Source organism: Vanellus vanellus (genome assembly GCF_965231255.1).
Source record: "Vanellus vanellus genome assembly, chromosome: 4".
Taxonomy (NCBI): Eukaryota; Metazoa; Chordata; class Aves; order Charadriiformes; family Charadriidae; genus Vanellus; species Vanellus vanellus.
Window position 1 is genome coordinate 74,057,195 of NC_138909.1, and position 129,758 is coordinate 74,186,952.

General features: G+C 45.4%; 3 protein-coding genes and 2 long non-coding RNA genes across 5 annotated transcripts; 4 read left to right on the plus strand and 1 right to left on the minus strand.

Moving 5' to 3' along the window:
- Positions 1–8,527: 8,527 nt before the first annotated feature.
- Positions 8,528–40,805, minus strand: KDR (kinase insert domain receptor; the record flags this gene model as incomplete). Its single annotated transcript, XM_082482279.1, has 30 exons — positions 8,528–10,100; positions 10,987–11,075; positions 11,184–11,280; positions 14,575–14,726; positions 16,611–16,716; positions 16,833–16,932; positions 17,330–17,441; positions 17,577–17,699; positions 19,040–19,140; positions 20,601–20,757; positions 22,469–22,557; positions 23,804–23,917; positions 25,146–25,250; positions 25,535–25,670; positions 26,090–26,196; positions 27,848–27,979; positions 28,134–28,280; positions 29,205–29,549; positions 30,311–30,419; positions 31,015–31,135; positions 32,246–32,402; positions 33,237–33,400; positions 33,494–33,605; positions 34,988–35,156; positions 35,352–35,491; positions 36,735–36,903; positions 37,231–37,355; positions 38,552–38,748; positions 39,243–39,333; positions 40,754–40,805. 30 exons carry the CDS (start codon positions 40,803–40,805, stop codon positions 9,881–9,883), a joined length of 4,038 nt encoding a protein of 1,345 aa, XP_082338405.1. The 3' UTR covers positions 8,528–9,880.
- On the plus strand, positions 40,252–45,469 carry LOC309671107. The gene is made up of 3 exons (XR_014269107.1): positions 40,252–40,374; positions 42,028–42,065; positions 45,438–45,469. It is a non-coding gene; the product is annotated as an uncharacterized lncRNA (long non-coding RNA).
- Positions 45,470–48,596: 3,127 nt separating this feature from the next.
- On the plus strand, positions 48,597–50,975 carry LOC309671716. Its single transcript, XR_014269176.1, has 3 exons — positions 48,597–48,665; positions 50,265–50,318; positions 50,898–50,975. It is a non-coding gene; the product is annotated as an uncharacterized lncRNA (long non-coding RNA).
- A 51,319-nt stretch (positions 50,976–102,294) lies between these two features.
- On the plus strand, positions 102,295–110,264 carry SRD5A3 (steroid 5 alpha-reductase 3; the record flags this gene model as incomplete). Its single annotated transcript, XM_082482546.1, has 5 exons — positions 102,295–102,500; positions 105,715–105,866; positions 106,292–106,486; positions 107,822–107,944; positions 108,473–110,264. 5 exons carry the CDS (start codon positions 102,295–102,297, stop codon positions 108,730–108,732), a joined length of 936 nt encoding a protein of 311 aa, XP_082338672.1. The 3' UTR covers positions 108,733–110,264.
- Positions 110,265–110,570: 306 nt separating this feature from the next.
- On the plus strand, positions 110,571–121,581 carry TMEM165 (transmembrane protein 165; the record flags this gene model as incomplete). The annotated part of the gene is made up of 6 exons (XM_082482724.1): positions 110,571–110,747; positions 112,168–112,393; positions 114,967–115,142; positions 115,964–116,146; positions 119,064–119,169; positions 120,659–121,581. The coding sequence occupies 6 exons, from the start codon at positions 110,571–110,573 to the stop codon at positions 120,733–120,735; spliced, it is 945 nt and encodes a 314-aa protein (XP_082338850.1). The 3' UTR covers positions 120,736–121,581.
- Positions 121,582–129,758: the final 8,177 nt, after the last annotated feature.

Here is a 129,758-nt window from a genome sequence, read left to right on the forward strand (position 1 = left end):
GAAGCAGTCAGGCAGGTTAACTGCTGTGTTATAGTCCCGTGAAGGTCTCCTACCCATGCGCATCGCATGTGGCTGAGTATCTCTTAAAGGTCAGGCAAGGCAACAGGCAAAGGCACCAAAGTAAACCACGTTTACGTCTCACAGGCTTTCAGCAGTTGTTTAGCGCTTCCACGCTTTAGCCTCCAGGAAATTTTTCCTTATGAAATTACCAACTGTACATGCTTCCGAATGATGTCAATGAAGTTTTCCCTCTCTGTGCACTGCTGAGCACGGTCTGATTTAGTGTTCGGTGAACTTTGAGCTAGAAGCATGGAGTGGTAAGAAAAATGTGATTTAGTTTTTCCTTTATTAATTACCCCTTTACATTTACCTTCTGTTTTTCTCTGTCTTAAAAAAAGAGTAAACAGGTTGACATCTTTGCCAAGATTGTGTGGAAATGCAGGATATATATATTTAGCACTAGTCAATCTGTTGAGAATGAGTAGGAAACCCATCAGTTCCTGAGGCTGTAATAGATTTCCTCCGCACAACTTGTCAGCGGCCTGCCGGAGCTGAGGATATTCTGAGTGTGTACTCGAAATGTCAGGAATGCATTGTTTATTTGCAGCCAAAAGGCTGAAAATCAGGGCCTAAAGTCTCTCACCCGGAGGTTGCACCGCTCTTCGGCAAGCTGCTGACATGCGGCATGAGCCGTGCAGCTGGTACCCGGCGGGGCTGAAGCATCGTTGCAACCAGGCCGCGGGCCGCAGTCGCTCGCATGAGCTACGGTGTCGCATCCACCGGCCCTTCCTTCTCTCTTTGGAGCCACACTCATTTGCCAAGGGCTCGGGACAGCTTAGAGCAATTTTAGCAGAATTCCCTTTATAAACCTACACGGTGCCCAGGGCAGAGCAGTTTAAGCATGGCTTGAAAAACACACGCTGACAGTCTTTTACGTGCAGCCTGAAAACCGCAGCTCTTGCAGAGAATTACTGTGTCGGGCCAGTGTTTTAGTTAAGTGTAAAAGCTTCCAAGTTAACTTATAAAAACTTCAGGGCAGGGTCATACCACAGTATACCAGATCACCCTTCCAGGCGTTTAGCAGTCGAGAGTGGAAGCCTAAGGAAGAGTAAAAGAGCAGGGTAAGAACATAGAAAACTTCTCCCGAATATCCTATCTCGCTTTCCCACAATTTGCTGCTCAGAGATTTCTTGAGCTTGTGATAGCATCTTTGTATTTAGGACCTCGGAATGCTTTCTTCTTCCAGTAATTTGCTCCACGGTTTTCTGAACTGGTGTAAATATTAGCAACCTGTGGAAAAGAGTTTCACATGAGCACAGATGAAAACTATATTCTTGCGTTTGTTTCGAACCCGTCCCCTGTTACTCTCAGCTGATGCTCATTAGTTCTTGTGCTGGAAGAGACGGAAAACAGCTTTTCCCTACAACTCTTCCCCTTCTGTGCGATACATACAATTCGTGTAAGGAGCTAGCGAAGCATTACCATTCTTCTCTGCAACACAAATAAAAGAAATGCAGAGAACTGTTTTCCCGAGGACTGCAGGAATATCTCCAAGTTGACCCGAAATCCTTTCAGCTAGTGAAGAAGCTAAACCAGTATATAGTGGACAGGGAAAGATGCCTTTCTTGCCATTTCGAAAAACACTCCAGATGGAGGAGTGGGTCGCTCTCCCCCTTTGATGCTGTGCTGATACCTTCTTAGAGCCGCACAGACGCACCGTGGTGCTGCTGGAAAAGGCCATAACGGCTTTAGTTTCCCAGGCGGTGTTAGCCGGAGGAAGGAACGAAGCTGTCCCTCTCTACTGCTGCCAGCACCCACCGCTTTCCCTCCCGCGGCTGCCACGTCCCTTTGTAGCTGTGGGGCTTGGCGAACTGTGTCCTGGCACTTATTTGAGTTCAAAGTAACTTGAGAAAATCAACAAACCAACCAACCAAAGAAAAAAAAACCAAAACCCACCCCAATTTGTTTTCAGTCAGCTCTGTCCTTTGACTGGATTCACTCTGGTCAGGCAGCTGCTTTGCCAGCACAAAAAGAAACAGGCGGCATGGGATAAGGGTTAAGCCTGGGGGAAGGTAGGGTAGTTTCTTCTGGTGATTTTGCCACCTTATGTCAGAGTGAGTGTCAGAGAAACGCTGGGATGAGCTATACGGAAAGTATAGACACTACAAGTATAGCTCAAGTATAGCTCCTGAAACGAAACCTGCCTGAGATGCACCTTGGGGTTTTTACACAAAAGAAAGTCATGATATTTAAGCTCTGATCAACTGTCATATGCCCAGACCTAAGGAAATGCTCTTAAAAAAAGAAAAAAACCAACACCATACAATGAAAAATAAAAAGCACTTCATCGATTCAGAGAAATCCGTCACAGACACTTCCGTGGCAGACAGTTCTCCCCCTTAGATCACCTTAGATCAGTGAATTTTTGCAATGGGTGACAGATAGGTTTGTGGCATGGTGATTTGAATAAACATATTTATATGAATATAGCAATTTGCTTGAAAGCTACATAGTGGTCAGAAATTTTAATTAAGTTTAGGAGTCAGAATGGAAGGAAGAGGTTTAAACATACAGCAATGATTTCTTGTAGTCTACTTGTAAAACTGTCGCTTGCGTGCAAAGATTCAAGACTGAGGACAGATTTTGCAGTCCTCTCGTCAGTGTCTAAGGCATCTATCTCATCACGCAAAGCCCGATTCCAGCAGAATTATAAAGATTCCTCCTTAAATTGACTTCAAAGCCGGTCCCATAACAGATTCAACAAACTGTATAGCCATTAAGGGACTCTACATTATACAATATTGATTTCTCTAATATCCATATAATTATACTGAGATGCAAATTGCTAATAAAACTTAATAATCCTCCTGAAAAATTAGCGACATTAGCCTGAAAGCAGGCTCAAAATGCCTAAAGCCATTGTTTTGATAGCATTACCAAGCCGTACGTTAATAATTGTATCGCTTTAGCTGCGTGCTCCCTGCTGTTTTAGTACTTAACTAAACTGTAATGTTAAATAGTTGTTGCCAGTTTAAGAAGTTTATCAGACAATATAAAGATGTCTTTGCGATTGTAATTTAAAACTACACGTAAGTGCACCCAAAAAAGTTCCACTTGTGAAGTTATCTCCTCAGGGCTCCGTTTATGAGTATTACCCAGAGTTTAAAGAGAGATCTTATACCCCCGAGTCTTAACTCGGTAAGTAACTGATAAGATAGGCCCCGCTTTCACTCTGTTCTGCTGGTTTGGGGTGGCAAATGTCCTCTCCGTGCCGTGTTTGAGCCGTACAGCCTCTGCTTTCTACATCTTATCCCCCCCTCCCCCCGCCGCCTTTCCCGCAGCCAGCCAGGAGCCAGCCCAAACAGCCTGGGAACGGGGCGACACGGCGCACGCGGGGAGACAAGTCCAGCCCAACCCTTGGAAACATCTCACCGGCCAAAAATAGCAACTCTGAGAAGATGCCAGCGAAGTCGGGTCTTGACACGGACCGATGTTTGCCGATGCTGCGGTACATCCGTCACGCGAAGGGGTTGACACAGCGCCGTCCTCCGCCGGCTGTCCCACACCCTCCTTCCTCCCGACGGAAGCCGGGTATCTTGCGGAGACCTGCTCGGGAACGACGCCAGGCAGAGGTCACCTTCTCACCAAGGGGCCCTGTTTACAGCTTTGGGGTGATGCACATGGATTTTGCTATGGGCTAGGGAATGAGTGAGGGGATAGCTGTCCATAAAATCCTAAAGGACACAGAGAAAATGAGTAGGGAATACTTGGTCAGGGTACTGGAAAACAGCCGGGGCCATCAAGTGAAAGCCTGCGTGCAGAAGTCCTTGCTGCAGGATGTCGCAGATGCTCAGGGTTTTACAGGGGTTCTAAAGCAAGTGCAAAGCCCATCAAAGGATATTAAACATAAGGGCCCACTGCTGGTTCAAACTCATTGCCCGCCTGATCAGCTCTTAAAACCTGGCCCGAATATGGTGAACAGAGTAATAACCAGTGCACCCTGCAAGTGAAGCCCTAGAAAATATTCGGGATAAAGGGCCCTTGTTCCCGCAAGGACTATGCACTGCAAAGCAACCTCCCAATTACCAGCAGCAAGCGACGCTGCTCTTCCAGCCCTACGGAGCAACCTGATGGTCTCTAACAAGCAAAACCCCTTTGCTCTTCCTGGGTTCCTGGTGCTAAAGTCCATCTCTCCGGTATAAGCACCTATGCGTATGTGAAAAGGACATACACAAATATTAAAAGTTTCGTTCAGCCTTTCGCTCCTCTCCCCGGCTCCGTGGCAGCGCAGCACTGCCGGGTCCAGGCAGAGGGTCGGTCCCAAACCCAAGGCCGCAGCTGCCCGTAGGTGCCCATCGGCTGTGGGGTTAAACAACGTCCATAGAGCCGGGGTCTGGTACACCGGGAACGAGCGGTGGAAAACAAACTGCGATCATCTCCAGCCTCAACCGGGTCTGGGAAGAGATTGTGGGAATGACATTCTGAAACCAAAGACATGAAACATCACAGGTGACGCCTGTGGCAATCATGGGTTAGTGCAGTCCACCAAGAAGCAGAAGAAAGTCCAGCAGCCAAACAGGACTTGCATCCCTGTGGTTATTCCCAGACGGGGACGCCCTGCAGTTGGAGGTGCGACTGCGGCACGTGCAGGGGTGTACCCTGTGGCCGGCGTTCTGCTGGTGAGCTTGGTGCCAGCAGCACAGGCTTTGCTGTGTGCCCCACCATCGATGGGTGACGCTGTGCCAGGCAGAAGCCCAGGCTGCTGAACCCTCGCTGGTACTGCTGCTTAGCCCGGCAGGACGAGAACTACCTCGTGTCTATCATCTGCAACGTGACGCAATCATGCTTGTGGCTGTGGCGTGAAAACAGAGCGAGAGAAATAAAAGTACAAGTAGCTACGTTTCCACTCGCTTTTGTGAAACCGTTGCTAACCGTGCCACTTAGCGTGACTACCCTGAAAGAGAGAGCAACATGGAGTCCAGGGAAACAGCTCTGTGAGATGCTGAACAGCTTCAGCTCCCCCTGGAAAACAGAATTAAACCTTAGTTCGTATATTCCACCTTTTAAGAAAGCCCTTTTTGACCAAGACTCAGGAAACCACAGTGCTCTGCCATTTTTCCTGGCACCGGAGATTGTGTCTGGTGCTAGAGCAGGACCTGGAAATTGAATTCATTCATTCTGCCCCCAAACTTACAGAGCAGCCATCGTTCATCATCACATGTCATCCTAACAAGCTGCAAGGCATGAGATACTTCACATTTGGACCAACTGGTGGCGGTCGGTGAATAACATCTAGGTAACCAGAACACCCTTCATCATGAACCTGATACGTTTAACAGCTAATTAAATCTGTGTAGGGATTAGGCTTTACATCGTATAGTTTTATGGCAACAAACCCTAAGCTTCCTAAGATTACATTGACCGGCTCCTTATCTCTGATGCCGAGATGTTTATCAGCACCATATGGTACGAGCTCCTGCTCTGTTTCCCAATGACCTTCTGGGGCTTAATCAGCCCGAATGTCAGGGGTTGAGGAGCTGAGGACATATATTATGACACAGAATGCAACACTCAGCCAGGCAAAATGACAATCCAGGGCTGAAGTCCAAAGAAAAGGGCTTTGTTGGTTAACTTCTGTCCCTAATAAATTTGTCAATTAGGAAGAACAAACGTTAACTTTGTTTTCCTTGCCCTTGCTGTTGCTTTGTGAGGTCCCATACTGCGAGGTAACACAGGGTGTGTACTCAAGTATCAGCAATGAGGGGAAACCTCAGATGATTCATGGTTTGGGAATGTTTCACATAAAAATAGCAAATTCCAGCTTTATATCTGGAGGCTATCCGTGCTACCCCAACTACATTTTCCAGCCTTAGAACCATCAGAAAGAGATGCAATTAGCAGGAAATTTTTGTCCCCAGTTTCAACAGCTCTGGGATGGTAGTCTTTTTTTAGTCACGTGCTGCTTTTACAATTAACAAGCACTCCGTCCCAAAAGTCCCCAGGCACGGCGCTTGGGGACGAGCCCATCAGAAGACGACATGGAGGATCATCATAACGCTCTTCATGCTTGTGTGAAAAGCAGTTGCTTGTGAGTGGAGATGCGTTAATAAGAAAAGTTTAGGGGAGGACTGGATTTGCCAAGACATTTCCATGCAAAGAATGAGATGAATTTTACAGTACCTTTTGCGGGGAGAAGGACCTAGCTACCGTGCTTGAATGCCTCTGCATTCTTCAGATGGGCTGTGTTTACACTGATAACAGCAAACATGAGCCATCGTCAGGCCCCAAAACTGCCTGTTTCAGGCATGGCTCTGCTGGATTCCCCACATCCAAACCCACCAGCAATTACAGTTCCTTCTGGCGGTTCTTCTGAACAAGAGGAGTCAACCCCATCACCGTTCCTCCCCACTCTTACCCAGCTGCTCACCGTGATATGCCTGGATCCCTAATCTCACGAGTGTCCCCTCTGTTTGCAGCTCACTGGGCTCAAATCCAGGCTGGAATCTCCCATGCATTTCAGGGATAAGGATGCTGATCCAAATGCTGCCGCTTTGCTGCATGGCTGCAGAATGGAGATAAAGCCAGGACTGGTTTGCGAGGCATTTGCAAATCTGTGCGCTATACGTCTGTTGTTTCACTGAAAAGATCCTTTTTGGAATTTAAAACGGCTCCCAAGACAGATGTGGCCTGCCTGGGGTATAGCTGGACGTGCTGGATTCAGAATACAACAAGAAGTCCAGGTGTTTTAAAGGATGTAACGGCCATGGTCTAAGAAAAGAATTGGGTTACTGGATGCCAAATATATGAACACATTTATAGAAACATTGCTTGCTCCTGAAACTCAATATATGTATTTTTTTTTTTTTTTAAAAAGAAGCTTATTTCCTTTCCTAAAGCAGGTGTGTACTAGTTCCCACATTTTCCATGCATCTTTAAAATTATTTGTACCCACAAGAGAGTTTCATTAGCTGACAAGGATTATAAATGAGAACCCATTAGCTGAAATGGCTATATTGCAATTTCATCAGTCTGCAGTGGACGGCTGGTTTAGAGGTACTACAAGCACACAGGAAGGCATCTGCCTACGTGTATGTGGCACACATTGCGCGTTACAGCAAGCTGGAGAGAAAACAAAACTGCAAAATTTAGATGTCTAAATTGAATATCCCAAACCTTGGGGAGGTCCAGATCTAGGGCAGATGGACATCAATGACAGGTCTCCATCCCCACCTCTGTGCCAAGACTCTCCAACATGTGGCTCAGCGGGGTACCCATAACGATTCTGCCGGTGTCAGTATTTCATGTCCATTGTGTAATAATAATACATAGGAAAACACTTTCATTAAAGATATTGAAGAATATTGGGGAGAGGGGACATTAAAGAATGTGGCATTGCCTGTTGAGCATACTCTACTGGCTCGACTCTTGCCTGGGAAGCAAGATAAGTGTCAAATATATACATGAAAATACAAGTCCATCCTGGAGACCCTTACAGCAGATTTAGGAAGCCTCTCCCTTATTTTTCTGCCTGACCTCCCAGCTCCTGCTTTCCTGGCTGTAAAATGCTTTTGATTCAGGGAGAGGAACGGAGAAACATTTGAAGCTTGACATCCCACAGCCTTGCAGCTGGGGCATGCCCACAGTCTGTAGGAGGTATTAGTCCCACATTCAGCCTGAGACGAGTTTAGCAGTGAGATCTCCCACTTTCTAGGCAAGTGCTCTCATTATCCAGTAGCCTACACAGGTCTCATTTCAAACTGTAATAAAGAGAAGTTGAAATAAAGCCTGTAGTTTGTGGTTTAACTTCCCTTGCGCTTCTTTTAGCATCAGCTGTTCTGATTCGTTGAGTCCTGATAGCCCAGCGGCGGTCAGCCTTGCACCGAGAGCAAAGGCATACGCAGTGCAGAAGAGAAAGTCAAAAAGTGGACAACAGAGTGAAAAGGTGGGAGCTTTAAGTACAGATTTAAAATAAAGGAAGACTCTGTTACACAAGAGCAGGAACAGCATTTCAGCTATCCGAAGTGAGACTGAAGAAACACGAGTGGGAAAAGATGAACAAAGCTTTAAGAGAAACTGCTACTCCCCCAGCAAAAGCCGCAATACAATTCGATCAACCGTTCCCTAACTGGACATAATAAACTCTTTCAGAGCAGATTCAGTCTGTACACGCAGTCTATTCCTCTGGCCATTCCTCTAAAGGCACTTACCGCCAACTGATAAAAATCACTGCGGTTTCTTTACTATAGGTACTCACAGAAATGCTCACAGACCCATACAATGGTATAAATAACTAGATTCATTAATTGGCACTTGAAATAAGCAGAACTTGATAAACTTCCCTGTCAATAGACAGGACATAGGAACATCCATGCAAGAAAAGCAAACAGATCTAGTCATAGCCCCCACCTCTAAATTTCCAGTAAATTCAATATTACTTCACTTCAATAAAGTGAAAAGATTTAGCTAATAAAAATTTTGTGAACCTCGTAATGCTACAGAACCCTGATACAAAATGTGAACAGTACAATATCCATTATATAATATATATATTTATATTTTAATATATTACATTTATTTCTACATAAAGAGGCTATAAATACTGTATATGCCTTATATTTGTGGTTCCCAGCATTTGACATTATAGTAAGTACAAACAAACAAACAAAAAACCATTATAAAAATACAAAAAAGGACTCAGTAGAAATAGCTTTACATTTCAAAATCTTGTAGCCTGCATTGTGTCTACCAATAGAGCTCTGGGACTACAAGAGCACAGGTAAGAAGTTGTCCAACAATTAGTCACAATCTCGCCACTCGGAGAAGAGCAGAGCTGCCATGAAACCAGTCACGGATTCCCAAGACTACAGAAACCACGATCCCCGCCGGTGCAAAGACTCGGGGGTTGCGAAGTGAAGGAGTCAGACCTACATCTGAGGGAGGGAGGGGGGATGAGATGAGAAGGTAGGGTGCCCTTAGCACACCCCATCGGGACCACGGGGCTCCCTACAGTCCTAAGGTAGATTACATTGCCCTTTCTACCTGCTGTAGAGGCTGTCCCAGTGGGGATTCAAAGCTGTGACGGGATTTCTGCAGCCGTTTCAGGCTAGCCAAGAAGCAGGTAGGTGCCTGGCACCAACCATGGGTGCCAGGGAGGACGGGGAGCAGAGCCACCCTGAGGCCAACCCCGGAGGGGATGCACGTCCCCGGCACCCACGTCCCATCACTCGGCTCAGTGCTCTGCCTCCTCCCTTCTAACCCACCTCACTGAGCAGGTCTCCCAGGGAAACGGAGCCCAGGAGCTCTGGTACAGCAACTTTTTCTTTTCCTCCACCGAGGACAGAGACCATCGCCCCCACCTATATTTAGCCCAACCTATGTTTAGTCTCAGGCGGTCGGTGAGTGCCACAGCCTTGAGCTGGAGGTTCCTTTTTTTGTTTGTGGAGGTGCAAGCGAGGGATAACTCTGAGAAACAAGAAGCCAGTGCCGTGCTGTTTCCTTCCTGGAGTCCAGCCGCAAGGGGAAAAACAAAACCAAAAAAAAACCTCCAACCAACGAGCAGGGCTGTGCCGTGATTTCGTACAACTAGGAACAGTTAAGTTGAACGCTGCATCGGGCAGACGCTCGGCGTGTCACCGAGGTCCCAAAGGCCACCACGCTGCCTCTGCCATCAGGTTGGCACAGCACCCACCAGCGCCTCTCGAGGAAAGCAGCCCGGCACGGTGCAGTTTTGCTGCCAGGTGCTTCCGCATCCTCTTCAGAGAAAAACAAACGTCTTGTCTTAGTCTCACGGACGTGGTCTTTCTATGCATCAAACCCCAATACCACCAGCCCGGGCAAAGAAGGCACATCCCGAGGGGGACCCGGAGCCGCCGGTTTCTCCCTAGAGCGGCGGGGAGGCGAGCGGCGCGGCGCTGTCGTAGGCGAGCGGGTGAGCACGGCAGAGCTGGGGCGAAGCCTCCCGGGCGCACAAGAGTTCAGTCTCCTCGCTGGAGTAGATGGTGGTGTCCATGTCGTCCGAGTGGTACCCGGACTGGTACCCGCTCGTCTGGTTGGAGGTTTCGGACATGACGGACTCGTTACTCTTGCTGGGCACCAGCGTGCTGCGGGAAACAAGCAGAAAGGGGACTGAGCAAGCTGTGGGGACCGTCTTCTGGAGGGCAGGTGGGCGATTCCTGCTGGCAGCTGCTTTCCATCGCAGCAGCAACCCAAGGGAAATGCTGCATTTAGCGAAACTGGCTTCAAGCTTTTTCAAACTTGCATTTGATTATAAGGAGAGAGACCTTTTTATACACCCTAACTTCACTAACGCATGAAAAAGCTATTTAATTTTATGACGACACAAGGAGTTAGATTGCGACCGCAGGTGAAATGGAGAAAAAACTTTGAGACGCTTCACACATTTCGGCCGTGGCGCAATCGTAACCGCAGTATACCTTTGTTTGTACTGAAGCTGTCCTGGAAAAAAAAAATAATTCCTGAGAAGCTTTAAGAAAGCAAACGTGAGGTTTCAGGTCCATGAACGCCACTGTGCTTCCTGTGAACCGCACAATGAAACCCCTCTACAATGCTCTGAAAATACACCCAGGTACATCCTGAAAACTCAGGAGTCAACTTTAGAAAAAAAGAAAGAAAAAGAAAAAGGAAAAAAAAAAAAAAAAAGAAAGAGCTCTTTGTCATCGCAGATTGGCCTTCACAAATACGCTCAATTGTGTGCACCGGCTCAGTTCCTTCAAGAGGTGGTCGATGCTTTTGCAGCTGCGAAATACGAGTTCCTCGGCCGATGCTTCCAACAGCTGCACTACCTCTCCTCTCCTGGTACCAAATGCAGATGACCGGGCATACAGCGCACAATTTTCATTTGCGTTTTTAAAAATACAGTAAAAAAAAAAATATTTTGTCTTCTAAAAAATTTTACAAACCCATCAGTCTTCTGACACACTGCAAGCAAAAGGTCATATTCAATCCTATGTGCAGCCTGAGCCTTACCTAAAGGGTATTTTCACTTGTTTATCGGTCTCTTCCAATGTCTTCAGCTCTTCAGAGGCAAGAACCATCCCACTATCTGTCTGATTTTCCTGCAAAGGTGTTTGAAAAGCATTAAATGGAAAGGGATTTTTAAAAAAAAAAAATGAAAAAAAGTCATCAACAGAAGGAGAAGACATACAAACAACAGACAAACTCACCTCCTGAACAACTTTTACAGTGGTTACCAATGGGACATCTTCAAATGTTTTCACGCTCACGGGGCGGCTTTTTCTTTTGCTACCTTGTCGGTACTGACTGAAAAGAAAACAAAACAAAAAAAGTTTTGCGTCCACTACCCACAACTTGGCTGCAAACAGCACAATGATATCAGAATCCTTTTATCTCCCTACAGAGAAGTTAATCCTTTTGTCAAAACATATTATGCAAACCTCAAAACATCCATTTATTGAAAAGGATGAACCGCCCGCAAAGTGGCATGTTTCTGACCTTCTGCTCCCGACAACCTTGATCTCTGAGCAAATTCTAAGAAACGGCTTTGAGAAAACAGCTCCTTTCCGCAGTTATACTGGAGGGCTTCGCTTCCTACAAGCTTTGCTTAGAAGTATAATAAACAGAGGAGCCTGGAGCACAGACGTGTGTCTCTTCCTTTGGACCGCACTTCTGAGACCCCTGGCTGGACAGAGGACAACAACAGCAGACTCAGCAGACTGCCGCCCTCAGACCGTGGGGGGATCGGGACAGGGAGTGCTACGTCTCTCTGGAAGGCTCTTCTCCAAAAGAAGCCCTCTGGGCAGGATGACATCCATAAAAAACACCGGACGAAAAAAAAACATAAAATTGACTTTCACGGAGGTACTAATCCAGCAAACAAAACAGCTACCCGCAGCTTTCTGTCTAAGTGCATATGCAGTAAAATGGATGTTGTCCCAGTTAAACAGGAAAAATTTATGTTCCCAACAGCTAATGAAGAAAAAGCCACGGAGTTAGAAGAGAAGCCTGCATCCACCTGAAGCACAGAGCGAGAGGCTATTAAGAGCATCATTCATCCCATTTCCCCGCTTTGAGTCTAGCTATGCTGAGCCCTGCCTGTCTCCAACAGACTTCTATTTAAACTGGGGGGGGGGATTTTACACGTTCCCTGTGTAGGCTGCTCAGGTGTTCGATCACACTTTAGAATGTTTTTCCAACATTAAACCCAAGTATTTGCTGCAAATGAAATTTGTCCTATTGCTGGGACGCAGAATAATTAACTAATACCCTCTTTTGAGCAACTTTTCATATACTGAAAACCGTTACTCTGTTCGCTCTCCATTTTCTCCTCCTAGACTTAACAAAACCAGTTCTTTCAAGATCTCTGCACTGACTATGTCTTCTGTTTCTGTTATTCTCCAACAGTATCTAATCTACTTCCCACCCAACCCTGCCAGGACCAAAAGCATCTAATGGACAGTCCAGCCCGCTTACCCTCTTGGACTATCTGACCTCGAATGATAAGAAGTTCATTTCAAAACTTTCCTTCTTAGTCTGAAAGCTCCCTGTGTGCTTACATTTAATTGTCCACATAGGCACAGAGCTGCATAGCCAGGACTACAGTTACCAGGGTGGTGAGGACCAGGAATCCCAGCCTCATCAGCTGAACAACCTCCCAGGTACGGCAGTCCTGCTTGTGCTCGGCCCAGAGAAGAGTCAGCCTATGTTTTCCACCTGGGCTACAATGAATGAGATCCTCCTGGTTAAGCCAAGCTACTGTGCGAGCAGGACCAGAAATAGGTTGCAGGCAGAGAGGCCACACGTGGAGTCTGACTCCTGCCCGGTGGCACTGAGGGCTCAGCTGCAGTACTGGCAGTATTTCCGGGCACGTGTTTGCATTTTGTAATAGATTGTCCCGTTAAAAAAAAAAAGGGCCAAAAAAATGCCCCACATAAAATCAAAGTCCATCTCCCCTGCTAGCCGCCAGACCAAATATTCTCCCTAAAAATGAAACTTAGATTGGTTTGACTTGTTTTGTTCTTGACGAGTCCGTTGCTGGCCATTTGCAGTTACTCCACCTTCCTGTAGGCATTTACAATTATTTATCTGATCGTTTATTCTGGGATCATTCCTAAGATTCAAGTTAATCTGACTGCAGGGTTACTCCTTGTCTGTTCTTTCTAAAAACAGCCATTATCTTTACACTTCCTTAAATCTTCTTTACCTCACCTGACTGTTCTTAATGACAATCTTTCAAGGTTCAGAAATTGCATGTCTATTTCCTAAGCCAAATACGGCAGACGTTAGGGGGTCCTGCTGTTTTTAATTTACCTCAGCAACCTAAATATTCTTTAATATTCTCTGTGTTTTCCCTGTGCTTGATTTTCCTCTTCCAGCTTTGATTTAGAGATTGTATTTACCAGCCTCTCCTCATAGTTAGTACTTTTGTGAAGGTTGAAAAAGACATCACTGAAGAGATCAATCTTTTCCATTTACGTGTATAGCAAGATTCATGCCTACAAAATCATTTTCAGCTACCAGAACAGAAAAATAAAGCCCCTAAGCATGTCTTAAGCTCCCCACTTTGCCTCTCCTAGCATGGTTTCACAAATGCTTTCACAACCCTCTCACACTGTAAGACGACAGAAAAGAGGTTCAAAGTCTCTTTAAAAGGTTGATGGAGTGACTTTAATTCTGTTCATAACAGGAAGTGGGGACTGGGAAAAGCCGTATAGGAAGTATTAGAAGTGGAAAATAGGTGTGATGTTTCCAGTGTTAAATTATGCTTTTGTGTCTTTTAAATATTTGTATTTTGGACTGACCGACTACTAAAACATGGGGTTGAGAGTTCAGCTCTAAGACCACAAGTTCAGCTGAAGTGTGAAATGCACCGCGCCTACGGTGGGCAGACGTGGCGCTGAGGGACTGCACCGCGCCTACGGTGGGCAGACGTGGCGCTGAGGGACACGGTTTAGGGGTGGTGTTGGCGGTGTCAGGTTGATGGTTGGACTAGATGAACTTAAAGGTCCCTTCTGACCTAGACAATTCTATGACTCTATGATTCTATAGAATAGAATCTATAGACTACACCTAGTCTTTCCCAGGAGCACATAAAAATGTCATCCTGCAGTAGCTAAAAGCCTTGGGAACTTTGTCTTTGGTGGATAATACGAGCGGTGAGGAGGAGGGATCCCCTTTGTGGAAACCACGTGAAACCTGCCAGCATTATTAATGATAGATCTATTGCCATTAATCTCTTAGGGAGCTGCAATACAAGAGTATGAACACAACTGAATTGGATCGGTGAAACTTTGTATATGTTCTGGTTCTTAAAAACCAAATAAAAAATACTCCTGCAGGTTTGGGTTTTTTTGGAATGAGAATACCAAGTCTTGAAAGGGTAGCAAAAAAAAAAAAAACAACCAAAAAAACCACTAGCATTTAGGGAGGTAAGAAACGAGTTTTTGCCTACAAAACCACTATAGATTCTTTCTTATCCCTATGGAGGAGGTTAAATATGGACCAGGCAGCTGAAGTCTCTTCCTTTCATTTTCCCTGCCCCCAGCATGAACAAAACCTGCCCAGAGGCCCCAGTAGGATGTCCACCATATAAAATACCTAATTCCTGCTGTGTTGTCATAATGGAATTTAGGATCACAGACTTCCTCTTCCTCCTTACAGGAAGCAGGTGAAGTTGGGAGAGAGAGACCCGAATCCTCTTCCATATTCAGCGATACTGACAAAGGAAGGACAACGTAGTCTTTACCATCCTGTGGAATGCAGTGAAAAAATACAAAAATTAAATAGGCTACAGAGATACACAGACATAAACAGCCATACACACATACGTGGAGAACGCATCAGCCCAACAGTGCTGTCTTGGTTGTTTCATTAAACTATGAACATTACACCACTTTTGCAGGACCAGCTATGTTAAAAGAAGGAAACTTAATAAGAACCACTTCCAAGTAGCTTTAGATAAAAAATTGAAATTTTTATATGACATACTGTAACATAATGTATAAGCCGAACTCTTTATTGATGTCTTTGAAATAAAAAATGTAGTTTTTAGCAATGCTTGAATCCCAATGACACAAAGAACATGAACCTGAGCAAAAACATAACTTTAAACTGAAATTGAGACTGAATTAAACTACAGCATATTAATCAGAAAGACTAAATTAAGTATAAGAAGTAAATGAAAAAAGAATGAGATGGAGATAGCAAAAAAGAAAATTTTCTATCAATACTTTGGCATCTAATTTGATGTGAATAACAAGGATACAATTTTTAAAAATTTCTTCTACTTGTTTACATTTCTGCTCTAAAGTATAAAGAGAAACATGGATTATGCATCCTTCAGTACTGCATACCTCTTTATAGTCCCATAAGAAATCCTTTAGTGGATCTTTTCTCTAATTTTTTTTTTGCATCTATCCCTTTTGGATTACAATATGACACATGCATAATTAGCTATTAGTTATCACACAGTAAATCATGTCTCTCTTTTATAGTCACGGTACACTACAGTTCATGACAAGAGGGTCTAAGTCATCAGCAATCCAACCATATTAGGTTAAGGGGAAATATACACGAAGTGTGTTCTGAACATACAAGGAAACCCTTTTTCACTGTGAGGGTGAACGAGCACTTGCACAAGTTGCCCAGAGAGGCTGTGGAGTCTCCATCCTTGGAGATATTCAAAAGCTGTCTGGACATGGTCCTGGGCAACTGGCTCTAGGTGGCCCCGCTTGAGCAGTGGGGTTGGACCAGATGACCTCCAGAGGTCCCTTCCAACCTCAGCCAGTCTGTGATTCTCTGATACGTAAGACTTGAGCTGCTCTGTAGCAAAGTAAAACAATTCTATCCTTTCTGAGTTTTGGTATGCACAGAAGACACGATAGTTTGGAAGGGCAGGTAATTCCCATCATTACCAATAGGTCAGAATGGGAGAACTCATCTAATAGGAGAGCACGTGGCCAAACCCGGCCTCCTTCATCTAAGTGCTCACATCTACTGCCCTGGCCTTGTCCACTTCCGCAGCACATGACGAGGGAGCCACAAGACGGAGAACCTGGGAGGGAGGCCCATGCACCCCACCTGGACGCAGTGGGCTCTCTTACCGCAACAGCTGCACACAGGACCAGTCTTAATACACTCATCTGCACGGAGCTGCTGACAGGCAGCAAAATGCCCCTCTATTCCTTTTCCAGAAGAGTCATTAAAAGCATTGCAGCCCGCATCCTCACATATGCGAAGATATCCATCTTTGGCACAGTAAGTTCAACAGGAGCTACCTGCCGAAACGCCTCTGCAGCATGCAGAGAAACCCTCAGCAGAGCTGGGAACTGAGCCTGTGCCCACAGCTCCCCAGCAAGCCAGCTAAGTAACGACAGCGGTGGTGTCACGGGAAGCCCTTGCCGGCAGGGCAAGGTGGCTTTTGGTTACCACAACAGACCTCTGTGATCTTTCCCACCCACAAATCATTCTTCTCGGCAAGTTGCCCCGACTGCCGGTCAGTAAGGGAGCGGTGGAAGAAGCCCAGGCTCCCTGATGGCTCCAGACAGTACCCGACTATGGGGTTTTGTGGTGGCTGGCAGGATGGGAAGGGTTCAGCTGGTGGTTTTAGCAACCAGAGAATACGTTTCACGTACCTGACGGACGTTGGCTTGCAGTAAATTCCCCAGGTGCTCCACCAGCTCTGAAAAAGTCGGTCTCTGCTTAGGATCTCCGTGCCAGCAATCCAGCATCGTCTGGTACCTACAAGGACAAAGCCCGTTAAAATGTCAGCAGAAAGAAAAGAGCACCTATTGGTTGCTCCAACACCCGCTATTATTGCGGGGTAAATGTGGGCAACCGGAAGAAGAGTTTCTCACACTTCTGGTGTTGTATAGTCCGGTGCTCTCATTCTCGTTCCTTCTTTCAGTCTTCTGCAAAATTCCTCATCAATTTTCACTCCAGGGTACGGCGATGCGCCTAAAATGAGAGCAACGGTAATTTTAATGCATTAGACTCTTAAATTTTGCAATTAATTTTCAAACAAGTAATGCGCTATGGCCTGAGCTAATAAGGTAATTCGGTATATTTGGATGTGCAAACAATTTATATTTATGATGGAAACAGCAACCGATTGAGTAAATGAGGCACATCATCACAAACTGAAATTGTATGAAGAAGCATTTCAAGTCCATGTTCCTACATTTGCATTTTTAAGGAAATTTGAGTATTCTATTTTGATGGAGAAAATAAACAGGAAATTTTCAAGAAGTCAAAAAAAAAAAATGCTAAAGAGGACCCAAGAACACTTTGACTGTTTTCTTCAGACTCTGTTGTTTAAAATTTACGATGGCTCAGCAAAATTAAAGTGACTCACCTAATGAAAATATTTCCCATAGCAGAACTCCAAAGGACCATACATCACTCTGAATGGTATATACTCTATCAAAAATGGTTTCTGGTGCCATCCATTTTAAGGGTAGTCTGGCCTGAAAGCATTTCCGCAAACAAAAAGGTATCACAGTTTAGCAAAACACTGACTTTCTACAAAGCCATTTAAGGTGAAAAAAAAAGAGTCCTGACTTCATATTAATTCTCTCTCAAATAGAGAATCTAAAACTTACATCTCCTTTCCTGACATAATCTGGGTCTTTGTAGATGTCTCGAGCCAAGCCAAAATCACAGATTTTCACCACGTTATTGTCTGACAAGAGGATATTACGAGCAGCCAGGTCCCTGTGGATGCACTGCAAAGAGAAGTAAACAACTTCGTACGCTGCCTGTCGTCACAGCTCCGTCCACGGGGCTGATCTCTTTCACATATGTGCTCTCCTACCCTCAAAGGCCAGATAATTCTTAAAACCTTTTAAGAAAAAGAAACCTCGGCATCAACAGTTACCGATTTTAAGTGCTTTTTTGATGGTCACAACTGATTTGGCTCAGGGAGACTTGTGTTCCCAAGTCCAAACATACATCTGTTTATCCACTACGCAGAGAGGGCCTTTGAAGCTAGCTAATTAATTATCCTAAGAAGCTGACACAAAACAGGTTCAGATCTGATTACCTTTAGATTTACTTAGGTTCACTCAAATCTGTGTACTCCACTCTCTCTCTGAAAAACACACCACCCTAAACCGCCGATTTGATTCCAACACAAACTACTCCTGACTACAGAGAGAAAAGTCCATGTCTTTACCTATGCGGAACAACAGCTTAGCCAACAACCCAAAGACTTCAAAACTCAAGCCTCAATAGCTTGAAGTAAAAAAGCCAGGCTCTGAAAGAGGCTGCAGATTTGCTTTGAGTATGGACTAGAACTGCAGATCCCGGAAAGACATATTTTTACATATACACAGCAACCAGGATGTATGAAATGTAGACAAATGTATATTTTTAGAAAAGACTCCGAAGCCTGCTCTTGAACACCCAGCCTGCACTCTGAAGCAGTGTTGTATTCCCCGTTTCTATTTCCTTTTCCCATTTCAAAGTACTTTTTGTTTCTATACAACTGCAGGCAATTCCTCGCTCTTGCCGGAATTTACGTCCTTTGAAACACGTACTATACATATTTAGGATCAAACCACAGAAAAGCACTTCTAGAAGGCCAAAATTCAGGTGAGGTGCTACTGACTGCCAGGGTGTCTTTGGTACAAGACTCGCCAAGGAGTGACCCATGAAGTTTCATAGGTGAGCATCGTCTCTCCCCATGCTGCCCTTCCAACCCCACTGCACAAGTCACAGGCAACCTCCTCAGAGCAAACTCCCTTACTCTAGTTTAGCTCCAGTTACCAGGGATTTGCCCCTAATTCCTTCAATCGTCCTCCTAAGTCAGCTCCCCTCCGCCAACGACTTAATCATTCTTCTATGAATCGGTGACCCCTAAACCTTATACAGATCACTGACATTTGTGTCAATAAAAGCATGGGCTGTTTCACTCTGTTGTATTAATGATGTCTTAAGGCAAAACCAAAATGTTGCGGATGACTGCTAGTCCAAAGATGAACACGCTGTTTCCTTCTATAGACCTACAGCACCATTTCCTACAGTCAAATAAATAACATGCCACTCTTCCTGAGAAGTTCCTTACTTTGCGTGAAGCCAAGAACTCCATTCCCCTCGCCACCTGGAAGCTGTAACAGATGAGGTCCTCCATGGTCAAAGGGTTCTTGCAAAGGTCTTCAGGACCAGCTGCAAAGAATCAGACGACAGTCAAACACGCCCTTTGTCACTGATTTCACCCATAACTGCTTCTTAGGTAAAAGTCCATCTTAACCTTATGCCACATTGAACTGGAAGAGCAAACCAAGCCCTTTTTTGGCTGTATAATTATCACTAACAAACCAGTTTACACCAAACCAATCGCATGTAAAATAAACTTGGATATGATGGGTGATACCCCAGGCCTCCTTGCTTATTTCCAGAGTTCCCACCAGTGGAAAGATTTGCAAAACAATCCCGACAGAAAAACAACCAAAATTCAGTTCACAAGTTCCTAGGACAGGAAAGGCTTGCTGTGGTTTCAGCAGATGAATTTGGAAACCAGTGAGAGGGAGGCCCTGCCTAGTCCTTACAGAAGAAGAATATGCCATGGGGAGAAAGACTTGAATTTGGCAAAGCGCCCTGCTAATTTAGGGTAGAAGAAGCCTAACCTCATCCTCTAGTGATCTGGACAAATAATGTACTCAAGTATCCAACAAAGATACCTAGGCATTTAGTTCCTGCTGAAATAAACAACTCAATGACTTCGCTCAGCTCTCGATTTTAAGAAGAAATCCACCAAGAATTACAGCACTGGTGGCTAAACCCCTCATCTCAAGGGCTGCTTTTGGCCTACATTCTTCTTACAACGCTCCAGCTCAGAGGGTCAGTGGTTACACCAGAGAGCTGAAAAGGACCACAATGGTGTGGAAATGCATAAAGTGCATGTCTGACTGTACCTATTAGGATCACGCTGAAACTGCAAGATGATCCTCCCTGTTAACGTACTGATGTTTGGTTTTGCATTAAACATTTTTTAGTAGAAGCCGAGGTACAGGCAGCTGAGCTACGGCCTGCCCCCCGACCGGTCTGATGCCACCGGTCCTGAAATTGGCGGTCTCTGAAACACGTGGGCAGCACTGAGCACTTTGCTGTCTCTGCCAAAGGAGAACATGGCAAACGCATCAGTGAAATGCAGAGGGAATGTACATCCAGGGAAGGCTTTGAATGAGGGGGTAATTCAGGTTTCCTGTTCCCGACAGACCACCTGCGCAGAGGGAAGGCAAATCAACCTCTCCGCTAATAAGCGGTGAAGCAGAGGGCATTTCACGATATTTAACTTCTGGGTAAGCATTGAGGAAATTCAGTTAGCGTCTTGGCCTTCGGAGTTTGTGCTCTGCGATTTTCCCTGAAGACACTGGGACGTTAAATAAATGGATCTGCAAAAGGCAGAGTACTAAAAACACACCCTTTGCAGACAGCACATTACCTGGGATTGGGCTGGGGGGTTTGGGGTGCTGAACTAGATAATCCACAGCTCGGGAACTTTGGTCATCCAGGAAATACCCTGCACTCAGCTTTGAGGGAGCTTTGGAAATCACATGGTCCCCAATGTCCCTCGTCAGCCCTCATCAATGACAGCCGTTCCAACAGCAGAAGACATATCCTACCGTCCTCCTCTTCCACGTCACTCAGGGACCGCTCCTCCACAAAGCCAGAGCTTGCTGAGCTCTGACTGCTTGTGATGCTGTCCAACCGACGCTTCAGGTCCGTGGAGACATCACCGACATAGTTCTCCTTCCCCTGCCGAAACCTGGCACTTTTGGTCTAGAAATGTGAGGGGACAGTGGGAGAAATCAGAAGCAGAAAGCGCGCCAGAAGCTTCCTCAGGGAAGGCAATGATGTTCCCCACGGTGTGTGCCACGGGCACCGTGGAAGGCAGGGAAGGCAGCCCAGGGTGGGCATGACCAGCCAGTCTGCTCCAAGCCAGCTCCGGTTGGGGCACCAGGCTGGCATGGTGACAGCACTGGCAAACCCCAACCCATGGCCTTGCGAGCTCACCAGCTCGAGCATCCTCTGCCACTCCACATCATGGCTTTAGCCTGCTCCCGTGTCCTCCCAGCCATCCCCCAGCAACACCTCCTCATGTGGGGGAAAAAATGCACACTGAGGAGATGGCCTTCTCAGCCCCCTGGTGCCCACCACTTGTGAAGCTGCCGAACCCCCTCTCAAACACTCGAGCCTCTTCGTACCACTATGGCTTTACTTCCCACTGCCACAAAGGCCCTTCTGCTAAACCTCTACCTTGGCCAAAACTCTGGCAGCCCTCAAAATTTGATTTATTTCCCTCCTCCCCTAAGCCAATGAATGCCTCTAGGGAGGATGCCAGCCCCACAGGCTTCCTCCACCACGTTTCCATTTTCTCCTGCTTCAGTTTGGTGACTTTTCTCCCCTGGCAGGGCTGTTTTTTTCCGTTGCCGATTCCCATCCCCACCGGTTGTGTAAGCAAGGGTCAGCACCCTCGTGAAACCCTGCCTCCTCCTTCAAGGCCTCTCAGATATTTGTTTATCCTTTTTACCTCACAAGAGGATGCAGCGAGTTGCCTTTGCCAACATAAAATAGTAAACAATGACTCCAAGGATAAAGAAAAATAACCCCCTGGAGACCCGACGAGCAGTTTGAAGAAGCTGTGATCTAAACACGGCAGCTGCAGGAAGACTCAGGTCCACCAGCGTGGCAGAGGGCAGCCCAGGGGCCTCCTTCTTGGCCACAGGTGATAAAGGGTGGAGTCCCGAGCGTGATGCTCGGCGCTGGGTACATGCAGCCGTGCAATCTGACCCTCCGAGGGGCCGGACCCTCCCAACCCCCTCCAGAAATCAGACCCCCTCTCAGAGGTGTCCAGAAAGGAATTTGAAAAGGCCAGCCACCATCCTCCCCCTCCTTTCAACCCGGGGTGCAGAGAGGGGGTGCCATGATGAAGCTCCCCTTTGCAAAGGACTCAGAAGGTGAAAAGCTGAACGTAAACTCATAAGATACATCAATTATTCAAAATGATTAACAGCAAAAAAAAAAAAAAAATGCATAGCCTGGTTCTGCAATGAGCCAAAAGGAGAGCAGAAAGGATAATCAGGTGATGGAAGATACCTACAGATATCTGATGGATACATACACTAAGCAGGGAGTGCAGTTATTTAAGGTGGTCTTGGAGCTTAACTAAGAAAGGAAAAAATTCAGGCTGATAATCAGAAAAAACTTCCTGACAGATACGGCCAAGTGTAGAACAATCTGCCAAGGGAAATAGTGGAAGCCCAATTCCTTTGCACATTTTAAGCTAACAATAACAAAACAGCTACATCGCAGGGGCCAGGGGAAAGACTAGATGACCTCTTATGTCCCTGCCATCTCTCATTCCCATGAGAAGTACGAGATATTCAGCATCCCCAAGGACTGCCACTTTGGTCCGCACTAGAAACAGAAACATCGTGTGTGGAAAAACCCCACCAAATCAACCGTTATACTGCTAACCTTGACTCCTTACCTTGTACGGGACAAATTCACTCCTCTTGCTCCGTAGGTAAGCTGAGAGATTTCCAAACTTGCAGTATTCCACGATCACCATGAGTGGGCCTGTACAACACGTAAAGCAAGTCCTTAGAAAGGCCATTTATCTCCCACCTTATCTCACAGCATAATTTGTGGCTAGAAATGCGTACATTTCAAAAAGCATTCTACTATACAGAAGTTTTTAAAAATAGCAGTAATAATAAAAAAAGAGAACACACTAACCAAAGCAGGGAAGTTATTCCTTTTCTGCTGTATAAGGAAGGAAAAGAAAGCACATACACTTTTGAAAATCACAGGCCTAATTTCATGTGTGAACATGTATAGCGGTGTGCTTATACTTAAAGTGCCAATAACTGCCTATGCTAATTGACATTGTAAGGATGCGACATACATATCTGAATGAACTTCAGTGCAATTAACCACTCATCTGCAATAAAGTACGCACATGATTATCCATGCTTTTTTCTGCAGGCAGTTTAAGTCCTAAAAACTTAAAACAGGAATCCTGCTTTCAGACATAGATGCCTTAATGTACCGTCCAAATGTGGTACTTCACGCTCAAATGGCTTCATATAGGCATATGCTACAATGATAAATTTCCATTCTAGGTTCCAGATACTGGCCATCTCTATTTTATTATGGAATAAACAAGAAAAGAAATATTTATGGATTATGTTTCCCTCAACTACTGCACTTCTGTCATGGAACTTTACAAATTAAATTCTGATCCCACAGTAAGCCAACAAGTCCGCTTCCCTGAAAAATTATTACTGAGTTACTTTACACTGAATTTCTTCCAAATTAGCGTACAGTGCTGGATTTGTTAAACAAAACATCTGTCCCTGATTATAAAGTAAAATAGGTTCATCCACCCAGAGCTGGACTCCAAATTGCAATCTCCCCTCCTACACACCCACAGAGGCACCCGCAGCCCATCCAAAGCGGGGGAGGGAAGCCACAACTTGCAGTTCACTGTAGCCGGTGACAAGAATAAGACCAACTTCTTAAATGTGGTACCGGACTCAGACCAAAAGTCTCTTACACGTGGGGTGTCCACTAGAAAAGTGGATCTGAGGTACAGAAAAGCAAAGTGACAGAACAACTAAGGGATGGAGCTGGATGGAGAACTCAGGGCTTCTGAGCCCTTATTCCACCTCTGGACCTGCTCATTCTTATCAGAATTTATTTTTTTTTTAAAAGAAGACTATGTTTTCCAACACTTAATTTTGAAACTCAATTTTCTATGCAGCAGAAATAGCAGAAATAGGGTTTTCGTTAGCACTTTCCCACCCACTGAGAAGTTACTCACCTCCCGGCTTTGTGCAGGCTCCGAGTAAATTGACAACGTTGAGATGATGGCCAATATGAATGAGGATCTTCAGCTCTGACATAAGAGCTCTGTGCTCACTATGGGTTGCACCCTCTGCAGAGGTAAAACAACACAGATCAGGGTCGTCGCAGACAGAAAGGTTTTCCCCTCCTTTCTGTTTTCTTCTGTTATTTTTCCAGCCCATCTAGTGAGAAGTCTTGTTGGCTGGTAGCCTGGGACAGCTATGCTGCAGGATACTGGTGAAAGCTACGCACATGCATAATGGGTTGGTTTTGCGCTGCTCTTAAACATTTTCCAAGGTTTGCCAAGGGCAGTATGTCAGAACAGGGATACAAACAATCCAGATTAGCAAACATCTTTTTTCCTACAGACCTTTTGAGTAGTTTTTTACTCTGCCGTTTGACCCTCCCAGCCAAGAAGAGTTAGAAACATCGTCCCATAGCCATTGCTGGGGTCCAAGCTAAGGGTCCAATGGGTCCACGGACTGGTGGAGATAGGGCCAGGGCCAAACATGCCTGACCCTGCAGCCTCCCCAGAAGCCTGGAGATGTGCCTGGTGTCCTCATCCCACAGGGACAGAAGGGGAAGAGGAAAGAGCTGAAGCAGTGGGGAGGAGGAAGGCAGCTCTCTGTAGGCTGCCGGAGCATTCGGAAGCTGGAGGGACAAGGCTTTTCCATTTTTATTGTCATCACTGCACGCTCATCCCATTGCAACGAGTCTGCAACGTGTCTTGCCTGCGCTTGCCTCTGCTCCCACTGGACTGCCAGAGACCCCCCGGCTTTCCCACCCTTCCTCCAGTACAGCACAGGGTGGGATACAGCCCCCGGCTGCTGGTAGCCCCATTTTGCTGCCCCAGCCCCATCCTTTTGAGGAACAACGTGTCTGGGAACCGCAGCTTCCAACTTTTCTGCGGCGAATGCGAGGCACTATAATACAATTCAAAGTGAGGAGAAAGCTGCTCAAAACTACGACTCACTTTGGAGCGTGCCTAAGCCATTGTCCGAGACTTGCAGAAAGCTCCCTACCGGGCTGCAGAAGGCAAAACCGGACATGTGTAAATTGCTCGCGGGAGCACGTTTATACTCCGAACCTGAGTAGATCCATAAAGCAATGGCTGAGAAACCACAGCCACATCGCTCCAGTTATCGATGAGGGAAAGGCATGCACTTTCCCTGATCATTGCTTCATGACACCAACTGTTAAGCTAAGCTTGTACACACCACTGGTACAAACATTTTGATTTTTTTCTATCTACTGGTTACAGTATTGGCAATTATCCCTCTATTGTGTAGTCAAGGTGAAGTTTTTGTCATCGTTTTTACCTTTAAGCATTTTGACTGCCACTGTTTTGCAGGTAGCAGTTTTGTCAATCCCAAACGCGTCTGCTTCTATGACCTGGCCAAAAGCTCCACGCCCAAGAGGTTTACCTGAAAGTGAGAAGATGAACATACTCCGATTTATTTGCCTGGCACAGTGGGCAAAAGATGCAGAATAAACAGCAACTCTAAACAGAGTATATGTATCAGAAATTAACAGAGGGCTGATAACGGGGAGAGGATGCATTATATCCTACGGGACCACCGAGCCCAGCCAGGGGTTCCTGCATCAGGGCAGCCCCCATTGCAAGCCAGGACCTGAACCCCCCTCCCCCCCGCCCCCAGCACAGGGCTGGCTGTGGTCCCCCGAAATGGCTGGTGCGATGAAGACACACCTAGCTTTAGCCGGTCTCTGGGAAACTCCCACTTGCTGGCATCATACGGGAGCCGTTCGCAGTGCTCATCTATAGGGACTTCATCAGGATCCATGATGATTGACAAGTAGCCAGTCTTCATGTCCCCTCCGTTGGCCTGGAAAATGGCATTAGTTGCAGTTGCACAGATTTTTTTTTCGCTGGCGATGTGCAGGCAAAGTGCCATTTTCTCACTTTGCAGTGTTTCACTAGTTCCCAGAAATGCCAGGCTCCCATTTCCCTACACCATGTCATCATGAGTGTGGTCATCGTTAATTACTTGCACTTTTTTTTTGTTTGTTTGTTAATAAACAAAACCAGCCGAAACATTTTTTTCTCTTGCAAGAGCCTGTTCAATTAAAAACAAATTTCTGTGCCCCCGGTTCCAGTCAAGAATGTTACAGCATGGAGAGAAAAAATGTGTCTGTTGATTTAAGAACAATGGAAAGAAACAACACAAAGGGCCTCAAGTCAGCTCTCATTTGTCATGCAAGACCAGTGCTGATTGATAGGACAGTACGAGAATTTTTTCATTACCCGCTTAACGGTCCGGAGGATGATTACAAGAAGCAACCAGAAGAACATGGCAATCACTGCAGTGCCAACGAGGATAATGAGCTCCAGATTTGTTTTCTCTTCAGCGCCTGGGAAGAAATAAATGAATATCTGAGCGATAGCTGGAAGCGCATTGGTTTTGTTCATTCATTAAAGTAGAGAATGGAGGTCCTTGTTCTGAAGGTTCGTTTTAAAAGTGCAACATGGAGCAAAGAAACGAAAGCAAAACAAAATAACAAGCTTGGGGGTTTATGTTGGAATATTACGCTTAGTTTTGTGCTGGTTTACACACCACCCAATTTCTTACCATCAGCTTTGTTCCAAGGGCATTATCTGGACCTTTGGAAAACAATAAAAGTAAAATCTCACATTTTAAAAAGAAATAACTGTTTTGGAATACTCAAAATGAATGACTGTTTCTCCAGAAACTGAAAAAAAACCCCCATCAAATAGTAAACAAAGAGCTGAGAGAACAATCTCTCTCTTGTCTCTTTACACGCTTCATCTGGGGCATGAAAAAATGTGGTTCTACAACAACACATGAAAACATGGACTTATTTACAACATCCCTTTTCCAGTAAAATAGTCTCCAGCAGATACCATTTGAACATCTATTAACGCGCAAGAGTAGCTCTCTTTTCCAGCTCCCGTTCACCACCATCGTGCTCCTGTATTTCCCCCCTGCACCATACAGGTTTTCCTACACAGCAGCAGACTCCATTGCATGACCCCAATGAGCTACACTATAGATATTTTTTGGAGTGAAACAGTATGTCCTACGCAGATTTCCAACTTTTACAGACGTGCCCCAGCCGTATTGACCACATCAGCTGAAATCCACATTGATGTCAGCTGTAGATAATTTCCACCCCACGTAAACATATTGTCCAACATCCTATAAGAATAACAGGATACTGCTTTAATTACCTTAATGGAACAGATCGGACAATCACCCTGACTTATAAGACAGAGGTTTGTGAAGGATTCAGTGACTAAATTTTGCAAATGCACTAAAATCAAGGGCAAGGAGCATTTAGTTTCTGCAATGAGGCTTCTCATTGCAGCTCTTGGTGGCAAGTCCAGCATGGTTCCAGCTACTCGGACTGCAAACTAACCTCTTGTTGGGATTTATTGTTTATCATTGCGAATTGCATTTCGGTGTGCCACGACAGGACTGGAACACGTGAGAGGTGGGGCTCACAAACGCTACTTTCAGAGCTCGGTGGACCGAGGCTGGAGTCCCCTAACCCAAACCAACCACCTGTTCCTATGACCGAACTGGGATGGCAATCACAACAGACCGCACAAAGTCCTCACTCAGTTGTTCCTAGGTGTTGTGACAGCAATTACGCAGCTTAAAAAGTTACAGTGGTTACAAAACATAGTATGACAATTACATTACGACAGAGATGCCCCAGGATATCTGCAGGTTTAGGTCGGCTCTGTTGCATAGGTCTGCACGTAATATAGACTGGCAGAGTTTTCTTTGCCACCGTAAGTAAGATAGATTCAGCTTTTGTTGAAAAGCACTAAAAAAGATTGTGTAGAAGAAAGCGTCAACCTCAACAGCTGGCATGACGATGGCTATGACAGCACCCAACTTAAGCTTGATAGGAACGGTCAGGACTTTTCACAAATCTCACAGTGTATTTTCAGATCTCCGATCAGGATAGCCAGTAGATTTTCCTTTTCGTGATTATAAAGGTTTCATGCACAATCAGGAAAGAAGCTAACACTAACCTTCCACTGAAAAAAAAGCCACTGCTTGTCTGCATCCGAGGACGTTGCAGGCAAGGCAGGTGTATAGCCCTCCATCTTCTTTCCTCACACGACGTATGGTTAGTGTTTTGTTTCCATCTTTCAAAACAATACCTGGAAAAAAATCATGATTCTTAGTTCTGTTATTTTTATGCCCCTTTGTGTTAAAAATTCATGATGAGACTCGTCATGGTGAAAATCAGCAGTAAGTCCCATGAAAGAAAGCCCTTAAGTGATAGAAAATTCCTAGCGAAGGAGCAGTCCTCACCTGAATCTTCAACAAGGGTTTCGTTGTTTTTGAACCACATGATGTTTGGAGGAGGAATGCCATTCGCTGTGCACGACACTTCTATGGTTTCACCGATGTTTGTTGTTTGATTTTCCAGATTTCCTACCAGCGTGGGTGCCATGGGCTCTGTTGGTTTGAAAATACGGCAAAATTACTGATCATTAGAGAAAACATCCATTTTTGCAGTGATAGCACTTGATGACACTCTACACGCTTGGCCCAGTAACAGTCTCAAATCCTTTTATAACACCAACAGCCACAGCGTTCATGTTAAGATCATAGTTAAACTTCCACATGACATGAAAAAAGGAAAACAGACAAGAAAATTTTAACAGTATCGATGTAACCTGCTTTAGATGGTTTAATTTGTAACTGCTCAGGCTGCTGAGGGAAGAGGGAATAGGTGAGAAATTGCTTCCCTCACATTTCTATTTCCAGGGTCATTTTGAGAAGCCCGATACCGCTGCTCCATCAATCGTCCATTCAGGACAGCCCATGAACACGCGTAGGAATTTTTCTGAATCCGCCTAACCAGCCCAGACACACCGAGGTCCCAAAGCAAACTCACCCCTATTCGTGTGAAAAGCTGATTATCAGCTTGCATTGCCTGCGCCTGAATACCACCATCACTTCAGGACGGTTTTAAGTTAGAGACTCTACTTCAACCTCAAGAGTCAGTGCGCAAAGCAGTAGCATTCACGCTGGGAATACACACATGCATATACAGCTAGAGGGGAAAACGGGTTTTGAAAAGTAAAATTGAGAAGTTATTGAGTGCCATTTTTTGTGCACAAGCCAAACTCATCTCCTTGCACAGCATAGTGGGTCGGTCGCTCAGCCTTTCCTCACTGGTACTGATGAAACACCAAGTCCCTGCTGCCCGGACAAGCCCCAGACTCGCGTGTTACAACAAGTGGTCTAAATCTGTTTAACAAACTGAGCGCACCATTAAGCCAACACATACAAAACCTGAAGATACCAAACCCTGACACTACCGCAGTTATTTTCACAGGCGACCACCCATGTTGGTTCACAGTGAGAGACCCGTACCTTGGACGGTAAGGTGCTTCACCAGGCAGTGCTGTGTTTTAGCCTTCTTGTCCTGAGCAATGCAAACATAGTCTCCTCCATCCTGGAGGGAGATGTTACGGAGGATGAGCTCCAAGGTGACGTTTTCACCGTTGGTATTCGAAACCGTTGCATTCAGCTTCTGGAGAGCATTAAGGTTCTTGCAAACGGGCATGGGCAGCCCTCCAAAGGGAGCCTGCGAAGCGTGAGCGCTGAGTTTGTACCACGATAGCTTCTCGAAGGTGAATTTGTCTGCCGTGCACTGCAAGGACATGTTATCCTTCTCCGTGAGTTGATTTCGAGGCTGGAGATTAATTTCAAGACCTCCTACAAGTTAAAAAAAATGAAAGAAGTTCCTATTAGGTTGCACATTTTGTTGCCAACACTAACTTGAAAGAGCCTTTTTACAAATATAGCCTTATCCTGATCTTAGCCAGCCGTAAATAAGGAAACAAAATATTAAAAAAAAAAAAATCAATCAATCAATCAATCAATCATCTAAAGAGTACAACCTCATTAAAAGCAATACATTTGAAATGGATCAAAGGACAGAATGTGCAATGAATACAGCTCCTCTTCCTGTAGAAACTTACAGCAACCTAAGATGATTCTTAGCACTATCTCATAGTTCATTTTTAGATTTGGATTAAAATGATATTTCAGCATGTGAATATGGGGACCGACTTTCAAGAAGACAGCAGCTCTTTGCCGCTGGTTTGGAAAATGCTAGTCTTAGCTTTCACAGTGCAGCTTTACGCATTTTGTGACACTACCATCATTTCTCTGTAGCTCTTTTAAGTGACTGCAGAAGCCCAACAGCAGTCACCCTCGGCACAACAGTGCCCATTTTGCATCATTTGCGCGGGACTGCCGCTCCACGGACGCCAGCCGAACCAATCGCTTGGCTGAAGTTAAGGGCTGACTCTAAAGGCTGCATTAGGAAAACCTTAGGGAAACCGCAATTCCTAAAGAATGAAAGGATTTTATAAAGGACGGGAATCAGACAACACCGTTGAAGCACCTATCGTTAGCAAAACAGACAAAATAACATTAATTTAACACGGCTGTCCTCAGCAGGGTATACTTACTGGTCACATGAAAGGAGATAACCCTCTCACTTGACCCAGCTCTGTTCGTAGCCATACATCTATATAAAGCAGATACATTCGCTGCTTGAATCACCAGCGTGCTCACGGTCTACAAAAGAACAATCAAACAACTTCATTCATACCCCATCAGTGCTGAAGTACATCCGTGAGCCCGACCACCCCAACAGCTCTGCAGGTATCCACACAACCCAAAATCCCTCCAAAGCGCCAATCCATGGCACGGCAGGAGCACGGTCCCTTCCTGATATTTACATTTTTGTCCTTAAGTGTGTAACAAGCAGGCAAAAGAAAACAAGAAAAAGCAGCCTGCCGGCAGGCAGGCTTTGGTACGTGTGTTAATAAATGCTGCACCCACAACTCCTTCTGCTCTTCAGCTTCTCCCTATTGCAAGTTAATTGGCAACATTAACTCAACTAACTTCAGACCGCTAAAAGGTAAGCACTGAAATCTAAGTTAGTTATGTTCATCAATAGAGACTCACTTCGGGTCAGTATCTAAAGGACTTGAAAACGTGTACCTCTGCCTATTGGCTTCAGTAGGAGCTTGCACGACCAGCCGAGAGTAGATGCCCAAGTTTAACAATAGGTGAAAAGAGTCTCATCTCTAACGATCTATTTCCAGATATGTGGACTGCTAAACAGGGCTAAATCATCCCCAGGCAACAGAAAAGAAAATCTGCTCACCTTTGTTTTCCCAGCAATAGTAACGACTCGGTGCTTAATCTCAACCTGATTCCCACCCTTTCTCTCTGAGATCACTTTCCATTTTCTGCACGCATACGGATTGGCTCCTGAGCGGACTTTCCTGAGATAGAAGTAAAGACATACGCATTAGACAAGACAAATATTTGTCCTTTGAGAGAGTGGGTTTGTGTTCTCTTTATAATATGCAGACATTTATCTATGAATCAGACGCATCACTGGCCGCAGCCTGCATCTGGGACCAAAGAGTATGTTTCTGGAAATACTTCTATTAAATTGCACCCTATACCCTTCTGAGACCTTTGTGCTCTGTAAAATAAGGAACCCCCAAGCCTAAAGGTGAATTTCCTAATTAATATGCCTGTGTCAGCTCAATCAGGATGCTTGGAGGGAAGCAGCTATTCTGGGAACAAACCTCCATTCATAAATGGATGATTCAAGTTAATTTAGTTCAAAGGAAGACAGAGAGACATAGAAATCACTGAACTCCCTACAAGAATTTCTTGAGGACAGTAGCCATTGTGTAGGAAGCAACCAGGCACCAAAGGAAGAAACTAGTGGAAATCATTTTAAAAACAACAACAGGAAAGAAGAATGCTTTTTTTTTTTTTTCCCTGGCTTTTTTTTTCTTTTAAAAGGAAATCTGGGCTTATGGCAGGCCCAGATAAGGGAAGCTGCGTGAATCTCAGTCAGGCACTCTCTCTATCATTCCCCAACATCAATCAGTGCACTTCCTCCCAGATACACTTTCACACAGATAAAGAGCACTGTCACATTCAGCACTTGAGCGTAAGGGAAAAAAAAAAAAAACAACCAAAAAAATCCACCACAAGGGTCTGTAATTAGCATAAACAGCAAATTTCCTCTGTTTGGGGATGGAGTTTTGGGCCTGCAGCCCACGGGGAGATCTGAGGGGAGGGCACGCAGATGGTTGCACCTGAAACTCCGCACAAGCCAAGACGCCCTTCAAGAAAGCGTGATGGCAACACGCAGGCGCTGCTGGCTCCTCGCTGCGGGTAGCCCTGGCCTCTGCCGACAACGATGACCTGCCTGCAACAATCTGCCTATTAAGTACAACGATCTTTTCTTCATTGGCCGTTGGGTTCGCCCTCGCTAATGAGCCTGGACAAGGGATGCACCCAGAAGAACCCCAACCCAAATGTCCCTCAAGTGCTACGTAAGGCGCAGAAGATGGCAAGGGCTGAGCACTCACTGGGGGCTGAAAGTGCACTCCTCCTCCAGCTGCCAGTGCCAGAGGATGGTGGCGGGCGGCGGGATGGCGTAGATGGTGCAGGTGAGCGCCTGCGTCGAGCCGTACTTGTAGGAGTCAACGGGGGCCAGCAGCGCGTTCTCGCCGATCTGGGGGGGGACTGGAGGAGAGAGCAGCAGGTTACACCTCCCACTAAGGGCTCCCCAACGGCACATGTCAGACCCAGACTGATTCCCGCCATGCCCCACCTCCATGCGCAACGCAGCGTTATCTCCAAGGTCGTGTTGGGAAGAGGTGAAGCTGCCCAACACCTTGAGGATCAGGGCAACGCAAGATGCAATGTTTAGGACCTCCTGTGAAATCTCCCTTCGTTACCTCCGGGTTTAAAAAGCGGCCCCTGGACTCCCATCCCCGTGCCCAACCATTACATGCGTATTATTGCCCAGCCCTGATCCCAGTGCGTGTAGCCTCGCTGCCCTTCCCAAGACCTGCTGTCTTCAAAGCACGGGGGCTAGGCTGTTTCCTGGTGAACAGAGAGGAGGAGGAAGAGGAGGAGGAGGAGGAGGAGGGTTGCGGAGGGCAGGGCAGAAGAGGAGGGACAGCCTGCCTGGGGCAGGAAGGATGGGCGAGGTGGGACAGGGCCAGGATGGAGCAGGGTGGGTGGGGGAGGACTCCGGCAGCGTGGCCAGCAAGGAGGGCAGGAAGAGAACAGGATGCAGAGGCAAAGAAATAATATACAGAAAACAAAAACCAAAAAAACAACCCCCACACAAAGTATCATCACAACACCACCAGGAGCCTGCAGCCGCCCAAGCGGCACGTCCTGGAGCCAGGAGAGAAGGGCCACCTCTGCCCTCCCTGGGCTGAGGTTCAAGTGCTCTCCTCCCAGTCACCGCCTCCAGTCTCCACAGCTCCGGGATGAATTTAATCGTAAGAACGGTAATACACGACACCCACACGTGAAAGGAGGGTACCCCTTTGGGACGCCACTTACCATTCACAAGCAGGGTAAATGTATGTCTCTTCTGCATCTTGTTGGTAGGGTTTGTAAGGACAACAGTGTAATTCCCAGCGTCCTTTTCAGTTGCGTCAGTGATCACTAATGTATAGCCAAGTTTAACTGTATGATTTGCATTGAGGGCTTTTCCATTTTTATACCTGAAGAAAATACAGAGCGCTTTGAATACTTTAGAGATTTACCTTGACTAAGAATAGCTCAGTTTTTCAAACAGGTTGTGTCCCAATTCTTACCATTTTGCCTCTGGTGGAGGATATCCTTTAAACTTGACGGGAATTTTGACTGTATCACCTAGCCTTGTCTCGACCACACTCTCCATTCTCTCCAGGTGAATAAAAGGACTTTCTGCAAAAAAAATTAAATTAAATTGTCTTTCCACGTGGACAAAAGCATAAGCGGTCTCCGTTTCGGGTAGCACTTAACAGCAGATGACGAACAGAGGACAGTGACAGGATGCCGCTGGTAAAGCACAGTTGGCTCCAAGCTGGCCTCTGGAGAGAGCTGGTGGGCTCCGGACCCACCATGAAAACCCAGTCCTTTCCCTCACACAGAGGAGAGGACCAGTTCCCCCAGAGGAGAGCTTTGGAAAGCAGAGACAAGACTCAGCTCTCAGGATGGTGTGCCAACTGCCAGCCCCATATATGTATATAAATAAATACACATCATAAAACTGTCTTGATCTACTCATTCCAGGAAGTAACAGTATTTAATACAATGCGATAAAGTTAAGATACTTTCAGCCTCTTCTCAAGTACGCATTTGAACTGTTGCAGTCACAGAATACTTTTTATAAATTATAAACTTGCATTCAGACTAAGAGAGCCACTAGCCTTTTGGCTAAGATTTAGGATGGTGTGGACTTAATATCTGGTACACTCACTATAGCACATGATCTGGTTTTGGCTCCTGAAGAGAAACAGAAAGAACTCAGGAGAAAATTGATTCTATCTTAAATCACTGTGCCACGTAGTAAGTTTGAATGTTAAAAAAAAAAGAAAAAAAGAAAGGGAACCATTAATATTCTGGCCCCTGAACATTCTGACCTCAGGAAAACTAGTCTCCTTGAAAATATAAACCTTTTTGTCTGACTCAGTGATTAAAAATCATTCCATTCTCATGCTGGCAATCTTTTTCTAGAAGTAAGCTAGCGGAGTTGTTGGGGCTGTGCCCAAGAGGGGCTTGAGAAAAGGCTGTAGGATGTGGCCTCCTACTTATCTATGCACTTAGCCAAAGTTGTTTCCTTTGCATCATTTCCGTACGACCAAAACTCCATTTGATTCATCTATTCATAATGTAAAAGTTGAAAGTTTTATTTTCCTAGCTTCATTCACGCCCAGCCAGACCCTCGTCCCGCAGAGCCACCAGAATCTAGCCTAAGTTCACATGGAGTGAGAACAGGCAACCCTTATACAAAGTCATTTACACAAATTCAGCTTTACAGGACTTCAGGGAGATCAACACCGAAGAGGACCAGAGGTTTACCTCAGCTTATTTTACTCCCCGTTTTCCTATTCTACAGCTTTCAGTAACATCCAGCATCCTTTAAAATCTTATCATTAGCTAAGCTTGTGGTATACAAATAATCCCATAGTCGGTGCAAGAGGAATACTGTAGCTGCAGTTCGGTTCATTTCTGTCATTTGACTCGTCACCGAGATGCCTTCTGCATCCCAGCAATCGATCCCAAATCTAAAGCAACCAACAAAACCGAAGTGGAAGATGCCATACCATGGATAATGAAGTAACTGCTGTTTTTCATGTTCATACGACCACTGGATGCTGCGCAGGTATAGCGACCTTTGTCGCTTAAAGACACACTGTCAATGGTAAGAGTGCTTACAAACTTCTTTACTTCTCCTGCAGTGGTTTTTAAATCCCTGATGGTGGCACGTTTTTCCTGTAATAGATAAAAGACAGAGGGGTTGGGGAATTTTATTGTTATTCCTCTTGTCGCCCTTCGCACACTTGTATACACTTGTCATTTCTTTGTCTATTATCATCTGCTTTGCCAATATTATAAAGGGGGGTGTGAAATTATACCTAAATCAAATTTCATTGTGATGTTGGCACCTTTAAGTTATTACGGAATTACCTTGATGGAAGGGTAGTCCCATTTAAAATCAATTCCTACATTCAGCTCCGTCCTTACAGTGCAATTGAGAACAAGTTTTTCTCCCACTGCCAGCTCTACTTGATAGTGCGGGTTCATCGTCAGGTCATAAATGCGGTATCCTAGAGGAAGAAAAAGGCACACACGAAACGTGGGGGTAAGAAGAGGTCTCGTTACAGCACTCAGCACCAAATTTCCCAGGCGAATTCCCCGAAACTCCCACCGAGGCCCCTCCATGCTGCAAGCACAGCATGATGATGGGCGCACAAAAGGAGCCTGGAGAGAAGGGATACGCCTGCCCTGAGCATCTCCCAGCCGAGAGCCGCGTCAGACACGGCGCAGCACCGTGTACGCACTTGATCGGAGCCCCCCCAGCGGTGGGAGCAGGCTGGAGACAGCGACCCACACAGTTCCTCTGCCTGACACACCTTCTTCTCACCCTTTCAGGCGAGACCTGAAACTAAAGGAGATGCATCCCCTTCCCCAGCAGTAAGCGGGAACTTTATTAAGAATAACGGTCTGGCATTGGCAAAATTATCCAAAGTTTGCTTTGTGCAATAAAATATTTTAAAGTATTCCAAACCAGAATATTCTGAAGGCAGAAATTCTGCAGAAATTCTGAATTTGCTCCAAACCAGAGTGAGGACGCGTGAATTTGGTGGAGAAGCGAGAGGCTGCTGCGCAGAGGAAAGGCTGGAGGGCTGCTACGCCTTCCTGCCCAGCACGGCGAGACCACCTTGGTGCCATCCGGCCATTTGAAGTGGTCACTGCGACCTCAGCCAAAAGAGAAATAGCTGCACTTTCAGCTCAGGCTTAAGCCTCCGCAGTTTCCTCACGTTATTTCGGGGTTTTGACGAACAACTGACAAAACAGAGCAGGAGAGCACAAACCCCTGTGAGAGTCAGGACACAGGTCTGAAGGAGACGAGACAACCTCGCTCCTAGTGCGACCTTCAGACGCCCCATTCCCTTGGTACCCCCCCAGAGCAACTCCTTCCCGTCTGCTGGTGACGGATGCCTGCCTCTACTTCCCTTCAGCTACGACGCGGATCCTGGATAAGTGAATCAAGTACAGAATAGAGTGATTTTAGGAAAAAGGCTTGCATTGTTAGGGAAAAAAAAAAAAAAAAAAATCCCTGGCATCTATGTAAAACACTAAAAATAGAAGCACTTATCCCAATGATCAACCCGAAAGAACACAATACATTGCATTTAAAAGCGAAGTAATGTATATCACAACATCCATTTTGCATTAGCTGCACTGTCAGTATTGAATAACCTAGAGTCCAACCAAATGTAATTGGTTCAGTATGTCATAGCGAGCAAAATAACATCGGCTATAGAGAAAACAAAACCTTTGGCTTACCTACAACTGCGACTATGTATATCACAGACTGGTAGCTTTCATCATCTATTTTAGCTTCACAGAAGACCATGCCCGCGTAGTTGATTAAATGACTGGGTATAGTGAAGCCTTTTTTATTATTCCACGAAATTGATTTACCGTCAGGAACAAATATCTTTTCTGGATATTTCTGTTTGAAATATTGATAAAAACACACAGTCAGACTTCAAAAATCAAACCACCCTGAATTTTCAAGTCCAACATTTTCCATAACCGCGGGGGCCCCCGTTTTGACATCCCAGCTCAGGCAATCTCCCTTTCACGGGCAATCACTCCACGCTTTGAGAGCGCAGGATCACGGACCAGTACAGTTACAGCACTCACCTTGCAATCACAGGCTGTAAATTTCCCAAGGATGGAAAGGAATGTTTAAGAAATGTATTTATGCTTCGAGCAATGTATTTATGTCACCGTGATATCGACTAACTATTAAAATAATAACAGGCTTTTTCCTTACCGCGTGTAGAGATACATTGAGATTTGATACGGTTCCAAGGCACGGCACTACCACAGTTTTATTCTTAGTGATGTATACAATGCCAAGCTGATCGCTAACTGAAGTCACAAATGGCGATCTGTAATCTAGAAGAACATTCAGTTGGTAAATGGATCTTATTTGTCGCGTGATTATGGAAAAAAACTTCAAATTTTGTTCTTTCCCTGTCTTTCTTCTGAAATCAGTTTTATTCTTTTCTGTGCGGTAAAACACTTAAACGATGACGCTAAATAGAGGGTACGCATTTTGACAGACACACCCATCCCCCCCCCCCCCCCCCCTCAGCTTTACAGTATCGTTATTCTCAAAAAACAGCTATCAGCAGCAGTGCGCCCTTTGGAGAACAGCTTCCTTGCCACTGCAGTCTTTGTGCCGACAAAAATCCGATTTACCCTAGTGTGACTTTCCTTGCGTAAGTATTACAGGAAATATCAGTTAAAAGTAGTGACACGCCACATTGGCTCCCCCAATGGCAGCATCCTTTCCAAAGTCAGGCACACACACACACAAAAAATAATAAAAGAGAGTTCATGATCTTACAAAACAAGGTCGGCCATGTACCTAATAACATCTCATTTTTCAAAATGGTAACTATAAGTTAATAAAAAGGAAACAGGGCACGTAAGAAAATGAGTATGAAGCCATCAGTGCAAAAAGGCAGATGCCCCAATGAATGCGCTTACTTAAGCTGAGCGTATAACTGGGGGCTTTGCGGCGTCTGCGACACTCAGCTGAGCTGCCACCAACACAACTGACAGCCCGAGTCTGAAAACTTTGCTCTTACAGCCTCAATAGATTTTACCACAACAGTCAGCAAACAAATGGAAGTTTACGGTTTGGTTTTTTTTTTTTTTTTTTAGAATGGTATCAGATGGTACAAATTGTAAAAGGGATCGGATATGTTGCTTTTAATAAATACCCAATCTCTGTAATCCTCCCTCGTATGAAACTCCTGCTGAGGTCAGTAAAATCTCTGCATTCATGAGGACAGGCTCAGAGCGCAGCAGAGACAGGTGTGCTAATTCTGGGTGGAGAAGAGTAGTAGACCAAATACTGCATAGGGCAGGTCAGTTCAAAATTACAGGTACAAAGGCTTTCCTATTGATGGCAACTAACACTGGCATGTAATTCTTCAACGTGAAAACAAGAAAAATAAGTTTCATGGGAGCAAAAATTCTAGGACTGATAAATTTTAATGTCAAAACCGTTTTGAGATACTTGATATCCCGTTTTTCTCTTGAGGCTAAGGGAAGAGCCACCTAAGAGGTGCGTAAGCACTTACCTTGGACATAGACATAGATGGTTGTAGCTGCCTGGTTGTCCCTGTAAAGGCACCTGTAGTCCCCTGTGTCATTGCCGATGACTTTGAGGAGAGTAAGCGTCTTGCAGTAGGGGCCATCGCTGCAGTCTGTCACGGAGATACGCTTCTCAGCACTGCTCTGGTTGCTTGGCCAGGACCACTCCAGGGGTCTCTGACCGCTGGGAAAGCAAACAGTAGAGGAGCGTGAGCATGTGATGAGTGCCAGTACTCATGCCAAGGCGGCGAACCCCAGCCCCGCTAGTCCCTACGGCTATGGAGAGGAACGGCCTTCATCCCGTCACATCGAGCCACGTAGGGTAAATTCACGTAAATCAACCTCACCCGTAAGGAAGCTACTCGAGATTCACGTTCTGCTGAACCTAAGTGACACAGAACATCAAGAGCGTGGTTCCCCAGCAGGCTCCAGGAGGACTCGGATGACCCTTCCCGCCCCCCCCCCCCGGCCGCTCTGCGCTCCCCAGCCCTCCCTTGCTACAACCCTCTAACGTCATTTCTAAAGTCTGTCTAGAAAAAGCAAGGTGGGGGGGCACAAAGGGAGTGGGGAGAGACAGGAGCGATGACGGGAGAGAGACAGAATCACCCGCGATTCTGTAAAAAAACTCACTACAGAAATTACCCCCATCAAAATCACATCGGACAGATTTGCCCTTACCTGCAAGTAATATTTAGAGTGTCATTTGCAGTTATTGTGAGGACATCTTTTTGGATGCTAAGGGTTGGCTGATCCAGAGAAATAAATAAGCCTGCGAAAACATGTAAAAAACCCCTCAAACCAATGCAATAAACAAAGCAAACGCTACTCCATCAGAAAAGTATTATACATGGGAATATGCAGCACGTTTTAAGCAGACACTTTCACATCACCTACTTAGGAGTGAAGGGCAAATAATGACTTTTCACACATCCCAGAAAGTTCAAAAACTCTGTCATAACAGGAAGCAAAGGCAGATGGTCAGGAGCTAGCTGCAGAGCACTACAATTCAGGCAGCCAGGGTGGAGTTCCTGTTTTCTTGCGTTGCCAACTTCAAGGTCTAACAAGAGGATGTGGGACATTGAAACGGAGTGAACCTTCATCTGATGATCTCACTCCCTGGGGAAAGGGATTACCAACTTTTCTTATAATAAAATGCATATGCTGATGTTCTTTGAGACCGACGATCAACGAATTATGTAAAGAAACTATTTTATAGCTTGTCATAGATTTGAGATCCCATGAATTTATTTTACCCCACGATTTTCTAAAGTTATCTCTTTCTTCCTAAACAGTTGGGCAAAAATCTATTACTACCAGACCTTATTCGTGCAAGGGCTTGCATGGCACCCACCCTGAGCCACCCGCGCTCGCAAGGGCCGCGATCTGGGTGCCAGCAATCACTTGGAGTCGCTATCCCAGCTTGCACACTGTTTGCAAGTACCACAGGGAGAGATTTTCGGTCTGCCCTGGCTGCTCCCATCACCATCAGGAATCCCACATCACCGGGGCAAGCCAGCAGCCGCGACCGGGACAGCTCGGCCAGCTACGATGGGCAACAAGAAAGCGCAGCCAGGCCGGGACCTTCCCTATTTCCCTAGTATTTCCCCATGCTTTAATCACTGGCATCCCCAGCAGGTTCTTCGCTGATGACGGGTTTCCCGCATTTGGCTCCAGGGACATTTTGCTCTCGGAAATGATGGCTGATGCTGGAGCCAAGCAAGCAGGACACTACGCCGTGGCAGGCAGCCCTCTCTGATGGGCCAGCACCGTCCAGCCAGGCAGGAGAAAGGACAGCAAGAGGATGGAAGAGGTGAGGAGAGGGTGGGAGAGGAGAGGAGAGGGTGGGAGAGGATGGGAGAGGAGAGGAGAGGAGAGGAGAGGAGAGGAGAGGAGAGGAGAGGAGAGGAGAGGAGAGGAGAGGAGAGGAGAGGAGAGGAGAGGAGAGGAGAGGAGAGGAGAGGAGAGGAGAGGAGAGGAGAGGAGAGGAGAGGGACTCGGAAGCATCCCGCCCCGGGGCTCGCACTGTCTCACCAGCCCCGACAGCCCCAAGGCAAACCCGCACCCGCGCCGTTCCCGGTACCCACTCATCCCCTCGACCCCTCTCCTCGGGGGCCCGTGAGGTTGCCGGACCCCGGCGGCTCCCCAACGGGCCGGACCCGGGACTCCCGGAGGGCTCCCGGAGAACTTACCGGGAGCCAGGCACAGCAGGACCGCCAGCAGCCGCGCCGCACCGAGCTCCATCCCGCGGCCGCCGGGCGCTGCGGGGCGCGAAGTGAACCCTGTGCCCGACGGCGCCGTCGGGACGGCGGCCGAGCCGAGCCGAGCCGAGCCGAACCGAACCGAGCCGAGCCGAGCCGAGCCGAGCCGAGCCGAGCCGAGCCGAGCCGAGCCGAGCCGCCCCGAGCCGCGTCGCACGGCGGGGATGCGGGACCCCGGCGAGCAGCACCGCCCCTCTTGTCCCCGGGGGCGGGGCTTGCGGTCTCGTCCCCGCCCATCCCCGCTGAGGCCACGCCCACCCCGCCGAGGCCACGCCCCAGCCCGCGGCGGAGCCCTGCGGGGGTGCTGCGGTTTGGAGGGATTCCCCGGGGTTCTGCTCCCTGGTACCCTAATGTGCCTTTTAATGACAATTAGTAACCAGGGACTGTTGAAAGAGAAGTTCGTGAGGGTGTCATTTGGGAAAAATAAACATATGGCTATTAATGCTCTGTCCACACGTGTGACCATAAAGCCCCCGGGGGAAATAAATAGGTCTGCGCAGATAGAGACATCGATAAATAGGTAGATAAACAGGTAAATAGAAACACACAGCTATGCACATAACTATGCATACGTATACCTAAACGTACTTCTACATGCTACGTTTTCCTCTTGCCCTGCAAACCTGCATGTGAGCTTATCCACAAACGACTAACGTTAATGAAGCAGTGATTTTATTTTGCACGCTATGCAATTCCAGCTGTTTTACTGTACTGGGGGATGAGTGTAATTTCCTTTGAAATCACACCCTTGTTGCTCACAGAAAGATACAGGGAGTGGGAGAAGCTGAATTTCTGTACTGATTTTTCCCAGAGATCCAATAAAATCCGTGAAAAGTCAAAGAAGGCTCATGTGGTTCAAGAGGCAGCAAGTTGGCACCGTGCAAATAAAATGTGTTGTTGCTACTCTTATGAGCTCTTAAACCAGAAAATTGGTAGCCCTCATCAATATCCCCACCTCCATCATACTGTGGGTCAGGGCATTGGTATTTCTAAGTGGTTTTGGGAACTCTGGCAGTGATTACTAAACAACTGACCCTTGCTGAGACTAGGCTGCTCATAGGGTTTATGTGGCAGTGACAAACACCTAGTGAGAACCAAGGGTACCTACTGCTAAAGAGCCAGTTTTGATAACTTTATAGGGCGTGATGCTGGTTTTGTTGGGTTTGACTACAAAGTGAAAAATTTTGATCTGTTTGCCTCCACAGCTGTTCAGCTTGTCAACAAAGCAAATGAAATTATAAGGGTAAGTTGAAAAATATTCACTTGACATTATTACAGGGTCCATGGAACACGGTAAAATCACTGGTAGCTCACTTTAGTGCTTTCTGCATTCCTACATGAAGTTCCAAAAATGCAATCTGTAGAAAATATGCCACTATATTGATTTTAACAAGTGACTTCTCTGAAATTTAGCCAGATGATGTGCAGCTAGAGCTTACTGCGATACCACTTAGGCTCTGCTTTCACGCACAGTCATTGCTATTAACTGAGCGGTTTGGAGGGCGGTGGTTGGTTTCGTAGTTGAAAATTATTTTGGTGCCTGAGCTTTATGGGAACAAACACCCGCTGTTTGCCTGAAGCATATCTAAGCAAAGATAGGTGAATGCTAGCCCTCCCCAAGCCCTTTGGCATTTGCCGTGTCCCCTGCCTCCTTCTCCCCTGCAGTGTCCCAAGGAAGGGAAGGGAAGGAAAGGAGGGGGGCTGACCCCTCGGACACACAAACCTCCTGGCTGGTCTGTGCACACACTGAACTGAGCAGCCTTCAGGAAGGACTTTGCACGTTGTGAATGTTGGGCATCTGCAGGGAAGCGCATGTTTCAAACGCACAAAGTGTTTTTATCTCCCTGAGTGATCCCATTGAGATCTCGGTTTCATACTGTGCTTCCTAAATGGGACACGGTCCTTCAGTCCTTTGCCCGGCTGTCAGTATAATCTTGTTAACTAGAATAATGCTGCAGGAACTGCTGCTTCACTGTATGAATTGCCATCCCTATAGCACCAGGGACATTTGTGATACCGATGAGCAAACTAGAAGATAACTTCTTTACACTCCAGATACCTGAAGCATTTAAGCAGAAGAATAACTTTACTCTGGAGGGTCATTCTAGAGACGCAAGGCTTTTCATGTGAATCAAATTACTTACCTCCGTGGAGTTTGTGGGGCTAATCCTCTAGTAAGATGAAGTAAAAACTACAGCCAAGAATCACTGGAAATGGTGGGTGTCTAGGGAAAGAGCTAGAAAAGCTGTGAGGTGACTACTGACACAGTATCGCATGTGCTTTGCTACACTGATTTTCTATTTTGAGCTTTGATGGGGCTTTCTCAAGTGGGTTGTCCCTGGAAGATGCCATGGGGAACCTCTGAGAGAAGAATCGACCTGAGCACATAAGAAAGACAGTCACCTAAAGTTCAAGTGACAGATTCATCTAATTACATTGCTGCCATGATAGCTGTGGGACAACGGATGTCTGGTTACAAAACCGAAATCCTAGTGATTCAAGTGATGGCAGCTTTCTTATCCAGCCTTTTAGGCTATAACCGCCTTTGTGTCATCTTTCAGACTTGTGGAGTACCTGGCACAGCCCAGCTTGCACCATGGGCTATCAGTGCTGAACCATGGCGAGCTAGTGAGAGAAGCCAAATATATTCACGATATTGAGTGAGTAGAAGGTGGGATTTCCTCCCAGCTCAGAGACAGTTTCAATCTAGGAAACTTCCCAGGATCCTGAAAATAACATGAAAGGTCTTCTAAGGCTATCCCACGCTCCGCACGGCACCCTCACTTGCTTTAAATAACAGGCAAGCCCATCAAGACATTTCAAATCTGGCTCAGTTCAGAAAAGTCTGCCCTTGCCTTGTCTAGACAATACCAGTAAAGAAATGGGGCACTGGAAGGAGCTCCATGAATGTTCAGCCCTCCTGCTATACTGAGCAGACCCCAGCCCAGTGTGGGACCGGACCTGGAGATTTGCAGGAGAGCTGGGAGCCGACGGATGGGCTGCGATCAGACCATGTCCATCACTCCGTGTTTCATCAGATCAATTCTCTGCTTGCACAGCATCTCCCAGAGCCCCTGGGAGAGCAGCTCCTATCCCGAAATCAGTGTGTTTCCAGCCCCTGGGGTTATTTTCCTCCTTCCCTGTGGCCTCTTTCTGCCATAGCCCTTGTGCCGGGGATACTCTGTGGCCATGGAGGGTCCCTGGGACTGTTCTGCGGGAGGGGATGGGGCACGAAGTCTCGCCTTGGCCAAACAGGGCTAACAAGCTTTTGTTTATGCATCTGCTCCTCTGGTCGCCAAAAGCTCATTAAAAGCAGGACACAAAGAAGCAGCAGAGGAAGCGGACAACCCCCCCCCCACCACCACCTCCTCCCCGACTTGTCACGACTCCCCTGGCCTCGCTGCCTCCCTCAGTGCCTCCGCTAGCCTTTTTTTTGTTTGTTTGTTTGTTTCTCTTAATTATTCAAATAACAACCTGGGGGGAGATAAGGGCTGGCACTAAGAACACCGGTCACGTGCTGCCTTGTTCATGTAGATCAGTAAGTTTGCAAGTGGTCAACATCCCCTGCAGAACACATCTGGGATGCAGCAGCCAGCGGCCGAACCGGCTAGCGGTCACCCCTGCGTGCCACATCTGGGGCTGCACGCGCCTCAGCAGCTAATGCACGGGTGGAAGACACCTTCAGCTCTGTCTACATTGCAGATTGCACCATCGCAACAACCCTTGCGGCCAGGCACTATGGCTTTACTGTGGCTTTCATTAGTCATGCTTCACTTGTCCGCTGATTAACATTGCTGAGGCAGCCCTGGAAGCACGTTCAAGACCCCACTACAAGAAGAAATTGAGAAGACGCCCATTTAATATTGAATGCCATCACTTTTCATGTAAACCATATGCAAAAGCAGAAGTACATTTAGCATGACACACATGTGTAGATCCCAGAAAATGGGTTGGTTTGCAAGTGGCATTGCAAAGGACAAAATCTATCCTTCCAGCTGTGCCAGGTGAGAACGGGCATGGAAGTAGGAAAGAAAAAGCATAAACCCACTCATTTGCAGACAGAGTTGCCTAAAGGTAGAGATTTGAATGACCCTATTTTCAGAGTATGTCAAAAACGTTGAGACCTTTGCTGGAATCTGCGAACCTGTCACTTGTATTTGGCTATGTCCAGCTATAAACAGGAGGTGCGAGTCCGGCATGTGTGGACATCCCCAAAGAGGCTTTATTCTAACTGGGCTGGATGCTGATGGTAACAAAACTGGAGGAGCAGGTTCGTTACTGTCAAGGCCCTGACTAGTCTAACTTGCCTTGGGTACATCTCCCCACTCCTTGGCACCTAGTTATGGTTGGAGGCACGTGGAATTTTAGGGACACACCTTTGAAAAATGCAATTTCTTTCACTGCTTATTTGCTTACCCCCATCACGTCCTAAAACTCTGTATAACTGCTCACACCAGGACAACGGAGTCCCACACACCCTTCATTCAAGGACCTGTTAATTTTTTTTTTTTTCCCACCAAACCCTTTCTGGGGGCAAAGGGTTTGCGGGGAAGGGAAAAATGCCTTTACTTGTTTATGTGGCTGAAGTCTCTGGAAGTTTCTCTCCCGCTTGCAGCAGGAAGAAGCTCTGAAGCATCCCTTTCTGAGCAGGAAGCAGAGGGTAATTCAGCGTCTGGGCCCCTGGACGTGTGGTCAGTCAGGCTAATGGATGGGCAACTGGTGACAGGGACAAGCTACAGATTCTTACACAGAAGTAAGGGGCATGCAATATTTTTTTTTCTTTTTTTTTTTCCCTCCTGTTTTTCTTGTTTTCTTTTTTTCTCTTTTTTTCTTTTTTTTTTTTCCTTTTTTTTGGGAGGGGGCTCAAAGTTGATAGGTCTGTGAAAAAAGTCTCAAAGCCTAGGTTGACAAAATTGCTGGAGAAAGACAAAATCTTTTTTTTTTTTTTTTCCCCTTTTTTTTCACTGGCTCTGCACCCTCTCACTGCATCCCCTCTCATGAAGAGATTTGCATCTCACAAGAGTACCCTCAGCTCCGTGCTGCAGGAATGGAAGGCAGCGTCCTCAGTCGCTTTGTCCACACGGCTGCGTTTTTATGCCAATTCCCTTAATAGTCACTGGAGGAGAAGGAGAACAAGGGAGTGAGCATCGCACTGTTCACAAAGAGGGTCCTGGAGGAGAGACCTGGACACCGGCCCTCAAGCCTGCAAATGTTGAAGGATTTTGTTCGATGTGGAACGGTGCCATCAAGAAATCTGAAATGCCCATCCGCTGGAGCGTGGTGCCTTCTACTGACCTGAAGCCAGGCCTCCCACAGGTGAATTTGCTTGGGAAACTATCCGCCAAAAATATACGTTACTGGTTTATTGTGAAACAAATAAAAATCATGAACATATCTGACAAGGAGCCAGCCTATCCAATGTATTCTTGCAAAAAGTCATTGCCTTAGGAGTGGAAGCACTGCACCCCAGCTCCCAGGGGGTTTGTACCCCCCATATCTCGTAAGGAACAATCTCCAGCTGAAGGTTTTGGGGTTGTTTGTAGCACCTTTCTGCCGTGGAGGTGCCTCGGTGTCTGTGAAGGATTTTATCAGGTTGCAGCTTTTCAGTGGTGAGAGCTCTAATGAGATGTCTCTCCTCTGTCCTACCACTTTTTTAAATGAAGTATATATGGACTTAATATCTTAGAGATATTTGACCACTTGTCATGTTTGCTTGAAACTGGCAGAAGGGTTAAAAAATTATGAGTCACTAGATAGAAAAAATAAACAGACAGACATAAACAGTGATTAGGTAAGTCCTATTTCCCTAGGAAACCAGCCTAAAATTTACAGGTCCCACCAACTGGAAAAAAACTGCCAGCACTTCATAGGACAGGAGTAGAAGTTGAAAGTGGAGGAAACTCAAAGGAGAACAAAGCATCATTGGAAATTGTGAAAACTCAGCCTACTTGGAAAAGCTGAAAGATTTGAGACTGTTCAATCTAGAAGAAGAGATCAGACAGACGGGTGTGATAACAGCCTTCCAGTGGGGAAAGGCTGGAGGTCCCGGATCAATTATCCTCATAGCCACCAAGGGTAAGAGAGGAAATAATCAGTCTAATTTTCTGGACAGGAGATTTATCTCAGATAATGTGGAACATTTTCTGATTTTCAGGGCAGTTAAGCACTGAATAAGGTTGTCTGGGGAGTCTGGGCCTGGCATCAATTGAGGTGTTTAAGATCGGGTCTGACAGATCTCTGTCAGCGATGAAATTTAGTTCTGGTTTACAATAGAAGTAGGTATTAGATAGTCTTCTCAAGTTTATTTAAGTCCCACATATTCATGATTAATAGGAATACAATTTGTGGCTTCCTGTTCTTTAATAAAACAACCCCAAAATGAAACATTTCTTTATTGGGTCAAGCATAACATCCAGCCCACAACAACATTTCGGTATTTCTTTTCAGCAGGAAAAACCTAGTATGGTCAGTCTGAGCTGATACCTCTTCTACTACTTGCTTTTTAGGAGGTACCTTGGAGTGAGTCTTTTTGTTGTCATGTTTTTGTGTTCAGCAACTAAACTGAAAAAAAAAAAAACCACCAACCTCCAAACCACTATTCACACAGCCCTAGTTCCAGCTAGGAACTCCTGGGAGAGACCTCAAGGCACAAGTTGATGGGGACTGCTGGAATGTGTCAATGGTTGCCAAAGTACAGGAGGGACTGTATAGTGACTGTGTGAAATGATGGCACACGACCTTCCCAAATCAGTGCCAATGGCAGTTTACAGTGCATGTGTCCACAGTGTGTGACCTCCTTTTCAGCTGATGCTTGCCAGTCCATTCAAACAGCATTTGGGGAAATGTCCAAACTGGCTCCTTCCAGGTAATAAGTTTTCTTCACAAATATTTTCGCAGCCAGGAGAACTGGATGGTAACTGAATAGTCTTGTGGGACATCAGGTAGGTTCCCCGCAATGTAGGGACGTAAGATCGTAAGGAACCACAAGACGCAGAAAAGGGCACAGCAAGGGCTTCTGCAGACACAGGAGGGATCTCCATCACTCTACCATTCTTCTAGAGCCTTTTTGGGGTACTAGCACACCTGGCCCTCACAGCCACTCTGAAGAACTATTTTTATCTCAGCAGTGAGGAAGCCTTGTTTAGAGTATGCTACAGTTAAGATTTATTTGCACCCATCTTAAATGTGATTAATCACTTTAAAGTTGTCATACACATGTTGATTTTGAACACCCATATCCCAAAAGCCTTTTGCTTACAAAGTATAGAAGTTCATCACAACCAATTGCCTATTTGCCTGTTAATCTTTCTCCTCATTTTACTTTTATGAGATAGTAGCCATCATTTGTCCCAAGAAAAGAACTGTTCCACTAGTGGCAAGTTCAGCCTCTGTTCAGACTCCCCTTCCAGGATACAAATTAATCCGGTTTGCAAAGAAACAAGGAGAAAGTTTCAGCTTATTTGCTGATCAAATTCCTCTATTTACAGGGGTGCAAATCACCTGGGGAAGCAGATTACCTCAGTTCTCCAACTAGAGTCTTCACCCCAAACCCAGAAATCCTAATGCAAAACTCTGTTTTCTACGTATTTTGCCTTTGTGACCAAGCTGACTGATTGATTAGACTTTTTTTTAACACCTGACTTTTTTCTCACACCTCTCATCCAACCAGAAACATCATAGCATACGTCATGCCTCCTTCTCACTGTTTTCTGCTGTGGCTGTAGCTAAACGGAACCTCTGAACATTCAGTAGCTGATGTGCAGCAGCGTGGCTCCCGGAAGAAGAGCATCAGCAGGGAAGAAAAGGAAGTGACCAGGCACTCAATGAGCTCGTCTCACCAAAGGTTGTCACCAACCACGGGTTAAAAAATACATTCCACTTTGTCTTCTGGAGGGGGACGCCTGAACAAGCCTCGCACAAAATTCATAGAATCATCATTAAGGCCAAAAGGAAATGTTAGGACGTGTAGTCTCTGACCTTTGAAACCCGCAGGCAACACAGGGGGGGCCACTGGGACACCATTTTTCATTATTTAAGTGCAAATGTTTTAAGAGAAGAGGAATATTTACTAGCAGCTTGAGCCCGACGTAAGTTAGAGCCAGACCGTGAGTAGTTTGTGAAGGACTCAGAGCCTGCGTGTTATCCAGGGGGATTTTAGGATCACGTATAAGAGCAACCTTAGCACTGTGCTGAGATTATTCTAAAGAGACAAACAATAACGGTACACTCATAAATATACGGGGGCTATTAGATATACATATACAGGTATGTGTATATATATATATATATACCTGTACTTTGTGGGGGTTAGGACTATTTCTGGAATTCTACTAGTATAGCATTTATTAACTACACAGCAAACATAGCTGGTAAGCATTTTGACATTATTTCGTTTCACTGAATTGCTGACCCAACGCTTGCAAGAAATGCATTACCATTCCCATCTTTTCGGTTGTGGGAGTAAACGAGGTGACCCTCCCCTACAACACTCCCAGCAAGCAATGAGGACACTCCTTTCCTCCTGCCCAGACTCAGGGGGAGCTCGTTAAGGCTAACAAGGCCAAGGAAGCTCTAAGGAAAAGCCCAGAGCCTTGGGAGGGGCTGGAGGGTTTCCTAGAGACCCCTCTTGCAGACGAGGGAGCAGCCTGGGAGGGTGCCCAGCTCTGTTCCTTTCCATCCTTGGGATCACATTTTCCAGGCGAGCCCTGGATACAAAACACCACAGACCAGGAAAGCTGATACACAGGAGGCCGTGCGATGGAGCGCTGCCAGGCTGTCCTCTGGGGGTGTTGCTTTCTCCACAGAGGTTATCCTTCAGTGGTAGTTCCAGCTGAGACTCGTGCCGGGCAATGGAGAAGAGGTGAGACAGGGAATTGTGAGTCCAAGAACTACATGTAGATGCAGAGGGTGCAATCTACGCAGGTGCAAAAGGAGACAGGGGTGCCAAATTTCCAGGCTTAAATTGGTAGAAAGGACTTCCTCCTGAAGTCACAGCTATGGCCACTCAGAAACGAGCGGTGCAAGCAACTGTTTAGGGTGAAAACCTTGTAGGAACCTCAGGGACCTCAGATTATCTAGTTTGGGACTTCTGTCCACAAAATGCCACAGGACAAAGGTCAGCAGGAATTCTCCATAAGCCTGAAATTAGACCCTTTATTGCAGGAAATACTGTGCCAGCACCAAAGCGTTGGCACCACGCGCCTTCTTATTCTTTGACATCTGCTGACTGTCGTGTGCCAAGAAAAAGGTAACTGAGCACTTCAAGGAAGGAAGACATTGAGCTCAGGGTCACTGATACCTGCCAACAAGACTTATTTTAGTTTAGATGACTTGCAAATACAGGAATATTTGTTTTATACAGGGTGAGAATCTAAGCATAGAATTGCCATTTTAAAATTTTTAAAAATCACAATAATCCTTTTTTTTTTTTTTTTTAATCCAGAAAATGTGGCAACTGGAATCAGTGAAGAATGAATCTCTCTTAACATCCACAGATGTATGAACTTTCACTATGTTGAATAATTCTGTCTCCTCATTCTTTTCCCTCTGACTCATCCATAATGCCATTTACTTTATTCACACAGTTTAACCGTGGGTTTGCTACCCTCTTGTCATCATTTCAGTCACTAGATTTTTATTTTTTTTCATATGAACCTGTGAAAATATTTTGATTGAACTGGTGCAAAAATATTTCAGGCAAGCCCAAGGTACGGATGTCAAAATACGCTAGGAGAATAACACACCTACTGATATACGATAACATTATCCAGTTATTAAAGGAAGCGTGTGGGAAAATATAGGTGTATGGTTTCTAGCTAGTAGGGGGAAAAAAATGACAGGTCCCGATTAAAAGCTGTTAAAGGACTTTGCATGCTGCTTCCCTTCCTTAATCCATTTGACCTACTGTGCACGGCCCCAGCCAGCCAGGAGAGCAGAGATAAGTAAGGAGGTTTACCACGCTCGCCTGGTGCAGTCAGCGAAAGTCGCTTTCTGTAGCCTCCAGCCTTCCTCTTGGATACGCGTGTCATCAGGAAAACTGAGTCCGGGCTCACCACTTTCTCTTCCGCCCCTTTAGCTCCACATGTTTCCTGACCCTTGGCTCCTCGGCTGAGAGGGATTGCCACCTGCGCGCCGGCTCTGCTCGCACAACCACATCCTGTACCTTCCCCCTGTCCGGGGTTCGTTATTTTCATCGGCCCATATGATAGCTGTGCGATGGAAAGGTATTTGGGTTGAAACCACCCTTGCGATCGGAAAACAAAGCAATGTTTCCTCTGTGATGTGCTTCTGTCCCCTCCTTTCAAGGGACACACCAGGAAAAAAAAGTCATTTGCACAAAATAAGTCATTTGCACTTTATTCTATATTCCAAAAAACTCATTTTCTTTTCCTGTGGGTTTTTTTTTTTTTCCACTGGTAAATTTTCCAGGATACGCATCTTTCTTATGAGATACTTCTTCTGAGAAAGCAGAAGGGAATACCTGCAGCTGGAGGGGGATCAGGAGCCATCGTCATGGAGGTAGTCTGACAAAGTAATAAACTAGCCTAAAAAGGCAGAGCCAGGAGGAGAAATGTATCTGTCCAAGGAGTAGCACAACACCCTCTGGCTGTACAGTGACTTTGGCAAGCCGTGAGAGCCTAGAACATATTAATGAGGGCTTCACCACAAAATGTTCCTTTATCTAGAAATAGTTAAAAATTGCAACTTCTCCAACCCCATCACCAAGGCACTAGGACTAGAACTGCATCTGTGTCGATGCTGAGAGTATCTTCTGTATACCTGTAGCTACACAGGGACAAGATTACTTTTGTAAATGGAGAACCTGAACTCAGAAGGAATCCAAATTGAGCATCGCGAAAGTTTTCAAATCAAAGATCATTCTGTATCTCTTTTGGGCCAGGTGGGAACGGGGAACTTCTAACCAAACCTCGCTGCTCTGAGAAATCTTGCTGTTCATAGCTGGATCTCTTCCCTAGGCAGGACTAGAAGTGGTCTCATGTGCTGATTTGCTGTCTCTTCCATACCCAGTTCAAACCAGCAAACAGACAAAACAGCTCTTGGTAGAGAATTCCATACTTACTGAGCTTTAGCCTCCTGTCCTAAAGAAATAAACAGTGCCATCACATTGTTTGTCCGTCTGTAGGTCCCACTCTCCTTACAAGGTTTTGAATTCATTGGCCAGTTTTTGTGAAAGTTGAAAGGGGGTTAGAAATAGCACAGATCATTATGTCTGTGGGAACTGGCAGCTAGACGAGAAGAAAGACTCAGTTCACTGTCCCTCGAGGGAACAGGTAATCTCTTTGACAGCAGCCAGATAGCAAAAGGGCATACGCATATCAGCCTGCCGGTCAGCTTGTTCCTAGCTCCAGACTGCCCGCGGCACAGGTACAGCTCCATCCCCATGGGCATGGAGATAGGCGTGGGAGCTGGGGTCACGCTGCAGGGACTGCTGAGAGTCCACGGGAAACTGAGCTCTGCTCGTGCCGCTGCTCAAAACCCCCATGTGTTAATGCGTTACTTTGTTCAGATGTACCGCAGGTGCCAAATGCCAAACTTTCTTGGGTTTATTTATCGCATGTCACCGCCAAATGAAAGGCCAGTGCCTTCCAAAAAGAAACCACGGTGCTTCCAAAGGAGCTAGGCTTCTGTCAGTTGGGTTCTGCTCTCCTTTGCACTGATGCAGACTGGGAAACTCTGCATTGACATCCTTCACTGATTAACGTTAGCATGTCTCAAATGACACTTCAAACTAACTCCCACTGAGAGTGCCAAAAGACACAGAAAAAATCCCCAGCATTTCTGACAGGTTTATTCTGCTGTATAGTCCTTTTGACTTTTTGAAGTAACCCTTAATTTCTCTGAAGTTGATAATGAATTTAGCTCCGCGCGATGAAAGAAGAAATGCCAAGTAATTCTACATCTGGGATATGATCTTCTGGTTGCAGTGTCTAGAGTCCTCACGTGGACACTTCCACCAACAAGTAAACAGAGCTTCACCCTTGAGCTGATATCAGACCTATTTTCTTAACAAACACCGGTCAGTGTTACATGTGAGAAAGGACCCATGCAAAGAAAGACATTGACTTTCATCTATCAAGAAGTGTTTGCACAGCCTGTAGAAATCTGCTGTGTTTATAAAAAGAAGAACCACAACTTAAAAAGTTGAGTTCTCAGGGAAGGAATTCAGCTACAATTGGTTTGAATACATGCTGAGGGTATTTCCACCGGTGGAGTTAATCTAGATTTCTCCAGTATGAACAGGTCAGACTTCATACTTGATGTTTGGCTTTCATCAAGTATCCACCTGAAGTCATTACTTTTATCAATTTAATCCTCTACCGTGAGCGTGGTGGGGCTTTTTATGCAGTAGGAACAGAGAGCTCATTTTCCTCCAAGTGAACATCAACGCCCAGTGACAGGCAGGTGAGTTTCTGATACAGGAAAATCCTTGTCTCAAATTTTGGAGATGATATTTGGGGACAGTCTGAACCTGGAAGAGATTTACTTTGGGAGATGACATGGCACAACAGCAAATTCACACTTTACCCATCCCTCTGAAGGTTTTGTACATTGTCCTCTTCCAGGGGTAGAGGAAACCACCTCTATCTTTAGCTTGGTCACCGTGATCATCTTTAGTGGTAACCCAATGGCACTTTGGAAATGCAGCCTTTAAGCCTCGGAGGAACTGTAAATGGACTGCGGGAGGGAGAGCTTTCATCTCGGTGTCAGACACCAGGAAAGGCTCTGCAAAATGAACTTTTAAAAAGACTGGAAATCTCTGGGTTTGGTGCGTTAACTTTTTGGTAGAAAAATGCTCTAGTTGTGAGAGAGAATGTCACGGTGGGACAATGGCACAGTATTTGAACAGTTAGGTGACCTTCTGAACACGTTAGTGAGAAAAGTATCTCATGAGCTCTCACCTCGTTGATAAAAGTTTTATAGGCACAGAAATTTTTCCATCCATGAAACCCTTCTTGAAATACCATTTGTGAATCAAGAGGTCGTATTCTCTAAATATTTAGGTTTTTCATAGGTTCAGTTAGAGCCTGACAGTCATCATCCAGTGTTAGCAACTACAGTTTTGAGTTACCATTGACCAGAAAGGGCGTAAAACCCAAGCCACCCACTTCTTAGATATGTGAGTTGACTACTGTGTTATGTGTAAAATGGGCTACCATGGGCAGCCTTTCCTAAAATAAAGGCTCTGTAGTCGTGTAATAGCCCGGTGAAGCCAGCATGGGAAGAGAGGTCACCTTGCCTCGTTTCTGAATCGCAGTGGAGGAGAGGGGTACGGAGCTGCTGAAGCCGTCATTGCAGGTCTGCTTTCCAGGTCCAACAGGGACCCCCAAACCCGCTCGGGTGCTAGACTAAGGTGGTTGTTCAGTGGAAGTTCTTTTAAATCTCAGCTTTGGATGGAGAGTCCACGTAAATCCTGCTTGAGGTGGATAAGTCCTTTTTTGTGCTTCTGGTCCTTTGATGCACAAAGGACTTAAAGAGCAGCTGTGTATTTATTTTACAACGCATTCAGCGTGTATACTTTTGAATGATAAGATGGTTTATCTGTAGTTTGCTTAATCTTTTCCTGTCATTCGTGGAGATTAAGCACCATTTTCACTGTAAACATTCCCTCTGCTCCCCTCATGATTCCCTAAGGATACACCAGTTCAGATACTCCTTCAAATAATGTACAGGCAAGGACTAATAAATATTTCACACATAAAAGGGATCTTGTAGCAAAAGGCTCTGATAGCCCCCTTCATTATGGGGGATATTTCCATTTGATTTTTACTTCTTGAATCTTTTCTTAAAACTCAAAGCCGAACATGGATTTCCAGTGAAAGTGGCAAGCGCACCCAGACCTAGATAAAATAAAATGACGGAAAATAAACTGCCAGGAAGCAGAGCCCTTATTTTGTATGCAGATTTCCACCCCTTCCCACCTCCTATAGTGCATTTTAAAGAAGGGGCTGCTCAATATCCCAGCCCAGTGAAGAGTACAATACATTTCTTCGTTATCATCTAAAGCACACTGCGCTTTCAAGACTAAAGATTCAGTAAGGGAAAAGTGAAAACATAATTTATGGTGAAATTTCTGAACTTATCAACTCCGCATAAGAGTAAAGAAAGAAAAATCCAGGAAGACTCATATAGTTTTTCCTTCAGCTGCTTTTTCATTAAGAGTTGCCAGTCTATTGCATTTCTAGTCATCAGAGAGCAATTAATTAGTAAGGCATAATGTAAGTTAAAGCGTTTCAAGGCTCTGAAGTGGAACTAGACTTACAGAAAATATCAGGCTCTTTACAGACAATCCAGCATACTGCACAACTGTACCGGTTACATTTCGTGGACCGGTTACACTCATTTGGGGATCCATTCTTTTTGGTGGTGAAACAAGCTGCAATCTTGCCTTTGATTTCAATGGTTCTGTACATTCCTAATGCTCAGTCTGGGCAGGAATTATGCACAAAGCTTTGGCATTTTTTTCCCACCTTTCGAAGTTATTCCTTCCTTTATTTTGTCTACTGCCCAAGTAACTCACTATCTGAGAAAATAACATTAGAGGAAGCTGTATATGTCTAAACATCTAATTTAACTAATTTATTTCAGTGGCTTTCCTTGGGGGAAGTAAGTCCACAGGTATCCAAAATTTTTTGCTTAGTTTCTTGTTTTAAAAGAAATGTGAACGGTTAAGAAAACAGGAAAATGGTGGGGTTTTTTTGAAAGAAGGTTTTCTTTGAAAGAAGTGGAAAAACTCAAGATTTCTGTCACCCATTTTTCAGAAGCTGCTGCTTTTGCTCTAAGGTGTCTCAGCGTCTCCTGTGACAGCTTTTGAATCCTTGTGGTTTACAATCCAGCAAATTAAAATATCTCAGAATGAGTGCCTGTTTTGTGAAAAGACTCTAAAGTGCAATGGTTCGGTAAGGGCAAGAGCCTTTGGGAAAGGAGAAGACTGAACAGATAGGGACCTGGACACCTAAATCCATCATGTCTCACCAGGTACGTATCCTCTTCTGAGGTCTTTCACAGCATGGACTCAGCCAGAGACCTTCCAGCCATGTGATAATCACAGCCAGATACACACGTCTAGAGGAATATGAAGCATCACTGAACACAGAAGTGGTTTGGGAGTTGCCCCTTCCCCTTTCTTATGTGTTGCTGACACCAGGTTACGCTCATCATTTGCTAACAAAAAATACTCAACAACCAGTCACTGCCAACATGGGCACAAAACCTCTGCATTCTCTCAGAGGTGTGCTGTTGATGCCATGGCTTGGTGCCTCATCTTCCTTGCATGTAATAAGTGCCACTGTGCTCCCTGCTATGGAAAAGGAACTGCAAATGAGTATGAAATTATGCCTTTTGGCAGCTAAAGAGATTTTTGACCACACAGCTGTAGTAGTAGCCAAATCTGCTAGCTGGTCAGCTTTCAAAATCTTGTGCTTGAATCATTCAACATGACATACATGTACTGACATTAATGGAAAAACACTGGTTTAGGACTTGTGTTTTACTAGCAGTATTCATCTGATCTGGACGCAGAAGCTTTCACCTACATTACCCACAAACAGTGACAGGTTCAAGCCCTGATGTAGTTTCACAGCTCGGGGGAGCTGAGACTGCTTCAGAGAAAGATGGTCCCAGCCGCTCCCCCAGCCTCAGCTACACATCCCTTTGGCTTTCTTAGGGCCAGCGTCAGTGCCACAGCTCTTGAGGAAACACAGATCCTTCCCACACTCGACACTGGTATCCCCAGTCCTGGTTTTAGGTCTAATCTGACCACCGCTGGTCCAGCAAGTGGCTCAGACATGGCCTTTGAAAATGCAGCTGAATATTTCACCTGTTCCAGCATGATCCAGGCTGTACTGAAAGGGATGAATCCCTTCCTCCACCCCCAGGCACAAGGTGTCATTGCTTCTCTTTACAGCCATAACCACACGGTTGGAGTGAGTCGGTCCATTGAGCTCATCTGGCAGAAAACAAACCCACTTCCAAGAAACAGTTTCCCATCAGATCAGCTCACTGGACCAACGCAACCTATAATCATGCAATTGCTAGAGGGGAAGAAATGTGTGATAAAAACTGGGAAGCAGAGACCACCCCCTTGCTGGCAGTGAGCAGTTAGGTCGGGTTTGGTAAATCATGTAATTGCGCCGTAACGCTGCAGTCTCAACTGAGTCTACTGGTTCGTGTTCCCTGCAAAGCTTCCTGTTTTCCAAAAAAAACATCTCCAGAACTGGCATCAGCAGCAATGTCACTTGCCTTTGCGGACTGAATCCCATTTCATGATTCCCTCTTTGTACTCTCTGTTCCCTTCCTGAGGGCACAGAGTCTGGAGGAGCGCTCAGCAAACAGCTTTCGCCAACCTTGACATGATACAAGAAGTTTTGCTTTTCTTTCTCCCTTTTGCAAGCTGTCGATCAAAATAAGTTCGTACACCGCTAAAAAGCAAAGTCCTAATCTGATAACATTCCCATTTCAAGAACAAGTCAAGTTTTGGCTGCTTGCAAGCATCTCGTCCCAGTGACCTGGTTCAGAGTGGCGGCAGGCTTTGAAACGAAGAGGAGACCTTTTTGGCAAGCTCTCAGCAAGGTGTGCAGGGCAGGCAAGAGCAGATGGGGAAAGAGACAGCTCTGGGGCTCCCGGCCTGTTTGATGGAAATGAAATAACATCAGCAAATTTGTAAGAGCTGACTGAGACCTTTTTCAAAGAAGCACAACAGCTGCAGGGTTGACTTTGAGGCCGTCATCCTGTGCTGTGCGGTGCACTTTGACCACGCTCGCACAAACACCGTCTTCCGATTACAGCCGGGCTCGGTCCCTTCGCTGGAGAAAATACTGGGTGAAGCGATACACCAGCCCTGCTAAACAGCCAGGCGCTCCGCACATCGCAGTTAGCGTCCAGCAGATCCACAGTAAGAGCCGTAATAATGGGCATGATCATAACAACTAATAAAAGCAGCAGTACTACGGTGCAGGAAGAAGAGGTGGGAGAGGTGATACAATTTAATCGGGTTCATTGAAAAAACTCTGTGTTTTTCAACAAGCAACTTTATTCCCTAAAGAAGGGAAAAGAGTTTGGACATCACCTACAAGAACCGTGCTCTGACCCCATGCAGGTCCAGTTACTAATGGCTTGCTTCAGCTTGCCCTTGCAAGGTCCTGCCCTTGCTACTAACAAAGACGTTTGAGCATGTATGCTCAAGTTTAAGCATATATGTGTCTCCTGTGCCTTCCACGAACGGGAAGAGTTTTTAGGGGCTGAGGCGGACGCTAACACACTCCGTGGGACTGCAGCTGGGACACTTGGCTGCAGCACCTCGTGAGATTGAGCCTGACATGATTAAAAGCTGCGACTCAACATGTTGTCCTCCTAATAGTGTCTTGTTGGACTCACAGAGTTGACATTTGCCTGCGTATCATTTGGTGCAAAAGTGACTTTTGCACGGAGAGCAGGACTATGTCTTAAGGAGTGATTAATTTTGCTGCGTGCTGCAGCTTCCATTACAATGCTTTACTTCAAGCGTTGCTTCTTGCCTCAGGGAATAGTTTCCCACTCTCCAGTTGTTTATAATAATGAAAAGGCTGGTCTTGATTTGGAAAGAGCAATGTGCGCAGATAAGATAAAATTGCCGCTGAGGAACTAAGAGCAGTCCTTTCTTTGCATTAGGGCCCTCTCTGGTATCCAGCCTCTCTCTATCTCACCAGCAAGCAGCGGAGCCCAGCGCCGTGGATGCTGCTCAGCCAGTTTCCCAGACATCAGGAAATGAACGTTTTGACAACTTAGCCAAAATAACAAAATAGCTAAAGTTAACAGGATAGCAGCTGGGAGGACTTAGTTCTCACATGGGGCTTACCCGCAACTGTTGTTGCACGCTGAGGTGGAATGATGGGACCCCGTCATTAATTTTATATGTTTATTAATAGAAATAGCTTTTGCAGAAGGCAATGGGCTGACACCCTTGAAGTTTGAAGTCCAAAGCCCTCTGATTGCTACCAGAGAAAGGACAAGGGCAGCCTTTCTCTATTGCAACACCAGCATTTTCAGTCATCATCCAGGTGACCACATTTGGAAAAGGAAATTTAAGTTTTGCTTCGGGGTTAACATAGTCCTAAGTAGGTTTCTTTCCAAAAGGGGACAAACAGGAAAGGGGTGCCCCTGCTGGGTCGTTCCACCCCACCGCACCAGGCAGGAGCAGGGCAGCCCCTGTTTCCCACCTCCCTGCGGCAGCATGATGAATGACGAGCTCCCAGGGCTGCGGCTCAAAGGAGAGACATCAGGAAAATCTTGCAACCCTGTGAATCATGAACACAAGATAAGAGTGCAAGGCCTTTTCTTGAGGGGTTGGGACAGTTCCTGCACATCAGGACTATCTACACCACCACAGGTTGTCTGGTCTCCCAGACTCAACCAAAATGGGCCAACTTGGTCTCTTGCTACACCAACCATTATAGCAGGACTTGTGGCCATCTGTCCTGCTGGAACAGGAAGCAGATCCATGAATGAACAGCATCACCATGTGTGACCATAATTCCCACAAAGAATGGCTGAATGATGTATCGCTGGAGCAGGGAGTTTTGTCCAGGAGTAGAAAGTTAGATTTCTGGAAATTCGCCCAGGTCTTCAGCCTACAGCTCTGGAATTAGGAGCTGCAGGTGACAGTTAGGGAGGACTCAGCATTTTGGGGCCATGCGATGGACGAAGATGCAAAATGCTCCAGACTACCTCCCGATGAGCAATTCTGTGCGTGCTGCCGTTGGAGAGGGCTTCTAGCTGGACTGCAGAGGCATCCTTATCCCCAGCTTGGTCACACCTAGTCTGGGTATTTCTGTAATGGGCTTCAGAGCACAGTGTGCTCCTATATGGTTTCATAATGTCCATCATCAGATGCCTTCCTGACATAACAAGTTTAGAAAGGGGCAAGTTTTCTCTTATACTGAAGGAAGAGAAATGTTGTGGGAGAAAGCTGGAGCTGGTATAAACTGGTGTAATTTCTTCAGAGTCGCTGACATCATCTCCATTTATACCAACTGATGTGGCCTTTGAGGGATGAGAGAAGGGGTTAGCCAGTGGGCAGCTCAGTTAGAAGAGCTGACGAGTGGAAGGCAGATTACTTAGCTGTTTATGGGATGGACTTTTTTTGTATGAAATTCTCCCAATAATTCTTAAACATTAATGAGAAACATATCATAAGGCAGCAGTGTTGGCAAACATTATCCTTGGCCCTAGCTACGCCATAACGCAAAAAGGAGAAGCAAAGGCTGATGTTTGCAATGTGAAGCAAGTCCCTGGAGAGCTCTGCCATCTATACAGGCTCCTTTCTGCTACTTTTGTAAAGCAAGAAGCATTTCTTCTTGTTCATTGGTATGGCTTGTTCGTTCTAGAGAGTTGCAGAAGCTCTGATTGAGGTTTTGTAAATATTTGACATTTCAAATTGATAACCTTGGCTCTTTGAGTGCCTCAGACGTTAGGATCTTCAGAGTGTCACTGTCCTTAAGACAAACCACAGCCCCCTTCAGAACAGGTTGTTGCTTTGGTAATTTTTTCTACCAACTCCAGAAAAAATAAAGTCATGTTTCATGCTATGAAAAAATAGTTGCTGTGTGGTGTGATCCTGCAACAAGAGAAGAAGAAACTCTAGAAAAGGCTATTACAAGTAGAGGGCTTTTATCACCACGATGTGCCCTTTCCTTTTATTTGGTACAAGAATGAAGTTGTGTCTCAACTGCTCCGCTTGGACACAACCAGGAGGATGCTTGTCTCGTGCTGACTGGGGGTGGAGTTGGGGCACAGTGTTTTAGGAGTGATGGAGAAGGTGAAGGGACCTCAGGAGTCGGGGAGCACAGCCCTTCCAGGGCCACCACGGTTTTGGTGCTGAGCAGAAGAGTGAGGCAGGGGGTGGCCAGGCAAGGGTGAAGGTGCAGGGCAGGGCCAGGGCAGGAGCAGGACTAGTGCTGCAGCATCATTTTCAGGACACAGAAGGGACACACATTTTTTCATGGTCATATAACCCTAAACCAACTTTACTGGTTTTTTTTTCTCTTACACATGCTCAAATTAACTTTGGCTTGACTTCTGGGGAACTAATCTTTTCCTTAAAGTTAGGCACAGGTATAAGTGGTTTTTTGGAGCAGGGACAGTGTGCTAAGCCCCTGGCAGGATCAGCCATACACTACAAAGGAACTGCAGAAAGTAAATACAGATCTTACACACACAAGAATTTCTGCAAGAAACCTGATTCTAGGAGTTGTATTCATCCAGCCAAGAGAGCAGAAATTTCTCGTGCAACCTACAGCAAATCATCTTGAATCTCCAATATTAATTGCAAACTACTTGCAAATGGTCTGCAGCCAAGAGTTATCTGCAGAAATCACTCAGCTAAAAATTTATGACAAATAAATCCATTTACTAGTCATTTCCCTGGGAAATAAGGGGCCAAGTTCAACAAGTCTTTCGAACGAAAACATCTAGCTTTGTTTCTGAGCAAAAACTGCTTGCTGTCATGCTGGGAACGTCAGAGCAGTGCCCAGAGCACACATGCGCGTGTGCCCGCAGGATTGGGCAGAACCAGAAGCATGGGCTGGGCCCAAAGGACATCATCAGAATCTGAAAAAAGATTCAATCATCACTGAAATCACCAGAAACTAAGAAAAGTCATGATGAGAATGTAAGTCTTGGAGGGATGAAATAAACTTGGGTTTTCTTATTTTAACTACCCCATCCTTTGTGACACCAAATGAGTATTTTATTCAGCTGACCTTGACTGAACTAACTGTAGTTATGCTAATTAGGCTCTTACCCTAATGCATATTTTGTTAAAATACTCCCCAGTCAGACATGACCACAGGCTTGCCCAAATTAATCTCCTGTCACTTCTGAAAAACACCACCCGCACCAGAGCCCGGCGGTCCTGCTTTCCTTCTTGCAGTAGCTGGATCCCCGCTGAGCAGCTCCCATGGCCTTGAGACTTGCTTTCCTCAAAAGAGACGGGATGGTGCTGTCTCCATCCCACGGTAACAGCCCATGTCTGCTCCCGCCTGCAGAGAACGGGGCCTTCAAGAGTCGGCGTGGGCCCATTAAGCACTTAGCAAGATGATATTCTCCAGGCGTAGTCCTTGTAATCTTGCATTTGTTTTACTAAGTGAAAGCAACTGATGCTTTCACACTCATGGTGCGGGTCACCTCTGGTAGGGCAACCGGCACTGGGTCCCTGAAGCCTGGGATGAGGGGATGGCTGATGGGATATGAGGAGGTGAACTGATGGGCCAAGGAAGGGTCTGGGTGAACCAGAAAACCGGTGTCTCCAGCAGTCCACAAGACCAGTACAGAAGGCGCCAGTTGTTTTTCCCAACCATAATTTGAAATGCAGCTGTGATACAGCTGCATGAGAGGCTTGGACTGTGCAGGGGTATAATTTATTACCAAATAAACTCGCTGCACTTTACCAGCAGTTACTGTGTCTGGTTTGTCTTGTAGTCACTTTCCCCTTCTTGGAATATGGCAGGAAATTTTAATAAATAGGGTCCAATTTCACCATCTTCCTCAGCAGCCATCCTTAACTTTGGTGCATGCCCACTGGAGGTAGCCTTGCTTACTGTCTGGCTACCGAGTGCCTGTTTAGTCATCACTTTACTGATACTCACAGGAAAGAGCTATTGTTCCTGGGCTTCCTCGTCGATAACAGAAGTTCCTGAATTTCTACTTGTTGTGAATTAAGGAAAACACCTCTGAAGGAAAAGCATTTGGTTCTGATTCTTAACCGTCAATGTTTTCTGACTATAACCCGTAAGGAACTGTTTGATTTTTTAACTCATAGCCTCTGAAGCAGCAAGAGGAATTTAAACGAACCTCTTTGGGCAGGGTTACAGTGTGCCTCAGAAGAAGAAAACGACCAAACGAAAAGCAAAGCAGCACAACCCATGCGACGGCTCGGAGGGCCCTTGGGTTTTGCAAGATGCTCAGCCCCACATCAGTGTGTGGAAGAAGAGAGCAAGGTGCTTCTCAAAGGGTATTTTCAATGTAGCCAACATGTTTGCCACGTTAGTTCACAGGAAAGGGAACATCAGCAAAAATGGATCATTCCAATTGAACAAGATGGTAAGCGCAGTAGTTGCCTGGTTCAACATCACGTGGTGCACAAATCATTCAGTCATTTGCCAATGCCTTCCTGGTACGTTGGTCTGGTTTATAACGCTCATGTTGCTGCACAGCTAGGAAGGGAAAGAGGCTACGTCTTCTGGAAATGAGTTAGGAAGAAGAGAAACAAAGGATAGAGAGAAAGCTGGCAACGCATCACTCTAAAACTCAAAAAAGTCACTAAATTCTATAGGAATCTGAAAAGGCCGGGTAAGATCAAGTGATTTTTAATAAAGCAGAGTCCTTTATGATACTGTATTTCAGTAAGAATTTTTCTGCAGGCTGTTTCCTAAATATACAGTAGCCTTCTTTATCTGGCTGACATTGGAGACATGGAATTTAACTAGTTAAGCACGCTCAGATAACAAGCGTTTTGCATGTAAGTGCTGCTGTCTAATAGACATGCCCTTCGCTGAGATAATGAGTGATTGGGATAAAAGACGGGCATACTGTATCGACTTTGAAGATACAATCTTCATTATAAAATTCTGCAAACTGAAACTAAATTACTCTTCTAATAATTGCACGTCTCCAAGAACATTTCAATAGATAAGTGCGACAGTAACAGCTGAAAGCCGTTCAACTCTTTGGCTGCTAAAAATGGGATCTACGTGACATCTACATAAAATTACAGACTCATATGCATCCATGCCAAGCAAAAAGAGGCAATAACATCGTAAAACATTTTGGCATTGCTTTAGGTATTTTCATTGGTAAAGGTTCGGAGTTCCCAGCAGAAGTGAAGATGTTACTATTGCCCAGGTTCATTATATTGAGGCTTTTAGAGACCCTGGTCGTGTGTTTTCCTGTCAGACAGAGAGACTTGCATCCTTACAGCCCCTGGAACATACCATACCATTTATCTGTAGGTGTGCAATAGCCACTTTTGCCGCCAGCCTGGGCTCCCAAGCATCCGGAAGAGTGGCTGGTTACTGCAAAAATACAGGAAAAGACATATCCCATATGCTTGTCATATGGCGCATGGGATTTGATCAGGCAGTACAGGAAATCCTATGCAACATAGGCAGCCCAGTAAACCCTGGCACTAGCGAAGGGGCCTCGGGAGTGTGTGCGTAGGGAAGGGAACGGCTGAGCCTGGGTTGCCAACCCCTGAGCTCCTCCTTTGGGGTGGCACTGTCCCTGCCTCCTGGGGGTCCAGCCATACCAGTGCCCAAGCATCCTTCTCCCGGAGCCAGCAGCTCGCTCTGCCGCTCTCTCTGACTTGAAAGAGCTGCTTGTATGCTTAAAATTAGCCCTGGAGCTGGGCCAGGCTTCTCAGCACATTATGGGACGGAGCTGATGACAGACGATCTTAACTCTCTCGCTTGTGAGAAGTTTGTACACACGCTCAGCCGAGCTGCAGCACCAAGGTCGTGGCCTCACGTTCTTGCTGAAGGGCCTGTGGCGCTTTTCATGAGCATTAAGATGTCAGGCTCATCACTCAGATCAGATCAGGTGCTGATGCGACTTAAACCCTCCCACCTTGTCCTCCCTGGGTACCTATAAACAGCGGCAGGGAACCACTCCGCCTCCCCCCAGCACCAAGCTTTAAAACAGTTCGGCTTTTAATACCAAAAAAGCAGCCACGTGATTGATATTGCTGCTATTTGAAGTTGCGTGTTCTGCTTTTGTAGCGTATGGAGACAGGTTGGAGAGTACAGCCCAGGCGTTCCCAAAGAGCAAGGTGCTCGCCTGGTGGGACCGTGCCAGCAAGCAAGGGGTTGAACAGGAAAGTTAAACAGGGGTAATATTTCATTGGGCTTGGTTGGCAGATTTTTCTGCTGCTATTAATTTGGGGAGAATAAATTATTAGCAATAGAGGGGAGAGAATTAGGGAGGAGAAAGGAGAGGAGAGGAGAGGAGAGGAGAGGAGAGGAGAGGAGAGGAGAGGAGAGGAGAGGAGAGGAGAGGAGAGGAGAGGAGAGGAGAGGAGAGGAGAGGAGAGGAGAGGAGAGGGAGAGGGAGAGGGAGAGGGAGAGGGAGAGGGAGAGGGAGAGGGAGAGGGAGAGGGAGAGGGAGAGGGAGAGGGAGAGGGAGAGGGAGAGGGAGAGGGAGAGGGAGAGGGAGAGGGAGAGGAGATACACATTCTGGACTTTGCAATAGGAGTGTAAGTCCGTTGTCTCCCACAGTGTTATGCTGTGTCCATAGGGTTCCACTCTGGTCAAGAAAGAAGACCAAAGGAAGGAAGGCAAAATGCTTGGCCCCAACAGGACAGCAGCCTTTTGCCTTGCTGCCCTTTCAGATTCCCTGACGATGCAATGAGGTGCCTCGGCAGAAGAGCTGCACCAGGCAGGCCCCGGCCGCAGCAAAAAATAAGGCTCTCTGAATTAGCAATACGGAGCACGTTTCATTTCCTGGGCATTTTCTTATCTGTATCTTACTCGGGTTTTTGATCTCTGGATGACTGGGTCAGGAAGTGGCCTGAAGACACCCCTTTTGCCTCATGCATGGAAATTTGCTAATTATAGGGCTGCATTGACAGGCTCCCACTCCTGTCATGACACTTGGCATTGTTTATGTCATTTAAACAAGAGAGAAGGAACCCACTTCCCCAAACCAGTGAAATAATGAGGAACAAAATGCACTCTTTTATCTTTTTGTCAAGTGAGGCGAGTCTATTATCTGCCCCAGCCTGGGTCTGGGATCACCGTCTCCCCCAGAGCGGCGTTTTACAGGTTAATTAGTGTATAACTTCCTGCAGTAAACTGCCAGCAGGGACCAGAACACAGGAGGGGAAAGGGAAATTCAGGGACAAGATTTAAGCTCTGGCCTTAGTTTTTATTGCCTGCACTGTACGTCAATACATATTTAACTGATAACCCACGCGTAGTATACGGACACGCACACACAAACGTGCATGCAAATACCAAAGGGCCTACGCAGGCCCCGGGAGTCACTGCTGACTTTGCACACAGGATGACGCTAAATCAGGCGGGACGGAACCAGCTGGCTTTGAAAAATAGCACCCCTGGATTAGGTTGGTCGAAATGCCAGACAAGTTTGTAGGACAGTGCCGGAGCTGTGTAGAGCCATGGGCTTCAGGCTTGAAGAGGCCTAGAGTCAACGCAGCTGGAAAGAGCTTCTGCTGCACTAAAAAACAATTAGCTTTTAACATTTTACATTATTGGAAAGTAATTATGCCACCTTGAATTTGTAAAGGATTTCCTTTAATAATCTTATTGTTATTTGATTAGAAATGCCTGTTAAAAAAACAGCTAACTCTAAAGATACAAACAGATAAATATACTTGTGGCAATAAGAAGAACCAACTGCTCGTTACGTGTGTAATTTGTATGGCAGAACAGTGATATGACAGTAAATTTCTTACACCTCCAAATTGCTAAAGCTCTACGACACATGCTGATGGAGACTTGGTAAGGTAAGACACAGCTTTAATTCCTTTAAAATGAAAGCATTACCTGTGGTTTCAGGTGATAAAAGACATGCCTAGCTGTTGAGTAAGATAATGCCTCTGCATGAATGTCAGGTTGAAGTGGGTGAGGGAGGGCTCAGTAAAGACACGAGGTGCTAGAATTAGAGATTTGGGGGGGTTCTAACCCTGTCACTATAGCCAGATGCATGGCTGCATTGTGTAAAGCAGGACAGAGCTTAAAAGTCATCAGGATCTTTTGGCTTTAACCACTACGAATCTTTGAAAGACTTGAAAACAGTATTCAGTGTCAGAGTACAGACTGTATGGAGTCCGTAAACACTGTAACAGAAGGACTGTCACAATTAAACATGAGTAAGAAAGTGGCACTATTACCTAAAAAAGCTTTCTGAGGATGTCTCAGCAATGGAAAGGAGTGACTTGAAGACTAACTGGGAGCAGCTTGCAGCGAACGTCTCTCTGTATGAGCTGATGCGAAGCGTGCTCAAATCAGCTCTGGTTTTGCGGATGCACCTTCTGCCAAGGCTTAGCAGGAGGAGTTTTTCTTCACTGAAACCAGAGAGATAATCAGCTTTTAGATTCTGGATGTGATTTTGTTAGGTGCATTGATTTTGGTTTGGAGATACACTTCAAATGAGCCTTTGTAATAGAAGCTGAAGACCCCAGAACCCTGGTGCCTTTTATTTATTTATTATTAGCATCGTTGTACAATTTGTTTTCTCAGATGTAAATGTTTATCCTAGGTAAATGGGATAACCTTGGAAAACCACGGTGATGATGCTGTATGCATTAACTCTGTGCATTGCGCAACTCTGATTTACTTCAGATGTTTCTGTATTATCTTTGCTGAGAAGATCACAAAAATGAATTGCATCGGTCTCCCAGCTGAAGGTGAGTTAACATTACTCCCATTATCCAGCTGAATCCCATGGGCCACCAGGACTGTAGAGGAGACAGCTTGGGCGCAGACCTTGGGTCAGGTCCCCATGCTCTCAGCTCCCTGGGAGGTGTTGAGAGGTGCTGCCTCGCAAAGCGGAGATAAATGAAAAACGAGCAGCAAGATAGTGGGAAAGATAAAATTGCACAAAGCTTCTCCCTCCCCCTCTCAATGAGCTTTAACATCCACTGACCTTGATCTGGTCAGGCATGCAAACCTTTCAGACATCCAGAAAGGAATCATAGACCATATGATCAGCTGTGGTGAGGAACAGAAGTTGTCCTAGATAAATTATTTCAGCTGTTTTCACAAGGAAGGGCTGTAGCAAATATTGCAGCTCTGGCAGGTAGCTGGACTGGACGCTCCCTTCACATTCTTAAATTACCATTGGTATTTTTCATAAAGGACAAGTCCAGTATTTTTTTTAAGCACGTCATTTTTACCAGTAGATTTTCTTGATGCAGAAAATTTTCTAGATGTCCTGACTATTGCCGGCACCATACTGAGGGGCTGCGTGCTCTCTCAAGCAGGCTGTGACATAGAGAAAAGCAAATTTAACTCTAAAACATTGCCAAGACAGGGTATCGACCTGCGTCACCACAGGATCTTTCTCTCTCCCTGAGGCAACTCCAAAACGGAGCAAGTTACTCCTCTTCCCTGCAGAGGCATAGCATGAGCATCAGCAGCTCCTGCAGAGCAGCTGGTCCACTGTTGTCACTGAGATAACTTGCCTGTGGTTGACCCTCACTCATTTCTTAAACCAGAGAGAGCAGGTTCCAGGAAAAATAGTTTTCTCAAGTTTTTTTTTTTTTTTTTTCTTTTTATTACCCCAGAAGCAGGGCAAGCTAGCTTGGGGCAGGCTGGGGCACCAGGGGCAGTCAGAGTACAGGACTGCAGCTCAGGGATCTCACCTCCGTGCATGCTCGGATGCACAGCTCACTGCCTTGCATTCCCTGGCTCCAAAACGGGAGCAGCGGTGCACTCCCAGCTCTGCAAAAAAGGACCTTCAGATCTATCCATCTCAACGGCAGCAGAAGAACAGTGAACTGTTCCATGATTTTAACATTTCTTACTTTGATATGAGATGAGACTTTTCAAGAAAATAACTGCTGAGCAAGCACAGAGGCTGATGAGAGAAATCACAACGATCCCTTCAACAACATCTGAAATGAAAACTGGGTGGTACACTTGGTGGAGGAAAGGTTGGTGGTGGTACAAAAGCATCTCTAAAGGATCCTTAAAAGGTGTCAGCCAAGAGAAGGATAGAAGCCTAATTTTATCAAGGCAGAAGAGAAAGAAGGAACTGTGGGGAAGGGATCATCTGTGGGGATCATGAGGTGAAGGCGAAATTGAAATCCAGCCCAGGAAAGACTCACAAATCTCAGTGAATGGAAAAGGACAAACACTACCTCTTTATCCTCTCTCATATACAAAACAGAAGAGGAAAGAAGAAAAAAAATAGACGCGTCAGTTTTAAAACATAATAATTTCATTTAAAAAACTCAATATAACATGAATTTAAGTTAAGCTGCAGCTGTTGTTTCTTTTTCTTCCCCCAATGGATTGAAGGAATGGCTGGTGATTTGACCGACAGCAACAATGGGGACTTTCAGAAAATGAGAAAACCCTATATCACTCCCCAAACCAGCACTTGCTAAGGAAGAGGAGTAGGAGAAAGCATCTGGAAGAAAGCTGGGCTAAAGCCATCAGGAAAATGTATGTGATCCCATGAAACCGTCCTTAGCAACACTGCATTTAACAGGTTCCTGCCCGATAATAAAGTTCCTTATTACCTCCTCATTCTGCACAGGGCCAGCAAAGGACTTCATGGCTCTTTCAGATGCATTCCTGATTTATTTGTCTTCTTCATAGAAAGCACACATATGTATACTAAATATGAAATTTTATCAGCCTCATAATACAGAGGTGGATCCCTTTGTAACCTAGTGAGTAGACGAATCACAGAATCATAGAATGGTTTAGGTTGGAAGGGACCTTGAAGATCAACGAGTTCCAACCCCCCTGCCATAGACAGGGACACCTCCCACTAGACCAGGTTGCCCAAGGCCACGTCCAGCTGGGCCTTGAACACCTCCAGGGATGGGGCCTCAACAACCTCTCTGGGCAACCTGGGCCAGTGCCTTACCACCCTCAAAGTGAAAAACTTCTTCCTAATGTTCAATCTGAACCTGCCCTCTTCCAGTTTAAAGCCATTCCCCCTCATCCTATCGCTACATGCCCGAGTAAAAAGTCCTTCCCCGGCTCTCCTGTAGGCCCCCTTTAGGTACTGGAAGGCCACAATAAGATCTCCCCAGAGCCTTCTCTTCTCCAGGCTGAACAGCCCCAACTCTTTCAGCCTCTCCTCACAGGAGAGGTGCTCTAACCCTAGGATCATCCTCATGGCTCTCCTCTGGACATGCTCCAGCAGGTCCATGTCCTTCTTATGTTGGGGGCCCCAGAGCTGGATGCAGTACTCCAGGTGGGGTCTCACGAGAGTGGAGTAGAGGGGCAGAATCACCTCCTTTGACCTGCTGGCCACACTTCTTTTGATGCAGCCCAGGATACGGTTGGCCTTTTGGGCTGCGATCGTACACCGCTGGCTCATGTTGAGCTTCTCGTCAATCAGCACCCCCAGGTCCTTCTCCTCAGGGCTGCTCTCCAGACATTCCCTGCCCAGCCTGTATTTGTGCTTGGGATTGCCCTGACACAGATGTAAGACCTTGCACTTGGCCTTGTTGAACTGCATGAGGTTGACTTGGGCCTACCTCTGCAGCCTGTCCAGGTCCCTCTGGATGGCATCCCTCCCCTCCAGCGTGTCTACCTTGCCAAACAACTTGGTATCATCAGCAAACTTGCTGAGGGTGCACTCGACCCCACTGTCCATGTCGCCGACAAAGACGTTGAACAGTACAGGCCCCAGTACCGACCCCTGAGGAACGCCACTCATCACTGCTCTCCACTTGGACATCGAGCCGTTGACCGCAACTCTTTGAGTGCGACGGTCCAGCCAGTTCTTTATCCACCAAGTGGTCCATTTGTCGAATCCATGTCTCTTCAATTTAGAGACCAGGATATCGTGTGGGACAGTGTCAAACGCTTTGCACAAATCCAAGTAGATGGCATCAGTTGGTCTTCCCTTGTCCACTGCCACTGTAACCCCTTCGTAGAAGGCCACCAAATTTGTCAGGCTTGACTTGCCCTTGGTGAGGCCATGCTGGCTGTCACCAATCACCTCATTTTCTACGTGCCTCAGCAGAGTTTCCAGGAGGATCTGCTCCATGATCTTGCCAGGCAGGTTGTACTTGAAAAAGTGCCTTCACTTGCAAAGTATCTGGGAATGCAAAAAGACAACTGAGAATGAGACTTTTCTTACCTAGCTGCTCCTAAAACAAGATGGGACAGTAGCAGAGCTGGAAAGGGTTCTTTCAGTTCACATGTTCACAGCACAAAGCCTCTGCATGTGTTGACTGTGCCTCAGATGTAAGCATTTAAGCCATAGCATGGCATTGAGTTGGAGAAGACAGGATTAGCAGGAGTCTTCCCTCAGTTGGACTCATTCGTCATGGATATGTCAAAATGAAGAGCCCATAGCATATAATTTAGTGCCTTTTTGGCACATGAAAAAGGTCAGTGCTCACTGTGATAATCTGTAGTGGATGGTGAGCACCAGTTTCCAGGGTTGGGAATTCAATTTGTGCCCGTGTAGAGTGACTCGTTTTTTACCAAGTAATTCTGCAGAGAGCTATGACTCAAACTTTGTGTTTACCCTGCAGAGAGATAGACTTTTATGTTGGAAAGTGCAAAGGAAACAGGCTTTTCTCACATGGCTTTGTTTTGTCTTCACCCCCAGCCAGTGACTCGTCCTAAAACTCAAGTGCCACAGCACAATATGGAATGAACTTTACTCAGGGATTTTTTTTGTTTTTCCCTGTAGCTTCCTCATGTTCCCTAACCATTTTCCACGGGGACAATATTTCCCATTGAACAGGGAATTTATCTTTAAAAATACCTAATGACATGTCTTGCTCAGGGGAAACATTCATATGCCTGAAGTCTGGCCAGCTACGCTGTGCAGCTCATTAAATGAAGGCTTTATGCCACTTTTATTAGGGGAACAATTTATTGACATAACTGGCTGGTTCAATACATGCTGTAGAGCTCAAAACCCCCCCACATTTTTTGTTTCGTGGCCACTAGGTGTCAGAGCACAGCGATGTGGGGTTATCCCATGAGGACCATGGAGCCCACCACAGCAGTCGAGGCTGAGCCAGACTCATCAGCTCAGCACAGGGACTAGAAACATTGAGCAATTAAAAATGAGGAGAGTTAAAAGGTAAGGAGAGGTCTCATATCCCTTGGTATCTGCAACCCATCTTCGTGCTCCACGTGCCGGTTTCTGCCTCCCAAGGCTCCATGGAGAAGGTGTTTGCCTGACAGCATTTTGCAGCTTGCTGCCTATGGTGGAAAACATACACCCCAACATATAGTTTGATGTCAAATCCACATTCAGAAATGCCTATTTGTTATTTTCTACCCAGGTGCTTACATTGGCAACCATCAAGGCTGCTGTTAAGTGCCGTTGGCTGCTTAACAATACAGTTTCATCTCTGTGTCATACTCAATTTGGATTAGAAACTGGCAGTGTTTTCTCAAGAAAATGCTCCGATCTCCATTGGGATTTCTGCTCTTTTGCATTTTATGTAAACCACTTATGCTTGGATCTGATGATGGGAAGTGTACAGGATCCTTCTCTTTTTAAAACAGGATTAGTTTAAGTCCAGCAGGAAGAGCTTAACTGTGGAAGAATCTATATTTAGAATATTTTCCTTTTGTGTGCAGCTGAGTGTATTTCCAGATCCACTGAGTGTCCGTTGTGCTGTGGACAAATAAAAAACATATCTCACCTTGAAAGTCATTCCAAAGGCAGAAGAATTGCCTCCAACAATCGCAAAACTCTTCCTTCCTCTGAATGCAAATATATATACCTTGTTTGACAGCACAGTTGCTGATCTACTTTCAACATTTTGTTGTGAGTGTTAAAACTAGCCCATAGAAATACAGAAACTTTGGATAATCCACGGTAGAAGGGACCTCTGGACATCCTCTAATCCCCTGCTCAAAGCATGGTCAGCTCCCAAGTTAGATCTAACATTAAAGTTAAATCAGGTTGCTCAGGGCCTTGTCTAGTCCAGTTTTTAATATCTTTGAGGACAGAGATTATATGGCCTTCTTGGCCAACTTGTTCGAGTGCCTGGTTAGCCACATACTGAAAAATTGAAAAATTGCTTGAACTAAGTAAAACTAAGAAGGACTGACTTAAATATAAATAAACCATTTGGTGCCATATGAATAATAAGAGGTTTTTACCTCCTCAAGAATGTATCAATGCCAAAGGCCTCAAATAGGAAATTTAGTGTTGTCAGCAGCACAGAGCTATAACTTTTATAATTACAAAAAAAAGTTAATTCAGCACATACTCATGTTTCTGCTCTTCTTGACTATGCTTTCTTTTGATCCAGTCAAATACCTGTAGAGAATGAAACTTACAGTCTCCAGTGGTAATATTTTAAAGACCAAAAGCACATTAACAAATCTTCCTCTCCTCTTTAACAGAAAAGAGCTTTAGGATGTGATATTCCAGACAAAAATACCCAACACAACAGTTCCATTTTTGCTTAATTGAAATTAGTTTGATTTTAACTTCTGATTTTTATTCTAGTCTTTGTGGTTATAGTTTTCCAAATGGATTTTCTTTGTATTCATTGTACATTATTTCTCAGTGCTGTGATGAATAATAAAATCTATACTTGCTTGTGCAACAAACAGTAAGACACAGCAGAATAAGTCTAATTTTTAGACATACTTATTTCAAACTTCCATGAGCCCTTCAAAATCAGCCAAGCATAGAGTAACATGGTCAAACAGCATCAAAGATGTGAATATGTGAAATTTGGAGGCAAAAACGTAATCACGCACTGATCTTTAGATGGGTCGTAAGTAGTCTCATTGAGAAACTCAAGCAATCTCATAGGGGAGACGATGTAAGAGATGAGGTGACATCCACTTCGAGGTGACCTCATTGAGAGGTTAAATATCGTGTTTCACACAATCTTGTAATTTAACCAGTGCTCGATTACTAGCTTTACTTGCACGATCCTAGCACTCTGGTTTTCACATACCAAGCCACAAGTTTGGCCTTCAGGCAGCTTACACTGTTTTGGAGGTTTCTGGAAAAGAATTAGCTCTTTCCTTTGCAAGAAGTTGTGGGGAATGGTACAGGTGAACAGGATCACAGAATCTTATCTCATCTCCATTGTTCAGGACAAAATAAACCGTCGTTACTAGCTTCAAAGAAAATAAGCTCTTCTGCAAGCGGAGCAGATCCCCAGCCTACCAATTCACAAATATAAAAATAATGCTTTAGGAAGGAAAAGCACCACTAAAAGCAATTGAATTATCCTATTGCTGAGGAAAGAAAAATCCTTATGTAGCAGAGACAGGTTGAGGACTGCTGGCGGACCAGTAGCACCATTCACACAAGGTCCATTTTGATTTGTTTCTGAAGTTCAAGATTTCAGAAGCCAACGCCTGATCGGCGCGCAGACGTACGCGGTGGACGGGACACTGGCAACCACAGGCAACCACACGTTGCCCACAGCTATCAGAAGCGAACGCCCAGCTCCATGCTTTGTGCTCGGCGTGGCATACGCCACTGGATGGAGAAACAGTTGATCTTAGCATTACTGCAATTATGTCAGAAAGCACACATGCTAATTAAATACAGACTTAATGGGCGTAGTTAATAAGACGCTGAACAATGTCTGACAATTTGCACAGATAACAACAAGTTCAGGCTGAGTAAGCAATTGAACTACTGCTTCTAATGCGATAGTGTAGAAAGGGTCCAAGCAGGGATTAAATCCTCCTTCAGCTGGGTACTGTGCAAACAAATAACTGAAAAAGAATCCCTCTCCCGAGTTCACCACCTTGAGCGGTGCTTTGCCAATAACAGTATCATTTACAGCTGAGACTCGGCCACGTTTTCTGGGCTAATAAGCAGGGAAGCAGTATTCGGTATTAGCTGAATTTTGTGAGAAATCTGGCACTTTTGCGAGAAAAGCACTGGCAAGCAAAATGTAAAGGAACAGCTTATAATTTAAAATCCAGCCATCACTTAAAAAGGACCAAAAATCATGTTAGGTTATGGCATGACCGACTGATAGTCCAGGGAGAACAGGTACTGCAAAAAAGAGCACGGAGTGGCACACAGCGCAGTGTGTAAGTAATTAAAAAAAAAAATAATAAAAAATCAAACAACAAATTATTGGAAAGAGGGGCTTTATTTCAGAGCAATTAATTTCATCTTCTGTTAAACTGTCAGATATTATTACAGAAAGGTGTGACAGGAGAAGGAAAAATCCAAAAGTTGCTTTCAGGAGACACCTGCCTGTGCAGCGGGCGAGGAAGGCAGAAGCCAGGGAGCACCCGGCCCTGGTAGGGTGGTGGCGGTGGGCTTGCTCCTTGCTCAGCCCTAGCTCACTCCTCACCCCGGTGACACCCCAGGTGCTGTCCCTCTCCTCAGGTCACATCCCCATGCTGGCATGTCCCTCTGCCTGAATGAGAGCTGCCTGGGGCACCTCCCAGAGAAAAGTCCCTGCAAGGATAGGCAGTACCACTCCACTCGTGTTGTAACTGATGTCACATCTTGAGTGAAAAGCCACAGTGGTGGAATAAAATTAGAGAACAAAACTTAAAGTAAATGGCAATACATTTGCTCCATTTTCCTATCAGCCTGCTACTTCTGTCCAGATCTTGTGTTCCATCTACTTTTCTCTTTCTCATTTTAAAGAGGCAACGGGACAGATCCTAAGGTCAATACTGCTGACCCCCAAGTTAACTTTTCCTTTGGACCTGTGCAACTTATGTTGCTTGGATCTCCAGCGCTCCTGCCACAAGCTGCTGGGACTGTCCTAGCCATTGAACAGCCCGCTCCACGCTCCGTATTCTGTATGGCATTCACTGCCAGATGGAGAGAGAGATAGTCTGTCTTAGCATTACTGCAATCAAGTCATAAAGCAGATTCCAGTATAGGAGAGCTGGTGTACTGGCTTTTAAGTTCAATCAGAAGAAGGACATGAGAGATCTCTCTCTTAATCCCGGTAAAAAATACACTCAACGCCCCATGAAATCAAAGCATTTGAGGTGCATCTTTATCGTAAACAGTAGATTAGCTCATTCCTCTAGTCCTACATCAAATTCACTGTTCCAGCTGTCACCAACTGATACTTTTTAGAAAATATTTTATGAAATACAAGCACACCAATACAGCCAGACAGGGAGTTACCCTCTAGCACCCCAAAACCCTTCAGCTAACATAAACCCACCGAGGACAAGAGGTAACAGGCACAAACTTGATCATAGGAAGTTACATCTTAACATGAGGAGGAACTTCTTTCCTGTGAGGGTGGCAGAGCACTGGCACAGGCTGCCCAGAGAGGTGGGGGAGTCTCCCACTCTGGAGACATTCCAAACCCGCCTGGACGCCGTCCTGTGCAACTGCTGTAGGTGCCCCTGCTCTGGCGGGGGGGTTGGACTGGATGATCTCCAGAGGTCCCTTCCAACCCTGACCATTCTGTGATTCTGTGATTCTGAGGTCCACTAAGCAGAGGATCTGTCTCGTAGCTTAGATGTTCAGGCTGTGTCTGCAGGGAGATGATGGGGGGGTTGATTATGTTACAGAAGTACCGTGTGAAAAACATAAAGTGTCGTGAGTGGTCTGGAGAGTGATTTTTACGCTTACCAGCTTAACAACAAGCAAAGGCCATTAGATGCACTCTAAAAATTCCTCCCTGCTATTTGCGGGTCCCCGCAGCGTGCCGCAGACACGCGCCGAAGACACGCCGCGTCGTGAAATCCTGCCGTTCTGGGAAGGTGGAATCAATTAGCATGTAAGATGTGTGCTTAGGGAGAAAAAGCCTTGCTGCGAACACCCGACAAGAGAGGTATCAGCTGGGCTGTTTGCTCACATGGAGCCTGTTAGTTACACAAACAGAGGGGAAGAAGATAGTATTACAGGTGAAATCCTGCAGTTCTCCTAATGAAAGTGAATTTGTTTCCCTTCCTGTTTTTCCTACTTACCCCTACTATTTGACCGCTGCTAGACTGTGGCATGTGCACTGGTTGAACGCCAGTTTTCTCCCTCCCTTTCGGTATTTTCTACCTCTCTGACCGATTTTAACTCCAAGAAACTACAAAAGAAATATTTTGACTTTTCCTGGGAGTAACACCCAAGGAAGCTGTCTTTGATGCAGATGAGGGCTGTTTCGCGAAACAGCTGGGGAAAAGAAACCCTGAGAAATCAGATCAAAAATGGCAATTTTGGCATGCTTTTTCAATTTGCATTTTCCAATGATCTTTAACCTTCCCATTTACATTTATGTTCTCGAGTGTAAGAAGGATGCGGTGTTACCAATAGTAAAAAAATAAAGCTTTTTTCAAAGAAAGCCCTGAGAATATTAACCTCTGGGGAGGGAAGACTTGCTTTACTCAGAAATAGCATAACCTGTACAGTGAACATTCATCTTAACGCAAAGCTGAGGAATGAAATCCTCTTCTCTACCAGAGGATCCCGTGATGAACAAATATTAATTATCTTTGTCTGATTTGGTGACACCTCTAAGCACTACTCAATCCGTGTGAGTAGTGGGACACGAAGTCAGTGTTAAACTCCTTTTCTTATTTGGAAAGATAGAGTCCACGAGCAAGGAGAGATAATCTTGGCCTTAATGGGCAACAGCGGTTTTCCACTACTTCAGACCACGGTCTTACTTCCTAAAAACTCAGGAGCTGACAACCAATACACTGGGCACCACCTCTGCCCTAGCATCCTGCTGTCAAGTGACTCAGGTGCTGAGTGGAGGTGGTGTATGGCAAGAGCTGAAACAGAGAGAGTTCAGCCAGGAAAGACTCTTCTGAGATGTTGGCAAAAAATCCCGGATCGAATTTTCAGATCATGGCTACTTTTCAAAAGATTTATAAATTAAAAAAAAAAAAAAATGCAGATTTTTTTCAGGACCAACACACATCTTAAATTTAATTCTTTATTAAGTTAAGAGTAATTGTTTTCCAAACAACCCCCACCATTTTAAGATTGAAAAGCAACATATTCTTATTTCTTAGCCTTAAAAACAACTAAACTGTTTCTAGCCGTGCCATTTTTTAAAAAGTACCCAGAAGAGGACAACCAGCATGAGCAATATCAATTCAAGGGGCTGACATCTGAAACAAGAAATAGCAAGTAACTTTAATAATAGGTAGCGGTACCAAGCAAATAAAACTGCATCGCTCCGACTTGTCTGGGAGCAAGCATGGTAGAGAACCCTGAAATGCCTCTCTCACCACGGAAATACAAAGTCTAGTAGTTTGCTTGCCTTTTCTTTCTGTAAACCTATACAAAGTCTGCCATAATTTGAAAACCCCACAGGATTTTTTTCTCTAAGTTATCAGCATGAGTGACATCGACCTTAATATCACTGCATTTAAGCTTCATTCTTTCAGGCAGCGAGGGGGAAGAGCAGATACTCTTGAAGAGAAACCAAGAATTGAAAATTTCAATGTAAAAGATGAATACATTGAAGAATACATTAAACAGGAAACGTATAACATAAGCTCTTTTTATCTCTTCAGCTCTGTAACACACAGATGTGGTGAGATGCAGGTGCAATCAAGCTGAAGATGGGGCTATAAGATCCTTTAGGCAGGGTAAATGCACAAAATATTTAGGCTCTTGAAGGAACAGGATGGGTTAAAAATAGAAACCACCTCTTAAAATATGAGTTACCTGCAAGGACTGGGATTGAGCTGCATGGTTACAGGGTCTGACTGAGAGCCGAAAATGGAGCAGGAAAATGCTGAGATTTTTTTGGTTCTGTTTTGTTTTATTTGGGGCAGCGGGGATGGGCTGCTTATGTCTAAATGTGTGTCTATAAAAAGAGATAGAAAGGAGAGACCGACCAAAACCACCACAACTCAGACCAACAGTTTGGGTCAGAAGAGGCATTGCTAATTTTATGGGGTTTTTTTCCCCCGAAATGAGGAACATTCTCTGCCACTCTGAAAATTCTTTTTTCTCCACAGGGTACAGACTCCAAAGAAGGAATTACCTGCAAGCAATCAAAGTGCAAGTCTCTGCAGTAAATAAAATTTCAACCAATTACTGTACTATAAACATATTTACTTTTAGTGACAGATGATAGATTTTAAAAGTTTGGAAGAAAGACTTCCCCTTCCTCCCAGAGCTTTGAAGCTGTGTTGTCCACTTGATGAAAATATGAGCTGTGTTCTTCATATGACAATACAGGAGGAAAAAAAGGGGAAATGAAAAAAATAATATCAACTCAGCACCATCATTTCAGAACATTTTGGCATATTTTATTGTTTCCTTTTAACCTCCCCCTCCTTCTTATCTCGTGTACGGGCCCATCTACAGTAATGTTTTAAATGAAAAGCGATTTAGTGAGCCAACTGCACCTTTCTCTAGGGAGTTCCCACTGAAATTCCTGATAACACCAAACAATGGAACTTTTTTCAAAGAGTTACAGAGCATAATGAAAATGACATAAATTATCATTTAGAAATTTCATCTCTTTGAATACATTTTTCCTTCATTATTCATAGCATTTTTTTCTAGAAAAACAAGCTGTGATAGACCTTTCCGCAGAGTTACGTAATTAAGCCAAAATATTAGCGGTAGAAATGGGCTCCCTCAATTACTACCATTCTGTATTACTATTTTAAATTGCTTTTTATAAAACAAGCAGTTAGGGAACTGGGTGGCTCAGCCAAAGTTTTCCAAGTCTTTACAGCAACCAATTAAAACTGTAGCAGAGAGGACACAGGTTAAGTCGGTGCAGGCTTGATTCAGCTGTCCATAAATTGCATTTAGTACCTGTGGAGATGCTCTGGAGTATCCCACTAGTCTCTTCCAGGAAGGGGTAAGTCCCCTGAAGACATCTGTCATAGCTGCCCACCCATGGGTGTGCCCATGGGTACCCCAGGAAATTTCAAATGGCACCTTATACCTGAGCATAGGAAACTCAGTCAAGCCCTTAGTGTCCTCATTAAAAGCATTATGTTATGCAGACAGAGCCATAAAGAAGGAATATGTTTTAATCTGGAGCCTAATTTTTAAGACCTGAAAAATGGTAGTTTTCATCATTATAGAATCATAGAATAGTTTGGGTTGGAAGGGACCTTTAAAGGCCATCTGGTCCAACCCCCCTGCCATGAGCAGGGACATCTTCCACTAGATCAGGTTGCTCAGAGCCCCGTCCAACTTGATCTGGAATGTTTCCAGGGATGGGGCATCCACCACCTCTCTGGGCAACCTGGGCCAGTGTTTCACTACCCTCAGTGTAAAAAATTCTTCCTTATATCTAGTCTAAATCTTCCCTCTTTTAGTTTAAAACCATTATGCCCTGTTCTATTAAAACAGCCCCTGCTAAAAAGTTTGTCCCCATCTTTCCTGTAGACCCCCTTTATGAATACAGAAGATTAAACTGATGTGAAAACTGGTGCCGAAGTACAATGGTTATATTCCTCCTATATGTAAATGTGGATTTATGGATACTTGCAAATACATGTCAATAACAGATTGACCTTCAAAATATAAATCCTCCTGTCCATGCAGGTAAAACGACATGTGCAACAAACTTGTGCTAACGTTCTTCATTTAGGTAGACAGGAGATGGAGGGGTGTAGCTGCTCAAACCTGTTCCTGTTCTTCCCTCAAAGCCGTGCCGCGTCTCAGGGATCTCACTGGAAGCCCAAGGGAGACAAAGGGGAGACCCACCAAGATCAAAGGACTCTGTGTGGCACATCTTCACTTGGTGGAAAAGATGGAGCCATTGCCATGTTTTAGCTTATTCATTGCCTAATTTAGGGGCCTGACTTACCTCCATGGTGCTAAAATCAAGTCCTCCAAACGTACATACTTACTTCACTTACATTGCACGTATGGGAGAAGAGGGAGTGGCTTAGTCCTCCGAAAGTAAGCTCTCAAATTCACTACAAAGGCAGGAGGAAGGTGTCTCTGACAACCCCCAGAAGCAGATCCCGTGCAGAGAACCGGACCTCTCACCTGTACAGGGAGAGCACTCCTGCCCAAAGGGCGATCTGCTCAGGCCAGGTTTGGTGTCCACCTCTCCACCGGGGTGCTCCTGAGAGGGGAAGCACGAGTTGGGGATCCCCCTGCCCAGAGGAAAAGGACCCGGCCTCGAAGGGCTGCTGTGGGCTGCGCTCGCCCCGGCTGCTCGGCAGGCAGATGAATGGCTGCACATGCCGGTCGGATGCAGGCAGAGGTGCTCCTTCAAAGTCGGGGAGGCACGGACCCCATTTTGGGGGGGTTCTCTAGCAATTTGAGTAGTGCAGAAAGGCGGACAGGCCTAAAAGCGCGGGTGTGGGTTGGTACCACTGTGCTTGTAATTTCTGGCTTCAGTAGAGAGATTAACCAGCCCAAGAAAGTAGGATCAGTGTGGGATTTAGGCAGACCAAATCCTCTCCCAGGTTTTATGCTATTTTGATTTCTTTAGTCTCCTGCCAGGCCCATACACAGATCTGCAGGAATCCCTCTTCTTCCAGCTTCACACACGCTCACAAATGCCAAAATTAACAAATCAAGATTGCATTTAATTCCAGATGAGCACATCTGAATTGCTCCATCTTATGATAATATTTTGCATCTTATTCTGAAGCAATGCATGCATACTTAAACAACTAAGCAAAACATTTCAAGATCAATTTCTCACTCACGTCTCTGTTCCTGAACCCAAGGCTACGCACGAGTTCTCCCCCTCTCTACCTACTCAGTGTCGTCTGGTGGAAGGGTGAATTAAGGAACTGGGCTCCAACGGTGTCAGGCAGCGGAAGAAAGTGATTGTGGGTCACTCTTGGGTGAGACGTGGGCATCACGGCGCTGCCAGCACCTGGACCCTTCCAGCCACTGGCAGAAGGACCACCATAGGCACTGGTGGAAGTGCGGTAGCGAAAGATGGGGTGCCCAGGGGAGCCGAGCACTGTGCTCCGGGACACTGGCGAGGTGATCCCACTACATTTTAGAGCCCCCCATCCTCTACCGACTGCAGTCCCGGGGGGCTCAGCCGCAGCTGCGGAGGAAGACTACAGCAGAGAAGGTTATTGCACGCACGGAGTCTGTGCTCGGGCATAATTTCCTAACCATTGCACCTTCCTTTATTGTTTTTAGTGCTTCTTCGCCATGCCGATCTTCTGTTTTTCAAAGGCAGGGGCAGCAGAGCCGGGTCACCCTGGGAGTAACACTGAATGGCTCTTGCCGAAGCTCAGACCTCACCTGCACCGGCTCTAAGTCGTTTCAGACGGATCTGAGAGGAAGACTTGGCAGTAATTCAAGAGGTTTGAGTTCCTGGGCGTGGAGTCCACTGAGTCTATAAAACCACCCCTGAAAATTTTGTTTAACCCCCCACCACCACATCCCGCCCACCCCCAGCCTTCCCTCTCCAACCATGGTAAAGGAATGGCAAAGCCAAAACTGTGGAGTTTCTTAAAAATAGTTCCCCTGTATAGGGGACTATGAGAAATACTAGGCAAATCACCAAGCGATGAAGACCTAAACCCCTAAGAGCTTATACTTATGCATTAAAAAGAGCGGTTTGAATGTCAAAACAAATAAATATAAAGCTGATTTTACACTACAGGATTATGCTTGGGAGGGAGGGTCCTCGTCCCGTCTTACACAACCAAACTTCAAAAGAAAACTCCCTGTGAAACGCTACTGGGTTTCTGCAGTAGCCCAGGCGGCTGTGGTGGGCAGGACAAAGCTTTTTTCTGTTTGAGGGAAAAGCTCCGCTTTTTGAAGATTTGGAAGCGATTCCTGCTCTCCCTTTGCAAAGTGCAAATCAGGACAGTTTGTAACAACACAGAGCTATTGAGATGCGGGGAACTATTTACATAAGTAAGGTAAGCAGGATTTGACCCAGCCCCCGTGAGCCTTGCAGATAGCATTGTCCTGTCAATTTTCACTCCCTACAGCAATGAAGCCAGATAAATGGCTTCCTGCCATATGGCATCACCTTTTTACAAGAGATCATGTGGACATTGCCATCGGCCTCTAGATGCTTCGGAGGGAAGATCCCACTTCGCTTCACAATGTAAATTCCAAAATGTTTTCCGAATCTGCCATGTAGTGTGAGTTCTCTGCTGACATATATAAGATGTCCTAGGTAAGGGTGCCAGGAAAAAGACGACTCGTGTGTGCTAGCTGTGAGGTTCAGTATCTTCAGCTCTCCCCACTCGGCAGGACGGAGCTCTGCATGTGATCTGTGCGATCGCTCGGGGTCATTATTGCCTCTTTTAACCTGGCAAGGTTCTGTACATCGTATTTCAAGCCAAGTGACAGCAGACACCAGCCCAAGTTTTAAATGATACCTTTCATCGTAAGGCTTAGACCATCAAATGAACAAAGTTTAATAGCAGAGTTTAGCTTGTTAATCAGAGAAGATCTAAGGATTTCCCAGACTGTCCTTTATCCATAGATGCTTCGTCTCATCCTCCACTGCCCCTCAACTATAGACTGTGCTGTGCTTCATGATCGTGCTACACCAAAGAAGGTCAGAGAAAATAAACAGTATTATTCAAACTTGACTCAAGAAAAGAGCAAATCTCTAAGGAAAGCACTCCTCCCCTTTTATTTATGAAGCAAAACTCTGGAGTCTCACCCCTCAGGGAAGGATCACTTTATATTCTCACTGTATGTAAAATTTACCCTGCCAAGAAGCAGCTGATAAACTCAAATCTCTCCTCACAGCGTGAGCTTCTTAATGCCTCTGCCTCATTTGTTCATCAGCACTTTATGAGAAAATAAACAAAAACACTGTCTGTTTGCCCATTGTCATCAAGGGCATCTGAACGCTTCCTGCCGGGAGAGGTGGTTGTACCACCCTTGGAGCAGAGGCGATGGCATCTTTCTTCTGCCTCTCCATTTACAATGGCCAATCTACAAAGCCGGAATCCCAGGGAGCTTAATCAAAAGCCAGAAGACACCCCAGGGTACATGTTATTGTCTAATAAGAGTAAGCAGTGCGCGTTGTTAGCACCAGCATCAGGCTAGCGTCAGCGTTTCTGCATACTCGGGCATCCCTCGGAGGAATCCTGCTGCTCTTACAGGGCAAGAATTGCTACAGATGTGAAAAGCAGGCTACCCCAGTCATGCCATACATGATTTTTAGCAAGGTAAAAATTAAAAATAGATCCTCGGTAACAGTTACAGATCTATTATAGATCCCTCCGGTAACAGTTCTCTCTCTGTCATCAGTTTGGAAAGAACATTTATACTTTCTTCAGTTCAGCCTATCAGCTGCTACAGCGAACCAGTGCAACGCTGCCCCAAAATATCCCTGTCATGCAAGAGGAGGAGGAGGATCGCAGTGGTGTTTAGGTTAAAACCCACTGATTTCATCACAAGCACGCTAGCCAATGTTTTAATGTGGTTTTAAAGCACAGTTCTGTGAGAGGCTCAAGTCAGCTCCTACCGTCCATCCCTCAAACTAGACAGCAGTGTATGTGCAGTTTCTGTATGATTAGTGCAGTGGATTTTTCCCCAAGTGCCTTCTTTTCTTCTTTCCTGCTTTTTTCTTTCTGCTCTCTGGCATAGTTTTTGCTATTGTGCCCCCTCAAATCCGTATTTTTTTCCTCTGCACTTGGTCTATTCCAACAATCTGGTTTCTTCCTTGTTTTTAGCTTCTTAACTGGGTAGATGTGGATTATTTGACCCCCCTTCTGAGCCCGAGCGTGCGTGTGTGGGAGAAGCGAGGGGCAGCGGGCACGCAGCTGCGAGGGAGGCCATTCCCGCGTGCTTTGCTCACCTGGCATCTCCCTGAGGAGGTGAAGGGAACTGGTTTATATGAAAGATGGGTAATAGCAGTGGTCTGCCTCCAGCCTTCATGTAAGGAGCAGCATGGAAAAGGTGCTGGGGGGGGGGGATTCACAGTCCACAGGGAGCTCCTGTGCCCAGAGACAGAGACGAAACAAGGACTGGCTTCCACCGCTGCTCACTCTACCCTCAAAGAGAGAGAGAGGATGTACACATGCAACTATAAGTGCTGTCATCAGGGGAAATACTCTGCTAAATCCTATTTATACCATCCTTAGGCAAAGGGACAACTCAAGATCTCTGCGTCAGTCCAACGGCTGGACTTGATGATCTTAAAAGTCTTTTCCAGCCATAACGATTCTGTGATTCCCTTTGCATCAATTAACTGGTTAACAAGGGGAAGAGGGAACGAAGCAGAACTATAACAACATTGTCATTTATGGCAGCTGAGTGCCGAGATGTGCACTCAGTAAATGTGTTGTCCTGTCACGCTGACACCACAGTGCTCCTTCTCCTCCATAGCCACAGTGTGGGAAGATGTATCTCCAGCCCATGCATTGGCCTACACCATCATACCAAGGCTGTGTCGCTGTACAGTGTGACCTGGACAGGCTGGAAAGTTGGGCAGAGAGGAACCTAATGAAATTCAACAAGGGCAAGTGTAGGGTACTGCACCTGGGGAGGAATAACCCCATGCAGCAGTACAGGTTGGGGGCTGACCTGCTGGAGAGCAGCTCTGTGGAAAGGGACCTGGGAGTCCTGGTGGACAACAGGATGACCATGAGCCGGCAATGTGTCCTGCTGGCCAAGAAGGCCAATGGCATCCTGGGGTGCATCAAGAAGAGTGTGGCCAGCAGGTGGAGGGAGGTCATCCTCCCCCTCTACTCTGCCCTGGTGAGGTCACTTCCGGAGTACTGTGTCCAGTTCTGGGCTCCCCAGTTCAAGAATGACAGGGAACTGCTGGAGAGGGTCCAGCAAAGGGCTACAAAGATGATTAGGGGACTGGAGCATCTTTCTTATGAGGAAAGGCTGAGGGACTTGGGGCTTTTCAGTCTGGAGAAAAGAAGACTGAGGCGGAATCTTATTAATGTGTATAAATTCTTACAGGGAGGGTGTCAAGGGTTTGGGAACAGTCTTTTTTCAGTGGTGCCCAGTGATAGGACAAGAGGTAACGGGCACAAACTTGAACATGGGAAGTTCCATCTAAACATGAGGAGGAACTTCTTTCCTTTGAGGGTGGCAGAGCACTGGCACAGGCTGCCCAGAGAGGTGGGGGAGTCTCCCACTCTGGAGACATTCCAAACCCGCCTGGACGCCGTCCTGTGCAACTGCTGTAGGTGACCCTGCTCTGGCGGGGAGACTGGACTAGATGATCTCCAGAGGTCCCTTCCAAGCCTGACCATTCTGTGATTCTGTGATTCTGTGATCCCTATATACTGTATATGCATGCAGCTCGCACACTAAGGTGTCACAGCCTCCCGGAACCAGTGTGAAACCTGATGCGGAGAGCACTCTCCCCAGCAGAAGTACCTCCTGTAGGGAAGGTCTCTTGATTTGAAGTCAATTCTAAAATGATTGTTTGAAGGATTTTTGCATTCTGCTTCAGTGGGGAACGGGGACTCCCAGGCAGGTTTCAAATCTCCCTCTTTTAAAGAGTTGGTAGGCTGGTACCAAGTGTTTTTCACATGGGATTTCTGCATTTTCACAGTACAAAAAAGTCCATGAAGCTTAAAATTCCTCCTGCTATCACCTACTAGCAGCCAAATTTTCATCAATATACCTAGAGACACACATAGACAAAAAGATACAGTTATAAAAAAAAAAAGCACTAAGAAAACTAACAAAAGCCAGGCGCAGCTCAGCAGTTCCCACTGACTTGGTTTCTTGTACTGCCAGAGACCATTTTAAAAGGCAAATTCTCATCAGATATTGGGGAGGGAGGGAAGGGAAGGAAATTCATGACAGATTGTGCTGTGAATTCCTAAGCCTGGAGTTTTGTTTGTGATTTATCATTGCTAAGCCTTATCAACCACTGATTGAGTCTTTCCTCTCTCAGCCCTCGAGGGTGGCGGTCTCTGGTCTCCTGCGGTTCCCTCCCGGCCGACCGGCTTCTCTAAATGCTAATCAGATGATACGGACCCTTCTGTGATCTTGTGAAGGGCTCTATCAGCAGTTTGGTAGAAACACCGTCATGTAAAAATGATACTCCCTTGTCATCTCTGAGACGTGTCTGCCAGGAAGCAGGGTAGAAACACAACATCAAATAGCTTGTATATTGTCAGCTCCTACAGTTCTCCCTGTGATGTGTCGAAGTGTGGACAAATACTTACCTTGTTACAGAACTTTTTTTTTTTTTTTTTGCAGAGAAAAGAGATGTTTTATAACTCATAAATTTTGTTTGTTTGCTAAACTGAATTAAATTCAGCTGAAACCTATGCTCTTTCCAGATAGGGTAAATTTGGGGCCAAGGTCCTAGCAACTTTAGTTTTCTCATGGAAGATATCCTAAGTATCTACAGGCAATAGGGTCAGCAATTGCCCAACACACACGCAAACAAGGAACCAGTGCTCCTTCCAACACAACCACGCAGCCAAACAGCTGTTCCTCAGGGCAAACCGCCAAGCTAAGGGCAGAGGAGGAATTTTGCTTCTCCTCTGGATGGGCACAGCTCCTTGTGATGGGCATGTGGCTGGTACAAGAGGTATAAATGTCATTCTTCCCTCACCTGCTATCTGAGCTGCTATCTGAGCTCTCCATGGAACAGAGGGTGGCCAAAGGCTGCCGCGGGAGCGCTGTGTCTGTCCACTGTCTCTGCCGTATTGCACCCACCGAGGGCTGCCTCTGCCTATGTGTCATGGATAGACTTGTCCAGGCACTGCCTGGGACACAGGTTCTCCGAGTTCTTCTTGCACAGAGCTTGTGGGGCACTTTTCAGGTGCTCTGCCAAGCTCAGAGCGTGGCGGCTCCCAGTCGTGGGCAAATGCTCCGACTGTACCCATATAGTTCCCATTGAACCAATACCCCAAATAATAATAAATAAGATAATCCAAATGCTGGGCACTGCCTGCCCGTCCCTCTCAGACGCTCTTCCCTACTCTGCAGGGTACCCAGCCTCAGCAGAGGAGTGGGTGGTCTGCTCCTCTCCAGCCACAGAGGAGGGTCTGGATTACCCTCTGGGGCAACTGGGTTGCTGGGGTAGTCCAGGGAGAGAGGAAGGCACCTTTTCAGGACTGGATCTCCCTCCAGAAACCTGCAGAGGCACCCGCATACGATTCACCCAAGGGGCTGCAAGGGAAATGCCTCGCCAGCTGTGCAAGGGCATTCCACTTGTACAAATACAAAAATGATGCAAAATGTAATTAATTCCTTTTTGGTATTACCATTCAGGTTAAAGCTAACCTGGCTTGTCTCATTGCATATGCCAAGTTTCAGCCTGGGGTCAGTCGGAAATGATTTATTGATTTCAGGTTGCTCAGTTAGCAAACAAAACCCACCCCACTCTACACCCAAAAGTACCGTGACAACCTTTGTTAGAGGGAAAAAAAAAAACCAACCACTTGAGTGACAATACGCCAGAAATACCCACCAACCAAGTCTGCTGCATTGAAGCAATGCGAAGAGAATTTGTCTTCTAAAAATATGTCTTAGGAACACAGAGGCAGCCTCTAACCCCAGGCCACGAGGCACCCATTCCCCAGCGCAGGTCTCCAGCAGCGGGCTGCCCCTGAAGCATCTCACCAGCAGATCGACGGTAGCTATAGCCTCCAGGTGAGAAATATCACCGGGGGCTTCGGGGGCAGCAGGGTGGCACCAAGCTAGCCACAGTCCCCATACGTTATTGGAGCGGGGTGGTTCTAAACTCACTGCAGGGCTGCTTTGATTCATTAGTGCCAAAGCCGTTTCAGATATTAATTACCGCTGGCACTGCAGGGCCAAGTTCAGTTCCCCGAGCTTTATCCAGAAGCGTAGGAGACTATGGAGATACAACCTGATATGTTTATCTTCGTGAAGCACGCTCTCTGCCTCAGTCGTGTGCCAGATGTAGCCACAGCTGCAGGAAGTTGTTTATCTGCCCTCGTGACCTCGCAGAAGTGTCGGGCGATGGTAAAATCATGTTTTTATTGAACATCTCTTCAACTGGAAACTCTTCCCCATCAGTTACAATGTATTTTAAATTCTATAAGGAAGTCGAGCACTGATATTGCAGAGCTCTCTAATCCAATTATATCCTTTACTGTCTGCTCATTGTAAGAAATTATTTGGGGTAGCCAGCTTGGAAATGTTCAGTGAAAATAATTAACAGTTTGAACACCTGTGGTAGCCACTGTCGCTGGTGCCCTTTCTAAATCTCCTAAGTGTGGGTATTTATTGCTCTTTCCATCTCCACATTTTATAGAAACTTACTCTATCACGTGAGATGTACCATGGAGCATAAGGAAGATCCCAATTAGCCTTTGGCTGGGTTTTTCAAGACTCCTGGGGCACGCGGGCACTTGGTGCCCCCGGGATATCACGAAGAGGTGAATCCACCAAATTCTCCTAGGTCCTTCTGAATGTTTTAGTCTTTACAGTTCTCTGAAGGAAAAAAGATACCATGTGTCAGATAATTCTGTCTCAATAAATTTACAGCTGCAAAGGACGGAGCAAGAGCATTTTTCAGTAGAGCTAGATACTAATATACATCGATTGATCAACGCTATGGTGTAAGTGATAGTCCTGAGCATGGGGGAAAAAGGATTAAGCAAAATACAAGTGGTATGTATCCATCAACCTTATCACTCAGGAGGAAAAATAACAGTGTCATTAGCTAAGTTTCCAAAATAGCCCAGTTTCCTGCTTGAAAGTCAATCCTTCAGAAACAGGTTAAGCCTTCATTTTGTTATGACATGCTGGTAAAGTCACAAGGGTGCCTTTGGTCTTTTTCTGTCAACATTAACGTGCTAAGTGAAAATCATTGTTCAAATGGAAAATACTTGGTTGGCTCATAATATATTACGATTATCAATGTTTTTTTTAGTTGAACAGCAGCTGTACCACAGAAATGTGTGGTTTACCAAAAAAAAAAGTGAGTAAAAGAATTTGGTAATGCTTTGTTTTCATTTTTTCCTTCTCCTTTTAATCACTTCATTTGAGATGAATTAACATATACAATTTAGTTATTGTTTATCTTTTCCATTTTTAGAATAAGCAATGCAATTAATAGTAATCTAGTCACTTGAATATTAAATATTCCACATAACATTAAAATAAATGCACGTTTATTATGCCTGCTGGTGCTGTCTTCAATTAGCTGCTTCTCTCTTTGCTGGTAACTTCCAGACATCTGCAGTAGCTATGTTTAGACACATTTACTACGTGCTCATGACAAAACCACAGAGCCATAGACGCTTTAAAGCTCCGAGTAGATCCCCATAAAGATGAAGCTGCTCTTGAAGCTTTGCACTGACTGGAGGTCAAATTTGAGAATTACATAATTCTTCACAGCAATCCCGTTTGTTAGGGCCTGGAGATATCTGGATTCAGACCTGATTTTCTTTTAAGTTAATTTAGTGTCCTTGAAAGGGTCAGGAGCGAATATCTTATTTAGCCACAGGGAAATGACAGCTCGGGTAGGAGCAGCATAAATTCCCCACCTGTTCCTTTTGAGGTGCCTCATTTCTTTTTCTGAGAGGCATCCTGATGGGGTCGAATGGGTAGGTCTGTCTCTACAGTCATTTTGGCCTTGGCACATCTACCTAGCCTTTGGGAAAGGTGCCTGCTAAGAGCAGCCGTAGGGGCAGTACCCTGGTGTGGCTACTTGCGGTTATTAGACTCAAGAATTCCTTTCAGGGGACCACCAAGTAAAGGTCAATAACCCTCACTTACCAGTGATGTGGGGACAGACCAAACCCACAATTAAGTTCCTCATCCAGAACCTTCTAGTTTCTTGTGGAAAGTAACTCCTTATTTATCTGGGCAACCAGATGACCGAAATACATAGACTTAGAGCACACATTTTTTCAAAACTGTTAGCTTGAGTCTATGCCTTATATGAATATTTACTTCCTAAAATCTCCGTTTCCAAAGGCAAAACAGCCCCAGTCTAGGCAAAGACACCCTCAATAAAACCTTAGAAGCAGACCTAGGACATAATCCAATTATTTGTGAACACAGTAGAAACCCACTGACTTCTACAAAAGTATCCTCATACATTTTTAGTGACATATGATGTTCACATGCAAAATTTTTGAGGTTTCAATTCAACCATCAGACAATTAGGTGGACTAAATGAACACACTGCCTTATTCAAACAAAACTGTATTTAGGTATTAATGGGGTACTGATTGATAATCATTTAAACACGAACTCCTGTTGCAATAGGATGGCTTGTGCAAGACTTGGTCATATAATATAAACTGTGTAGGAAGGTTAGATTTCTTCTCTGTCTGGCATGGATGAAATCGCTGCCACAACAGTGGGATTCACTCTGGTGCTTGCAATCAAAGAGCGACTCTGCTCGACTGGAAGATATGCAACTAACAGCCATAAAGGAATTATGTCTTTCACAAGCAGACGCAAGTGGTGGTGCTCATCTAAATTAACAAATAAGAAAAAGGAGGATTTGATCATAGGTACATGCACTTGGTTAAGTCTGCAAGTCAGATTTTTAAATCTAGAGGAAACCAAAGTTTAATAAGTCCACGGAGTGAGAAGCTGAAGCCACACAAATTCAAATTAGAAATAAAGTGCAAAGTGTTTGCCTGTGAGGATAACAAATCACTAGAACAAAGGCTGTGGGATTTCTCCACCACTGAAAATTTGTAAGTTAAGAGTAAATGTCCTTTATTTCTTAGAAGATGTTCTAGGTCAACCTTTCACAGAAGTCACACACCTTTGCTGGGGAAGAAAGAGGCCTGTATGCTCACAGTGGCTTCTGAGTCCATGGCGCTGTCAAAACTGGAGTCACAAAGACTCATTTTGATTAGAAATATTTAAAACGCCATATAAGGAAAAAATAAAACCAGAAATTCTCTATTTATTCTTTTCTCAATTAAATATCACGGAAGTGCACACATTTTCACAGAACATTCAAAACATTCCACCTGAAATGAATCCAAAAAAGTGCTCCTAAATGCACCATTGGGAAATTTTGGGCAGCTCTAGTTTCAAAATATAGCTCAAGCGCTCTGTGTTTGCTGTTCCTTTTTTCCCACAAACGTCCAGTTGAGAGCAATGCAAACTGTGATGCTACGGGAAAATCAGGACTGGACGCTCTCTATGTAATTTCAACTCAGGCATAAAAAAATAGAGGTGATATTTTATATGTGGCATCACTAATGTTCAACAGCTTCTTTAAACATGAACATTTTAAAACATGAGCGTTCGGATCTTTTTTTGTTATTTTATTTCATTAAGAAACAGTTTAAAAGTTGAACAAACCCTTTTATGTCTCCTCCTGAGATTTATCTTTTCATGTCTCTATGGTCTATATTTCTTTTGTTCACACCATAAATCTAGGTTCCAAGCCAGATATTTGTAATAAGTCTATAAAGAAAACAGAAAGAGGTGTGGTAAGTTTATCAGCTTGAACCACACATTTAAGTTTCTGGTGTACATAAAAATTCCAGACTTAAGTCTCTTGACTCTCCCTTCCAAAACATTTCCTGCATGGTTTAGGAAAAAAAAAAAAAAAAAAAAAAAAAAGAAAGACACAGAGAGAGAAAAAGAGAGAGAAAGCGAGAAGGAGATTTTTGCACAGGAAAGACACAAAATACAGTTCAATATTTGTAACAAAGCTATACTAGCAGAATTTCTTGGATCCTCGGCAGTGGCATGTTCAGCCTACTGTCCTCCCGTGCAGGCCAGGCTGGCTGCGGGACCCAACAAGTTTGATTTCCAAAACAGAAAAAATGGAGGTAAATAAGAAGCAGTGAGTGGTATTTCTTGCTAAGATTTCTGCCCGTTCTTTATTTCCAACGAGAAATGAAAAAAGAATCCCCCTTTGTTTCTCTGGTGGCGTACAGGGGGTCCAGTGGAGCCCAGACTGGAGCTCCTGCACGGTGAGCCCCCTCCACGCGAGGGCTCGGCGCTGCCTGTGGGCAGCGGTGGGATGGCTCCGGGTCAGTCCCGCAAGCAGGAATCCAAAACCCCAGGGTGGAAAACTTAGCACTACACAGAAACCCCTTTGTTTTTCCCTCCCTGGCATCTCAAAAATCCTGTATCATAACAGCTTAGTACTAGTCACAGAAAGACTTGAGGAAGTAACTGAGAGCCGAGTAGAGTTATTTTCATTTCCTCCTAAGTAGCCTCTTCTAATTCATCAGATCACTTTCCAAGTCTCTTTAGATGTAAGTGGAAACAAATGCTGCATGCAGATAAAAGGAAGGAACCGAGCAGAGAAAAACATCCACTGCCGTTGCATTTTTAGGTGTGACAAACACCGAAGCTGCCCCTCTAGTGCAGACGTCGCTCCAGCACGGGTCGCTGGGAATTCAACTATGCTTTTCCTGAAGACCTCAAACAAGCTGGAAGCTGTTCATTCCATTAGGAGGTGAATTAGGCAGGACAGCGGGCTAAAACTGGCCAGAGCGGGGTGAAATGAAAAACTAGATGTTAGATGCGTGTTTCCTCAGCCAGGATGGATTTTCAGAGAAGCTCACTGAGCAGGTCGGGAGTTGAATTTAACCCAAGGGGTGGCCTCGGTAGGAAACACCAAATCCAAAGGTTTCCACCAGACCTTCTGATCACTGAGAAGCAGTAGGCAGAGGGAGATGCTCTTAAAATTGTTTTTTGCAGAGACGGGGAGGAAGCAAGTGCCGTTGCTCCCCAGGCACCAGGTCAGGCTGGGGCTGGGGGGGAGCAGAGGGACCCAGCATGAGCATTGCACAGATGGTCCCATCAAAATGCAGGAGTGATGAGCAGCAGGCTGGCCATTCCATGGGCCTTCACAGTTCTTACATACACTGCTCGTGACAGCCAGACCTCTGACTATCGTGCTAATATATATGAGGAAGGTCCTGAGCTTAACCCTATCCCTGTTCAGCAAAGCCACTTAAGCTTGGGTTTAATCCTGTGCTGAATAGGGAGAGGCTCCTGAAATAAGCCCTAAGTTAGCTGCAAGATAACTGAAGGATCAGGGAGAGTCACTCTCGCCCGGTTAGAGCTGTGACGTGCTTTGGTTTGTCCTCTCAGCCAGCACTGTTTGTGCCCCACGCCAAGCCAGCCCAACAGGCACAGAGCCATGATGCAGGACGACCAATGCTTCTGTCCCTACGTCCCTCTCAATGACAGCAGAAGACAGGGCCACTTACACCCTTCTGAAATGGTGTAAACGACTGGCAGCGCCGGAGAGGTCTTTATCACTTATTGTCCTGTGCCCTGTCCATCCTGAGCACTGGCAAGCCAGCCCAGAAGGTTTAGTGATCCCACCTTGGCTGTATTTCTTCTCCCGTCTATGGGCTGTGTGGTTGGAAAGCAAAACCTAAATTGTTTACATGCTGGTCCAAATTGCTGCTGTGTTCATCCCTCCCTTTTTTCTTCCTTTCACTGCTCCAAGGACTGGGAGTGATTTCAGTAGGAACAGTATTCTGTGTGTGAAGCGCAGCAGAGCTACGGGTATAGCAGAGGCAGCGCGTTGCTCTGTGCTCCCGGCACGAAGGGCAGAGGCACGGGCAAGCAATACATCCCTATTGCTCTGACAGTCATCTTGTTGCCCTCGTTCCAAGGGTTTTCAAGCCTGTCAGGGTAAGATTTCATTAAAATAGCCCAGAAATCGGCAGCCTGGAGAGCGCAGCCTGCTTCTCCTCCTAGGTAACAGTGCCAGCCCCGGGTGACCTCAGCGTTGTTTTGAGTCCGGACAATAAAAATATTCATTAACTGCTGTCTCGATCGCTGAACGGCACACAATGAATCTGGCAAGTAAGTCGTGACGTTAGCTCAAGCTGCTCGCAGTATCTGAACAGAAGAGCTGAGATTATTTATCGTTGGAGACCCCACACGCCTCCATCCTATCTACCCGCTCGTAACCGTTTATTTTCCTAGCCCCTAGTTCAGAGACGGACAGAGCAGCCTATGTCACTGGAAATCTGGAGGTAAGGCACTACAAGTAATTAACTTGTGGATGACCTTTTATTTGCTTTTATTGTTTCCAGATTTTTTTTATTTTTTTTAATTTTATTTTATTATTTTGCCCAGCCCTGCACGCAGACGGGAATGAGGTGGGTACAGGCGCGTGTGCCTCGCCGTATCGCAAAACCCCTTCTGACTCCTCGCGTGTCTGCCACCCTGAGAAGACTATTTCCACCTGGAGAATCTGCAGTGTATTTTTTAAAGTGCTTTAAAACCGGCGTGAACCCCCAGCTCCCCTGGTTTGGCTGCTGCCATTTTAAGAGATTTGCCTCTTAATTCTGTGCCCCCGACTCAGGAGCTAATCCTGCGCCGTTGTGCACGTGACTGATGCGGTAGGTAAGGAAAGCCCAGCTCTCCTACCTAAAAATCACCAGATATTTCTCACTTATCAGCTGTATCTGAACACGCTTGCAGCACACAGTGCTCTTCAGGCACTGCTTCTGTCTCGGCTGTAGTCAATATTTATCACAATTCTTCAGGGGTTTGTAGTGTTAAGCCTCTAATAAATATTTATTGAGAAAATTATTAATATAACACTTTCCTGATAAATATTTACTAGAGATTTTCTGTCAGGAAGCACACCGGGGAAAAAAAATTTCCTTTAAAAATCTGTTACTACAAAAAATCAATTAGAAAAGCAAGCCAAGATAAAAATTCATCAAGCAGCTGGCAAAAAGGAGTATACAATATTAAGCATATGCCAGCAAGGGAAGAAGAGCACAGCAAAGTAAGGGTTTGCCAGAATAAAACAAGATGTGTGAGCTGCAGCGGAGCTGACTCTGTTCTCGCTCCCGGTTTCATTCAGAACTAGACTGGGATTTGTAACCCATAGCTATAGGTAAAATTAATTTCCTTTGACTAAAATCGCATTCTCTTGCAGAGAGACAACTTCATTTGGAAATACTGCAAAGCCATCACTAGTTCGTCTCATTTCCAACCCGCACATCAGACTGAAAGCTTGAGCTCACATGTATTTAGGACCAAGTCCTGTTCAGATAACTCAGCAGTTTGAAGCACAAACCTTATACTATTAGCACAGACCTTACACACTCTCTGTGCTATCACCTTTTTGCCCTTTATAACAATGTGTGAATACTTGTATTAATAAGAAAACAAACACGTTAAATCATCTTTCGGATATTGCACTGAGTTAATCAGGAAGAGTTAATTTGCCAGAATGATATTTATACAATAAGGATAAATGGAAAAAAAATTGAATATTCATAAACAGCTTTCATTCCCCTGTGACATGTTTAAGTTTAGCAACACAAATGATTTTCTACAGCTGTTTTTACAGCTGTTAACTGTACTTAGTAGTTGAAAACTTGAATTTATTTCTAGTCACAGGTCATGGACAGTAAGGGTTCACTGAGCTGCTGTATCTTTCCCAAGGCAGGATCACCAATAATTGTGAGCAGATACATGAATGAAGCCTATGTCTTCATGTTATGGCACAACTCAGCAGAACACAGACAACCTGTGGAAAAAAATACTCATCTGCATTCCGGAACAGGGCACTTGCCTGGCGTTTTCAAACCTAGCATTTGCCTTGAGGAAGCAGGCAGTATCATCTCTGGAACACAGGCCTCCCACACCAAGGGAAGAGGTACCCACTCTGGATGATGCTCATTTGAGAAGGTGCTTCTGCTACTCAATAATAGCATTCCCACAGCCCACAATAAATGTATGTGATGGTCTTCAAATGTCTTGGTACGGGATTTCATGTATAGACTGGGTATCTAAAACAAAACACTCGGTTGCATTCATAATTCTCTATGTTCACAACATTGCAATACAAAATAGGGAGTCTCTTCTCTCCAAATGGGGCCATATGGGTATTTGAGATGTGACCACATCCATGGTCACATCTTCAACCTGCCTCTATCTAGGAACACCAAAGCATAAGGACTTTTTTTTCCCCCTTTTTTTTTCTCGCTGGCAGAAGAAATCTCAGAGTTAGAACACAGGTTCTACATAATAAAGAGAAAATTCATAGCCAAGATTATTCTACAACACATTTTAGGAAAAAAAAATAAATGGCAGTTTTCAGTCCTTGCTGCTGTGAATGGCTCACATGAACAGCAACTGCCCAAACTGTGCTCTCCATGATCTCTACGGACTATATGCAGGCTCCTTTTGACAGCCACTGTAGAGTTTCTCCAAGCTGCCTAAATCAAATAAGCTGCCAGGAATGCTCATGCACGTTACAGCTTGGCTGCTCTGGAGTTTGGCCACACACAGGCCATGCTTTCAGGCTGGCCCTCTGAATGAAAAGCAACCTCAAAATGGAAAGGAGCCACAGAGTGGTCCACAAGGTGTGGTGTAGACAAAGTCTTTCTCATCGGACAGTTTTGAAGCAACTTTTATCCTCCCGGAACAACTTCTACAGCCCCAGAGAACAGCAGCTACGTCCAAAACTCCCTTCTGTTTCCCAGCTGATTCTTATGAAACAGGTACCAGCATTAAAATACTTTCCGTAGAGTCCCAGAGGGTGTAGGAAAGGGCCATTAATACCATCCATTTCCATGGAGTGCATAAAGCAGCATACAAACGGTCTTTGTTTCCTTGAGGAAATTTTGACCCTTCCCAACTGTGAGTTATAAATGTTGCTATTACCTTTCTCATTGCCTGCCGAGTTTACTTAGAGCTTTCCCTCTTCAGCTGATGGCCCTGTTAAAACTAACTGCCCTCCATGGCTTTTATCAGCATTGGTCTTTCTCCTCTGGCAGGCAGTCGGTGCCCCTGAACTCGCAGCTCTTGTATTTGAGTCTGCAAGTTGCAACAGGAATCTCAGGCAAAAACCTTTACTTTTGAACCCGTGCCTGAACGCAGCCTCTGGTCCAGAAAAACCACAATCATTTTGCAAACAAATGGGTTCCGGCATATTTCTAAAAGGACATAAAACAATCTACAGAAGACAGAAACAGGTGAGTATGTCTTCCATAAACCCTTTCAGGATTTTTGGTACAGAGTCAGACGATTATTTGCTACTATTAAGGGTCTGAATTCTGCTTCTGCCAAGCCCTGAGGTTGTATCATGGACCAGTGCCCTTTGACAAAGAAAGTACTAATGATATATCCATGGGAATTTTAAGTCATCTTGCCTGCTCTCATTTTGACTGTAACTTAACTATAATCTTAACTAAAGGTGTATTTATTTCTCATTAAGCTATTCTGCAAATCAAAATGATTCAAGTGATAATTATGAGCTTTAGGTAGTTTTTTCCCTTGTTAGTTTTTTTTCAAATACAAATGCAGGTTCATATAGCAAACAACAACTTGCCCAGACTTAGCCTTCACAGCACATGACCAACCCGTGAGAGATACTATATCATACAAGCTGTAATAAAGCTGCTTTTATCCCCAGAGCAAAACTCCAAACTGTCTCAGATTCCAGGTCGACTATGTTGGCAAGATACTCGCTAGCTGCGACTAGTGAAAATTCAGCATATAACATAGCTGAATAATGAATAAGTCATATATCTTATTATCATAGGTCTAAGAGATGTAGAAGTCACACCTTGAAGTCTACAGATTCACGTGTATGAACTATGCATGAAGAACTATGCAAACATAACGGTGTTGATCCCAGGAGCACGGCACCAATCCTACACGGGAGCTCTCCTCTTATCAGAGAGTAATTCCTGCTTTCCGTCAGCTAGTGGGAACACTCACATTTTCTAATTTGAAAGCCAAGGGCACGTAGTGATCCTTGAATGGTGGGAAGTGCGTTTCAGTGCAAGTTTCTCACATCTCTAAGCGCTCTTTTTTTTTTTGTGCTCTGTGATTTATGTTTTCTTGGCCCCAGTGTCTCGGTATTATCTTCCAATGATTAAAACCAGTAGAGCACAGGCTAGTATTTTAACCTTCGAAATGTAGTAATCTGTTGGCTTTCTTGGTTTATTTTCCCACAAATCACAGAAGTGTGTGAATTTACCTCATTATGCTAATTAGCTGAATCAAGGAATGCATTACTAATTAAAGTTCCTAGACCCACCGGTACCAACTAACTTAGTTAACGTAGATAATCCTGTCCCATAACTGAGTATCTAGATTTTAGGGTCCTCACCCATATTGGCTTTAAGCACATTCATAAAGGTCTGAAGGACAGTGGCCTCAATTTGTACTTTCAAGGTTGCCTTTATCCTAAATTCACATCGAATCCTGTCTCACAGAGATTACCAAAACACCCACCTGTAGTTATTTTACTCACAAAGCTTTTTGGGCTTGGTTAGCAAATTAAAATCTTCCTTGGAAAAAAAATCTGAACAAATCAACCAGCAAAAAAAGTAGTTGAATAACTGAATAATTTCCCTATTCGTCCTTAGAAATTAAAAAAATAAACCAAAATCACAACATAAAATCAAAGGGTAAGTTTATTAAGTCCAGACTTTCTGTGAATTCTGTTCTGGGCTGGCCAGTAAGCAATACTGGTTTTTGTCCCTCAAACAGATAAATTCCTTTGAATAATATGATGTTCTGAGTTGGAAATCTCCAAAGCAGACCTTTGCTCTTCCACCCGCACAGGCATTTCATGAAATGCTATCAGACCTTATGGTCCACAGTGGCCCACATGAGTCATAAATTTAAGCTCTAGTCTGTTCACTCCAGCATTTTCTAGATGGTTCAGCCAAGCTTTGACCCTTCTTCCCACCTTTTGCACAGCATCTTTTCAGGCTCTCTCTCCATTCTCCTTGGCGAACAAGTTTTGTTATAAGTGATGTCTCACAGCAGCCTCTAAACCATGCCGGCAGGTCTCCTTAACAGGCAGGAAACACAAAGCAGTTACATTCCCAGATAACTGTCTTGTGTGGCCCAGACCTTTGTGGAAAAGTGCTTTTTTTTAAATCAAGGTGAAAGCTTTTTTGCATGGCACTCATTGAACCAACTCTAGATCCAGGAGGATAAGTAATTTATACCTGGATCCTTTAAAATTTTCTTTCCATCAGGAGGGTCTTCACCAGGGAGGACAATTCAGCTTAACAGCTGAGACATCTGTGTTTAGGAAGAAAAAGCCTGGCGCTCAGGAGATACCCGGCTCCATCAGTTATACTAGGAAACCACCTAACTAATTTCAGCTAGTTAATTTTTAGATGGGTAAAGTTAGGTAAGCTGAACTCCACCCATTATGACAGCATAAGCGTCAGAGCTGAGAACAAATATTTGCCATGAAAAGCTAATGCGCTACCACAAAAGTTTGCAATTGTCAAATTACAAAGCCTACAAATGCTATTGGTATATCGACTGTCACAAATCCCTAACGCCAGGAGGGACTGCGACGTGAGAGCCCCGCAGTGCTGCTGGTGGAAGGATGCTGGGAGGATGCTCGAAGGATGCTGGGAGGATGCTCGGGGACCTCCCGGGCCCTCCCTGGCAGCAGGAGCCGGAGCCCAGCGCAGACGGGCGGGTTTCAGGGAAACCGAAGAGTGTTGGTGCCACCTAGAGGGAACCATTCGTCTAAAAAGTGGGAAAATCATTACCCCACACGGGTGACACGATGTGCCACAGACGTACAGCACTGGGGAAAAAAGTCCTAGAGAGAAGGGCTTTTACTGCTGTGCAAAAAAAATATCCACAATTATGAGAAATAGCAGTGTACAACTTGCATCTTCTCCTCAACATAACTTGCAAATACAAATATAGAAGGTATATTTAAGACGACCAACTGCCGAATCCTCTCTCCTTCAAACAATTTCCCAGTCTCACAGCTGTATTCCTTCCCTTCTTCCTCCAATTATCTAAACTCTGATGAAATAGCCGGCAAACTGACCACATCTGGAGGTCGGATCCTGCTTCCCTGCGCTGCCGTCGCACCGGCTGTGCCTGGAGCCAGCTGGCAGCTGGGGGTGCCTTGGGTGTCCAGGAAGGACCGACTGTGTGGCCAAGAAAGCCTTGGGGATGCAGCTTCACAGCCATCTGCCTGACGATCACCAGCTTTGCCGAATGACCCACCTGAAGCCTGGCATCTGCCCCTGTCACTGAAAACTGCTCTGCGCTATAGCGCAAACAGAACCAGTACCTACACGCAAAGGGAGGACTGGTGCATAAATATAAGCTACCATCTTTCTCCCACCACTAAATCTGTCACTTACAATCTGTAGTTCACTGTGATAACTGCAGCGGTGGTGATATCTCGTGGGGACACTGTGGGACTGGGTGTGGAGTTGCTGATGGGTGGACTCTGCAGCTCTTTCGTAGTAGATTGAAGTAATTTTTAAGCAAGTGTTCACCAAAACAGTGCTCTTCTCACCTTTAAGCTGCTGCACGTGGTCCCAGCTACGGGCTGGTCTGCAGGCATGGCATTCGTGCTGTGGCTTTTACCTGCCCCACAGGGAACCCCGCGTGGCAGCAGTGCTGGAGCTAAGGAATAAGACAGATACTAAAAGGGATCTGCTCCATCTGTTACAGCTGTACTTCTCCTCAGACACTCATTTCTCTCTCTTGCCACATATATCATAGAATCAGAGAATGGTTTAGGTTGGAAGGGACCTCAAAGATCATCAAGTTCCAACATGGGTTTGGTAGCTGGTTGGGACGCAATTAAAGTGTTTTTGACATAATTCCATCCCATACGGGAAAAAAGTCATCAACACCTTTAAAGACACCTTAGGAGGCACCATGATAAAGGCAGCCACACCAGCACTATGGAAGCACATCGGTATCAACAAAAGTTCCTCCTGAAGTCAAAAACCTGTGTATACTCCAGGCCTGAACCTCAGTGAGCTGCAAGGAGGTGGCCATGGCTTTATTCTCTCAATCTACTGATTTCAGGAAGGTTTGAAGTAGCACTAAAGACCAACCAAATCAGGCTGTTCTGTATTTAAAGACTTGGAAATACAGCCCAACCGTTTTTTTTCCTGAGAATCCTGATTTAAAATCTTACTCTAGAGCATTAATAAGCACTAGCACAACTATGCCCCCACTAAACACTATTCCTTTTCTTGTGATGTTACTGTAAGTTGACAAAAAGATAACTCTCTAAGACTCAGTTCGGAGTTTTAGAAAGCAGGCGTTCTTTATGGCAGCGCTGGGCACGCAGGGGATCGCTCCACCTAGTATGTGCACCCACTTGCTCAAAAACAAAGATTATATGCTATCAAAATATACATATTCATTAGATTTCTGAGAAATTATTAACATATTCATACTATTTTCATAACTTATTAATATATGTAAATGTCCTTGACACATGCGCATTTATGTCTATTGGTGGTCTTCCAGGGCACTCTGGTGGTCGTCGATAGTCTTCCTCACTGTGTCCGCTGATTGAACTCGGTCTTCGCGCATGCTCAGTTTGCCCTTTGGCCTAATTAGACGACACTTAATTACACAAAACTAGCTCATTCTAGCATCTACTCCTTATCTACTCTATTCAAGGCTACTGTGTCCCCAAACTTCCTTTTATCTACCCACGCATAGCACCTGTTTGACCTATCCGCTCGTAAAACATCCCGAAATCTGCCTGTATTGCTCTCAGGAGGGAACCATACGTGCTTCAGCTTGGTATCAGCGAAAAGTTTGAAATCATCTTTCAGTGCCTGCTCGGGGGCAGCGAGCGAGTCAGGGAGGTGACTGGGTGACACTGGGTGAGATAACCCCAACGCCTGAACCCCGCCAAGTGGCACTCGGGTCCCTCGTAGGTCTCTCGTAGGGAGGGACGGCATGTCCCGCATCCCCGTGTCCCGCATCCCCGTGTCCCGCATCCCCGTGTCCCGCATCCCCGTGTCCCGCAGGAGGAATATGCCCGGGGGGGTCCTTCCCTGGTGGGGGGGTGTCTGAGGGAACCCGTCTCCCTTGGGGCCAGGCTGGTTGGCGTCTTGATTTTTCAGGCCCAGCCGCAGCGACCTCGCCTCCCCAGGGCGGGAAGGGGAAGGGGAAGGGGAAGGGGAAGGGGAAGGGGAAGGGGAAGGGGAAGGGGAAGGGGAAGGGGAAGGGGAAGGGGAAGGGAAGCGGCGGCGCCAGGCCCCGTGGGCGGAGCGGGGCGGGCCTGCGGCGGGGCCATGCCGGCGGTGCTGGCCGCCGCCTGGGCCCTGCTGGCCGCCGCCTTCCTGGCGGCCCTGCTGCTGCTGCTGCGGTGGCGGGCTCCGGCCCGGCGGCCCGGCGGTTTCGTCTCCGACTTGTTCCAGGATCTCATCCGCTACGGGAAGACGAAGGGCGGCTGGGGGCAGCCCCCGGCCTGGCTGCGCCTCCTCCAGGTGCCCAAGAGGTGAGGGAAGGGGCGGTGTGGAGGGCGGCGCCGCGCCGCGGGGGCAGCGGCCGCCATTTCTGCTGCGCTGAGGGAGCGTCGCGCTGTTCTGACAGGCGGGAGGCGGGGGGGGGCGAGGAGGGTACGGGCTGCCATGGTCCGCAGCCCGCAGCTCCCAGAACAACAAAATTGGAAGAAAGGCCTCATGCCTGGAATCCCAGCCCCACGCAGGCTGTGCAAAAGCAGCCTTCCTGCAAGGCTGAGGCCGGGGACCCGGCAATACGGACCCCTGTGCAAGTGTACCGCGGGTTCACTGCCTTAAACAGCCTCGGTCGTCTTCTTCCTTCAAGGTTTCTTTTTAAAATGTCATAGCGACGGCAGCATGTTAACACAGCGATCCGGACCCTGCGGTGTGAACAGTCTCTAATAAAGGCGAAAGAACCGTGGCATTATCCACGCACATCTCTTACTCAGTGTTTAACAAGATGAAAGAGGGAAAAGAAGGGGGAGGAAAACCCCATTTACAGCTTTCTATGGTGGGATTTCATCATTTCGATCAGCTGAGATTGATGACTAGAAGTAGCCTTTGGCTTGCAGGCAGGCGGGACAGGGCTAGGAGGCTACTTGACCCAAAGATCCCGTTGCCCCCGGTGTTGCCATCTTGTTACCACTGACGCCTTTTATATACGTGGCTTTCAAACCAAATGTTAAAAAAAAAAAAAAAAGGTTTTGTGACACAGCGTGTTATTATTCATGGCAAGGTTGGGATGTAGTACCTTGGTTGTCAGGCTTCTGGTTACAAAAAATCCCAGGGGATATGTTTTAAGCTCTGTGGTACCCTCGGGGAAAATAAGAGCTCTTTGTCTTAATTGCAGTGTACTGCAAAGTGACACATTCTTAAGGTAGGTTCTCATTTGGGTTGACCTTTCACCAACAGAAGTTTCCTACCACCTTTTCTTAGGAAAGAACATGGCTTTTGCAAGGAATTGGTCTTGAGCTCTCTATATCTCCAAAGCAATTCTGTTAACTTGAGTAGTGAACCCACAACCCTGCTAGCTGAACGAACAGAGAAGATCCTGAAGGTAGCCGTTGAGGCATTTTCTGTTTCCATTCGTTTGCATCTTGTTTCCAAACAAGATTGTATTTTCACTAGCCTAAGCTTGTTTTTAACTTTGCCATTCCATCTTGTCATGTTATGATTCATTTGAGGTTGGTTTGGTGAATAGTGAACATATCTGTCCTTGAGGGGATGACACATGTACTTACTGCAGGGCTGGATTGCTCCGTAGGCCAGATACGTCCCTAGTGTAATTGGGATTGCTGAAAGCTCGCAGGGCGCTTCTCTGCTAAGCAGGCAGGGCTTGTTTGTGTGCTGGTATCACAGTATCACAGTATCACAGTATGCTAGGGATTGGAAGGGACCTCAAAAGATCATCTAGTCCAATCCCCCTGTCGGAGCAGGAACACCTAGATGAGGTTGCACAGGAAGGCGTCCAGGCAAGTTTTGAATGTCTCCAGAGAAGGAGACTCCACAACCTCCCTGGGCAGCCTGTTCCAGTGCTCTGTCACCCTCACTGAGAAGAAGTTTCTTCTCAAATTTAAGTGGAACCTCTTGTGTTCCAGCTTGAATCCATTACCCCTTGTCCTGTCACTGGTCGCTACTGAGAAGAGCCTGGCTCCATCCTCATGACATTCCCCCTTTATAAATATATAAACGCTAATAAGATCACCCCTCAGTCTCCTCTTCTCCAAACTAAAGAGACCCAGCTCCCTCAGTCTTTCCTCATAAGGGAGATGCTCCACTCCCTTAATCATCTTAGTTGCCCTACGCTGGACTCTCTCCAGCAAAAAGCAATGCATGTGGAGAAAGTTCTCTGGCAAATGATGAGACAGAAGTCTACTGAGTAGCAGGACAGCAGGGAAAAAGCTTGAAACTTGGATGTGGTGATGGGTTTTTATCAATATACAAGTTCTATTTGTCTTCCAAGCAGAAAATGGGGGAGAAGAGCTAAATTTCACTTCTGTTGCAAATCAGCAGAGCAAATCTTGCTGTCTCTGCTTGGTAGGAGAGGAAACCAAGGAGGAGACGTGATCATCTGAAGGGGCTACCAATTACTAATGGGCAAGGCGCTCTGGAGTGTGCAGGGGTGCTCGCTACCTCTGTGGTTCTGACTTGGCCTCTGTATTGCTCTTGAGAGACACCTGAGCTGGTTTGGGAGCGGGTTACTTTATTTGGTTTCACTAAGCAAGGGTGTTGTACCCTACAGTCCCCCAAGAGAAAGTTTGAGTGTACCAGAGGAATATAGTCTTCTCTGACTCTACAGTTGAATCCTGGTTTTGTACCGATAGTTACATTGCTAAGAGAAGGCTGTTAGCATCTTCCCATGGTACGTATTTCATCTCTTTGCCGATGTTCCCAGAGGCCCCTATTTTTATTCATAGCCAGAAAGAATTTAGTTTTTAAAACAAAAGGAAATACTGGATCACCTGATTTCAGCTGGATATCATAGGCTGTTAACTCCATCCAGTTACCTATCTTGACCATAAAGTCTTGTGTTTCAGTAATGCATAATGCAGTTTTGTATGTGCATTATGGGGTTGGGGAATTCTTTGTTTTCTTAAAAAAAACCATGTGGTCTTGCCTCGTAATCAGCCAGTGGTATCGGTGGTCTCTCCTTTTTTTTTTCTATATGGTTGTTGCAGACCTTGAATTTGCAGAGGAACAAGGTATTTTAGTGAACAGCTGACTAATTACTTCTGGATGCCTTTTACCATCTGCATTTGTCATTTGTGAACTTTAAAAAGTCATGTAATGCATCCACTAGAACTAAGGAAAGTAGGAGTGCTGCTAGGCGCAACAGCCTGGAAATGCCCAGAAAATTAATTTGGATGTGCTTTCAGTGCTGTAAATTATAAAGAAAAAGTTGTGCACGTCATGATTAGTTGTAAGCATTGAGGAATACCTTTGCAATGTTGTGGTTTACACTTTCTTCTCTTTAGTGCAGCTATGGTTAGTAAGGTAAGCTAAGTTAAAGGTTATTCCAGGCAGCATTTTTCTGGGGGAAGAAGGCATTAGGGTTATTCCTGCTTGGTACCACTAGAGTCCCAAGTTGTCTACTTATTGATTTGGGAATAAAAAGAGAGTGTACTCACCATCAAGCAAGCATGTCCTGCAGCTACATTTCCAACTAAGGAACGGTGAGAACATTAATGAAGCTCCTTTTTGTTCCCACAGGTGGTTTACTCACTTCTATGTGGTTTCTGTGCTCTGGAACGGCTTTCTGCTGATCTGTCTTTTCCGAGCTGAGTTCCTCGGAGGGTCGCTCCCATCATGGATTCAGCACGTGCATAGTGCTCTTGGCAGAGATTATCAGAGCAAGGACACGGGCAAGTATTCCAGCTATTATGATGCAGCCATATAAATATTAGAAAGCTGCAATACCATCCTATGCTGAATTTGTATACTTCAAGTGCTACTTCATCTGCAGCTTTTAAACTAGGCTCCAAGTGACTTTCCTGGAATACTAGTCCCTTTGTCATTATTTAAGGTAGAAATCATTCTAATTTATGGATATGATGGCTTTCAGCAGTACTTTTAGCAGAAGGGGGCATTAGCACCTTCTAGAAGTAATCTTGCTGTGGTCAGCAGTGCCTCAGATGTACAAATACTTTCCCCAGTGCTCAGTTAATTTAAAATGAGGGTAAAGTTTTGCTGTGGGGAGGGGAAAAAATAGCCTTTTTGAAGCACTGTTGGGGTTAAATTGTTCCTATCTATCTCAAAGTTGCTATTTTTTTTTTTTATCCACAAGCAGATTGTGAGCACTTCTCTGTGCTCCTGGTTCTGCTGCTGCTTTGGCTGCATAGCTGTCGAAGACTTGCAGAATGCCTCTGGACCAGTGTGTTTTCCAACGGTGTCATTCATATCGTGCAGTATTGCTTTGGACTTGCTTACTACATTGCCGTTGGCTCAACTGTGCTATATCAAGTGCCTACTAATGTCAGGAATGGTAAGTGTCTGCTTAGTTGTTACCAAAGATGCATTTTTACTACCATTTGTTTCCGTTGTGGCAAATGGTTTACTCTGTTTCATAGAGGGCTGCTTGTGTGAGAAGTGTGTTAACTGATGAGATGTAAAAATACTCATGGGCATAGTTCAAAGTAACTACGTTCCGGTATTTCACATAATCAACCAGCATTATACATACACACACACACTGACCCACGCTTTCATGTTAACCATCACTGTTATTTCCTGAAAGACATCTCACGTAGATACTTTCAGGATCATTACTGACCAGTTTGGCATTGAGATACCTATGCTTTAGGAAGGAGAGTAATAGGTACCAGTTCTCAAACGCCACTATGCAACTTCAGTTCTCAAACTGGAATTCGTATTTTTGTTGTAAGTTTTCCTGTAAGGTGAGTCTGCAAGGCTGTCTTGGCCACCTCCTTTGTTTTCCATTGAGAACTCCCCACTGCTCTGCCTTGAATCAAGCAGTTTCTTCTTTCCCCCGGTACTCTAATGTCTCTATTAATACAGCAGAAATTTGAGTTGTATGACTTGTTTCTGCCAACACATTCAACTGAGTCTCACAACTGAGCTGCTGTTCCTCTGCACAGGTGAACCATGAGCTGGTTGTAGCACTTCTCCCATGACTAATTTTTTAAGATGGTCGTTACCGAGTGTGTAACTTTAGTGAAATTTTTAACCGCTTCCAACCACATCAGCTCTAGTTTAATCCAACGATTTTTTTTAAAAGAACCTTCAGATCGCCTATGTTTAGATAAAACCTTTTTCTTTCTGGGTGTGTCTTCTACTTTTCACATCTTGTAGATTCTTAGGGATGATGTATTGGCTTGTATGTTAGAAATCATCCTTAATACAGTTAACATTTTTTTGAAGGCCTACGTGGTTCACGCTGCACGTGTGTGTGTGTGTCAGTGTATATATGTATGTATCTCTCTCACTGTGAACAGGACAAACAACTGTGTACTTATATGTTGACCTGAGCCATGCCAACATCTTTCATTAGAATGATAAGAATTACAAAGTGTTGAATATTGAGGTCTTGGACTATTAATTGTATGTCGGTTGTACATCATGCTGTACCTCAAGCTACTGGATTAAGAACTAGATATTTTTAGTGTAGAGAAGTTAAGGGAAATGAACTACTAGCTGAGAACTTAAATGATGCAGGATTTAAAAGCATCTTTCAAGGAATTAGAGGCTCACTCCTAGAATTTTGTGAGACAGTAGCATTTTAAAAATGTATACAATGTTTTGGGACAATGCTTGGGAACGTATTTCGTGGCCGTATTTTAATGAAACATATTTCATTCAGGAAAAGAGCTTTCTGTGCAGATCTGCTGGTATCATGTTGTAGGAGTTATGATGTACATTTGGGCCTCTCTTCACCAACACAGATGTCTTGTGATTCTAGCTAATCTTAGAAAAAGTAAATCAGGTAAGATGTTTCATTTTTACTTAGATTTTTTTTTCCTGCTTGTTTCAATAGGCTCCTGTAGCTTCTATAATACCTTAAAACACAAGAATTTTTCAGTTACTGTAGTTTGATGCTTGAAGTAGGATTTTCCGTAGATTAAATGGGGCTGTTTGGAAGAGAGATTGGGTGTCTGAGTGGGGTGGGTGTGTGTCTCTGTGTCTGTATATATAGTTTTATGGAATTTAAAACGAAGGTCTGGCTTCTAGTATCCTCAGGACAGACACATCCTAATGCTTAGGAGTTGTGCCACTCCTCCGGGACCTCCCCTCTGTCTCCATGTGAACTAAAAATAGGTTTCCTTGCTCTGTATTTGCGCAAACAGCCAGAGGTGGCATCTTATTTCATTAAGAAGTGCAAAGCTGCCAGATCAGATGGAGGTGGATGATGATGATAACGTTAATGAGCCTGTTGTCCTGTAATTGTGAGTAGAAGAGAAAAGTTTATTTAGTGCGTATTGTTCTCAACTAATGTCTTTCTGTTTGTTTGCAGGAACGGTCGTAAGTCTGAGCCACAGTGTACCTTTCGGAGACTGGTTTGAGAGAGTTTCTTGCCCTCATTATTTTGCGGAACTCCTGATATATGTATCTATGGCCATCACGCTTGGATTTCACAACGTGACGTGGTGGTGTGTAGTGATGTATGTTCTTTTTAACCAGGCACTGGCTGCTGCTTTGTGTCACGAGTTCTATCAGAAAAACTTTAGCTCCTACCCGAAGCATCGAAAAGCATTTATACCATTTGTTTTTTAGAATATTTCTTCTAAAGTATCTTTAGAACAAACGGGAAAATGTTATCTACAAGGGAATAAGAAAGTTACGGTTTATTAAAGCCAAGGTAAAATTGCACATTTTCTCTAATTCTAGCATAAAAGCTCATAATTTTAATGCTGTTCTCATCTGTGTTACGAATTTATGTGAGGAAATGTAAGATCTCTGCGTATTTTACAAGCTAAAAAAAGGTTTGCTGAAGACCTTAATTCAAACTGAAGATATGCTAATTGGCTCTTTTCTGTGTTGTAATTATATCTTATGCATAAAACACTTGCTGTTGTGCAGCAAGCCAAAATACATATACATGGGAACTGTAGTGAAAGGAGGGTGCAGGAATCATTTGAAATGCTGTATTTTGTGCCTTGTCTAATATTTAAGCGTATTTTTTCCTGGTCTCTTTTCTTTGAATCACTTCAGAGGGGGGCAAATTGAGTATTGTCTTTCTGTGCTTCCCTGTTGATAATTAAAACCAACCACTGCTTTGTGACTGCAAGCACAAAAACCGGTGGAGAAAGCTGCGTTGGAGGAATGACTCATGCTCAGCAGTGGAGATAAACAGGCCCATTCTCTGCATTCTGCCTTCTGCACCACAGTCAGTATTCATTGATGAAAACCCCTTGTTTATCCCTAAACGGGGAAAATCGCGGAAGGTTCTCTGTCTAGAGAGACAGTAGAAGAGAATTTGCAGAAAATTAATGTTCTTGGTTACAGTTCTGTCATCCTTATTGCAGCTTATTGAAATCCCTTGTGTGTTAGAGGGGGCAGTTATGCAGGATGACCACAACCATGGCTACACTGGTTTATAAACAGCCTGTGAGAGCAGATGTAATGAACTGCTGAGGCAGAGAATGCGTGGAAACCAGTACCTGACAGGTGTTGCAGAGAAATTCTTTACTGGGGAGATGATGTCACTCAGCACAGAGTTGGGGTTTTTTTCATAGAACCATAGAATGATTTAGGTTGGAAAGGACCTCAAAGATCATCCAGTTCCAACCCCCCTGCCATGGGCAGGGACACCTCCCACCAGCCCAGGTTGCTCAAAGCCCCATCCAGCCTGGCCTTGAACACCTCCAGGGATGGGGCAGCCACAACTTCTCTGGGCAACCTGTGTCAGTGCCTCACCACCCTGAGAGTGAAGAATTTCTTCCTAATATCTAATCTAAATCTACCCTCTTTTAGTTTAAAATTGTTAACCGTCATCCTGTCGCTACATGCCCTTGTAAAAAGTCCCTCCCCAGCTTTCCTGTAGCCCCTTTAGGTACTGGAAGGGGCCATCAGGTCTCCGCGGAGCCTTCTCTTCTCCAGGCTGAACAGCCCTTTTTGCACTGAACCATTGAATATTTTGGTCCTTTTTATGATACTGGAGTGAATGATGAGTTTGCGTGACGTTGTATATGGATGCTGATGTTTCAGCGTGTCTTCTTCTACTGGCGCACGTGTATGATTTCGTACACAAGAAGAATTTTTATATTGTGAAGTATATCTTATGAATTATCTAATTAAAACGGTTTGTTACACCTTTCTATTTCCATCTTGTATAATTTTTGAAAACTGAGCTATGCATTCGCAAAACAGGAGCACCAAGTGTGCAGAAGGGGCCTCACCTCCGCCCGGGACGCACCGGGGGTCTGCACCGGCGGCGGCTCCCCCCGTCCCCGGGCTCCGGCGGGGCGGGGCGGGGCGGGGGGCGGGGCATCCGTCAGCGGCGGCTGTCAAGGGGCGGCCGCAGCCAATCGGCGCGGCGCGGCTCCGCCCACTCGAGGGGGGCCTCTGAACCGCACCGCCCTCCCCTCCCCTCAGCACCGCGCTCGGCCGCCATGGCCTCGCCGCCGTCCCCGCTCCGGCGGGCCGCCGCGCTGCTTATGGCGGCCTCGCTGCTGTTGCTGTTGACGGCTCCGGCGGGGCTGAGCGCCGCTCCCGAGGAAGAGCCCGGAAGGAAGAAGGAGGCGCCGCCACCGCCTGCGGCGGCGCAGGGAGCCGAACCGCGGGCTGAGGTGAGGTGAGGCGGGGCCGGGCCTGCAGGGCGCCTCGCCTTTCAGGGGCCGCCGGACCCCTAAATTCCCTTCTTTTAACTGAAAAAGGAGCAGCTACGGGGCCAGCAGAAGAGGAAAGCCCTGCAGCTGTCCCTTTTTCAGCCAAAAAAGGGGAATTTAGGTCCGTGGTATTAAATGAACTAATGCTTTTTTCTCAGCAGATAAATATTTTTGTGCCCCGCTTGCTGAGGGGGAGAAGCGACCTCTCTGGGGTCTTCCTCACAGAAGCAGGTGAAAGGAGGCTTTGTTGTGACTCAAAACCTACCAATTTTTTTTTTCCTCCCCTCAATATTTAAGGTTAATTTCTTTGCGTTAAAACTTTTTAAAATGGTGCTATTGCTTAGGCGATTCCAGTGGCGGGTAGGCACTCAGAAGGATGAAAAAAAACTATTAACGTACGGCTTGATGTAGCGCATAGAACATGCCGGGTTTTAAATACTAAAAACAAAAAAATTACAGGACTGCTACTGCTAAAGGTGAAGGAACTGTGGGAAGTCACCGTGTATGATAGAGAGCGTGGAAACTTTTAAATAGCAAACCCAAAAACTTAACAGCAGGGCTGAAAGTGGAATGCTGGGAAGTCGCCCTGTTAAAACACGTTGCAGTCTGTCTCTGCCGGTAGATGTGCTGAAACAAGCTTTCTTAGCCATCTCTGGTCGAGTATGTGAACGTTGACTTCCTTGTTTTGAGTCTAGCTTTTCACTGTACATATCTTAATCTTTGTGAAAGTAAACACTTCAGTAAGTGAGATCTGGAGTCTGCTGGTCTGGTTTGACCGCTGAAAAGTCTTGAAGCTAGTTTTCAACGAACATAGAGCATGTACAAAAAAAGCCGATGAAAACTTGCGTAAAGTTTCAATGCAGCTGAGATGCAAAGTTTCCGCAAGGGGAAGGAAGTGATTCTGACAGTTTTTGAAAGGACTTTGTATTTCTGCTAAACTATTGTAGTCACCCAATTTTAGTTTGCAGAGTTAAATTCTTAATATTTATATGAGAAAATTGCTCGTTTGGTCAAGGTCATAAAGTAAATAGCCAGGGATTGTAAAGACAGCAATATTCGAGCTGAACTAAACCAGCTTTCCCCATGTCTTGCTTTAATAGTGGTTCTCATGTTCTGGTAATAGTGCGCACGGTGGAGTACGGCTTTAATAATCAGTGTGCAATCTGATCTTTCGAAGTGCCTAACTAGCAATTTGAGGTAGGTGGCAGCCAGTAACTAGTTAATGATCATTAATGCTGCGTGAGAGGTATATACTTAAAATGTCACACTACTCGGTATGATATGACAGGAGAAATACAAGGCTCAGTACTTCTGCTAACTAACTATTCAAGTATAATTAACTAGTGGGTTTTTTGTTGGTTTTTTTCCCCTCCTCTTATAGAAGGGGTCCTCGCCAGTTGCTCCAGTTCACATTGTCAATGAAGAGTCAGCCGACAAGACTAATTTGGGCTTCATTCATGCATTTGTGGCTGCTATATCAGTCATCATCGTGTCAGAACTGGGGGATAAGACCTTCTTCATTGCAGCCATCATGGCAATGCGGTACAACCGTTTGACTGTACTGGCTGGTGCTATGCTTGCCTTGGGACTGATGACATGTTTGTCAGGTTAGCACTCTTTTCTTTTTGTTTCACCTCTTTAAAATGTACTGGGTACATATGTATCAATAAATCTTAATTTAAATTAAAATGAAGGTAGTAGGTATATGCAGCTCTCTGTTTTGAGGAGAGTGTGAAGGTTTTCCTGGGGACCATGGCCCAGGTTGAATATTTGGGCTCTTACCTGCAATGAGGTGTTTGTGCTCCCTAGACCTCACTATGAGTTTAAGGAAGAGGCGTGGGATTGGGAGCCTAAGCATTTCCTTTGATTTTCGGGCAACTACTTTCCTTTTTATTTTTAGCTCTTGTTAAATTAGCCTGCCTAGAGGGAATGCGGGAGTGACTTCTCTTTTTCCTCCTAAGGCGAAAGATTCTTAATAGGATGACAAATTTCCCTCGACTGACTTGCATCCCTGTATGTGTAGCTGTTTGGATTTGTGCTAGGAGCTGCATAAGTGGAAGTGGAAGATGATGTTCTGCTGTGGTCCTTTGGGATGGGTGGTATGGACAGAGCCAAGAGCTGGAGAGGGAGTGAGGTGTCAGGTGGCACTTGAGGAACCTGTAGCTGTGGGTCCTTACGTAGCAGTGATCATAAAATGGAGCAGCCTTCAGGTATATCAGATACAGCATAAGTTTTGTTGTAGGTGTGCTCGTTTCTAACCTTGCCCATTTCAGAAATAATTGAAGTAGTGTTCATTGGTGTATATATGCTGGAGACAGACGATTAGCCGGCTTCAGGTTTCTTGGCAAGCGTTTCTATGAATAGTTTTTGGATGTGTAGCTACTGCTATGTATCTTGCTGCAATTATTACAGTCTTGGAGCAGTTTCCATTTGCACTGTGTGTAATGACAGCATTGCATGAGTTTCTTCGATTACTCACTTAGTGTAACAGTCTTTGATGCTTCTTCCACTTCTGGACTGCTTGCTTCATTTAATGTTATTTAGTACTGCAGGTGATGCACTATTCTGTAAATCTTGCAATCTCTTTTCTCCTGCCCATCACCGCTCTCCCATTTTCTATATGAAGTCTTTCTTCAAATCTATCTTGATGTTTTTTTAGAAAAACTTTCTTTTCTGCTTTATCCACCAGTTTAGAGGTTCCCAACTACTTCTTCCTCTTCGGAAAGAAGCGTGGGGTTTTTTTCTCTTTTTTTCTTCTCCCCTCTCTCCACTGCCCTTGTATTTTTACAAGCTGCGTCTGGAAATTCCTGGGGCTTTTGCCAACCTCGTTTTCATGAAAACATGCTCACTTAAACTCACTGGCTCCCAGAGATCACTACTTGGGATTTTTTTTTTCAAGCTGTGCTTAGAGACAGCTCTGCCCTTATGACAAAATAAGCTGCTTTATCATTCTGATTATTTCTATGCTTGTATATGCAAGTAATGCTAAAAAAAAAAAGTATCTTTTATATAGTTTCTGGCACTATAGTTTCTTCACTATTTTCAGTCTTTAAAAAAAAGTTTAGTATAACTTATTTTTTTATTTATCTGTGCAACTAATACTGTTATTCATACATGTATGTGCCACATTTTCTAATAGAACAGCCTGATTAATTTTGGTCTCATAGTCTTACTTTTGGTAGTGGCAGTGAGGATTAATTTCCAGATTATGTAGTAACTTCTGAGTGCATTTTTCAGCTAAGAAAGTGTGTGCAAGAAAACACACATGGTAATATGCTTCCTTTTAGCTAATTGCACGTGGATTAAACCAACAGAAACAGTTGTGAGTGCATGGTCCAAGCAGCCTTGAATGTTAGGTGTGGAGTTTTAATTTTCTTTCATTTATACAGGCCTTTTTTTGTCCAGAAATGCTAACTAGTCTTACTTTGTGAAGAAGCAAGTACTTTGTCCTGGATATATATTTCTTCTTCTTTGAGAACTAGTTTTGGCTTAGTTTGATCACCTTTGGTATCTGTAAAAGTAGATGCACTGTGGAGGTAGCTTTTTGGTCTTTGAGTGGGATCGGTGCTTTTAAATTAAAGGAAGATCAAAGCTGGTCCTGTTGTGTGTTTGTGGGGAGTGTGGGAGAGAAGGGAATAGTAATGTGCAGGTATTTACACTTGGCAAAAGAAGACAGACATGGATTAGTGCAGCTGGATGATTTGTGGGTATGTCTAGTAGATTTAACTTGTAGAAAATCTTATTCTAACTTTATCTGATAAATGAAATTACTGGAAAGAGATGCTATCCAACATGTAGTCATATATAAAAATGGAATTAACCTAGTATGATTACAGATGATAGTTTCATGGCATGCTTGGAGAAAGGCAGGATTTGCATAGCCCTTGATGGGAAAGATAACATTGCTTGGACTGGCTCTCGGGGATAGCAGCACATCAACTTTGCCTTGTCTGCGTGTTACAGACTTCAGTCTCTGGTATGACCAGTAATGGTTGGAGTTTCTAGAGTGTTGTTACCTTGCCAAAAGAAAATTAGAAACTTGCATAAAACTAACAAAGGCGATATTTATCAGTGGATATTTGAATAGCAGACTTTGCTAGCAAGCATTTCTTAGATGTGGGAAAAACAATTATGGTCCTCGTGCTTATTTTTTTAAATGACACATTTGTTTTCTTTTCAGTTTTGTTTGGCTATGCCACCACAGTTATTCCTCGGGTGTACACATACTATGTGTCAACGGCACTGTTTGCAATTTTTGGCATCCGAATGCTTCGGGAAGGCTTGAAAATGAGTCCAGATGAGGGTCAGGAAGAGCTGGAGGAAGTTCAAGCAGAAATTAAAAAAAAAGACGAGGAAGTAAGTCCTAAACTTTCTGTGAATTATGGCTGATGAATAGTTATAGCTGTGAAGCTGCAGAAGGGCACTGTCATGTTTGGGGTGTTCAGCTGTGTCTGTGATTGATAATCTGACACAGAAAAGTTGTGGTAAATGGGGCAGAAGTGGCCCCTGGAGGCTATTTCAACAGGTGATTCCAGTTCTGTGGCAAGCCTGGCTTCTCAGGAAAAAAGGTGCTTTCTCCATGGAGTCCTTTTGTTTGTTTGTTTTGTGTTTGGGGTTTTTTTTTTAATGCATTACTGGCAGAGAGGACATCAACAGTTTACTCTTGCCTCTAGTTTTTATTTCTTTGTATGTATACTGAGGTTTGTAGTGTTGCAGCAAAGGTCTCTGTTATAATAACTTTTTTAATATATTGGTCCACTTCTAAGGAATAGTGTGGAGTATTAATCTTACTTTTTTTTATTATTATTAATTTTAGCAAATCCTAATTTGAGAGCCACCACTTGGGAAGAGGGGGATGCCTGCTTTAAAAACAGGAGAAAACCTGTGGTTAGAAACCAGGTGTCTTTCCTACTGAAACTGCTGCATAAGTGCAAGCAGTACAAGATGAACAATAACTGAAGGTTAGAGGTGATTACAAGTATATATATGTGTGTATATATGTAGCTAGTTTTTTTAAATGGTGTCTAATATAAATATTATATTGATCATGCAGCAGTCAAATAACATTCCAGATACTAAATGGCTAGTTTTACTGTTTAAGTATTTCATGTGGGTTGTTTAGATGACATTTCTAATCTTATGGTTGGGTTTTTGTTTTCTTCCCTTGTCCTCCACAGCTTCAGAGAACTAAACTGTTAAATGGGCCAGGAGATGTGGAATCAGGGCCAGGCACCACTATACCTCAGAAGAAGTGGCTACATTTTATTTCTCCAATCTTTGTTCAAGCTTTTACTTTAACATTTTTAGCAGAATGGGGTGATCGTTCCCAATTAACAACCATAGTCTTGGCCGCCAGAGAGGTGAGTGTTGTAGAACACCTACTGTTCTTTTGCCCTCTTTGCGCTACCCGCAGAGAAGCGGGAGAGACAAAATACTCTTGCAGGAGGTATCAGATTCACAACTGCTGCCTTGCTGTGCCTTAGTGTTACAGCTGTGCCGAGACCTGAAAATAAATGCACTGAAGCTCTGTGTATTATTAAAACTATTGTTACGTGATTGGGACTGCACAGGCATTTTTGGAAACAGTTGTTCTATATCATGCAGCTGAACACAATTGTTTTTTGTTACAGTGTCAAGGGATGTTACAGAACCTCTTTTTCTTTGATCTGTGTGGTCATATAGTTTTAACACAGTAGCTTTAAAAAGACACCTTCATCCCAGCAAACTTAAAGCTGTTACAAAGATAACTTTTTAAAAATCTAAGTGAATATGGTACGGTGTATAGAACAAAAATGAACTCTAAACGGCTGTGCAGTAAGTAATACTGTAAATGAAATGATATTCAGAATGATGATTGGAATGTATATAACTGTATTATATTTAAAGGAAAATTAAGGCTTATAGTCAACCTTTTAATAAACATAAGTAGCTTGCCTATGCTCTTTCATGCATTGAGATAATTTGCATTTTTTTCCCTAGATCTGCTTTTTTCAGTGCACTTTCAGACATACCCTAGGGGTAAATCCTGTAAGAAGGAGGCTATAGTCTATAGGAACCTCTTGTCTCTATTACAGTGCAGGGAAGATGCTTAGAGCTAATGAGGCAGGGAACAGCAGGATGAGAGGATGATCTCACTGTTCAGGCAGGTACTTGCCATCCTGGAAAACAAGGCATCATATAAAAGCTCTGCCCAAGCTTTTATATGTTGCGAGGCAAGTTCCTTCAGCCCGTCTTTTCACAGGTGGTGGTTGACTTCAGGTTTGCATTTTCTGAGTGTCCCATTAGAAAGCGTCCGTCAGACTCTGGTCTCATCTGTGAAGTGCTGAGCGTTGCAACTAGACACCGTGGGATGTTGTGCCTTTAGCATATGAAGTGTTTGTATAAGTGCTACAAAAGCAAATACTGCAAAAAGTGAATTGAAGATATCTTGATCTTGGCTTTCAAAATCAGTGAAGGACTGTGATCTGGATATTTTTTCATTTTATCTGTGGGATTCTTTTATATCCCTTTGTTTCATAATATATTCAGATAAATCCTTGTTTGTGAAGTACCAAGATATATAGCAGGAGTACTACAGAAGTGCTTGTGAGGAAAGAAATTATCCTCATACAGAGATTTGAGTAGTGTGGTAAGTCAGCTGGGACCATACATTCTTCAGTGAAAAGAAAACAAAATACTACATGACTGTTCATTAAGTGAGTAGTATCCATCCTGTCACAACAAACAAACAGGGCTCCTTTGAAGGAAAAAAGGGGTGATAATTTGGCTGTCTGAGTGCATACAAGTGGGGAATGAGTTAAGTCTGTCTTCATGAATCTAGCCCTGACAACAGTCTTTAAGAACTTGATTTTACAGCTTAATAGTTCACTGTGTATAAGAATTGTTCATCTGTTAAAGGAAACAGAAAAGGAAGCTCCATAATGTCCTACTAGACTGACTTTGCCTCAGCTACTATGTCTGAGCACTTCTGCTCCTGGAGACGCTGGGCTGAGGGAAGCTGTTGTAACTTCTTACCTTCCAGGGACAGCAATAGGGAATGGGGTGGGGGGTAAGAACCACCCTCTGCCAGATAGGGCTGTACAGGTAACTGCTGACTGCAGGCAAACAGGGATTTCCAGGAACTTTGGGTCCTGATCCTGGAGGCTGGTACAGGTCAAGGTCAGGGGTCACTTGGGGTCAAGGGTGGGGGCGTGGGAGGTCAAAGGTCATCGGGTTTATGGGGGTGGGTGGGGAGCCTCTCACCTGTGCTTCTTTGGCAGTGTCCTACCTGTCCTCTGCTTGGTGCTCACCACCTTTTCTCACTGGCTTCTGGTTTTGGTTCTTTTGACCAGTCAGTGTTGTATTTTCTTCATACCATATCATTTCTTAGACAGTTTTGCTGTTTGCCTGTTAGAGATTTCATGCATTCCTCATGTGACAGCAGCAGCAGCTTTTTTTTCCTCTTGGCGCTAAAAGTCTCACATAGAGATGTGCAGGGGACTCAACTCCGCTTTCCCTCATTCATCTTTGTACAGCAGAAAGTCCTGCTCCTACTTCCCTTCATTATCTGTCATTAAAAGATTATTTTCTGTTTCTAATTTATTCCCTTTTATCAGGTGTTCAATACACATGCTGCCCTTAACTGTGTACTTTGTAAGTAGAGCTGAGAAACCTCAGAGTTGTTCGTGTATTGAGTAGCTGCTTGTTATGCAGCGATGTGAAAGCTGTCATTGACAATAAACTTTGAAAACAGTTTATTGTCCTCTGGGCTTAATTCCTTCGTACTGCCCTCTTTGGATGATTGGGGGGGCAGGGTGTAGAGCACAAACTTGTGAAGCTGGACAAAGGAGTCACAAGGTTTTAGCTGCTGAAAGCTTTCATTTGCAGTTCATGGATTTATTCTTCTCTTTCTTCATAATTAGGTTGGTGTTCTTCCAGCTGATGCATATTGTGTTTCTCAACAGCTGCCACCTTCCCTCTAGAGGTTGCTTAATTGTTAAGTACAGCAGAGCGATTTCTGGATCTATATTTAATGACTTGAAGATGCTTCTTGGTTGAAGCATGCCATATGCTCCTATATTAGTCAGGTTTAGATTTAAGTCTGTCTCTCTAGCTGACGTACACTGTTTCTGGTCTTTAAGGCAGTGATGGATAGCAGAGCAAAGTAAACACCAGAGAGTATCTTCCATGCTTGAACAACGGAGTAATCAAGGCATTGCTCCTTCATAGTGGGAGGTTGTTGTAGGACTAGTGGTTTTTCAGCTGTGCTAATGTTTCCCTTCTGTGTTTTTTCCTCAGGACCCCTATGGTGTGGCGGTAGGAGGAACAGTGGGACATTGCCTCTGCACTGGTTTAGCAGTTATTGGAGGGAGAATGATAGCACAAAAAATTTCTGTTAGGACTGGTAAGTGAAAACTCACTCCAACCAAAAAAGTGTGTTAATGCTGGTAATGTTTGTGGTGTAAATGACGACATGTTTGGGAACAGTGTTTCTCAAAACTTTTGGAAAACCCAAAAATTTTATTTTTTGGGGCCTGTGTCTTCTAGTTCACCTTCCCCTGCCCTGCAGTCAGCTCCCCTTGCAGGGGGTGACCCTGTGCTGTTCCCTGGGCCACCTGTCCCTCCTGCCAGGCAGAGTCCGAGCACGTGCCACCATCCTGCATGGGGTGCTTCTAAGGGGTCCAGCCTTAACTGAACTTAATGATTTACCGGCTCTGATTTAAGGAATCAAAATGGGTATTGTAGCTCCAGGTTTAAAGATGGACACAGGTGAAGCACATTTTGCTTCATTATTAGCTAGCTTGTAGGTGAGCAGAGGAAGGAAATACAGTATTTTGAATAGTTGGTACATATTGTTAGACAACAGGTAATAGAAATTCTGTCACAATTCTGACTGCAGACCTGCAGGTGAGCAAGAGAACTGCATACTTACAAGTTATGCCAACCATATGAAAGCTTTAAAAGCTACTCTGTGTGTGGCATAATTACTATTATTTTTTTATCATACCTGCTATCTGTAACAGGAAGGACCAGTAAGGTTACATTGGGTTGTTTGTTTTTCCTTAGATTAGGTTGCAGCTTGCTTCAGCTGTCAGTCCTGTGGTGTAGTGAGGTTTCTCGCTCCCAGGACGGATTCTGTGAAGCTGCTTCGCACTGTCAAGTGCTCATTCAGAATATTTGTTCTGCAGTTGCAGACGTTGTAGAAAAAACAACTTCACTGCAAAAAGTGAAACCTTCATTCGGTTGTGTTTGCCAAGGAACTTGATAATGAGGTGCTAATCTAACAGTGATTTTATATGCTCCTAATAAGCCCAACATGGATCTTTGGCCACAGGAATAGCCTTATTAAGTTAGAACAAAGATCCATTTAACTTGTTTGTTTGTTTAGAGAAGGGTAAGAGAACGGTCCAAATACAGTGGTGCTTTCCTGGAATACTGTCCCAGCCTCCAGCAGATTGTGGCCAGAGCAAGCAGTTAATGGTTTTGATACTGTCTCTTTTATTACCTAAACTGTGCAAAAAATGCTAATTAGTCTGTCACTCTTAACTGATGGCTTGCTCCAGCATGAGAATATTAGATCTTATTTTGCCCTATACAGACAAATATTCAACAACAGGTGTCAACCTCAGTTTTGTATGTGCTAAAGTAATAAAACAAAGCTTCCTCCTAAGGACCAGAATGTATTCTTGGTGATGCAGTTAAACAGTGGGATGGCACATGGGCATCCTGACACTGAGCTAGAAACAACATCCACTGTTTGCAGCATAAATTTTAAAGTAAGATTATTTGGGAATCAGACATACGAAAAAAAAATCTATAGTGTGTCATGCAAGATATTTAACTTTCAGTATCTAATTTCTTTTTGTTTTGTTTTGTTTTGTTTTTCTTTTCAGTGACAATCATAGGAGGCATTGTCTTCTTAGCGTTTGCATTTTCTGCACTATTTATAAGTCCAGACTCTGGTTTTTAAAATTTTTCATCACTGCAGAAGAACAAGGATTGGAAGCATCAAGCAGCTGTCCTTGTGTGGTTTTTTGTATATAATGTACAGAATTATAGTTAAACAGGCACTGAAGATGAGACACTGAACTTTTTATAGCGAATGATCCGTGGGACTGAGACATTTGTGGACAGCTTCTGCAGTGGAGATTTGCTCATTGTCTGGTTTGTTTACTCTGTGGTGCCTGCTCCCTCGGTGGTTTTTTTGCTTGCTGGACCTGGCTCAGCCGAGTTTTGAGGATCTGCGCTCAGGAGTATTGAGGCTTCCTCTTTTCTTCCTCTGTTACACGTGGCCACCTTTCCTCTTTCTTCAAGAGCTGACTCTTAAGGCTTCTTGAAGCAGACTGTGTCTTGTTGCACGTTGCTCAACAGACGGTGTTAAGGAGAAAACTGCTGGCTCCCACCTCCAAGGACGTCAGTTCCAGGGTGCGCACAAGGCTGGATAATCAAAGCAACAAGAAACCTGGGAGCAGTTCCTATAGCATTGAGTGGCTGAGCCACTGACAGAGAACTTTATAAACTTAATTTAGAGGGAAAACTTCTTAATCAGGGATTTTTATCAGGAAATTGATGTGTGGTGATTAACAACCTACCATGTTCAATATGCAATCTGTCTGGAGCTAGTATTATTTGACTTTTTTTTTTTAATTTTGAAATATTAAAGTATATGGAAAGTAATAAAATGGTCCAACTTAACAATATTCCATTCCCAGGATCAAACAGTAATGGAATTTTTAGATTTAGATGTGTTCCTGTTTTTTCTTTTTAGGAATAGAAATGTAATCTGGAAGAGTATTAATAAAACACAGTGTCTCCACTTGAGGTTTTTTTCAGTATTGTCTTTGATGGTTCCCATAATTCCTGCCTCAAAGATTTACCTAGTGATTGCATACTTAAGGTGAGGAAAGCTTGCTAAATTTATTTTGGATACTGATAAGTGCCCGTGTTATGTAGACTTTGAAAATGTTGACTACTGAAGATATGGGGGTTGCAGAAAATAGCGGTTTTCTCTGCTCTTCAGTGATGATTTGGATTCTGAAATAACCCACTAAGATCTACTCAGTAGCAGTCTTCTATTTTAGAAGATACGGTTTCTAAAATGACGAATTTGCCTTGAAGCTGGCGAATGCGGAGCATTACAAATTTGGCCATTCCATTTGTAGCTCACAAACAGAGCAGTCCCTAAACCTCCTCTTGGGTTTCTCTGCACAGAAAACCCCTTCATGCCACAATTTCTCAAACACTTAAAGCTGCAGCAGCTCATGCACAGTGGTACAAAAACAGGCTACGATTTCAGGCTCTGGGTCTAAATGTTCATATCTTGTCCTGAAGGAAGGGTGCTCCTGGCAGCACCATCACTAACGACAGGGTGAGGCACTGCGTTGCTTTGGAGGGGGTGGGGGGAGGGATTTGGTTGTTTTGTTTTGTTGTTTGTTTTTTTTTTTTTTTCTTTTGAACCAAACATTGTACCCAAAATCTGCAGTCCAGATCCACAGCCTGGAAACACACGCTCTGTCCATGGTGTGTTGGAACTCCTGTGTGGAGGGCATTTGTAGCAGAGGTCATGTTAAAACAGGGCAGGAATGGGGAACCCAAAACAGGGAAGAACCCAAACTTTTTAACTGTTTACTGGACAGCTGCTGCTTGTATTAATCAACAGTGGTGCTGCGGGACCACAGTACGTTTGTATAGGTAAAGTCACTGTGGTGCCGCAGTTCATCCTGCCAAAAATTCATGCTCAAAGTTCAAAAATACAGCTGGCTGTATTCTGATGTAGAAGCTTTCTGAACTTTATATGCGCTGGTTAAAGCTGGTTTGATGCGAAAACAACTAGGATCAACAGAAAAATGAACCTATTTGTCGTGTTGTTTGTAGAGGTAAGTGTGAAGTTGCAGAACAAATCTCTGCACCTTCCACACTTATATTTTACCATTAAAAACTTAGATATACGGCTTTCGACCAGTCACAGCAATCTATTTGGCTGCTCTCTGATGCTACCTGGGGAGGAAGGAGTTAGTTTGAACAGTGGTTTTTTGTTGTGTTTTTTTTTTTTTTTTTTCTTAAAGCACAGACATTGACTTATCCTTGGAAATCTATTACAAACTTAGATAGCTCATGAAATTTTAGTGAAAGCTTTGAAACGTGCTTTAGTAGCTGCTACTAATTACAGTGATTTAATGGTAAGCGCCTGCTGGAATTTATCACAATGGGAAGAATCTAGTCGGGGTGTAAGAGAAGCCCCTTGAAGGTGATGGAGGCCTCTGCTGACATATTTTTAGCAGCACTGTGCCTGCTACGCCGTCTCTTGCACGGCCCGTGTCCTTCGGCGGCCTTGCACCAAGGCTGAGCAGAATCTGTGTGTGATCATAGAACCATAGAATTGTTATGGTTGGAAGAGACCTTTAAGATCATAGACTCCAACCCTTAACCCGGCACTGCCACATTACCACTAAACCACGTCCCTCAGCACTACATCTACCCATCATTTAAGTATTTCCAGGGATGGCAACTCCACCACTTCCCTGAGCAACCTGCTTGACAACCCTTTTAGTGAAGAAATTTTTTCTAATATCCAACCTAAACCTCTCCTGGCGCAACTTGAGGCCATTTCCGCTTGTCCTATCGCCTGTTACTCGCGAGAAGAGGTTGACCTGCACCTGGCTACAACCTCCTTTCAGGTAGTTGTAGAGAGTGATAAGGTCTCCCCTCAGCCTCCTCCCCTTAGCTTCCAGGCTAAACATTCCCAGTTCCCTCAGCTGCTCCCCTTAAGACTTGTTCTCCAGACACCTTGCCGGCTTTGTTGCCCTTCTCTGGACACACTCCAGCACCTCAATGTCTTTCTTGTAGTGAGGGGCCCAAAACTGAACACAGTACCAGTGCCCAGCACAGGGGGACGATCACTGCCCTAGTCCTGCTGGCCACACTTTTCCTGACACAGGCCAGGATGCTGTTGGCCTTCTTGGCCACATGGGCACACTGCTGGCTCGTGTTCAGCCATCTGTCAACCAGCACCCCCAGGTCCTTCTCCACCAGGCAGCTTTCGAGCCACTCCACCCCAAGCCTGTAGCACTGCGTGGGGTTGTTGTGGCCCACGTGCAGGAACCGGCATTTGGCCTTGTTGAACCTCCTACCATTGGCTTCACCCCATTGGTCCAGCCTGTCCAAGTCCCTCTAGAGCCATCCTGCTCTCAAGCGGATCAACACTCCTACCCAACTTGGTGTCATCTGCAAACTTACTGACGGTGCACTCGATCCCCTCGTCCAGATCGTTGATATAGATATTAAAGAGAACCGGCCCCAATACTGAGCCCTGGGGAACACCACTTGTGACTGGCCGCCAACTGGATTCAACTCCATTCACCACCAGTCTCTGGGCACGGCCTTCCAGCCAGTTTTTCACTCGGCGAAGCGTACGCCCATCCAAACCATGAGCAGCCAGTTTCTCCAGGAGAATGCTGTGGGAACCAGGGGCAGGGGCTCAAGCTATGAAATTGCAGCCAAGGGCTCGGGGAGGGTGGTTGAGTGTTTTTGACCACGTCACATTGCCCACATGGAAGAAATGCAACTGCACGCCCAGTTCTGTCCTGCAGTGGCAGCGTCTGAGCTGCTTTCAGGTGGGTTGAAGGAGCGTTTGCAGGGCTGGGAATTACATCATCTCAACGGTTGAGACGACAGAGCAGGCTCGATGCTGTACTGGTGTGTCCCACAGAGACATAAATGCTTCTGCCCTGAGGCATTATGCATAGCCACCTCCTAGATGGGCTCGCTAGAGAGGCACCCGGGTGTGATAGCCCCGCACTTGTGGGGCAGAGTGCTAGTGTTTTTGAGAATTGGAAGGCCCACCACCCCTCAGGAGCAAAACCTGCACACTCAATGGCCTCTCTGAAATGCCTATACACTAACGCGCGCAACATGGGGAACCAACGAGAGGAGTTAGAGGACTGTGTGGGGTCACAGGGCCATGATCTGATTGCAACTACTGAGACATGGTGGGATAGCTCACATGAATGACTGGAACGCTGTCAGGAGAGGGCTATGTTCTCTTTAGGGAAGATAGGCCAGAGAGGCGAGGTGGTGTGAGAGAGCAACTGGACTGTATCGAGCTCTCCCTGGGAGCAGACGAAGAGCGAGTTGAGAGCTTGTGGGTAAGGATTGAGGGGCAGGGTAATATGAGAGACACTGTTGCGGGCGTCTGTTACGGGCCACCTGATCAGGATGGGGAACTTGATGAGGCCTTCTACAGACAGGTGAGAACCGCCTCACAATCACAGGCCTTGATTCTCATGGGGGACTTCAACTACCCTGATATCTGCTGGGAAGGCCACACAGCTGGGCACGTACAGTCCAGGAGGTTCCTCCAGTGCCTTGATGATAACTTTTTGACTCAGGTGGTGGAGGACCCCACCAGGAGAGATGTACTACTGGACCTAGTACTGACAAAGAGGGACTGGTGGAGGACATTAAGGTTGGGGGCAGACTGGGCTGCAGTGATCACGAGGAGGCAGAATTCAGGATTAAGTGCAGTATGCACAAAATGACAAGTAGGGTTGCACCCTTGGACTTCAGGAGGGCTAATTTTGATCTCTTCAAGAAACTGCTTGGAGAAATCCCATGGGTGAGGGCTCTAGAGGGTAGGGGGGCTCAAGGGAGCTGGTTGATATTCAAGTATCACTTCCTCCAAACTCAGGATCGGTGCATCCCTAAGAGCAAGAAATCGGGCAAGGGAAGCAGGAGACCTGCATGGCTGAGCAGGGACCTTCTGAACAAGCTCAGGTGGAAGAAGGGAATTTACAATAGGTGGAAGAAGGGGCTGACCGCTTGGGAAGAGTATAAGAATGCTGTCAGGGTATGCAGGGAGGAAACAAGGAAAGCCAAGGCAGCCTTGGAATTGGACCTGGCGAGGGATGTCAAGGCCAATAGGAAGGGTTTCTTTAAGTACACTGGAGGCAAAAGGAAAACTAGGGAAAATGTGGCCCCGCTGTTGAACGAGACAGGTGCTGTGGTGACAGATGATGCAGAGAAGGCGGAATTGCTGAATGCCGCCTTTGCTTCTGTCTTCCCTGCTCGGGCCAGTCATTAGGAGACCCAGACTTTGCGCGTAACAGAGAAAGTCTGGAGGAAGCAAGACTTTCCCTTGGTTGATGAGGAACAAGTTAGAGATCAGTTAGATAAACTGGATATCCACAAGTCCATGGAGCCCGATGGGATGCACCCTCGAGTGCTGAGGGAGCTGGGGGAAGTCATTGCTGGTCCACTCTCCATCATCTTTGAAAGGTCCTGGAGAACAGGTGAGGTGCCTGAGGACCGGAGGAAAGCCAACGTCACTCCAGTCTTCAAAAGGAGCAAGAAGGGTGACCTGGGAAACTGCAGGCCGGTCAGCCTCACCTCCATCCCTGGAAAGATGGTGGAACAGCTTGTTCTGGGTGTCATCTCAGAGCATCTGGAGGAAAAGAAGGTTATCAGAAGTAGTCAACACAGATTCACCAAGGGGAAGTCATGTCTGACTAATCTGATAGCCTTCTATGATGGCTTGACTGGATGGGTGGATGGGGGGGGGTGGAGTGGATGTTGTCTTCCTTGACTTCAGCAAGGCTTTCGACGCTGTCTCGTGCATCATCCTCGCAGGCAAGCTTAGGAAGTGTGGGATGGATGAACGGACAGTGGGGTGGATTGAGAATTGGCCGGCAGGTAGAGCTCAGAGGGTTGTGGTTATTGATGCAGAGTCTAGTTGGAGGTCAGTAACAAGTGGTGTCCCTCAGGGGTCAGTACTGGGTCCAGTCCTGTTCAATATATTCATCAATGCCCTGGATGAAGGCATAGAGTGTACCATCAGCAAGTTTGCTGATGACACAAAACTGGGAGGAGTGGCTGACATGCTGGAAGGCTGTGCTGTCATCCAGCATGACCTGAACAGGCTGGAAAGTTGGGCAGAGAGGAACCTAATGAAATGCCACAAGGGCAAGTGTAGGGTACTGCACCTGGGGAGGAATAACCCCATGCAGCAGTACAGGTTGGGGGCTGACCTGCTGGAGAGCAGCTCTGTGGAAAGGGACCTGGGAGTCCTGGTGGACAACAGGATGACCATGAGCCAGCAATGTGCTCTGCTGGCCAAGAAGGCCAATGTCATCAAGAAGAGTGTGGCCAGCAGGTGGAAGGAGGTCATCCTCCCCCTCTACTCTGCCCTGGTGAGGCCACATCCGGAGTACTGTGTCCAGTTCTGGGCTCCCCAGTTCAAGGACAGGAACTGCTGGAGAGGGTCCAGCAAAGGGCTACAAAGATGATTAGGGGACTGGAGCATCTTTCTTATGAGGAAAGGCTGAGGGACTTGGGTCTCTTTAGTCTGGAGAAGACTGAAGGGAGATCTTATCAATGCTTATAAATACTTACAGGGAGGGCACCAGGGGGATGGGAACAGTCTTTTTTCAGTGGTGCCCAGTGATAGGACAAGAGGTAACGGGCACAAACTTGATCATAGGAAGTTCTGTCTAAACATGAGGAGGAACTTCTTTCCTGTGAGGGTGGCGGAGCACTGGCACAGGCTGCCCAGAGAGGTGGGGGAGTCTCCCACTCTGGAGACATTCCAAACCTGCCTGGACGCCGTCCTGTGCAACTGCTGTAGGTGACCCTGCTCTGGCGGGGGGGTTGGACTCCAGAGGTCCCTTCCAACCCTGACCATTCTGTGATTCTGTGGTATTTTTAGGACAGGAGCTGGCTGGTGTGTTAGCCAGGCAAGGCCTGGCTTTTCAGGAAGAAAATACAGGCAAATTTAGTGCTCTTTCCCTTTTAAATTGCGGCAAGGTTGAGGGTTTCCTCGCGGTTTAGAATACGAAGGAAGCACTTAAGGTAAGTTTTAATTGCCGCAGGCCTGCGCAATGCCTCGTTCTGCTGTAGCTGGAGAACGCGACATAGAGCGAGTGAGCGTTCAGGTGTTGATGGGAGGCTCCGCGAATCGCTGTGCCGTGAAAAATGATCGTGCCGTGGGAAACGGGCAACTCTCCAGCCCAGGTTTCCCATCCGTCCTGCAGCTGTCCCTGCTGGGGCGAGACGCAGCCCGGTCCAGCCGCTGCCGAAAGGACCTCCGGAGCAGGGGCTGAAGCAGGGATGAGCAGGTCTGCTGGTGGTGGGTCAGCTCTTCCGGGATGAAAAGAAAGATCTCACGTCGACGGAGATGTTTAAACTGAGAAGCAGCTGGTGCGTGCTGCTGCCGAAGGTGCCTTAGGCAGAGCCCATCACACTGCACCGCGTGTGGCAAAGTGCAATACGCAAAGATTAAGGTAAAGGTGTGACCTTCCGTCCTGCCAGGGCAAAGTTTTTCAGAGGAAACCTACAGAGCCAAAGTACAGGTTGGGTTCACAAGCGGCTCCCGGGGCAACGCAGCCTGGTAGGTCTGCGCCGGGCTGGTGCTTGGGGTGGCTCTTTCGAGGTGTTTCTGTGGGACACCAAGTCTGGAAAGGAGAACGTGAAGGAGAGGCTGTGTGGGGCAGGCGCTGGAGGAGGCAGCCCGCTGCCACGGAGGGTCCCCCCGCACTGGGTGGGAGCTTCCACGGCATGTTCCCAGAAAGGAGCCGGTGGTGGAGCCCACTGACCTGTTAGCCCCCGATTTTCTATATTTAAAGAAAAAAAACCCTCAGCTCTTGAGTGAAGAGGATCAGGCAGTTTCCTGCTAACACAACCCGAGTTATCCTTCATTTCCTGAGACGTAGGAATAATGATGTAATGGCACGTGCCGTACTGACGTGGCGTTTTTTTTTCCATAGACGACCTCGTACAGCCCCAGAAGTCCGCACCCCCCCCGAGTTACAGCTACAGGCTGCTCCTAACATCGATACGGGGTACATATAAGCCGTAACATCTTCTGTCTGCGCGTGGCAGGCACTGTAAATACGTATTTCTTCTGAAAGATTTAAATTTACTACTCAAGTGAAAATACAGGTGCCAAAGGGGGGGTGAGAGTGACAGAGATCACCCGCTACAAAGAATGCTAAGACCGGGGAAATTTTTGTACTTATAAATTATAAGTTACCCGCAAACAGCTGAAATCTTCTGGAATGTCTATCACCACTGCCCGAGGCTCAGAAGCGAGACTAACCTTTGGATCGCTAATCTCTACAAGGACTTAACAGCTGCATTCTCCTACCGTATGCGGGGTTTTTTTTTTGGCCTCTGACTTGGAACGGCAGCAAAACGCCAGTGACCAGCGTTGCTCCAGGTGTGGCAGCGGTTTTAATCGCAGCTTTTCTTCTTGATAAGTTTATGGAAAAAATTATATTGATAATTCCAAAGTTCGGTTTTAAGAAAACTGATAATCTTGTTCGCTACACGCTGTCGGTCTTATCGCTGGTGGGCGTTGACAGTCTTTTACTGTAGCACTTCTGTAGGTGATTTTGGTTTGACTCCTGGGGCACCGGGGGCTTAGGGCACGTAGCACCAGTATAGAGCCGGCACAGGTATTATTTAATTCCCCAAGGCAAAAGCTCAGTATCTTCACGTGGGCACCTAGTGCGATAGTACAGAAGGAAAAGAACTGCAGACTGTAGAAATAGCTAAGCGTATTTATCATTTTCTCCGGGTAGATTCACTTACAGGCTTTCCCTCCCTCCCACCTTTTCTTGACCATTTAATTAACTTCAAATTAGTAATGTTGGCACTCTGATGATGGAGAAAGGCCTAGGACACCCGGCCAGGTTACACGTTATCGCACAGCTCTTCAGTGCAAGACCCGCGTGCTGGCAAGGGGTCGCGCTCTCAGCTCAATGCAGCTCTCCGCTTCCTTCCCCAGTGGCGCGGCCGACATCTCGCATCATCTCCGCTCCTTTAGAAATATCACTCTTTGACAACTCACCAGCAGAGGAAAGGCCCGGCCGGGGAGGGGAGTTGAATGAACGAAAGAAGGGCATTTTGCCCGTGCCAGAAAGCGCGGGAAGGGCTGTGCCCGACAAGCCGCTCCAGCACTGGGGGAGAACCGGGGCTGGATGTGCCGAGAGGGAAAAGTAG